The following is a 144,179-nucleotide window of genomic DNA, read 5'->3' on the forward strand; positions in this document are numbered from 1 at the left end:
ATGAGATGGTTGGATGGCATCACCGACTCTGTGGACATGAGTTTGAGTGAACTCTGGGAGTTGGTGATGGACAGGGAGGCCTGGCGTCTGTGATTCATGGGGTCGCAGAGTCAGACAAGACTGAGTGACTGAACTGAACTAGAACTTGAAAGCTGATCTAGAGGGACAGAAAACAGTAAGTGGTTTCATGGGGTGTGTGATAGGAGTGAACAGAAGGGTGAGAGTGAGGGAAGTTTACCAAAGGACACCAGGGAGCCGCTGGGACGCTGGATGTGCCATGTTCTGAGTAATGGGCGTTTTTGCATTTGTATCCTATTTGTATTTGATATATGTGTCAAAACCTTATCAAACTGTGCACTTTAAGTAGTTCCCAGGTGGTTCCAGTGGCAAAGAACACCCCTGCCAACGCAGGAGACATTAGAGATGCGAGTCGGATTCCTGGGTTGGGATGATCCCTTGGAGAAAGCATCTTCTCTTGCCTTTGCCTGGAGAATCCCATGGACACTGCAGCCTGGCAGGCTACAGTCCATAGGGTCGCAAAGAGTCAGACACAACTGGGGCATGCAGACACACGTACAGTTTATTGTATATCAATTATACCTCAATAAACCTGTTAAAATTTTGGTAGTTCACTCTAATAAATTGTATAGGTTCTCATAATATGCATTTATGAGTGTCAAATATACTTTTCATTTTGTGTTTTTTTAATACAAATTTTGGATGAATTTTATTCTTTATTCTCTTTTTTATCCCGTGTCACTGTATTATAGGCTTCCCAGGTGGCTTAATGGCATAGAAAAATAGTAAAAGTCGCTCAGTCATGTCTGACTCTGCGACCCCATGGATTGTTAACTTGCCAGGCTCCTCTGTCCATGGAATTCTCCAGGCAAGAGTACTGGAGTGGGCTGCCATTCCCTTCTCCAGGGGACCTTCCTGACCCAGGGATCAACCCAGGTTTTCCGGCATTGTATGCACATTGCAGGAGGATTCTGGCCTGAGCCACCAGGGAAGCCCTCAGTGGCAAAGAATCTGCCTGTAATGCAGGAGACATGGGTTTGATCTCTGGGTCAGGAAGATTGTTTGGAGAAGAGAAAGGCAATCCACCCCAGTATTTTTACCTGGGAAACCCCATGGACAGAGGAGCCTGGCGGGGGACAGTCCTTAGGGTTTGCAAGAGTCAGACGCTACTTAGCAACGAAACAATGCTTTAGTATATAGGAGGGTCTCAGCAAATTCTTTTTGCAGCAAGATGGGGTATAAAAACACACACTGGCAAATACAATAGTCCATATTTTAGCAGGACTAGGAGATGCTGAAGGGTAACAAAGCCTCTGCACAAATATCTATTTAAAATGTGTCACCAACTGTTTGTATTCTTTTTTCATGAACTTCTTGTTCATGATCTTAGTCTGCTTTTATTTTGGTAAATAGGATTCAGTTTAAAGTGCAAATATATATGATACCAAGACCATCATAATGATGACAGAATCTTCTCTGTGGTTGCAGGGCATCTTGGGGAGTTAAAGTCTCATGTTAATATCTGTTAAATGTCAAGAAGTGAAATAGCTTCATTGTTTCTATTACTAAAGTGAAAGACTGTGTGTTAATTGTATAGAATTAGATACTTTGCTTAAGTAAAAATATTTGGAATGTTTTATAATTTTTCATTTTGTTGTTGTTCAGTCACCAATTTGTGTCCGACTCTCTGCAACCCCACGGACTGCAGCATGCCAGCCTTCCCTGACATCACCAGCTCCCGGAGCTTGCTTAAACTCACGTCCACTGAGTCAGTGATGCCATCCAACCATCTCATTCTCTGTCGTCCCCTTCTACTCCTGCCCTCAATCTTTCCCAGCATCAGGTCAGGGTCAGCTCTTTGCATCAGGTGGCCAAAGTATTGGAGCTTCAGTTTCAGCATCAGGACCCAGGGTGGTCATTTCATTAAGCATGTCCAGATATTCCAAGCACAATAAATAACACGCTTTAAAAAGTTCAAGTAGCATTTATAGTAGAGGAAGCGTTGCTATCCCCAGCTCAAGTATAATAGTGACATGAAAAACTGTCGTCTGTCTTGTCATTACAAGAATAAAATGATTCACATTTAAAAAAATAAAATGCACCACCAAGAAAGAGACTCAGGACACAGAGAACAGACTGGTGGTTGCCCCGGCGGACGGACTGGGGAGGCATGGAGAGGGAGGCTGGGGTTAGCAGGTAAAAGCTTTTATGTGCAACATCCATCAACAGCAAGGTCCTAGTGTGTAGCACAGAGAACTATACTCAATATTCTACAACCAACTGCAATGGAAAAGAATATATATACACAAAAAGAATGCTTTCATACATACATGTATAACTGAATCACTTTGCTGTACAGCAGAAATAGAATATTGTAAAGCAACTGTACTTCAGTAAGAAGATATAAATAACCAAAAACAATGCCCCACAAATGGGACTGTCCATGGGATATGGATCTCATTCCATACCACACCCCAACACTTCTCCAAATGGCCTGGTGTCACTAATTCTTTTATTAGCTTACAAGTACGTATGTCTTGCTGCTGCTGCTGCTAAGTCACTTCAGTCGTGTCCGACTCTGTGCGACCCCATAGACGGCAGCCCATTAGGCTCTGCCGTCCCTGGGATTCTCCAGGCAAGAACACTGGAGTGGGTCTTAGAGTAATACAAATATGATATTGAATTTACTTGCTCATAGATGGTTGAATCACGGTAGCCAAAGCATTGCATGTAAAACCGCCAACACTAGGCACAAAGTTCTACTGATACTAGATGCAGAGTTTCACCTCTATATTAACTTTTTCTTAGCTGTTCAGTAGAATAATTTATTTTCAGAATCATGCTGACACATTCTGGCATTTGAGTGGTTTGATTTTATTTGATGTATTACCCTTTTTTAAAAATAGGATACATGCCAAACGTCTCTATGAACTTCAGTGTTTCTAGCATAGAATTATTAATTAGATGTAGTTCTTCATTTGAAAAATAAGTTTACTGGATTGTACCGATTGGAATGTGAATTAATATAGTCTGAAATAGAGGAATCACCAAATGCAGTTAAACTTGTATGTCCTTTTTTCTGTTTCTTAAAGCTCATGCCTCTATTTAGAGACTTTTTTTCTCCCCAGGCTAAGAAGATTCCTGCCTTTTCAATTTTGCCTTTGTAAGCACGTTGGAAATATTCTACCCCACTCTGTTCTTCAGGTCCATTGTAGCAGAGCCAATTCTTTGTTTCTCTGCTTCTCACCTGTTTCTGTCTATTTATTTGTGTATAAGATGTCAAAGGAAAATGAAAAGTAACACCTCCAAATACCACCTTGAAAGAGAAAATGCCAACAAATTCTTTTCTGCATCTGAAGCTTTTAATTCTTTAATCCACCATGGAATGTTGCTTAATTACATATTTTATTATGCATAACTGGAAATTATGTACTTTAGTCTCAACAATGATATGAAAGCACTTATTGTTTATAAATAAAGAGCGGCTGGTTTGTCTCCATTTTTTTATGTTGCAAATATTTGTGGAATTCTCAAAGGTTCTCTTTCTAAAATTGGCTTTTTGAAAATTCTCAGAGAGACCCAAGAAAAACTTCAAGTTTTAATACTTTCTTCGGAAACCAGAAAATTCATTACTGCAGTGCAAAAGCAAGATGATGTCACGTCATTATGGGCAAAAGCCATTGAATAGTTTGAATATTTTCATAAGTTTCATCACAATTTTAACAAGCTTCACAAAGTATTTATTGATGGAAAAATGTTACAGTGGTTGAACTAGGTGATGAACGCTTGGAGGTTCATTATACTATTCTTATGTGTATATTTGGAAATTCCTATAATCAAATGTGTGTTTAAAAAAAACTTCGATATATGGATTTTAACCAGAGTTTTGGAGTTAATATTTCATACACTGGAATTCAATGACTTAGTGATGGACTTTTTCATAGTAGTAAAATAATTATGCTATGTTTCTGAAAATGTCAAACTGCATTTAATTCTTTTTTCTATATTTTCTGCATTTGATAAAGCTCTTATTGAGAAGAAAACAGACAGAAACTTGTAGCTGTAAGACTCGGGTCTGAAACCAGTGTGGCGTCTCCCCTCCCTTGCGTCTGCCTTAAGTGTGCATCGTGGGACAGAGATGCTTGGGGCAGTGCCGTGTGAAATGAAGCCTTCCACTAATGCTGTTGCTATTATCACTTTAAGCATATTTGAGGGCAAAGCTAGGAAGGAGCCTTACAAGGTAGGAAGTCTTTGTATGAGGCCTGGTAGAACAAATATTTGAAAATTAAAACTGGAAAGAAAGTTGGAGCAGGTGAAACCTGTCCCCTCACTGAGATGCTGTGGGGCAGGTCTGTGCAGTAGCTCTGTGCACTGGAAAAATGTGCATATTGCGGCCCAAGGCCACCGACTCGGTGAATTATTGCACACACTTCAAATACGTGACCTTTCTCAACATTCTCACTTAACAGGTACTGCTGGTTCTTCTGAGTGGAAAAACTCATACAGCAGCCATGGGACGTCCTTTCTTTGGCGGGGGAGCGGTGTAAGAGCATGAATCAGAGGTTGTCACGGTCATGAAAACTTGTTTGAACACCATAGAAATATTCAGTAACAGTAAAAGAAAATACAACAAAGAATAAATAATGTGTAGCATTTAATGCAGAGTAAAGTATGCTAGAGTTTCTCTGTGGTTACTCTGCAAGGCAACAAAAATAACGGACTACTCTGTTTTTCCTCACCAACAACCTCATCAGCTAGTATCAGAGAGAATAGGCCCCCAGTCATGTGCTTTTGATCACAATTAGGGATATTAGTGAAACAGCTGACACAGGAAGGTGACTTAATGCACAACCTAGATATAGGGCAAGGAATCAAAATTAAATTCTTGTAGAATTATTTTGATAAATTAATTTGTAAATACATATGATCCACCTAAGGAGGGTAAAGCAAGGAAGATTTAAAAATGTTCATCTTTTAAACATGAATTCCAAACTATTTTTATTTGACATGTGGAATTGTTAAACAGGTAATAGTATTCTGGTCATATACATTTCTTAAATAAGTGTTCTCTGTATTTGATCAAAATGCGCATGGTAACAGACTGTAGTTTAGCCTTTGTTCAAAGACATGCAAGTATTTAGTCTTTACACGAAATGGATTGCCTCAGAAGAATAGTGAATACATTTCCTTAAAAAGGAAAAAAAAAAAAATCTTTAAGTGAACTATAGTATCTTTATCTCCTAATGTTTTAGATAGGATTAATAATCTTGAACCTCCATTGGTTTCCACACTCTCATGCAAATTTCTGGCTTGCTTTAACACAGCAGTCCAATTTCTGTTGGCTGTATGACAGGGCATACACATATTAATTGCTCTTTTTGAAAATATCACCAAGCAGTTCAGAATACCTCCTTTATTGATAATATTGTGAAAATCAAGGACCTTAATATCAGCCAAAGATAACAATATGGAATAGGGCAGAACTGAATGATGAAATGTATGATTGTCATTTTCACTCCATCTTGAACCATTTGGAAATGTTTTCTACTTAAGCTACATATTTTAGATAAGCACAGTTGGATATAGATTTCACTAATGAAGAAATAAACACTTTTCTTTTTTTAGCTCAGAATTCCTTAGGACTACATGTGAATTGATATGCATTTTATATATAATATGTACAGGCTTTGAAACCAAGGGGCATACAATTGGGGCACACGTTAGTTACCTTGGTTTCCAAAGGTTACGTGTCAACTCTGCACATTATGTGCCAAGGAGACACTCTCAACGTTATTTTTTGCATAATGTGCAAGCATTATATGGCCACAGAGTGTAATACAGATTAGTGGCAAAGTGCTGAGGGAAGACAGATTCAGATGCACAAGGCTGAATATTACCCGTAAACTACCTGACTCTGCTAGGGCCTTCCCAGCACGGAGCGCCAGGTCATGCCCAGCGTTTCTGAAATGCCTGGACACAAGGAAGCTTGCTCAAGGGATTCTACCGTGGCCTCTCGCAACACCGGGACTGGCAGGAGGGTAAAGGGCGCCCGGGAAGCCACACGGGAGGCTCTTCAAGCTGCTTACAAAATGGACCATTTCCCCGAGGAACAGTTCTGCTCATTCCATCGTGGCCAACATTGCTCACTGATATGTGCTTTTTTTGGTTTAAAATATGTTAGCAAGATGCTGCTGCGTGAGTTAAAAAGAGTCTGAGAATTTTATTGTCATGTTGATTTCTTATACACACTCTTCAATTTACTGAAAATGTATTTTCAAAGAAGTTAGGAGATGAGTGGGAAAGAAAAAAATCTTACTTGCAACCCAAACTCCCCTTAAAAAGATATTACATCTTTGACGCCTTATATTAGGTGTTGTGCTTATGTTAAGAAAAAGACAAAAAATCCAAAAAAACACTACCCTCCGCTCTAGCTTTTCCCTTTAAAGTCAGAGAAGATAGGTTTTCATTAAATTTCATAGCATATTTAATTACCCTATTTATTATTTTTAATATGATAAATCTGGTTTCTATTTGAACTCAAAATTGTTTTGCTAAAATGATTTTCTGAACCCTAGAAATAAACTAGAATGTTTAAAGGTGTTTTCTCATTTAATACAGAGACACGATAAATTTTTCAACATAATTTTAACTTTATAGCAAACCAGTTGCCTCTGAAGTAGTTCAGCTGTGCTTCGAAAGTAGACAGTAACTTTGAAAATCGAATTGGGAGTTTTCTATGACCCCATTTTAGCTTCTTAAGTTCAGAATCGGAGGAATCCAGTTGACCTCCGATGAGCTTGTCAGGGTCCAGGGAAAAGAGGCAGAAAGGAAGTGGGTGATTTCAGAAACAAAGGAACCCAAACACCCCCTAACAAGTAGGAAATCTTAAAAACGCAGCAAAATATCAGGTGGAAGTGAACAAAAATGCCCAAACCCTGCAGCACTGGCCCTCCCCTTCACACGAACATGACCGCACCTCACTTCATATCCTGGAGTTTACCGAGTTTTACATTGCGAGAATTCTGAAGTGCATATCTAAATTCCAGGTAGGTTAATTCTTATCTTCTTCATGGAGTTCTTATAGTTATGACATACACAACCAAATGAGCTCAGAGTTATTAACTTGTATTCCATTTACAACTTAAAAAAAAAATACAGTGCTTACTAAGGAGTTCTTGTACAGAAGGTCCATTTCCCCCCCTACTTATGTTACTTTTAACGGCCTTTAAAAATGTATATACACCGGCTTTAAAAAAGTGTTGCCATGATGGGCCTTTCGTGAAGTAAATGCAGATGAATCTGTTCTAAGTGCATATCTGCCAGAGACTGAATTGATGTCTTTGTTGGTGAGTCTTTTGACCATACTCCTGATCAAGGAAAACATCAACCAAAAACAGGTTACTGTCTTCACTGTTTAACTTAAAAGACTGAGCATGTGTTCGGGATTTAAATTTACAGTGTTTCAAGTGACTTTTAAATTGCTCTTCTTCAGATCTGTAAAATGTCAAGAAAGTTTTCACATGCATCTTACTGAGAGGGCCCTCTCGGACACTGTGTTACTTCACATAAGCAGACAAACCCTACCATGTCATACCATACAAACAATTTTAATTGTGTAGTTACAGTCAATAACCACTCCTAATCAGAACATTTCTGCATAAAGAAAATTGTGATACACTTATAAAAACAGCCAGCTGTAACAAAATAGCTGGTGTTTTCATAGCCATAAACTCATAAAAAAGAAATAACACCTTTATACAGAAATTTTATACAGATGTAGCTTTAAAATTGATTGTAAACCAAAGGAAGACACGTTGCAAACATCAATTATTTTCACATTAATTGCATAATTTTCTAAGGTGATCTATTAGTTTTATTAACCTAAGCTTATTTGCATGATAGTAAAAATTGCATACAACAATAAGAGTGAAGCTTATAGTATGAATTGCTTGGGTAACATAGAGCACTTTTTATAGGCAACTGTGTAAAGCACATTTTATCTATTTAAAACTTTTAAGACACTTTGTTTTACTGCCCATCAAAATACATTTATAAATAGAAAAGAACCAGTATGGTAACAAGAGAAGCAATATTACATTTAACGGAAACTTCCAAAAATTAATTACAACATGATGCTGCAGGATCTACAAATAAATAATGAGGACTAAATTGTGTTTCACATTTTCTTTTCTTTTTTTAAAAAATCTTGTAACAATGAGAATGAAAAAAATTACAGTGAACTTTTATTTCCAAAATAAAAACAAATCTGAATTACGGCAGTGCCATATGATACAAGGCATTTGTTGGCATATGTCATCTTTAAACTGCATTCCACAGTATACAGTTCTTTTGCAACATACAATAGAGTAACAAACTCTTTTTCTTTTTTAAAACAAGGGGCGAGTTTCCAAAGATAAATGTGAAGTGTTACAGAAATAAAGGAAGGAAATGATAATCACAGAAGTTATATAATGCTTGTTTTGAGGCTCCAAAATAATAATAATTATAAAATTAAAAAAAAAATCACTGGTTATCATGCTTACGGGTACACACACCCGGGTGTGTTCCGTGAACACAAATTTTCCATTTTTAATACCAAACGATCCGATGCTTCACCTGGGGCTGCCAAGCAGTTCGTAAAAGAGGAAAACGTTTAGTGCAGTCAGTATCAGCCTTTCTCGACGGTCCGCTTGTGCAAGTTTCTGACGATCGCCCGGCCGGGCGGCGGGGCGCCGGGGGCCCGCAGCTCAGTCCCTGGCGTCGGCGCCCGCGTCCGTGCTGCCATCGGCCGCCGGCTCGTCCTCGAGCTTCACCGCGAAGAGTGGGCTGGCGGCCGCGCCCGGCGCGCCCTCGTCCGCGTCCTGCAGCAGCTCGTCGTCCCTGTAGTCGGCCACGTCCACCTCCAGGCCCGCGTGGTCCTTCAGCCGGCCGTGGTGCTTGAGGTGGTAGCGCTGGTTCTGGAAGAACTTGATGACCGTGTGCTGCGGCAGGTCCAGCTGCGCCGACAGCGTCTGGATGGCCTCCTCGTCCGGATGCAGCCCCACGTCCTGCATGAAGCTCTGCAGGATGCCCAGCGCCTCCACCGAGATCTTGGTCCGCGGCCGCGCCTTCGGCCGGCTCTCATCCTCCGCCTCGGCCGGCGCTGCCGCGGGCGGCTGCCGCGCGGGGAGCCGGGGCCCGGCCGGGGGCGGCGGCGCCTGTGCCGGCGCGGGGGGCGGCGCGGGCTGCGGCTGCGGGGGTGCCTGCGGCGGCTGCGGGGAGACAGCGGCACAAGGTCAGCGGTGCCGCACGCGCCCGGCCCTGCGCGCCCTGGCCACTGCACGCGCCTGGCCCCTGCGCATCCCGGCCCCCGCGCGTGTGGTCACTGTGCATGCCTGGCCACTCCGCATGCCCGGCCCGCGCGCGCCTGGGCCCTCGCGTGTGCGGTCACTGCGCATTCCTGGTCACTGCACGAGCCTGGCCCCTGCGCATCCCGGCCCGCATGCGCCTGGGCCCTCGTATGCCTGGCCACTGCGCATGCCTGGTCACTGCACGTGCCTGGCCACTCCACATGCCCGGCCCGGGCGGGCCTGGGCCCTCGCGTGTGCGGTCACTGCGCAACACCTGGGCACTACACATGCGGCCTCGTGCGAGGCACACAAAGGCCCGGAAGAGCAAGCACATGACCTGGCGGGCTCAGAACACGGGGAACGGATGCCGGACAGAAACGCAGGCCAGCTGAAGGGCCCACGGTGTCGGGAAGAAGGTCAGAAGGATCGCTAGGAAGGCAGGACTGGGGAAGGCCTGGGAAGCTCCAGGGCTCCCTCGCCAGAGGTCAGGCTGGCTCACAGGACTGAAAGCCAGCACTCTGAGAGTGTGAGCCCTGTTCACCAGGAGGATATGCCTCCGAGGCTAAGCCAGCACATTGTGATGTGGGTAACTAATAAAGATTTAAAAGGAAAACGGAGCAGTTAAGTGTGCCAAAGGCAGATTAGGAAGATGAGCTGTGGACACACTGGGAAGGACATGTGTTTCGTCCCATTGCAGCAGATGGCTAAAACGTGGCCCTGGCTTACAAGGTCTTATGTTCCAAATAAAATGGGGGAGCCTGTGCTCTTCTGCAGCATTCAAAGTGAAAGCTGCTCAGTCATGTCCGACTCTCTGCGACTCCATGGACTATACAGTCCAAGGAATTCTCCTGGCCAGAATACTGGAGTGGGCAGCCTTTCCCTTTTCCAGGAGATCGTCCCTACGAAGGGACTGAACCGAGGTCTCCTGAGTTTTAGGCGGATTCTTTACCAGCTGAGCTATGAGGGAAGCCATTAATTAGCTCTTGTGAATCCAAAGAGTTTCTGAGATTCTCACGTTTGTGAATTTTCTACCAGACAGTTTCAATCTAACAGGCACACATTTGTTACCGAATTGCACTGGGCTGACACTGCAAGATTTTTTTCTTACCGAAAAATAAAGGTTTCATTCACCCCACAACGGCTAGCAAATTGTTCTGTCTATACTAAGCTCAGATGTAATCAGGATTTAAATTTAGTGTATATAGACACTTTTTCATAATTAGTATCTGTGCTGTAATTTTCCATACACAATTATACATAACAAATATGTGACATACACACACACACACACACACTCTCCAGCTCCAGGATTCTTATCAACAAAGGAAATCAACCTAAGGAAGCCTAAAATATTGGAACGTTTATACTATGCCCTAAGCATTTCCTTAATCCCCCTAGGAAGCAATTTTATTAAAAACAATTTACATTTTCAAACAAGTACTATTTTTTTTTTTACTTATCTTTTTTTGTTTTTGCTAAACAGTACATTTTTCAGGCTTTCATGATTATTTTAGTGCTTGATATCCTAAGGGATTCTCTTTCTCAATTTATCTTTAATATATACTCAAGTATTCTTTTTCTTAGTGGATGGATAACCCTCTTTTTGAGTGTGTGTTGAGCATCACCACCCCGCCCCCACCCGGTGCCCCCACAGACACACACAGCAGTTCCAAAAAATAACATGCAGGTGATTCAACAAAGAGAGTGTAGAATTTTAAGACTCGGGAAAGCAACGGCATTTTCCCTTAAAGGGGCAAAGGAAAAGCATCCCTTTGGATGTAGCAGAAATAATCAGTACAGCTCACGTTCATCGTCAACAGGCTTCCTAAGCAATCGAGGTCAACAGCTAGTTGGGCCCAGACCTTCCCCATCTGAATAAGCGGGGAATGAATTTAGTGGAGACACTTGGGTGAATAGACAGGTCCCAAGTCTGGGAAGGGAGTAACTTAGGTGAATCTGAGGCTGATCCTGTGGGCGCAGTGTATTTGGCCAACACCACTGTTAGCGTGGCCTTTCCAAGGCTGACCATCCTGACCAGGGAGCAGGTCTTGGCACCAGCCTTCTGTGTTCTCCTTCTGGCTGGCTAACTTGTGCCTGCTCACCTGTGGAGCAGTACCAGCCATGGGGCCGAACACCTCTAGACTCTCCTTGCCCAAGGGCAGTGGGAGAGGGGCTCTAAGGGAAAGACAGACAGACGTGACTCACCCCTAACCACTGCTCCCTGAGCCGGCGGGGACAGAGCTAAAGTGAAGGCAGGGCCGGGGACTTGGAAGCCAGATGCCAATTTGGTTTCCCTCCACTCCTCTCTGTGGGACAGAATCCAAAGTATACAATTGCAATCCTACAAACTTCCTCTGCAGAAACAGCAGTCATGCCTTTCCTCGGGGACAGGATTGGTGTTCATTAAAACATAGGTGGCGTGTCTAAAAATTCAAATTTTGCTGCAATGTGGGAGACCTGGGTTCGATTCCTGGGTTGGGAATTTCCCCTGGAAAAGGGATAGGCTACCCACTCCAGTATTCTTGGGCTCCCCTTGTGGCTCAGCTGGTAAAGAATCCACCTGCAATGCAGGAGAGCTGGGTTTGATCCCTGGGTTGGGAAGATTCCCCTGGAGAAGGGAAAGGCTACCCACTGCAGTATTCTGGCCTGGAGAATTCCATGGACCGTATAGTCTATGGGGTCGAATAGAGTTGGACACAACTGAGCGACTTTCACTTTCAATATGACAAAATAGATTCTTAAGCTCTCACATAGCTCTAACGAAGAGTGGCTTGCCATAGAAGTGTGGAAGGGGGTTCCTGCCGCCTTGGGCGGTCGGGGGTGGAGAGGAACACAGCACACGTGTTGGAAAACCCAGGTCCTCTTTTCCCTCCGACCCAGACGGCAGGGTACCGCCATCTCTCGCTCAGAAGCCTATGTTCAGACTGCGGAAGGAACAGCAACGCCCCTTTCCCTGCTAAGCGTAAAGCGTCTGCTTCCCCGGGCTCTAGCGCAGCGGCCGAGCACACGAACCTGAATCTGCTCGGCGGGCACGTGGATGATGTGCGGCGGCCGGTCGCCGTGGTGATGCACGGCGTTGCTCTCCTGTTCGTAGATGGCGTCGCGCTCCGGCTGGGGGAGGCTGAGGAACCTTCGGATCATGGAGAGGTTCTCCCACAGGGTCCTGTTTTCTGGAGAAGGGTCTTCTTTCCAGCGTAGCAGCTCGCACAGCCACCCCTTAAGAGACAAGGGCGTTAGCAGGTCAGTTCAGGTCCAAGAGGCACGGGGTGGGCAGCTGGCCTTTCCCGTTAGGAAGTAAAAAGGGCCCTGAGCAGTTCACTTTTTCCCAGCTCAAAACAATCTGCTTTAAAAACATTTTAACCTGCTAAACGAGAATAGGTGTTGTTGTCAAAAAGGGGGCAGAATCTGTTTTTTAATACACAATTCATATTTGCATCTTCAAGGAGGGCCCTATTTTTCAGACTCCAAAGGCAAGACCCGTCTACCCTGGACTCTGCAGAATGTGCCCAAGGAGAAAGCAAGGCCGAGTGTGCTTCTCCTCTGATGAGTGGCCATCTGAGGTTCTGAAGATAGTATTTAAAAGGGCTGGGACAGCTTTTTAGAATAATTTTCCTAAAAGGATTCCCTAAGTTTATGATGTTTGCATTAAAAATGCGACTCTGTGAATATCTGTGTGTGTGTGTGTGTGTGTGTAGAAAAGAGAGAGAAAGGATGTGTGCATTTGTGTGAGCATGAATGTCGTCCAAGGTAAGGCTTTATGTTAGAATGAGCATTAGAAGAATCCTCCAGTACAGAATTTTGCAGAAAGAGACCCCAGAGCCCTGCCTGCTGCTGTGTACGCACATGGTCCATCAGGGAAGCACTGTGATAGGATCGCTGGGCTGAGGGAGACGATGTCCACTGAGCACCGAGGCCTGGACCTCTGCTGCGCTCCAAGGCTCACTTTCTGACCCTGAGATCCACAATCCTGAACTGAGTGGGCGGACGTGGGTCCGACATGCACACACAAGTAATACTATGTACAAAACAGACTGACTAATGTAAACCTACTGTGCAGCACCACTTGATGCTCTGTGGTGACCAAAATGCGAGTGAGTTCAGTCGCTCAGTCGTGTCCGACTCTCTGCGACCTCAGGAACTGCAGCACGCCAGGCCTCCCTGTCCATCACCAACTCCCGGAGTCCACCCAAACCCATGTCCATCGAGTCGGTAATGCCATCCAACCATCTCATCCACTGCCGTCCCCTTCTCCTCCTGCCTTCAATATTTCCCACCAACAGGGTCTTTTCAAATGAGTCAGCTCTTCACATCAGGTGGCCAAAGTATTGGAGTTTCAGCTTTAGCATCAGTCCTTCCAATGAACACCCAGGATTGATCTCCTTTAGGATGCACTGGTTGGATCTCCGTGTAGTCCAAGGAACTCTCAAGAGTCTTCTCCAACACCACAGTTCAAAAGCATCAATTCTTTGGCACTCAGTTTTCTTCACAGTCCAACTCTCACATCCATACATGACCACTGGAAAAACCATAGCCTTGACTAGACGGACCTTTGTTGGCAAAGTAATGTCTCTGCTTTTTAATATGCTGTCTAGGTATCCGGTCCCATCACTTCATGGCAAATAGATGGGGAAACGTGGCTGACTTTATTTTTTTGGGCTCCAAAATCACTGCAGATGGTGACTGCAGCCATGAAATTAAAAGACACTTACTCCTTGGAAGGAAAGTTATGACCAACCCAGACAGCATAATAAAAAGACCTAAATGGGAAGGAAATACAAAAAAGCAGGAGGTATATGTATGCATAAAGCTGATTCACTTTGCTGTATCGCGAAGCAACTATGCTCCAATAAAAAAAGGAAAAAACGAGTTTTCCAACAAGAGTGGACAGTCTCCCGTTCTCTAACCATCGTCTCAACCCTTCTTCACTGAGCAGGCAGGGCGGGGAGGTGGAAGGCGGGGGTCCCACCCACAGTGCTCCAGGCTGACAACCACGCTCCAGAGAAACGTCTGCACGCCAGCTCAGCGGGGGACGCCCAGCTGCTCCTCTGCTTCCTCCTGGTCCCTCTCCCCAGGCGGCCGGTGGCCGGCTGGCCTACCCTCCTGCCCACCGGACCACGCCTTCTACCCTGGGCTCTCCAGACGTGCCCCTCCTAGCCTGCCCGCTGGACCGCGTCGCCTACCCTGGGCTCTCCAGACGTGCCCCTCCCAGCCTGCCCGCCACAGGCCCAGTCAATACAGGCTTTTCCTGCGGCCACGTTCTCCCTGGACTTGCCTCCGCTTTCTTATCCTGCCGGGTCCCTCACCAGATCAGGGGCCTCGGATTCCTTACCTTAGCCTCTGCCTTAGGGAAACTCACCTAAAAAAATGGGGCTCCTTGGAAACTAGTTGGATGGGAATGCAAAGAGGACAGGTTAGTATCTGATTTTTAGAAGTGGCCAAGGGGAGTTGCCTTTTTATATGACTTTAGGATAAAATCAGAACATAGCATGACTTTCTTTTCCCACGTGAACCACTGGAGAAATTCTCTTCTAACTGCAATACACAGTGGGAAGAAGAAGGCCTACTTTCCCCAAAATGGCCTGAGAGATTTTGAAAGAACAGATGGAGACTGACAGACGAGCTTCCCAAGACCCACTGACCACCTAGCCACGGGTGACAGCTGCTAAACCCCATGAGGTCTACTAACCCTAACAGAAACTAGGGGGGCTCTGAGTCTCCATGCCACACATCACTTAAACACGCAGGTGCCCAGGGACACTCACGCAGCTGTGCACTCGGTTGATGCCGCTGACCAGGTTAACAGGACAGGCGGGGAACTGACGGTTTGCCAGGGAGAATACTGGCTCAGTAGGAAATGACCGTGATGACGGTGTCACTGAACATGGTCCTCCTCTAACCATGGTGGTTCCCCGCTGCTTTCCAGAATCAGACCACAGGTCACATTTCGCTCTTATCTATGAACGCAGCATTACAATTTGAGTATTTGAAATATTTGAGACTTGCAAAGGGTGCCCCAGAGACGTTTGTTTGACTCCTGCTGACAAATATCCGCTCTCTGGATTGAGCCTTGAGAATGCGTTATGCTTTCCTACATCAAAGCTATCGCTGTATCCCTCACTTCTGAATTGTGACGCAAGGCAGGGTTTAGATCCATCTTCCTGAAGGCGTGACTATTAACTCTGGTTAAGATTACACCCGTCCCCTCCTTGTCCTTCCTTAGCTGTGGCAACTGACAGGCACCAGTGCCTAAACACAGAAAACCTCTACAATTTTATTCACCTTTAGGGATGCTAGAAGGTTCGTCAAGAACATGCTCTTTTTTTCTTTACTTAGCTAGGATTATACTCTCATAATAAGTGCTTAACATTGAGCATCTAAGTCTTTTTTTTTTTTTTTAGAAATAAATGCTTCTAACCAAAAATTGCTACAAGTTAAATTAAGAACAATTCATGTAAGAAAATCTTCTTAAAGAGAGCTGAAGCACTCCAATAATTTTTTGAATCATTTTAGAAACTTTTTAAAGTAATGCAGAGATCAGTTAGCACTTCGATATATGTGGGGGGGGGAAAAAACATGTGGATCACAGATGTTCTTTGGAAAAGAAAATCATTAGTTCTTTTAAAATGGCTAATAATGATAGCTAATTCCCAAACAATCACACTCATGCTGGTTTCACAAATATTTCAAAAAAGAGCCTTGACTCATTCAACAAATGTTTTGCTCACATTGTCACTCCTGTGTCTCTATGCTTATGAGACAGACGCTTATTTTTATTAATTGCCCAAGACTAACACAACATTTCCAGTAGTTTGCTATTAACCTTTGCCCTTATATAATACTTCTAATTCCTTATCTAAAAATAATGTGATGAATTATAAATTTGAAGCATGTCTCCGCTAGCCTTTCAAGAGACATGATGATTTTAAGAGCCTGAAATCAGATGCTTCTAGGAAAATATTTGCCGGTGCAGCTGGGAACTGTTAGTTCTACAAGGGTATTCCAAAGAAACGAGAATGGGGTGGGTGGCGCACTCTTCTCTTGATACTTGCCGCTCTAACAAATAATGGAAAACAGATATTCTGACAGGCTAGTTCTCTGTCAACAGAGAAATCAGCTGGCTCATTCCCAATTTACACCGCCAAAAAGAAGATTAATTTACTATGATTCCATTTAAATACCACGGAATATTCTGACACCCTCAATCCTATCGATCAAGATGATGACAGTAATCTGAGGTCACTTTTCCATAAACGATACTGTTTGAGCAAATAAACTTGGGAAGACAATAAGTGTCAGAATATAGGTTCAGTTCAGTTCAGTCGCTCAGTCGTGTCCGACTCTTTGCGACCCCATGAATCACAGCATGCCAGGCCTAAATATGTGGCAAGTAAAAATGATTTCCCTAAGCACTGTATCGGTTCTTTTAAAATGATACATGTATAGATTTACTGGGTGGAGAAGAGATGGTGAATAAAATGCAAGCACTTTGCTGCAAAATGTGAACATAATTACGTTTTAAGCCAGGTCCCCGGGACTTGAAATACTGTAAGAGGGGTAGGGTATGGAACTGCTGTGACAATTAAATTAGATCACAACTGTTCTGAACAGTAGAAAAGACAGGAGACTAACAGCCTTAAAATAACGAGACTGATCTATTCTCAGAAAACTAAAATGGCACAAGGAACAACCTAAACTTTAAATGCAGTAAATTTGCCAAGCCACATTACACTGCATAGAAAGAGGGCAAAATATAAACAGTAGCCACATGTAAATAAATTAGTCAAACTTTCAGGATGTTCCTACTTTTCAAACTGACAAAGTTTAATTTGACACCTTCTGTTCTAAACCCTTTGTTTCTATTCAAAATCACGCCTTGAGCTGTTGCTATCAATCACAGCACCCCCTATTACTTAAAAAAACTGGCATGGACCCTGAACAAGCTGAAAATGCCATGCAGATGAATTCTGAGATAATATGTTCAAACCTGTTATATACAACACAAATCCTGTAAAGTTATGTATTGTAAACCTACATTTATTGAGAACTAAAAGTCTTAAATCCATCTGCCACAAAGGAAATACTGTTATGTACTTTATAGGAACCAAGAACCATCTGTAAATGTCTTGCCATTGTAAGCAAGAAAATGGTACAGAAGATGCTAAACCTCAGACAGCATGAAATCAGTAACAGTCTTTGGGCTGTTTTGGTTCAGGGAATCTATGAAAGATGTGGAAGATTTGGGGAGGGTAAGGGGGCAAAAAAAAAAAAAGGAAAAGAGAAAATGCGGAACGACTGCCAACCCACTCCTGAAAAAAAGCAAAACAAATTCAATGACAACACAATGGCAATTTATCACGGTCCATGAAATGCGTGACTGTATGCTCATTTTAAAGGAAAAATCAGCAGGTCTGAACTCAGTACTCTAATGGTGTGCTTTACCAACAGAATCTTGTTGCACCACGCTGAAATAAAAGTCCTGGCACCTTCATCTCTCAGTTGCTAAGTTCCACCCAAACTCAATTTCCGATTTCCATTCCGCTCTTTTTAGAACAGTTAATTCAAGTCGATTCCCTTCTACCATTTCAATGGGTAAGGAGTAAGCAATGATTATTCACCGAGTCAGGAAAGCAACCACCTTTCACGAATGAATTTATTGTAGCTAGGGAGCCTCACATACATGACGAGAGGCCCCTGGCAAGGCCGGGTCTGTGACAGTCAGGAGCATGGAACGCAACTAGTTTTCCAGGGGGACAGAGATTGTCATGTTCTCTAAGTAAAAAAAGTCACTTACTACAAGGATGTGTATATATTGTCATCATGTACATATACATTCTAAACTTAAGAGCTTAAAAAGAGAAAGAAAATGACAAATAATTCTCACTGCAACTAAGAAGGAAAAATACATTAAAAAAAAAAAAGAGTGGTAATTTGTGTTCTAAAAAGGAAAACATTTTATAGTCTGTATTTATTCCCTACCCCTCACCCTCATCTTTTATGTGTTATTTGCAGAAGTATTTTGTTCCAATCTCTGGGGTGTATAGTATAATAATATATGATATTAAAAGAAATCAATCTAAATAGGGAGGTATTTGATACAAACATTTTAGTGGAAAGCATGAATTACATTTTAGCAAGTAGTAGGAACAGGATTAAGTACATAATCCATTAAATAGTACTTCTCACACAAAAAAATTTCAGTATTGTAGGCTAAACTACACCAGGCATTTTGAATGAGTACATTTTCAACAACAACTAACTACAGAGCTAGCAATTTATCATTCAGCAAATAATTTTCTACTTTTAAAAGAATCTGTAAGTGTTACTTATGCTAATGAAGACAGTTTTTAATCTGCCCACAAACATGCTAATAGAGGGCAATTTTTTTTTTTTTTAATTTACAAAGCTGTCTGCACTGGAGGGTAATTTCATATCAATGTTCTGTAAGGGGGGGGTGAGTTCTAACTGTCAGAGCTACTGAATCTTTTAACCTATAAATGTTTAAAGGTATCACAAAAGATGCAAGGTGACTAATGACGTTTTAAGCCACTCCCTGAATGTTCGAGAAGGGACATTTTCACACTTTTTATGTTTTATATGCACTGCCTCAAATATAGTATTGAAATATACTACTTCTTCCGCAGCCCTAACACAGAGACACACAGGTCTGATGGGGGTACACTCCCACTTCTAGGTGTGAAGCCTGCATCCTTCCTTCACACACCAACGTCTAACTTTTTTGTTTTTGAGAACAATCATAACACTTTGAACAGTGAGAAGCAAAAGAGCAGCAAAGCAATACTGAAAGCATTTTCAATTATTTACTAGGTTAAAAGGGTGAAATGATACTTTAAATACATCAAATTTCATCATCTGGGCCATTTTTTGGTGGCAAAGTGGTATTGATCTTTCCAAATGCTGAAAATTAACTATTTTCCAGAAGGTCATTATTTGATTAAAGGCATTAAAGTTGAGGGCAAAGAAGCGATGCACTTCTTCCTGCCCATTCAAATCATCACATAATTTAATAAAAACCATCCCATCATGTCCTGTAATAAAAACGCTTATCTTAAGATATTGTTCTTTACCTAACATATTAACCTTTAAATGTTATGAAGTTCTTAAGGAGAAAAACCTTTGCTAAAGCAGATTATTCTATAACATAATGAGAGGCCTCCACCATTAACATTAATAAAGATACATGTTCTCTATGGAATTAGCAGGAAATACATGAATCTTCTTCCCCAGCTTACTAACATCTACTTTGTGTAAAGTAAGGAGAATTTCAGTAGGCACTACAAGTAACTTTTTCCTGCTAACATGGGCCTGAATCAAGAAAACATGGGAAATAAATCTGAGCAGAGATGGAGCAGTAAATGCATTTCCCGTTCTGAAAGTAGCCTTCTACATCCGCTTTATCCAAAGAGGGGTTTTATAAAGAAACCTACTTAAATGGAATACATGTATACGTGTGAGCTCAGTCGTGTCTGACTCTTTGCGACCCCATGGACTGTAGCCTGTCAGGCTCCTCTGCCCATGGAATTTTCCAGGTAAGAGTACTGGAGTGGGCTGCCATTTCCTTCTCCAGAGGATCATCCCACCCAGGGACTGGACTGGTGTCCCCTGTGTCTCCTGTACTGGCAGGCAGATTCTTTACCACTGTGCCACTTGGAAAGCATAGGTGTGTATCCCCAAATATATTTACCTTCAGGGTGTGGTTTCTGATGCTTTTTGCTGAAAAAAATCACACTGGTTTTTAAAATTATTATTCTAAACTTCTAAACTGCTACTGTTTTAAACTCTCTCCAGATTCCACAGTTTATTTAAGGAACTCAGTATCTTAGCCAAAAGCTGTGGGTTTCCATACTGAATTAATAATAGGTCATAAACAACTATCCATGAATTTCTCACTTAAGGAGATTTTTGCCACTCTGTCTTTAAGAGGTTAGACAAAGCTAGCAGAGGAGGTTTGGCAGCAACAAAAAGAAATGTTCCTACAATTTAGGGGAAGCTCACAATAAAATTTAGTCAATTTGGAAGAAATATTCAGAATCACTGGTAAATGATTTTTATCAGTTTTGCTTAAAATTTAATTAAGCAAAAAAAAAAAAAAGAAAATTACTGTTTCTCTGTGGTTTGACTGTTTACTTCCTTTTTACATTCTTAGAGGCATTGACTTGAGGGAGCATATAAATATGTGTTCTTTTCTCTTCCTATGGATTGTTTGGTTCATAACAAGAGTATCAGATCGTCTGGCCATAGTAGATAAAAACATAAAAATGGTTCTCACTTAAAAAGACTGTCAGGAAAGTTTTAAAGAATATTTTCAGGAAGAATTTGAGGAGAAAAATTAATGAAGATAAAAGTATGAAATTCTAGACAATGTATTAAGCTAGCTGACAAGAAGATAATCTCTTAATTTTTACTGAAACAGAATTTCTGAATAAAGCCTTCATCTTATTTTTTTTTTTTAAAGTAGATCTGGAAGATAACTAATTTAAAGATTAATTTTTTCAAAGACTTCAAACTCGCTTTCAGGATGTTGTCTTCAAAGTTTAAACAAAAATCTGGCTTACATGTCTGATACTTGATACAGACTCTAAAAAAGAGTTTATGTTTTTCCCTCCCAATCTCGATGCATCTTTAAATATTATGTAAGTTTCGGTCATAAGGTTTGGCTTTTGCTTTACATTTATACCTGCTGCCTTAAAAATCTTCCTCAAGGGAGGGGAGGGATAGATGGGAAGTCTGGGATTAACAGATGCACACTGCTATATATAAAATGGGTATAAGCAACTAGTACCCACTGTACAGCACGAGGAATTCCACTCAGTATTCTTGTAACAACCCATAATAGAAAAGAATCTGAAAAAATACATATATAACTGAATCACTTTGTTTTACACTTGAAACTAATCAAAGTTGTGAATTAACTAAAATTTCAATAAAAATCCAAGAAAATAAAAAATAAAATACCACATCTGTTAAAAATCTTTACTCTCTCCTCCTTCTTCCTATCAAGTGTCATTAAAAGACAGGAATGTGCTATCTCCAAGGTTCCCGCTATAACAGTGTTTTCAACCTTCGTCTCTGTTTCAACTGTAAAGACTATCTGATCCTTTCCACTCTGCCCACCACTGACCCGTCGGCGCTGGGGCAACTTTTCCCTGAATGATGCTCAGGCACCAAATAATCGTTTTAAGGACGTCCCAAGGACAGTTATCTTAAATTCAGAACAAAACAGCCTTTAAGTAACCACTCCTTTTCCTCTCTTAGGGGAAAGTGTGTGCCAGTGGCGAGCAGAGCTTTCGGAAAGGAGAGATGGAGCGTTGCCATGGAGAGTTGTAACTCCTACAGAAAGCAAATACGACGTCTGGCTCGGCCTGAGGAACCTCCTGATAGGTAAATACACAGGGGTAATGAAGCTTTCTTGAATGCCCTTAGTCCACTCTGAGATGCCCTTGGAAAAGGCAGGCCAGGACGAAAATCACTGCTCTGGTCTTCGCTTTCAAACCAGCCAGCGTTACCCTATTGCTCACAATGAGCCTGGCAGCTCGCCGGGAGAGAGAAGGGTGCCCTCCCCGGAGCTTCGCGGAAGGGCCCTGCAGGCTCAGCCACGGCCGCGCCGACGCCCTGGCCCGTGGACTGCAGCCCGCCAGGCTCCTCTGTTTCTCGGGAGGCGCCCTGGGCCGGGCTGCCATCGCCTGCTCCAGGGGGTCTTCCTGACCCGGGCTCCGGCATCAGGCGACAGACTCTCGGCCACTGAGCCGCCTGCAAACCCGGCCACACGCGGGCCCTAGGTACCCGGCCGTCGCTCGCTGCCATTCCTCCACATCCTGCGCCCATTCCCCATACTGTTTTCTTTCCTTTGTTTCTTTCTCCCCTTTAAATACTAACTCCCCTTCCAGTCACGCTCCATCACCTCAGCATAAGGTGTAACTCAGTTAAGAGCTGCATCCAGGGCAGGCACTTCTGTGTGCGAACTTGAGCAAATGCCCCGAGTCCCTGGTGCTCGTCGACAAAATGCAGGCAAGAACGGCACTCAAGACTGTGGCTGCCACAGAGGGAGCAGGGTCCCGGGCCGCCCCGCGCCTGGCCTGCGGTAACTGCAGACGCTCTGACGACGGGACCACAAGCATCTGCCTTGAACGGCTCGCAGTACAGTAGGGAAGAAGCAGAACTCACACCCAGCTACTAGAGCAAAGCAGTCTGCAGGGAAGGTCAGTGACGGGCGACATCCCGTGGGAGCCCAGAGGAGAAGGGCCTGGGATGGTCGAGGGCGTCTTCGCTGATGAAGAGTCATGGCGGCCTGGCTTTGAAGAATGGGCAATATTTAGTGGGAAGAATCAAGAAAAACAAAGAATTAGCAATAAGCTAGGGAAAACAGGTGGACAGTTGCTGTGGAAGCCACCAAGCTTACATTCCTTCACCGTCGCTCTCTGCACACGTGCCTGAGGGTACTGCTCACCCTCTGTGGCTCATGTCCTCTACGGACCCCTCCTCTAAGGTGGACTTGTTCAGCAATCCCACGTCTCCATTCTAACACTTACTCTAACAGTGACTGGCCCAGTAAACTCTGGTCAAGTGCCTCGAGTTTGCCAGCCCTGAATTTACTCCTCTGTAAAATGGCGGTAACGTTACCACCGCTCATAGGGTTGTAAGAACTGCGGAGATAATTCACACTAGGGGCTTGGCACACAGGACAGTATGATGAAGGTCAGCTATTATTTATCATCGTTGCCATTATCACAAGTACAATCCAAGGGAATATGGGTAGCTGGGGAGTTAATGAAAATGATCCAGTTACCACATCCCAACCTGAACCCAGTGTCTCCCCCACAAACACAGCACCTTCTATGCAGTTTAACTGTTGATGGCACACCACTCACCCAGTCACCCAGGTGAGAGGTTGCTATTTGAAGCGTAAATTGATATAATCTTTCCAGAGCACAATGGGAAATGATGGGTGTAGAATGACTAGCAATTACCTTTAAAACACAAATGCCTTTTTTGCTCCTATAATTTCTACTTCTGAGAATTAATTCTAAGGAAATAATAAAGATGTATACAAATATTTAACTATAATAATGTTCACATTAGCATTGTTTTTAATAGCAAAAGTTGAATGCAACTTCAATACACCTCAACAGGGAATGAATTAAAAGGTGGGCTTAGAATATGAATGAATAAAGGCATATATGTGCACGCGTGTGTATGTATGTACAAAGAACACAAATCAGGCTATTTCTAGTTAACTGGGATTTGGGTACTTTTCATGGTCTTTCCTCCTTTATGATTTCTTTAAAATGTGTTTTTCTATACTGGCTAGTAGTATTTTTCAATTTTAAAAAACCATGGCAAACAGCTTCAATTAAAAAATCTGACTTTTCTTGTTTTCTCCATAAACAATCATAAATTCCCATCAATTCCACTGGACGGATGTGTTTTGAATTTGCGTCTTCTTTTCCATGCCTGCTCTTCTGGTCCCAGCCCTCACCATTTCTCCCACAAACTGAGGCTGGCAGATTTCTTTATCCCAACCCACCGCCATCTCTGCTGACTTACATCTGTCATAAACACACATCAACACAGAGAGCCCCGTGAAGGGCATGCTCTTCACCTGCCTTCACCCAAGAGGTCTGAAGACGCCCTGAGGCTCTCACTTCAGTGAGTGAGTGTAAAAATACAGCAAGACTCCCTGCAACACTGAAGTGGCTAAGTTCGGGGAATCAGAAGTGAACAGAAAAACAACACAGTCTGAGCCATTTCAGTACAGTTCAGTTCAGTTCAGTCACTCAGTCATGTCCGACTCTTTGCGACCCCATGAATCACAGCACGCCAGGCCTCCCTGTCCATCACCAACTCCCAAAGTTCACTCAAACTCATGTCCACAGAGTCGGTGATGCCATCCAGCCATCTCATCCTCTGTCGTCCCCTTCTCCTCCCGCCCCCAACCTTTCCCAGCATCAGAGTCTTTTCCAGTGAGTCAACTCGTCACATGAGGTGGCCAAAGTATTGGAGTTTCAGCTTTAGCATCAGTCCTTCCAATGAACACCTAGGACTGATCTCCTTTAGAATGGACTGGTTGGATCTCCTTGCAGTCCAAGGGACTCTCAAGAGTCTTCTCCAACACCACAGTTCAAAAGCATCAATTCTTCAGCGATCAGCTTTCTTTCATGGCAAAAAACTGTATCAGTTCAGTTCAGTTTAAATTGTATGCTGCTGCTGCGTCACTTCAGTTGTGTCCAACTCTGTGTGACCCCATAGACAGAAGCCCACCAGGGTCCCCCGTCTCTGGGATTCTCCAGGCAAGAACACTGGAGTGGGTTGCCATTTCCTTCTCCAATGTGTGAAAGTGAAGTCGCTCAGTCGGGTCCGACCCTTAGCGACCCCACGGACTGCAGCCCACCAGCCTCCTCCATCCATGGGATTTTCTAGGCAAGAACACTGGAGTGGCTCGCCATTGCCTTCTCCGATATAGTCACTAGCTACACCACTACAATTCCTGAGGGCACCGTACATGATAGCCAAGTCCAACAACTTATACTCATAATAACACTGCATTTCAAAGAAGTAAAATCGAAAGGGAGCTCAGCAGTAGGGTTAGGAGGCAGAGAGGACCTGTGACAGGCTTCTGGGATTCCTCTGGTGGTCCAGCGGTTAAGACTCCATGTGTCCCATGCAGGGGACATGGGTTTAATCCCTGATTGGGGAACTAAGATCCAACATGCTGCACAGCATGGCCAAAAAATAAATAAATAAAGATAAAATGATGCGTTAAAAAAAGAAGGCTTCTGTCAAAGGCATATACATTTGACTATTTACAGCAGAAGTTTCCTGGGAAACTTATCTTTTTCCAAATCCCTCAACCCCAATAAATGTGTGCTCTTATACCATAATATTATGAAGCAAATCTCTTATGTTGCATTAAGGCACTATTAAAAACTTAACAATATTTTTTTCTTCAAAATTACAATGATCATAAAGAAAAAATGTTGTGAAATATCTGTATATGCCATGTGCAAAAAAAAAAACCTATAAAAATATGAACCTATAAAGAGTAATTTTTAGGTGATGACTGACTCAATACACTAGTGGTCAGCTTACAAAAATAGTCTGTTGTCAAATGTTTCTGCCATTCCGTTTTTCACTGATTTATATAAAACTTTTCAACACTGCAGATACCTCCTCAAACGAGCTATACCTCTCATTACTCATACTGAGGGGCTGCGAATTAAAAATTTAAATCTTCCCTCTATGATATTCTACGAGAGATAACAAAAGAATGTTTAAAACCAGGGGAAGGCAATTCGGGATTGTAAAAGTTATGGGCCTCATATCTTAGAGGAACCATCAAGCGGGCAGGGTCATTACAAGCTCCCAAGCTGCTTATGATTTTGCTGATAAAGTAACACCCATTCTGTGGCCAAAAACCACACTGCTTTATCCATTATGCAAAGCGACTCATCAGAAGTCAGCTTAAATGAGGAACTTGAATTTGTGGATTTAAAAAAAAAAAAAAGGCTTAAAAGAAAGAAAGGGTGACTATCTCTAGAAGCACCACGGGAGTCGCAGTGATAAGGGCCAGGTTTGAATGTAGCAGTGAAAGCAGACATGGAGGCCGGGGCCACACTGGTGGGCACGTCCAGAGGGGCGGGCAGAGCCGGGCTCCACCCCGGCCTCCTGGGCACAGGGCCTCCCCGCCCTCCTCCCACCGGACAGCAAGCTTTTGAGCGGGCAAACCTGCGACTGGATGAATTTACTCCTGAATCATTCCGCTCTTCCACAGATAACCGCAAATTGCCAGCTACGTGCCATCTGCCGAGGCCAAGATGTGGGACAGACAGAAGAGGGCCTATCGCTCCCAGCACTTACTGGCCAGTGAGGAAGATCAGCTTAAACTTCAGACTTAAGCTGAGCGCCAAGGTATAGTTTCCCTGGCAAAAAGTTTCCAGCCTGAGGGCAAAGGCCCTCTCCCAAATGTCGGCACTATACGTGGGCATCAGAACACTGGAGAAAAGGTTGTGTACAGGGTTGTGCTGTTGTTTGAAATGTCACTGCAATCACCGTCACCCATGCTCACCCATACTTAAAATATAAGCATCTGAAAAAGTAATAAATAAATCTTTCCCAGGTAAATTCAAGAACTCTTCAGCTACTGTTTTAAAAAATTAGACATTTTTTTTTTTCTTTTAACACACAATTGATCTAAACTTTGGTCTCCCCTCTTTTGTGTGATGGACCTTCTGGTAGTCTGGTAAAGTCCCCTGTTCTCAGGACAATGTTTTTATGTGCCAGAAATACAATGTGTAAAATTACCAAAAAAACACAATTGGACTGAAATACAGTCATCAAAATTGTATGTTATAGTAATATAACAATGTATGCTTCCTTATCAACAAACTAAATAACAAGATCTGGGAAAAGAGCTAAGACCTACCATAATTTTAGACTGATGAGCAAAAATAGTATTTTGAGACAATCTGCAATAAATATGTGACATGAAAATATTTATGATTTTTATTGGTGACAAATCCTTAGGTACTCCTAATAATACTTTCACTCGTTGCCTATATTAAGTGCCAAATCTTAATCAGACATCAGTGAAATAAAGATTTTTTATTCTACCTAAGTTCCTGCGTGGACCCTTGGGGGAAGATGCGACACAGGTTAAGAATTCCTGAAGAGGGTGCTCCCTACCAACATCTGTGTGTGTGTATACATACGTAGAGACACGCCCATATATATACAGTGCAAACATTATTCCAGAGCTATCTCATATAAGCTCCCAGAGGATTAGGAAATGGTGGCATTTAGGAATTCTTGGAACAGATCTCCTTATCATGTTGCTTTTTTGTTTTTGTTTTTTTATTTGCCACTCAGGCACCACACCTCTCAGAGATGGGTTGAAGGGAACAGTTAATCACTAGTCAATGGTTCCCATATTGCGTCCCGAGGAGCCCTGGGATTCCACTAGGGGTGTTTCAGCAGTGCCCTGGGTGTGTGACTGTGTGGTGTGTGTGTGCATGCGTGCATGTATGTGTAAGACCCCAGCCCCACTCGAGGGAAGACTTTTATCAGATTTATCTATTTCAGGCCTGGAGGAGAATGCATTCATAAAGTGATAGTTTAATAGCCTGAACTTCCTTGACTGACAGTCACACCAACACATATGTATATCTCACTGTGTTTTCACCTGGTCCTGTTATGAGCACAGTAAATGGGTTTACACATCTGAATAGGGAAGCGTCCAGATTCTGACTTAGTTCAGGTCATACCATCCCCAAACTATAAAGGTAAGCAGTTAGCAGAGATTCCTTTGAGAAACGTCTATATGCCTGGAGAGGAACACTAGCAGTACTTTTCCAAAGCCACCTGGGTTCCCTAAACAGAAGAGGAAACAGTAGTGGGGCAGACACAAGAAGGAAAAGGCATGGAATCAAAGCAGGTGCGGGCCTTTGCGGGGTGAAGGGAGGGAGGCTTGCAAAGCAATGATTGGTCTTTCTTCTCCTCACCTCTTCAAAGAGCAAACGGCTATAAAGGAGAGCCTTGCGGATTTGAGAGCGGGCAGATACAGAAAGAAAAGAAAGCGAACAGGAGAGACGGTCAAGGGAGGGCAGAAAGGAGCGATGACTGCCTCATCGCTGTACATGCTACATGCACCTCAGGGCTAAGCCCATCCGAAAATACAAACACAACTCTCTGCCTGGAAATTAAGCTTGATGGATAAGGCGTTAGTCCTTATGGTTACCCAGGGTCCAAGTTATTTAGTCTCTTTAATCAAAATACTAAAATAAAATCATTACCCATTAGGCTATTACCCTTCCCCCAATCTCCAAACACACAAGCAAAAATTAATTGCAAGTCAGGAAAAAAGAAGGCAATTTAGACAGTAACAGCTTGGCATGGACCAAGCTGGATTTTCCTAATAGCATCTGTCTGTTTGTGAATGTATATTTTATTTACAGCCTTCACTTCCGTGACCCCATTGAAAGTAATTTATTTTTCACCTAATCTGCATTTCATTTTAACCACCAAATACTCTATCAATGAACCAGTCAAGTAACGCCCTGACAAGCAGCCTCGTGTTGGTGTAAGTAACAAACGGGGAACCATTTGAAGAAGACATCTGGGCCGTGGTGCTCCTCAGCGGCCACTAGATGCTCCAGGTACCAGGTGACAGGCCTGCAACTAAGCATGTTGAGACAGCTCCTGCACACCAGCTCTCATGCCTGCCTCCTTCACCCAGTTACCTCTCCGTTTCACCGACCTTCCAAGTCTGTGAGTTCTCGTGGGCTGAGTCTAGTTTTTCCCCTTCGATGTGCTATCCTGCCCTGAAGAACTTTTTGTTTTTGGATTCAACCCCCTAAAATGAGAAGTTAAAGGTGCAATTTCAGGCATCAGTTAAAAACCCCAAAAAGACATGTTAAAGAGGAAGCTCTTTCGCAATCTCTAATCACAGGGTGTTGGCAACCACTACCCCGCCACCAAGCAACCCAAGGCCAAGCCCCAGCTGAACGGGGCTCGCCTCCTCTGTATGTCGGCCCGACTGTGCGGTCCCTGACAAAGGAGGGGCTGTTCCAGTTTTCCAGCAACAGCTCTCAGATGAGAGCACACCCATCTGGAGCTCAGTGCACACGACCTAACACGGAGTTCACAGCCTGGATTTCCAACAGCCCGTTGTCCTCAGTGCATGCCCCTCATAAATAATTCTTCTAGGCTAAAACACCCCCAAAACAGCACTGTGTCCCCATCAGCTAAGCCCTCCCATGATTCAAAACCCTGCCTGCTCTGGGACTCATCCCCAGACCAACATGCCTGCCGGCGGCGCCTTCAATCCAAACAGCACCCTTCTCACACTTGTGCATCCACTTCAGCGACAAACTCACGGAACGTGGACCTGCCCAGGACATGACAGTCTGACCCAACGTGGTTCACTTTCCTGAAGGGGAAAGTTAAGAGGCCTGACAGGTCAAGCAACTTGCCTGGGTCTCCCCAACACGACAGACGGGAAACTGGGACCCCTCCTCTTTGCAACCCCCAAGGCCTTCTCTGAAGGATGAAGTTTATGTACAAGTTGTTACATAAGCCACAAGTGACTTTGCAGATCAGTACGTTTCTGACGTAGATAATCAGTAACCACACTCTCCTGTTTCCTTCAGCTTGGAGTAAAAACATGGGCTACAGGACAGATGATTTTGATGACTTCAATGATGCTGGTGAAAAATGCTGACATTGAAAATAAATATTCAAAGAACAAATTCCGCCTCCTGTACATCTTCCTGAAGATCTACATGACTGCAGCGTGGGTGAAGGTGGACTGGGGTGAAAGGCAGGATCAAGTTTATAGACTCCTTTTCTACTAATCTTGAGCCAGGACTTGTTAACAGATACATGAAAACTGTCTTTGCATTAGACAGGGACCCAGCAGGGTCCATAGAGAAAATTACAGCATTTTCCTTGAATAATGGGGATTCTTGCAGTCTCATTAAATTTAATGGAAAGATGTGTTCTCGTCTCCTACTCAAAACTCAAACTTCACACATACTCCAGCATCCCTGAACAGCTGTTTTTTTTTTTTTTTTTTTGGTTCTTCTCCCTCTTCTCTTTTGTATCCGCAGGTACACTTATGACAAAAAGAAATCCTAAAACATACGTGGAAAGCTGGGGATGACTTCTTAGGTTACAAATGGAAACTTTCACTTGCCATGAAACAAGGCAAGTTTCCTTTAAGTGCCAAGCTCTATGACTGCAAAATGTGACTTCATGTGTATGCTGGCTCACCTATTTTGAAGTAGCTGTGCAAAATTCTTCAGGGTCATTAAAGCAGAGGCAGGACAGGAATCACAAGCCGTAATTTCTTACCCCCACGTTTCTTATTTCTTCGACTCATCCCCACACAACTACGTTACAGATACAGCAAATCTCTTTCTTGGTATCCTAGAATACAAGTGACACCAGCCATAGTGGATGGACCTCACTGATGCAACCCGTGCTTTCACTTCTGTGTTGAGGAGGATCCTGAGGTCGCATCTGCACTCAACAGAAGTCAGTGTGAGACTTTAAGCTTCCATGATAACATGTCTTGCAAAATGACTACACAGGCTGATTAAGACTGAAGACATCAACCGTGTGAACCCCTCAGCAGCTCAGATAGAAAAGAGATTCTAAGACAAACACTTTCTTTTCCTCTAAAGTGATATTCAGGCCAAAGGAAAAAGAACGAATAGGCAGAAAAATGCCAGTTGCAAAGCTGGAAGACATTATGAAGCAAACAGAGCAAATAGTGAAAAATTGAGAAAGAAGACTTTTTCGTTTTTTAATATAAGGGAGTAAGGAAGAAAGGTAAGTGGCTAAAGGAGAGAAAGGAGAAAAATCCACTATTCCATGGGAACTGGCACCTCTCATCAGCGAGGAAGTTTCAAAATGAGGCTCATAACTTCAGTAGTAAAACAAAAATAAAGATAAAAAGGAAGAGTGTATTTTATTTGGCATTAAAAGATATTTAACTAGCTCGATCTGCGTTTTAAATGGTCTCTAAAGTGGATTGTTGCAAGCCCTCTCTGGAGGCACAGTTCTACATCACCACAGACCCTACTCCTTCCTCCCCTCTTAATTTTAGTTTTCCAACAGCTTTTGCCTTCTATGGCTCTATGCTTCCATGGCTTCTAATTTCCTTACGGCTGGATTCTTCTGAGACTGGTGATAACTTTGGCCTTAATGGTTACTCTGCACCTGCAGTTTCTGCCAGGCTGTCTCCACTATTTCTAAAGAAACAAAATTCACTGGTTTTTAGTTCTACCCTTCACACTGATTCTGCAAATCAACACAACTCTCTGGGAAATAAATTTTTGATGGGTCCATTTTTGCTTTGGGATTGTGAGGAATATGATCGCCATGCCTAAACTAACAACTTTTCATTGACAAAAATAAGGGAAACTCTTCTTTAAAAAACTGCATATACCCACTGTAGAAATTCTCAGAATTTACGTTCAAAAAAAAAAAAAGGTTTGACACTGACAAAATAAAAAGGCAGAGACCAAAGGGATATTATTGCTCCCATCCAAAAAGAAAGAAAGAAAAAAAAATTGTGTAAAAAGAAAAAAGGGAATGAATAGTACCATCTTTTTCCATCTGAGTTTTGGCAAAAGTAAAAAAAAAAAAAGGAAGTTGATGATAGTTTGGATAAAACTACCTGCAAAAAAAAAGCTAGGCAACTTCTCTATTTTTCTAGACAACTTCTGTCCATCGCGTTTTATTTTTATTTAAGATCTCCCCCACACACACACAGAGACCCCTAACTCTTAAAAAAAGGGGGGCCTGAAATTTTAGTTACACCACATGTGGTTTTCATTTGTGAAAAATGAACAAGCTGTTTGTGGTTAAACTGTCTAATCGCCTGTTATCAATCTAGCGCTGCATTCAAGATTTACAGGACCCATCAGCTTCCGTGCTGCACGAGCTGGGACGGGGGAGGCGAGGAGGAGGAGGAGAGAGTTTATCCTGAGGAATAATATTTCCAGCGCAGCCACGCTCGCACTACATCTGGTTGTGCTGGTAGCGGCAGTTAAATTGAAATATTTCACAGCGTGTGTCAGAAGCGCGCGGAATGGTGATTATGACAGATCTGATTAAGCCCGAGTGCCACGCGCTCCCTGGCCAGTGCCGCTTGCGCAGGTGTGACCTTGTGCGTGCCTGCGTGTGTAAATAAAATTAATTACAAGCGAGAGGGTGAAGGCTCCGGTGACATCACAAAGCGGAGGAACTCCCAAGGGGGAGACCTAATGGAATATTTTCCCTCAGTCTAATAATACAGTTCATATTGACTTGAGGTAATTAGTGGGATCATTAAAGCAGTTTTCCCGGCGTATTTGGCTGCCTGATCAGATTAGTGAAAATGTTCTTCAGAACAAGCCCTGTGTGGTCTGCCAGAGAGGAGGAAATAAAAAGCAACAAAGCATATTTTGGAATGATAAGCAGCGCTGGATTTGTACTCCAGAAATAAAACACACACACACACACAACTCTCCACGCCTCTCTGGAGCTTTCAGATCTCACGGTCCTGTCCGTTTTCATTTTGCTATCCGACTTGTGTATTCCTAGACACATTCTCAACTATTTCTTTCATTTCCCCTCTCTGCTACATCTGACTCCTCCATCGTGATGAGCCAGCCCAACTCCTCAACAAATTTCTTTTAAACAAGGCAGGATGAGAACTGGGGAAGAGGCTCTTCAATGACTGCCTTGCCATTAACTGACTGGATGGGGCCATTGAGGGGGAAAAAAATGGAAAAAAAAAAAAAAAAAAAGAGCGGGGTCGGGGGGAAGCCCAAAGGAAGGAATGCCACTGAAAATTCACCTGCTAAGTAAGAAAGTCCTCTCTTCTGCAACCTACAACAGAGGCTTACGCTATTTCTCTGCCTTCGGATCACAAAATGGGTTTTGGCATGGGCCAAAGTTGGGGCCAGCGTTCCTGAGTTGAACAGAACGCAGGGCCTCGTCAAGTAAAGGGCCATTTGTCTGAAACTAGTCTACTGAGCATGCTCTCGGCAGCCGCCGGGACGTGCCAAGCGCTGTCACAGATGGCAGGCTCTGACAGTTCCCATCCGCAGCGTCGGGACTCGACAGTTCAGCAGAAGATCAGTGACATTCTGTCTCATTAGAACCACGCTAATTATCACAGCTAGTTTCAGGGGAAACCATGTGTTGCAATGGTCAATTTGAAGGAGTCTGTGCATCAACAAACTGGTAATAAGGATCAGACACCTTATTATACGACAGCATGCTGCCTATGATCTGATTTACAGGAGCAGAGGCACCGAGACGGCCGAGGAGGAGGGCGGGTTATGAGACTGTGCGTTTCAACCCAATTCCTGAAGCCTATGGGCTGAAAACAGGATCGTTTAAAAAAAAGAAAAGAAAAGAAAACCACAAAAGGCCACTGGAATGGCTGAATCAAGAACTCAAAAGAGAATATATTCTCTATGACCAGACAACCGAAATAGATGAAGTCTCAGAAAAAGGACAACTTCATCTCTTTAGCAATCATATGGTGACGCCGCCAGCAGATCGGAGCTTTCCTTTTTACAAGATATTTAATGATAAATTATAGAATGGCTATATTCCTATTAATCTTTAAAATCTACTTTAAATATATATATTTTTTACATGCAGATACAGATATTGACTTAGATATTTAAATGGGTGGTCTATGATTTAGTTGTGTCATTTTATCACCCAAAAGAACAGCATGTACAAAAGCATAACGACTATAATTATAGGAATGAATAATCTCAAAGGTTACTTTTTAAGGTACTAAAGGTCATCTTTTAGCAGGGCCGAAAAATCCTACATCAGATTCAAATTCCCAAGATAAGTTCTTCCATCTCTCTTTTAGGACTTTTCATTGATGTGAAATTTTAACAGTGCAGTTTCTTCCAGAGCTATTTTTCTATTGTCATTTTGCATAAATGCATTTTCATAGCTCATTCATTTCACAGGGCCTTTATTTTCATTTCTCATATGAGGGAAAAAGAAGATAAAGCTAAAATAAAACCTACCTTTACTACCCAAGCCATAAAAGACAACTGGTGAGACTTTTGAGAAAACACTTTGTCTCTTCACTTGGCAGTCTTAAAGAACTGTATCAGTGTTACGATTCCACACAAAGTTAGCTGAATAGCACTCGGTTCTGAAATTCATTCCTGCTGAGAGTTGAAACCCCACTGGTCTGGTCTATTCCCTACCTCCATATTGGAGATATTGGAGCCTGTGCTCTAACTCTTCAACTGTCAAGCTAATTATATGGGGTTGGCCAGAAAGTTCCGTTTGGGTGGAAAAAACCTGAATGAACTTTCTGGCCAACCCAACAGAAGGCTTCCAAAAAGAGGAACTTTCATAAGATATCCTGAGTCTACACTTTTCAACTTATATTACATTTCGGAACAAAAGGTGGCCCTAGATTACAGCAGAGTCTCCAAATACATGCTTGGTATACTCATGCCCTGGAACGCATCACACGCTGGCCTGCCTTGAAGGACCCGCCCTGGGGTCACCTTCCCCAAACTTCCCCGCGTGCGGACCCTCTTTAGAGAGCTGGCTCGACAGTCACAAACCGCTTCTCTCCAAACCCCGACTAAAAATTTTTTATGACATTTTTTGAAAACTGGGCTTAATGAGTTATGATTATACTTATTACAGTGAGCTTACTAAACGGGAGAATGAGGAACGTATATTTACATGACCAGTTACTTAATCTTAAATTTCAGAAGAAAAGAAATTTTTAAAGGATTTGCAGGAGGCAATACAATAACCAAAATGCTTTGGTTTGACTTTCTGAAATAAACAATATCAAGTCTAGGAGGAAAACACCCCTTTAACGTGATATTTTAGCCAAAAATATTATCAACAGGTAAGTTTCTATTGAATAATTTTGAACCTACCTCGGTGATCAAACCCCAGATTAATTAAAATACATGTTTGTTTTTATAACATAGAAATATGAAAAGAGCTCATATTCAGATTCACAAATATAGTTCTTGAAACACTGTATGACATACAATCATGTACCTTTAAATTGCTATACTATGTCAATGTTCATGTATTTAAAGCCTTAATTTCAGAAGTCCTGTTTCGCAATCAACTGGACTACAGCAGTCCCCTACCTTTTTGGGACCATGGACTGGTTTCGTGGAAGATGCTTTTTCCAGAGACTGGGGGCGGGGGCTGGCTTCAGGATGATTAAGGTGCGTTACATTTCACTTATTGTGCACTGTGTTCCTATTATTATCGCATCAACGTCACCTCCTATGATCAGGCCTTGGGCCCCAGAGGTTGGGGACCCCTAGAAACATAAAGATAGGCCTGCACTTTAGAAAACCACGCCCACTGCCCCAGTGGCCCAGTGGTCAAGACCGTGCTTCCAATGCAGCGGGTACGGGTTCCATCCCTGACTGGGGAGGGGCGCTGTCACAAATATACTATGGACACCACGTGTAAAATCGGTAACTAACGAGAACACGCTGAACAGCACAGGGAACCCTGCTTAACACCGTGGTCGTCTAAACGGGATCATTTATTCTTCTATACCATCATTACCTGATTCATTACCATCATTCTTCTATACAGTAGAAAGGAACACAACGTTAAAAAGCAACTATCCTCCAATAAAAAACTAATTTAAAAAATAAAAGCATAATTCAAGTTAAAAAAAGAAAAGAAAAGTCAATCTAATAGCCACCCCGGTATTTAGACAGAAGGGACTCTTGGAGGTCGCACAGTGCAGAACACCGTGACGGGAGACGGGCAGGCCTTCACGGCCTGGTCAGGCAGGCAGCAGGAGCCTCCCCAACGCGGGTTAACCTGCGGACCAGCGCGTCCTGAGAGGCTGCGCTAGGCTGCCTTACCGCTCTCCTCCCCTCCGGCCTTCCTCCCGCCTCCTCCTCCTCCCTGGAAGCTGGTCCAGGGAAACCGAACTGCATCTCCTGAGGGTCTCCTCCCCACCAGTAAAGATAAGCGAAGATAAACGAAGGCGCTAGGTGGAGAAGGGCGGCTGCCTCCCTCGATCCTGGTTGCAGGCAGCTCATCAGCCTGAGGGAAGGGGCTCTGAGGACACAGTGGAAAGGCCTTCCCACAGCTGCCGGGGAAGCACGCGGCTCCGGAAATCACTGGAACCGGGGCCTGGAAACGTGCAGGGGCCTCCTGCGGGTCTAAGGCAGGAGGCTGCAGGGGTGAAATCGTGCTGCAGCAAAGTCTGTTACGAGAATGTTCCAAAAGAATGAGTCAGCACGGAGCTTCCAAGTGAGGTTTCCACGAGAGCAACTTGATTCTGACAAAATAAAGGATGCCTCTGCTGACATGCTAGAACACAGAACGCATCTGGTGTACAGAATGCACACAGTTATGCGACTTTTCTCCTGGATTTTAGCACTGTGGATTCCTATAACCAGCGACAAGATGGCATTCTTAGCCCTATGCACAGAGGAGTCTGGCGGGCTACCATCCACAGAGTTGCAAAGAGTCGGTCACGACTTAGCAACTAAACAACAAACAGCAGCCCTATTTCCACCGCCGATGATGTGTGATACATCTTACTCGTATTTAAGGTATTCCAATCACCATCTAACAATCTCCAAATCCAAAGATACTTTCTTCCTTTTTAACCTACAAGCCCAACAAGCACATAACTGTTCTTTCTCCTTCACTCTCCCTTCTCTTTCCCATCCTATAGGTCTAACAATGACAAAAGTGTCTCAAAAGTAGATGAAAGAGTGCAAGAGACTCTGAATTATTTGGTTGCTTCAACTGGCATGCTATTTTCACAGAGGCAGAAATTCTTTTCTTAGTGCACCACATCCATTCACCAAAGTTGTTGCAGGCAAAGTGTCCAGTAACTCGCCAGGACCGGTGGGTAGAGACTGCAAACAATTCTACTGACAGCATGTTCAGTCAAATAGAATTTCCATCATCTGACTGCTTTACCTAAAAGAAACACCCTGTTCAATAAAGCACCAGAGAGAAATCACTTTCTAAATGCAAGCGGGGATGCAGCTGCACAGTGAAAGCCCTTCACTCCGACAGTATTACTGCATCTGCAAGCCCCACCTCCGCAAACACGAAAATCAATGTAAGAACTTGATGTACAAGGCGAGGCCTACAGCACTGCTAATGTCCCCTTGCTGGACATACACCTTAAGTCTCAGAGCTCTCCGGGGGTTTGCTGTGGAATAAAATTAGATTCCAACATCTGCCACCATTAAGGAAAAGAATTCCATTTCCATCTCCCATATGAAAACACTATAACCACTGAACAGTAACTGAACCTTGATACCGTAATGGTTATTACCCAAATCAACTATTCTTTTTAACAGTAAAATTAGCGAATTCTGCTGCTGTAATTATTTGAATGTTATCAGACTAAATGTTTGATAAAATTCCAGTATGATTCACTTGGAAAAAAAACGGCTGCTTATTTGAATACCCAGAATATAAAGTGTATTCATTTGTAGCTATTCGCATTATGTTTAAAGCATATCATCTTTTTAAAGTTGGCATTAGCCTGCTTTCCTACCCAAGCACAAAAGGTAGCCTACCTTCAGTCTGCACTTGCATATTTTACCCAGACATTTCTATTAGAGTTAAAAACAATCTCATTTCTATTACTCATCGAAGAGAAAATGTAATACTTGTGCAATGTTGGGATCTGCAGAGTTGGCTTCTTTTCCTGAAAACACTCCGGTGCATTAGTCATCACAGACCACAGTTACTACGTATCTGGTTCCACGACATTCTAGGGCTGTGCTGTCTTTTAAAAGAATTCTGCTGCCTGCCATTGAGGCAACCTACTTAAAGCTTTACCTTGTAAAACGAAAGGCATCTAAGATACATAAATAGGAAGTAACTAAGTCACTCTGTGTGAAGGTCTGAGTCTCTGGCTGAACACACTACAAGCCATTGTCTGTTTGTGTCACAGGGTTGTAAATTTCAGCACACCTCACGGACAGGACAGCGTGAGACCCCTCCATCTCCCAGTGATCTAATGCCAGTGACAGTCGGGACCACAGCCCCCCCGAGTCCTCACCAGGCACCCCTCCCTACACCCCAGCCCCAACCAGGCATGAAGAAGCTCGGGTTCTGAGAACCCTCCAACAGAGAGAACCCATAATCCATGAACATGTCAGCGAAGACAGGACCGCCCCCACCGTTTCAACCATCGGTTAGCTCAGCATCCCGAATTCCTCTTTCCTGGAAGAGGGGAGCTAACTGGTCCCGATGCTACCTGGAACCCTGAGAAGACACTAGAAGACTGATGCGGAGAACTTGGGGTTGGCTCTCCTACTGGTAGTCAAGTGGCCCTCGTGTGTAAAAAGAGGAAATCAATGTTACAGCTCACAGGGTTGCTGAGAACTAAATGCAGGCAATATATAGTACATGATGGGGTCGAGCACAAAAAAGGTGATGAATGTTAGGCCGACAGATTCAGGGCCAGAAATAGAAGCCGAAGGGCCTGGACGGGCTGACACAGGAGTGCCTCCAGCTCTTCCCTCGGAATCTGGCGGGACCTGCGTGCTGACGGGCCTCGGCAAGTGCATCCAAGGCATCAGCAACTCACAATTTGGGAATTCTGACCATGCAACAGGCCAGTCTCATCTGAAGATGTCTGTTTGTTTCGGTTTGCATTCCAGTTTTTATATTTCCTCCACACAAACCATGGCAAGAGAACACAGCCTGTCAACGACGACCTGCCCTCGGTGAGCCAGGCTTCCTCTCTCAGCGATGCATGCCATTTCTGGACGGTCTTATTTTTCAGCAAACATCAACCTTTAGATTTTCGTGAAGAGGGTAGCTAGCATCTCAACTGAAGAACGAAGAGAAAGCGACAAAAAGGCTTTTTACGGAAGTTCCAGTACATTAGTAGTTGGGGACTGTGATGCGAGGGGATGAAAGTGAACAGTCTGTGGGACCCCAGCAGTCCTCAGCTGGCCCCGTGGATTCTCTTCCAACCAGGACGGAGAAGATGAGCCAGCAGCTTTGGGGGTTCCAGGGAACACTTCATCACGGTAAATACACAGAAGCTGCAACTGACGGGGATGAAAGTGACTCATGGGGAGCTTTGTAAGACAGGGACACAGAGCAAGGATGCTGAACCCTGCCCAGGACATCGCTCACGTGACATTATCAAGCCATTGCTACCACTGTCCCTTGGACTACAAGGAGATCCAACCAGTCCATCCTAAAGGAGATCAGTCCTGAATATTCATTGGAAGGACTGATGCTGAAGCTGAATCTCTAATACTTTGGCCACCTGATGCGAAGAGCTGACTCATTAGAAAAGACCCTGTTGCTGGGAAAGATTGAGGGCAGGAGGAGAAGGGACGACAGAGGATGAGATGGCTGGATGGCATCACCGACTCAATGGACAAGGGTTTCGGTGGACTCTGGGAGCTGGTGAGGGACAGGGCAGCCTGGCATGCTGCGGTTCATGGGGTCACAAAGAGTCAGACATGATTGAGCGACTGAACTGAACTGAACCACTGTCTGAATAGTCCAAAATCAGAAACTCAGCTTAGGTGGGCAGAATCGGGGTACTGTTTAAAAGAAAGAAAGAATGAAGGTAGCCAAAACACCGCTAGTCAGAAGGAGATATGCTCTCATAAGACAGGAAATGGGTTGGGGGGGGGTGGGGGGGATAGGGATTAAATGACAGATGCCAACTTTCCAGAAAGTTTTAATATCTATTTCTGTTTGTGGGTTTTAAGGCTGCCCCTTACTGCAATAATGCAGGTTTAGTTTCTCTGTTTATCTATTTGGAGATTTGGGGAAAGTGTTTGGCCTTGTAGGAAGACAGTCTGTTAGTCTTGATAATTTAATTGGAAAGGTCAGAAGAGCTGTTCAATCACAGAGGAAGGTGGGACAGAATCTGCTGCACTAGGAGATCCTCATCCTAATGACACTAAGCAGCAAGAAGGCGCAGGGCGGGAGGGTGAGGGGCATCGTGCGCGCAGGACATTCCTCCTTAACGCCGAGTCTTGGCATGTAAATGAAGACATCTGAAGAATAACACAGGTTTGAAGCGGCTCTAACATTCTATCATAATTAGAAACATTTCAAGAGCCCTGTAATTTCCAATCAAAATTACAGTAATTTCCGATATACAAGCCATGATTCATGACAGAATTTTACATTCCATGAGAGATTACAGTGGCCTGATGTATGACATGCCGGGTACGGCACTAACATAAACAATTCAGTTTAATGTTTAAACAGCACTTGATGTTTAGAATCTCACAATAAAAGAAACATATTATTGTAGAAATTATCACTTTGACAGTGATTGAAGGGTAGGCAGGCATGTGGCCTATAAAACTATAATTTTTACAGTCCACAGCTTGAGTTTAACCGTTTTTATATAACATTTCCAAGATACCCCTTAAGTATTTCAGCCAGCCTATAACTTAAACAAGAACAACCTCTTCTCAAGCAAAACTCCCATCAAGGACCGCTATTAATGCTGCTAGAGTAAAATTCCAGGAAAAGCTAATAATAAAAGTATTATATTATAAATACATCACATTGTAAATAAGTGATGTATTTAAGATGGTATGATCTTGTCAGAAGTTGACAGCAGTCAGGCTGTTTTAAAAAGGAGAGTTCACTAATGATAATGAAGTGTATTTGTCTAAAATGTCTTTGCCTGCCTCTCAATCTCACTTGGACATTGTTATCAAGTGAAGTGAAAGTGGCTCAGTCGTGTCCGACTCTTGGCGACCCCATGGTCTATACAGTCCATGGAATTCTCCAGGCCCGAATACTGGAGCGGGTAGCCTTTCCCTTCTCCAGGGGATCTTCCCAACCCAGGGATCGAAATCTTTCTGCCAAGAGGAAGAGACTTCAGTATTCTTCCGGTCCTTTACAAAGTATTCCTGCCTTTGAACAAGAGCTTGTAGACAATTGTGAATTTGTTCCTATAGATGACCCTATATTTGATCAACTTAAATTACCAATTTATAACAATCATACTGATAAAAGACTGCACTATCTATCCTTTTTTACGTCATCTTGTAAAGATTTGTAACTTTTCCAAATTCAATTCTATTCATTTATAATTAAAAAGATTTAGACAATTTTTCTAACTGTAATTAAAATTGTGTACCAAATATCATACACAGTGTCTAAAAGATTTAGACAGTTTTTCTAATTGTAATTAAATTTGTGTCATATATATATGCATATATAATTATTAATATGCAAAAATATATACGTGTGTGTGAGTCTGCTTTAGTAAGTGTGCCTAACGGTGGTAGACACCGAAGCTGGAACAGAAATGAACCACAATGTTCACAGCATTTCAGGATGGAAATCAAGGTCACCCAAGTTCTAATGAAATAATAATAACTCAAGTTATTTGTCCCACTACAACAGACCAGATGGAGAAACCTCCTACACACTACAATGCTCTTCTGGAAACAACTATTGACTGACTGAGGGTTTACTGAGAAATCTGCGATCTGGACGATGGCTGCTGGAGGACACACAGTCGAGTGTCTGTTACCTGACTCTGAACCCTGTCTCACCCCAGAGCTGTCAACACGCCTGGGAACCGCGACCTCTCAGGGACACAAGTTCGAACTGCGGACAGACACTCCTTTGAACGCACTTTCACAGCCACTGCAGATCAACAGTCTGCACGCTGGACAGAAGAGCTTACCTGGCTTTTGGTAGCTGCCACCTTTGCAAACAGAGCTTGGGAAACTTTAGCACGCTTCATTTCCTGCTGAATCTCGTCGTAAATGGAAGCATTAATGTTCATGGTATTGTTCTCTGGTTTCCCATTCCTCTCAGTGGCAATAGTAGCTGTTTTCACCTACAAAACATTTTGAACATGCCTGTCATTTACCATTGGCCAAATTGTTTTGAAGCTTCTCAGGCTCAGCATCCAAACTGGACATTGTTGCTCCTTTTATGATCAAGGTGATCAACAGGGCGGTCATTCAACATTAGTTATTAGCTGGAGATCAGACTGCTTAAGGTAAGGAGTCACATTGTCACAGGTGATTGCATCTGTAATATGACAGCAACTGCCAGCTGACAACCAGGAATTATAATGCCATAAAGTAAGTTTTCTGGAAAGCGGAATAGTTTCAAAGACTTGAAAACCCTAAACTAATTGTTACCCAATTACCTTCCACTGCAATTCTAACAAAGGAAATTCACAATTAAAGCTGTAATGCACAGTGCTGTATCTTTGTGGGGTACCTGATGCCTGATAGACAATCGCACCACTAATAGCTATTATATACTATGGCCTTTTTAATTTTAGACTCTTTTTTTATGCCTTTTCCACTTATGTTTCATTTAAAAATCTTCCATAACAAAGCTATTTGCAGAGCTGCATATTTAAATCTTCTATCCATCCATGAAACAGGTAGAGTGCCTTGCTTAATTATCATAAAGGTGGTTGCATTTTACAAGTGCATGTCCAAGCTGTTCCATGTAATTATTTCATCGCTTCCTGGCACCCCTGTATGACTATTTCCTTTTAATTTGTGGAACCAGATAATAAGAAAATATTTTATAGTATTTAATAGAACATGACTGCAAGACACACAAAATATATTCACACTATATAATCTTGACCGAGGAATCAATATCAATCCCTTCGGTAAAAATGATAAGCAGCTATCACCAGAGAAATGACAAAACATTGAGGCGGGAAATCAACCTCAAACTTTACTGATATCATAATCTTTTTTAAAACTTAAAAAGCAATCCTTAAAACTTTAAATCATTAAAATAAAAATTTGACTTTTATTAACGCAGTTACAGGAACCAGCCTGGGACATTCATGGATGAACCACATAGCTGCTTTTTACAGGGAAACTGATGAAAACGTAAATGAAAAGTTACTGGAGATGCAGGACCATGTTTCTCCTGACAACATGATTCATCGAAAACCACTTTTCTTAGCGACCTTTACAGAATCCAGATTTCCATTCTCTACAAACTTACCATCTTGGACCATTCCTCTCATCTACTATGAACAGCAGAAACTGAAGCTCACTTTAGGATAAACATAATTTGGGAGCCCTAGATGACACATTCTCCCAAACAGCAAGACTTCTAATCTTTATTTCACCTTGCCCCCAAATACTTGGTATCAAAAGAGAGGCAGAATTAATTACTCAGTCTAATTCCCTGCACTTAGAAAGATCAGCTTGCTTTAAAACTGATACCATCCGACTCTCTTTCTAACTTGCAGCCAGTTAGCAAGATAACCCACCTCTGGAGGATGTGGCTAGACTCTCCTGCCTGGACACTAGCCTTGGGAGCTCAGAAACAAGGATGCTGGGAAGCAGCTGGTCCGCAGCCCCGGGGAGGACATGGGGCCCACTGGCATCAGAGACGGCAGGAGGCTGGACTCACAGGTTCCCTGCCAGCTCTGGGACTCCAGTGAGCAGCGGCACTCAGGGAGGCGGTTAGGGGCCGAGGCCACCAGGCACAGACACCAGGCTTTGAAGCAATAATCTGCTAAACACTTTAGGAGCCAGAAGAGTTACCGCATCACCATAAACGGCCTACAAGGGTGCTTTGGCGAGATTCACAATTTGCTCTGGGGTGGTCTTGCTTTGAGGCAGAAGGATAGACTTGATCACCCCATGGGGTCCCTTTTAATACCTATTTTTTCTCACTGCTTAAATGAAAGAGAAAAGAAAAGCCATTTCAATTGCTTTGAACACTGAATGTTATGGAAATAGAGGCTTGGAGTCCAGTGCATTGGAAGAAATAGTTCCTTAGTAGTGATCTGCTTAGCAGTCCTTAAGAGGGCAGGATTTGGAAATCTGGGAGTTTCAGTGCATTTTGAAAGTAATTTTCATTCTTCTGTAAAAATGATGCTTGAGAATTTATCTTGGAGGTGGGCCTTGTGATTTTGCTTCTAAAATTTTCTTTGGTTTAACTTTTTTAATAAAGCAATTACCACTTGAATCAACAAGCAAACATTTTAAATTACTTACCAAAAAAATCAAATAACCATTTCCTAGCAGCTAGCATAGTCAAAAGTGGAAAAGCAGCACATGAAACATTTTTCAGTGAGAGCAGTAACTTTTAAAAATACTAACGAACTGTATTACTCATTTAAAAATATTTAGAAAAGCTCTTCTTTATCATCCTGTTGGCTCGGATAGGCATCTTATCAGAGATAAGCTATTAGAATTCTGGAATCACATTTTTTTCCCTAAACACTAGCTATTGCTTAAGGGGAACTGACTTGGACAGCTTTTCAAAACTATGAAAGCTGAAATTTTTTCCCCAGGTAAAAATGGAAACAAAAATCTTTTATACCTCACTCTACTAAGTACTATTTTAGCTTAGCACAAAAAAAAATCTTCTTTAATCCTGGTTTAGCTTTTAATATTATATCACACATTAAAATTCATAAAGTAGTTCATTCCAGGCAAAACAAACTACTCTCCAGCTCTTCTCCGCAAATAGCACAGGAGGTAAAATACAGGCAGTTGCTTTTGAATAGCTTTTATCAAGGTAGCGCACACCACTCCATCATTACAGAGGCGCCGGGGAAGCAAAGAACCAGAGCCTTCTGCTGTTCACCCTCCCACATGGGGGCAGGGTGCGGCACGAGGGCCTGCTCTGCATTTCACTGAAACTGTGCAGCAGAACACAAACCTTCTGTGAAGGTTTTTTTTTTTTTTTTTTGCTCCTTTACACACTGCTGAATTCATCAAGCCACCCTACTTAGGGAAGACACACGTGCTCCATAGAGGGGACTCTACCGGGGCCATCCTTGATGCGGGGGGAGCGCCTGTGAGCACACACTGCACACACGCATGAGGGTGTGCACACACAAGTCAATGTCCGATGCAGCTTTAGTAATAATCATGGTAATAAGAGAAGCTGACATTAGCTGTCTATGACAAGCTGGGCACTGGGTTAACGTACATTCACCTGCGTGAGAGCCCTGAGTAGGTTAACACGAATGTTCTATTATCGCTGTTTTTAAATTGAGAAAACTAACACAGAGGTTAGGTTCAGTCGTCCGTCCAGGGGCAAGGCTGAGGGCTGAACATGGGTCTGTCTAACACCAATGCTCATCTTAGAAAACACCGCAGTACACTGGAGGGGGCATTACACAGGACTTCTTTATTTGGAAAAATTCTTACTTTATAAGATATAATGCACCTGCTTTTTGGTGGCCCTTTGCTAAATCTAGCTCATGAATGTCTAATTTTTACTAGCGAATGCTTTTATCATTAATTTAAAAAATCCAATCTAAATTTATTTTTCAAGTTAGGCAAACTATAAATGTTTTCTTAGTAATGTTATGTAAGAGATGTGCTATTTTGAGGAACTCCTATTGGTGACAGAAAATAGCCTCCATTTTCAAATTTGTATATATTAACACTGTTTGGAGTATCATGGCTCTATCCTTTTACATTTCCTTTTGTAGAAACAATATTGGTTATTTTCCAAATATGGACTTTTCAAAAGTCCTCTAGCTTTTAATAGATGACTATTAAGGAGAAGTATTTTCCAAGCACATATGTGATCGTAACATAAAGCTGGTCAAGAGATTCATAATAAAACTTTTATCAAGTGTGAAGTTCCTGGGCAGGAACTTATTCATAACTAATGTTTTATTATATTACAGAAGAATTTGTTGTAAAGAGACAGAAGGATGAAGCTACCAGATTAAGTTAATTATACTGTATATTGCATCTATAAACTTTGTACATCTTCTAAAACATTGCTATAAAATATCACATCTTACTTCAGAAGAAACCAAAGAATTCCACAGAGAGATGTTAAAAAAAAATGGAAAAATAGTTATATAATTCACGTAGAAGTTAAAACTTGATAATTATAGGCTTTTGAACAGTCCTCAGGAAGACAGCAAATGCTAATTTAACTTCAAACGTCACATATCTTAAAACACACAAATAAATCCATAGTAAGTGGACATCTAAACAGAAACCACCAACTTAAAATGGCTATGTTTGGTGGAAGAGGCAACTCCCAGAAAGTAATAGTTAATTACTACTAATAAAATTCATTTTGTAAACTCATCTAAAACATTTGCCAAGTGATAGAAAAGAAGCCTCTCAGATCAGGGACTGGTGGGACTGGTGTCTCCCAGATATCCCTTCTATCACAGTGGTTCTTTCCTCTACAATCTCAGAAATGCCCACTGCCCAGCGTCTTCCAAAGCAGATCCTCCATCAAACGGTCAACGCACTTCATCAGGACAACGTTCTCAAATGTGTTCCCGTTTCTTAGCTGGCAACACGGATTCTCATCCGCTCTGACAAACAGAGTCTCCCAGTTTCATTTTCTCCTTTCTGAACTGTCTGTGTTGTCAGGACGTAGCCTGAGGGAGGGAAAGAGCAGCAGACTGCCTAGTGGACTTGAGCACTAAGCCTTTGACTTTTCTCAGGCCTCTCCCACCAGAAGGCTGGTATGAGAATTCCAGGGATTCATGTCCATGAAGGTGCTCAGAAAATCGTGAATCAGATATTCTTTTTTTTTTGCGGGGGCGGGGGGGGGGATGTGGACCACTTTTAAAGTCTTCACTGAACATGTTACAGTATCGCTTCTGTTTCATGCTTCGCTTTTTTTGACCACAAGGCAAGCAAGATCGTCTTAGCTCCCAGACCAGGGATCAAATCTGAACCCTATGCATCAGAAGGACAAGTCTTAACCACTGGACTGCCACGGAAGTCCCAGAGTATCTGCATTTCTTGAATTAGAACACATACACTGTGAAAATATACTTTTAACAAAGCTCCTGGCGTGGCTACCTCTCCATAGTCTGACGGACTGGGGTGCACAGGGCCATCTTACCAAGGCAAGGAGAGCCAAGAGCCTCTGCAGGATGGTCACGCCTTCCGCGGGGGAGGCTCTCCTGAGGGTAAAGCCTGGGGCCGGGGGAAGCCCCTTCCTGCAGACGATCAGAATCCGAGCACCTCCATGGGTTAGGTCCTCGGTCTGGTACAACCCAGGAACTTCCAATCATCCCCTGTATGATCTACATTCCCCAGGGAAAGAGCTGGAAGAGGCTCCATTCTCCAAGCATCAGGTGCCCTGGGTCTCTGGTGAGCCACAAGGGACTTCTGCCTGCAATAGGCAGTTCTTTAGAAACAAGGCCTGTCTGGGTCCAATGCAAGCCAAAGACTTGTCTCAAAACAGCTTTCGAGTACCTTCACTTGGGGTATAAGAAATGCACTGTGATTTCATACAGATTCCTCTCTGGCAAAATACAAAATGTAAAGAGACAAAATTCTGCCGTCCTTTTCTGGTTTGTGGTTTCATCCTTTCCCCCCATTTTAGTCATTTGTAAATGAGCATTTGAAAACCTTACACGTGGTACTGGTTCCAGGGTAAGCACGGCATTTCAGCTGCTCTAAGACAGCACTAATTCACCTGCTCTATTCCCTGTTTCTCTAAATCCAAAGTACTCATTTTACACTGATAATACATTAAAATTTCCCCCAAGTTTAATTCACTGCATCACTGCCAAAGGGTAAAAGGTGAACAAACTGGCTGTGAAGTCTGGTATGATAAAATTAGGGAATGAAAAGGGATGCTCGATGAGGTCCATCCAATGAAGCACACAAGACACCTTGAAGATTTATATGAAGCAGTGAAATAAAATCATTTACACATATCAGTATCATTTCAGACTTCTGTTAAATGGACAATACTATTGTGCAAAGAAAAACTTTTTTCTTTGAAAGATCTTCATTAAGAATCTCCTGTATCCAAGTACATTCACCATTGGCTAAATATCCAGGCTAAAAGGCCTAGTCGCAACTCCTCTTGAGAACTAACACATCAGCTGAGGGTGGCTCAACCAGTTCATCAGTAATTCAGGCCAAAATAAATTATATTTTCTAACCCGACTTGTCATCAGAGATAGTCTTTAGATATACATATAGGAAAGTAGCCTGAGTATCTTACTAGTATACCAAAATAAGTATCACAATTAAGAATTAATGTTACTTTGGCTAAACAAAACAGTTGATGAATAAGGAGAGCAGACTCACATTTGAAAAGCAAATAAAAGCATTAAAACCCTAGAAAACAAAAGCTATATTAGGGAACTATTAAGCCAAATATTTGAACAAATTTAAAGAAGAAGAAAGAAACTCAACAATTAAATTCACACTGGTCTTCAATAAGTCCTTCTTTGGCTAGTATTGCAGATTAAGTGATAAGTACAATCACTCTGCCCAGAGGCCTTCCAATGACGGCTGTGGCAGCGAAATTAACGACGGTACGCAAATTAACTCTGAACACAACGAACTGAGTGTTCAGTCAAGTCCAAAGGACGGTAGTTTTTGTTTTATCAACCTTACAGATGTCATATATGTATATAAAGAGTTCCTCGTTCTTATCTGTAAGGAGTATTTTACAGAAGCCTTGACAGATCAGATTCAACACGTGTATATGCAGGAGACGGTTATGTATGAATGCACACGGGAGCCATTCTTTTCTGCTGGAGATATGTGTCTTTCCTACTCACAATTACAGCAACGCCTTCCTTACTCTGCTCCTACAGACATCAGGACCAAACTGATTTTCATTGAATAAAATACAGAAAATGGACTTTCGTGACGTTTCTAAAAAGCAGTCATTTCAGAACATCACAATGTGCCGCTTAAGACCCTCCACAAGTGGCTGTATATTATGTCTATTTCTCATTTATGGAGTTTCTGTGGCAGTTTCATCTCTAGTGTTGAATGAACTTTCTTTCTATACTTGGAAATGAATGGCTATTTTTTACTATGGATGAAATGAACATTAAGAGATAATTTCATTATGACATTATGTTACATAAGTACTTTAAATTAGTATTCCATATTCACTTTTTGTCATTTTAGCTGACCTTATTTTTAAGAACTGCACAAAACACAAATTAAATGTGTAAGAAATACACTTCCTTGAAGATTTTAAGTCTAATCCATTCTCATGCTTATATCTAACAGTTTGTGCTGAAATTAACTTCTTGAATTTTTAAAATAGTTATAAGGCCACCTTTTAAACTTGATTTAAAAAATAATCAAGGAAGGTGACTTTTCTAAAAAGTGCAAAAATGTGGAAAATAGAGAATGTGCCCATTTCTATGAATATGGATGGAATTCCTTATCAGTCCATTTAAAGCTGCTTTTAAGGATTGTATTAAACTTAATTATGAAAGATTACAAACGAGATGATGTGTAATTGGTACCAGCTGCAGTTCATATTGGAAAGCATAAATACAAATGGAATTATTTATTTTTATTTATTTACTATTCACATGGTGGTTCTAAAACTGCTAGGGATAAAATGGACTTCGTTACATTTTCCTATTGAGTTTAAAACACTTTTTTACCTAATAGTAGTAGGGCCAAATATCCCATTTAAAGGTCACTTTTCACCCCCAAAATGAAGCAACGCAAAGTGATTTTTCCCATCTAATTAGGAGCTTATTGTTTTTAAACCAGAGTTACTGAGTTCAGGCTAAATTCTCCTCAAGCAACTATGAATTACTGCTCCTTAAAAAAATCTCCCTAAGCATCTATCTTTCTCTTTTCTTGAGAGTCTTCCTTAGCCTTTTTTTTTTTAAAGCAAAAACCAAAAGCAGCAAAGAATGAGGAGGAAAATGAGCCTCACCTGGGGAGGGCGGCTGGGCGGTGTGCTTATCAGTGGGGCAGGACCCATCGCCGAGGCCGCATTCAGGCTCCTCTCCCTTTCATCCTGGTAAATTCGGTCTCTCTCAGCTTCCGGTAACTGCAAGAAATTCTGCATAGCCCGAAGGTTTACCAGCAAAGACTGGGACGCAGTCTTGGGATCCTCTTCCTTTCGGAGGATTTCTGAAAGCAAGCCCTGTGGGGAATGAAGGCCGCAGGGTGAGCAGGTCCCGGGGCTCTGCCCGTCCGTGGGGGCGCCTGCCCTTCCGCCTCCACTCTGCTCGGAAAATGAACAGTCAGAAGCATCAATTCTACATAGGAATATATTATTTACAACTGAAGTGGTGGAGAAGAGAGCCTCGATTGTGTTCTTAATTTTATTAAGCGTCTGCTTTACACATAACATAAACTGCAACTGCCTAATTGGTCTCCTTCTTTTGAGTAGCTTAACTTGCCATGAAATCTTTCACAGAGGGAGGGTTGAGGCGAGTCAGGAATACATGAAATGCTCCTAATACAACAGCACTGAACTGCACAGTTCTCAAGCTGCCTACACAAAGGCAGTGGAGTGCCAACAGCCCGATATGTAAAGATACAAAGCCATTTCGAGAAAGCAGCGTTTACAAAGAAAAGACTCGAAAATGAATCGTAACATACCAGGAAAGAGTATCACTAAGCCCTCATCTAAGATGGACGTAAGGTTTTCACAGGTGATAATTTCACGTTATTTCTTGGCTTTCAGACTACTGGAGTCAATGACAAGTGATTCTATTTACCTCTTAAGGAGACTATCCTGACAACCCCCAAGCCTGCTGTACACCACCCAGGAACAGGCTGAAATTCTGAACTTCACAAACCACCCTTTACATGAGATACATAACCCCTTTTCCACACTGCAAAATACCATCGTAGTACGCCATGAAAAAAAAATTATCAAATTCTGTAATAATCCCATTTCTTGAGGAATATTTGTATTAGTGCTAAAAGAAATGCACAAACCATTATTAGTGAATTCCTTTCGGGTGTTACTCCCAAATAACAGAGCACTGTCACCTACTTTAATTTCTGGAATTTTTTTTTTTTTAAATGGGTGGTTTTCCACAATTCCCTTTAAGGGATTATATGAAATGCGAGAACTGGAAACATTTCCTGCCCATTTGGTGAGGGCTGAGTAGCCGTCACCTCTTCAATCTTCTACATGAAATAATGCATGGAATGCCAAGTCATGTTTGCTTTCTACAGTTCAGTCCATCACAATATGGCTCAGGATAAAGTGGTGTCAAGACCTCTTTATAATTTGCAAATTTCACTTTCTGATAACCCTGAAAAAATGACGATGGGGTACACTTGGGACAGGGAGGTAAAGTGTCAAAACAACCAAGCCCCGGGGTTAAACACTGGGGTTTTCTCATGGTTTTCCTAGAAGCACAAACCTGGTTTTGCTCCCAATTCCTCAGGGATACTGTGGCCTACTGCCTCAAGACAACAGTTGGGAACGTGCAATACAAAAGCGGTGCCCACTTTAAAAACCGATCTGTAGACTAATGCTAAAAAGAGCCCCCAGCAGGCTCAGAGGGCTCCGGAGTTCAGTCTGGTCTGTCGCTGGGTCCACACAAGGGAAGCCAGCTTCACCCTAAGAAAGGCGCGCGAAGGAGGAAGGGCATGTGTCCTTTCATTCACGATGCTGACAGGTAATGTTGCAACCATGTTTACACAAAAGCAAAACATCCAGTCAATTTAACTAAAATCTAGTCAAACAGGCAGTCAATCACCCAGCTATTTAATCTGCACAAGGCCAACTAATTAGATTGACTGGGATTTTGATACGTCATGTTGAAACCAAAAAATGCAGGTCTCAGAAACAATCTTTAAAATAGGTGTTAAAAAAAAATTAAAAAAAAAAAAAAAAAAGCCCCTGTTCTCCAATCCTGCCCACCAAATGGGGATAAAAATTTTTAAAGATATTAAAAGACATACTTGGCAAAGCAGTCTATCTTAACCATAGGGAAAAAGATATTAACGTATAGTACACATAAATACAATGTTATAAATTCCTCAAGTAGAATAATCTAATACCCTTTAATATTATCCCAGAACAATGCCTGCCACATGTTTGAAAAATATTTACTAAATGGATTATGTGTATTTGGAGCATAAAAGGAAAAAATTACAAACAGGTGACAGAAACTGAAGAACAAGTTATGCTCCCCACGGGAAAATTCTAATGGGAATTATTAATTTACTCAAAGTAAGCCTTCAGTGAACAGGTTTGTGGCACTTTGTAAGATGTTTATATGCAGTAACTGTTCAGTAATTTAAAAAATTTTGTGGCAGCATGGATGGACCTAGAAATTATCATAGTAAGTGAAGTCAGACAAAGCTAACACTGCATAATACTGCTTACACGTGGGGTCTAAAGTGTGACACAGACAAACTCACTCACAGAACAGAAACAGACTCACGGACTTAGAAAACAAACTTATGGTTAGCAAAGAGGAAGGAGATGGATTAATACACACACACACTGCCATATGTAAATAACACCTATATAAACAATATAAACACACATGTAAGCAAGGACCCAGTGCACAGCACAGGGAACGATACTCAGTATTAATAATAAGGGAAAAGAGTCTGAAACCGAATATACACATAAATGTATGTGCGTGCACACACACATATGTAAAAACTGCATCACTGCTGCACATCTGAACTAACGTGACATCATAAATCAACGATAGTTCAATAAATAATTTCATATCAAGAGAGATCCCATAAACATTTAGGCTGTTACTGTATTTGGGAAATTTGAAATTAGATATTCAGAGATCTCAGCAAAACATTATTTCTTTCCACTAGAGAACCATGGTGAGAAAACCAACACATGAAAAAATACCTAAGGACAGCAAGTCTTGCTACCACGAAACTGAGGCATTCCTGCACAACCCCTCAGTAACAGTGGGTCATCTGGGAGAGGAATCAGAAATGCCTCTAACCACACTTTGAGGTTGGCATGATGTCCCCCTGGAGCAGACAAAGTGTTTCCGGGGCAAAGCGTTTTATTTTCACTTAATTATTCTAACAGGAACAAGTACGGGTCTTCTGCTGGGATGTGCTGGAAGGTCTAGACTGAGATCTCAAATCCTGGGAGACCCCAAGAGCTTGAAAGCAGCCCGTGGAGACAGTCTCAGGTGTTCTACAAAACCTTCAGGGGTTTTTTTCTCTTCTGTTTTTTGGCCCAGGCTTTCCATGAGGGGAGTGCCCCCTGGTGGAAACGCTTGAAAATATTATTAGAAAATGTTTTGATTAGAATGTGTTAATTACTTTCAAAAAATGACGTCACTTGAGAAAATTCTGGACGCAAAATGAGTGCCATGAGAATTACGATTTGGGAACATACGTTCTGGTCCTGTTCAGGCTGCTGTGACTTGAGCAGCTGCGTTTATGATTTCAAGATGTGTACGGCCTTGTTTCCTGTTTCTCAGGGTTGAAAATCTAGCTCAGATTGTCACATTGGGTCAAGTTCGTTTGTAGTAATCCCCCATGGTGGACAGTAAGAAAGATCTCTTATCAAAACTCTTCTTCATGCTAAAAATACAACATGCTGACCATCGCTGACTAAAATAAGTCAATATTGTGCCCTACAGGTGCTGAAAAAATCTGCTGAACAAAATTAAAATCATCAGTCATTCGTGTTTCCAAAAAGAACCTGGATTGTGTATGTTACACAGTGCATTACCAGTTATACAATGGATATCACTTTCAGGGGAAATGAGAAGCTGCTTTTCGCTGTACTTTGTGTCGTCAGATCATCCAGCGTGTGCTCCGTACGTGAAAACGTGAAATTATTCTGCGTCGTCATTCCACGACAGTTGTGAGAATTCTAATGTTTTCAATTAAAGAGTGAACTTGCTGATGAATTCCTAAACCTTTTTTATATTCCAGAGTTTACAAGTAAAATTCATTAGTAATTGGAAAAGAAAGAAAAACCTTCAATAAATACTATCAGTACTTCCAAAAGCTAATTATGAATTCTTGAAAACAGCAGATAAGCGAAAGAGACTGCCAATCTGAACAAAGGCCTGTCTGGCCTCCTGTTTGTCTCCTCTTTGAACATAATCACTGATTCAAATAGATTTTTATCAGCTTCGTGGAACTTCAAAGCCCTCAGAAGAAAAATATGATTTGATGAAATCGCCTCCCAAAAATAAAACATGTAGCATATTCTTCAGGGCTACCTGCCTTTGCTGTTTGGTGAATTTTTAATCATGTGCCCAGGTGAAAGACTACTTTCAAGGTCCACCTACTCCCCTGGACTCAGGCCAAGCGAGTTATAAGCAGACACATTTATCTCTGCCATTCAGGAGGCCAAACCAGAGCTGTCACGATAGGGAAGCAGCACCTTTTTACCTTTTATTCAACAGTGATATGGAGACTGGACTTTTCTTAAATTACACTGTGAAGAATTATAGGAACACAGTAGCAATTTCTGTTATACTTAAGCAGGCAAATTTCTCTCTACCACATAATTTACAGGACTCAAATTCAATAAAACATTACATGATGGTCCATTACTGTTATCAGTTTTGAATAATCCATCTTCATTCTTTATTTTACTGGAAAACAAAGTGTGCCAAAGACAAGCAGAGGGGGGTTAGAAAAAAAGCCACTCGATGGGATCAGAGTTAACTCTGGGTTAAATTTTTTAAAAAGGGGGAGGCACTAAAGAATATATTTTCTTCTATAATGACCTTTAAATAGCAATAATACAGAGAAGTGAATTGAAATGTATAAGTCTAGAAGCTTCAGCAATTAATTTTAGCCGTGGGTTTCCATTAAAAAGACATCAAGGAGGCATATGCTAAGAGTTGGTATCTTCAGCAGCAATTAAAGAGCACATGCCCCTCAATTCAGAAGGCAGAGAAGTCCTCAAAACAAGAAATCATATCAGTTTAATCACAAACTTTCAGAAAAGGTAGACTTTTTAAATAATTTTTGTTTTTAGACATTTTAAAAAAAGTGATACATGAACATCTTAAGAGAGGGACAGATTTTAAATTAGGAGACCCAATTAATATGATGAGAAAATTCTCCAAAGAAGAGGTAAAACAAGAGATCCAGGATTTGAGAGTTGTACAGAGCTGTCTGTCAATGGCTGAAACAGTCTCAGCTCACAATACCATTATCTATTATATGAATGTTTTCATGTACTGTTTATAGGGGTCCAGCGTCTTTATCCGATCACATCACAGAAGTCTGCATTTGTATGTACATATTTTACATTAATTTCTTTAAAACCTGGAGCTGGAGCTGCACATTGTAATGAGCGCACGCAAGCGTGTGCGTGGTTCACTCCGCAGAGCTCCTGCTCTACGCATCAGCATGTGTATTTCTGCCCTCCACCGGCACACCATACACTCTCACGCTGCACCTGCTTCTACCGAAATGCATCCACTTTGAAGTAAACACACTACATGCGCACATACGGATGTACAATCATTAAAACAAATGCAGCTGAGCGTGTGCGCCTGCGTGAGCGTGGCATTTCAGGATGACCACCAAAAAGACATGCGTGCTTGCATGCTCTAAAGCGAATTCCCCAAAAGTGGATCCTTCAATACTACAAAAAATTACTCTCATTGAAATCAGACAGCTACAAACATGGCCAACATCCACTTCCACAGAGGAGTCCCAATCACCAATATAAAGGTTTAAAACCAAACCCCTCTGTCACTGGGGGCTCCAGACAAGTTTTCAGTAATGACTGTTTCCCAACTGGCTATTATTAATAAAGAGATGGACATCAAACTGTACCCAGACTTCATTCCCCTCTCTCCCTCAAAAACATCGTCATTGTTTTTGATGCTAACCACAGAAATAACTATCTTTTGGGAGAGACTGATAAGGTATAAAAAAGGGAGAACTCTGCCTTTTTCCCAAGTAACAAATCCTACTGATATCTATGGAATCTGTCCACGTGAAAACCCAAGAACAACAAATGGTCACTCTCCAGGGTGATGCCTGGGACACGAGAGCCCCAAAGACAAAAAACATGCCCCGATGGGAGTGACCTAACCCTTCTGTCCTTTAGCTGGACACCCTTCACCATATAAAACACACTCTCCTCGGTCCTTTAAGAAATAACAATTGGCTCAACTTCCAAAATGCTCACCAGTGAATCTGTGAGTCCCCTGTGTTCACGTCAATGCTGTCTTTGTGGGCCTCCAGTTCAGTCCAACAAGCATCTTACTGAACTTTTATGCAGACACCTGCCTGGTTTCTGCCCAGGACCGAGAACTGCTGGTAGGTAACTGCTGTTTACAAAAGTAACACCGCCACCAGGAACGGGAGGATCGAGAAGGCTGACTTGATTCTTTCGTCTGATCACTTTATTTTTCTAAAATAATGACCCTCCAACTGAAAAGGGGTGTCAGATTAAATGTACCAGCTAATAATGAATACACTTTCAAGTTAAAGATATAAAACTAGGCAAACGCTTACAATTTTGCAACCTGAGAAAAAACTTTCGAACCATCCCTTTAAACACAGACAGATGACGTACAAAAAAAGTTAAAGAACCCCAAAACAAACACTGAGTTAAAGGTTTTGTAAGGCCTCCTAACTTTCAATCCAGTGAAGGCAAGCCAAAAATAAGTCACAGCTGGGATTCTCCTAGGTATGGAAACTCTGCCAGCAAGGAATTAATACTAGATATTTTTGTACCAGGATTTTATTCTTATAATCATGTAATAAACAAAATAACTTAAATATGAAAGGAAAGTATGAGTCAGGCTTAAAAAAAAAAAACTGACAAAAGAAATAACAGTGGCAAAACAAGAAAGTTAAAAGACATCATGTCCTCACTGATAATCAGAGTGACACGTTCTGGGTTATTTTTTGGTGTGTGTGTGTCTGTGGGTGCCTGGGCCAGAAATAAACACCATATATATTGCACTAATTGCCAAAAAAAGAAAAAAAAAATCCTCTCATTCACTCTTTGTTTAGGGGTTTTAAAAAGTGTTTATCTTAGGCCTTCCCCTGGATCACCCTCTTCAGGTCCTGCTGAATATCCTCCCCGGTGTGATAGTATCTTCACAGGAATTTGCCCAGGAGGACAAGGGAGTGAACACAGGGGTGTATGCAGAACTCAGTGGGAAGCCTCAAACCAGGCTTCCAAGGGCAAGTCTCCCTACTCCAGTGCCTGTTCATGAACAGTTTCACTGAAACACCACACCCACATCCACGCATTCACTTCTATGGCCACTATGCCCTCAAAACCTAAAATCTTTACTGTATGGCATATTACAGAAAAGGTCTGGCTGATCCCTGGTCTAGGAAAGGAAGCTAGTCGGCTAGAAGCCTGGAGTCCTGCCAGTGGCCTTGACCGAGTCCTGAAACCTTTCTCTCTCGCCTACGAACACTCTATGTTTCGTTAGGTAAAAGCATAGGTAATATCAACTTGAAACATTTTTGACATTTGCTTTCTCAAGGCCTTTGATTCAGGATCCACCTGTACACTGCCTTCTCCTGGTAGGAGAGGTTGATGCTAAGGAGAGAAGCGCTTAAATGGAGGCACCCCCAGGAACAGACGATAGGATCACGTGGAGAGCAGGAGAAAATGTTCATACTGTACAGAGCAGAAGAATAAAGGTTAACACAGCCAGGAAGAAAGAAGGACGAGCAAGGCAGAGAAGAACCATGTTCAAACGAACAAGACTGACCTGAGTTCTGTTAAAAGCCACACGTGCAAATACTGCCTGGGAGATTCCTGCCCGTTTCAGTTCATCACGCACCCACTGGTAGATTTCGGAAGACACCTCTGTGTTGGTGGACACCTGCTGCTCCAAAGGTTTATTCATAGACCTACTGACGGGGGGAGGGTGGTTCAAGTACTGCTGGTTTAAGGACTGCTGGGCGAGAAGTCTGTTCACGGCGTACTGCTGGTTCAGCAGCTGGGCCATCACCAGCTGCTGGTTGACCAGCTGAGGGCTGATGGGCGTCGACACCAGCCCGGGGTGCAGGTTGGGCAGCGGCGTCCGCACGGAGGGCTGGCTGCCGTGGGACAGCTGGGCCGGCGAGGGCGGCTGCTCCGCCGTGCTCCCTGGGGCGGGCTGCTGGCCAAAGCTGACGTGGTTGGCGCCCTGCTGGGACAGCTCCGACAGACTATCCATTTCCACTGCAGCGGGCGAGAGGGAAGACCACGTTAGCCAACGAGGCTCCGCACTGCGGAGGAGCTCTGAGCGTTCCCTAAGCATGGAGAGGCATGGGGCGCGCTGAAGGTCCAACGAAACCAAGCACATCTCAGGACAGAACCCATGCGGCAGTGAGCTTACCTTTCTTTTCTGCACCCAGCCACCAACAGAAAAACACTTTCTAATGTTGTGATGTGGTTTAGCTTTAAGGCCCGAAGTCAATTATTGTCACATTCTACGTGACTGGTTTCGGCGTCAAATTATTATTCACTATTACTTCTGATCCCACAAAGCCTTATAAAAGCAATGTTTATTTTGAAACAGCTTCTAGGGGTCTAGTAGTTAGGAACTGGTGCTTTCACTGCCGAGGGCCTGGGTTCAATCCCTGGTCAGGGAACTAAGATTCCATAAGCCAGGTGGTATAGATGCCCATCAAAAACAAACTTCTAGAAAAACCCTAGTTGCTTAGTGGCGACTAGAAAGAGTGAAGCTAACAAAACAGCATATGCAATTGCAGAAAAAAAGAAATATCCAAATATATTATGTGACCCCATGGCCTGTAGCCCGCCTGGCTCCTCTCTCTGTCTACGGCATTTTCCAAGCAAGAATACTGGAGTGATTTGCCATTTCCTTCCCCAGGGGATCTTTCTGACCCAGGGATTAAAACTCAGTCTCTTGTGTCTCCTGCATTGGGAGGTAGATTCTTTACCACTGTGCTACCTGGGAAGCCCTATATATTTACAATGAAAAACTACTTGGAAATACATATATAAGACTGCCTGGTGGCTCAGCTGGTAAAGAATCCACCTGTAATGTGGGAGACCTGGGTTCTACCCCTGGGTTGGGAAGATCCCCTGAAGGAGGGAAAGGTTACCCACTCCAGTGTTCTGGCCTGGAGAATTCCATGGACTATATGCAGAGAGTCAGACACAACTGAGAGACTTTCTCGTTACTTCACACATATATAAACTGTTACCACTTCAAGAAAAAGGTTTGAAGGAAAAACGATCTAAATGTTATTTATGTTCAATTTCAAACCAGTTGTGAGTTTAAGAAAGTAATCAATAAAAGGGGTCACAACGATAAGTAAAGATAACCAGGTTCAGACTGAACCCTGGGCCGAGTATCTTACATGTGCCGTGTCACTGAATTATGACTCTCAAGTTAGGCGGCACTGGGGGCTGCAATCACTGCTTAGAATGAAGCAACCGGTTTATCGCACTGCAAGCCAGTACACCCGGTGTTGCAAAGATCCAAATGTTTCTGGAAGAAGCTATGGCCATCACCAGACGCTAATGACAGTCTTTCAAGGGAGAGGTGGGGAGTCATCCCAGTACAAGGTGATGTTGTCACCATGGTGCAATGTCTTATCACCCACCCGGGATGAATGCTTCTCCCTTGGCTAGATACCTCATGCGGACTGGCTGAGAGTGAGCAGGAAGGGAGTCAAATGCTTTGCGGCCACAAGGAGGAGACAGCTCTGATGCTCTCGAACTGAGAGCTGAGGATGGTAGGTAAGCAAGTCCTAAACAGCGCCATGGGGACCCCCTGGGGGCCCAGTGGTTAGGGCTCCACACTGTCACGGCTGTGGGTCTAGGTTCGACCCCCAAGCCGTGTGGTGCAGCCAATAAATAAAAAAATAGTACACCATACCTCCCGTGTGTGGACACTCGGTTGATTTTAATCGTCATTTCTCTTTTTACTAAATATTTCGGCTTTATATTTAGAGGAACTTATCATATCACTATAATCACTGATATATGCAAAATATAACTAAGAACTGGAGAAGAAACTTCCATTTCTACCAGTGTTATCAGCCCAAGTGGGCTGTTCACAGGGAACAGTAATTCAAGCAATTATTCCAAAAAATGATGTACTGTCTTCATTACAGCTCAAAGCTATAAAAGGCAAAGAATCTGTTTTGGTAGATGGATGATTTTGCTTCAAATATTAAAAGCTAAAACAGGCTCAAAATTCAGGTTCTCCTGACTCTTAAAATCTTAAGGAGAAGTTATTATTGCTGTTTTATTAAATCAAGTAATAGAAGTAAACAGATAGACTGAAAACATGACATAATGCTGTGCAGATTAAACATCTCACTCCTATATTATTTTAAAACATTTATTTGGAAGGGACAAGTATGTGAACAAAAACGTTAATAGAAATTAAAACATTAACCTTAATCACAGCATTTGCTTCTACTAACACTAACAGACTCAACAGGCGAAAACCGTCACAATCTAAATGCGCAGGCACGACACACAACTTTTATCTGTCACTTCACACTGCAGGTAATTTTAATGTGTTCCCTGAGCAACAAGTATTGACCTAGAGTTACATGTTAAGATCCAAGGCCTGGTGTGTAGAGTTGAAGAATGATGCAATGGTTCTTGGGTGATGGGTGGTCCAGAAAGCAGCAGACCCACCCAAAGCCCCCATCAAGGGGACTGCAGACAACAGCTCCAATCACCACCTGGTCTCCACTTCGGAGGCCAGAAACACAATTTAACGTCTTTAAACATTCGGTGTAAAATCTGGCATTGTCTGTTCTTCTCCAATAAAACCAAGAAAAAAAAAAAAAAACCCATGAAAGCATGACTTCTCTCTGAGAACCCACAGCCACTGTTAGCTATTCCAGGCCTGGTTAGGCCTTCACTGAGATGTTAAAAAAAATGACAGCTCACCCCCCTCGCCTCCATCTCCTGCATGTCTGACAACCAAGTCAGTTGGGTTGATTTAAACACAAACATTTATTGAATTTAATTATCTCATTATACTCAGACCCACTCCCCACCCTCCAAGAAACAGTCTAAATCGATCTCTAACTGGGCAATCACAAGGCCTGGCTGCACACGTGACTTGGAGAAAGCCCCGAACGGCGCGCGGCGGAACGGAGACACCGCTGCGACGGCGTTCTGCTTACCCATCATGTCTTTTGTCTTCTTGAAATGTTTGTACCACCTTCCAAATTCTTGACATTTTGCTGCTGAGACATTTGCATAGTAAGTGCTGTTCACAATGGAGGAGATCATGCTCTGCACGGAGAGGGGGGAGAACAGTTGTCATACACAGTGGCACAAGACAGAACACGGTCATGATTTCAATCGTGCAAACTCGTTTTTCTTTTTAAATCCCCGGAGGACCGATGCGTTTTTGCTTCACACTTTAGCCTAAAGCCGCGACTTCTTCAAAGTCATTAAGTATATTATCAAACGCTTATTTCAGTGGAAAGCTGATGCCCACCGAGACTGCTACAAAGCGATCACACCCACAGACCTTGCTCCAGCATGTATGGGAAGTGTCATCTATTCCTGGGCTGACAACTGTCCACCCATCCCAATAAATCCACATATCTGGAGATGACTTTCTGATCGCAGTTCATAAACAAATGCCACTTTGTGGTCTGGTGCCTAAATCTCCATCCTTGCAAGTCCCAGGATGGCCCAGGGACCCACGTCATCTGGAAACTCATTAGAAATGCAGAAGGTTGGGCCCTAAGCTAGGCCAGGGCAATCAGTATCTACATTTTAATCAGATCCCCAGGAGGGTTGTGTGCACATTAAAGCTTGGGAAACACCCCTTACACTGTTTACTCATAGTATTTGGGTTTCAGCTGCAGGTTAACACTGTTCCAAGGCTGACTGACCACATTTAAGAAGAAACAAACTATTCACAAAGAACTTCTATCAGAAGAAATAAAAGCATGCTGCCATCTTATTGCTAGCTTCATACAGAATTTGGGTTCTGAATTTCAAACTAAATGTGACATTTTTAATATATGCATTTCATGGTGGATTGTTTCTCAATGATACCACAAAAAAAGAAAACAACCTATTTTGTCACTTATCTTAATCCTGCGTCTAACGAAAAGCTTGGAAAATAGAATCAACTGTTTAACATTTCTAGAAAAATGAAGAAAGACGATGATTTTGATGTATTACTGGGTATATTTTTTCTATTTCTTTTTTAAACTCATTTTCAACATGGAAAAGTATTTTATTCCCTGCCCATTTTGGTCCTGGTCATTTCAGTGACTTGATCCACAACGCTCATGTTCTCTAGTAGTGGCTAAATTAATTTCTCCATTGAGTCGTAGGAATAATTAGACTCTGCAGCAGCAATCTCTTCTCCTATATGGAGAAACATGAGAACTTACCTTTCAGACTTCAGTTGGTCTATGACAAACAATGTACAGAAGGCGATTGCTTGGGAGGTGGGACACAGCCAGAAAATCCAGTTTGGGAACAAAAGTATCTTTTACACCATCACCTTCTTTAAGCTACTTCTAATGCAGAGCCCTTTCGGTTATCACTGATTCTCCTGACCCCTCTCATCAGTACTAATTTCGTAACATGTACTCATTCTTGTAACACGTAAATTTAGGCGATCTTTGAAGAACTTGCAGTGAAGGATAAGCTGGAGTTACATTATCGATGTAAAACACGGCTATCCTAAGAGCCACAATGACATTTTTTTGACACTTTCCACCTGATAGTCATTTTCACATTTTATTTCTCTAAAAAGACATTCTTAATGTGCTCATGATACTCTGCCATTAATTCAGACTAAGAGTGCCCCTCAGTCCAGGGTACAAAAAGATACTTAGCAAGGTTGCCAGAAATCTGCCTGATCCAGTTAACAATCCATCAGCTTCAATCACACTTACTCTATTGTTAATGATGGATCAATAAAGTCAACGATAATAAAACTATGGAGGTGGCTGATGGATCACAGTGATTCTGCAAATGGGCGAGAGCCCATGTTCTGCTACTTTGGTCCAATTTTTAAAAAATTATTACTCTTCAACTTAGACATGCTGGGAGATTCTTAAACGTTAAGGTAATATAGTACATGCAAATTTTGCATGTAGCTTATTCTTAATTTTTAGAAAGGCATGAAATACTGAAATTTTGCTGAGGTTTTTAACAAACAAGTCCAGGCTACTTGACTTTGCCGATAGTTCTGTGTATGAGATTTGCTCTGGGCTGCACACCTACTGTGTGACTGGCTGGTACTAAAGAAAAGAAGGTGGTTAAGACACAGCCTTTGGCCACAAGAAGTTTACCTTCAATTAATAAGAGACATGTAAACAGATCATTTCAATTTAATGTGATTCAGTAGACCCACAGAGGAAAATATATTGGGGGGGGGGAAATATATAATGTGTGGGGAAAAAGAAAAAAAATCTGGAATATTCTAATAAAAGTAGAGCCCATCTGAAACAGTGCTATGCAGTTCATTATTATCCATGTGTGGAAAATAACATCCATATGTGCGTAATCATCAAAGCTTCCCCCTGCCCTCGTTTAACCCTAAATTGATATGCGCTGTCCTTAAGTGACTTTCTGGATGCCTTCTACTCCGTCAAGTGATGCGTGCTTAGGGAAACTCTGATTAATGTAAATATTAGCCCAAGCGAGACATAAATCAAAAGGCTAATCCACAGGTTATGAAGCGGACCAGAGCAACTTTCTAGATTCTCTTTCTGTGCTTTTAGGGGGCTGGGAAATAGCCCATAATTCAGGTAACTTGGGGTCACCTCTATTTTTCTTGGAACAATATGCAGTGATCTGTACAGCGAGATTGCTCAGTCAGCCACTACATGAGACTTTTTTTTTTCCTCGTGGTAAAGTCTCTGTTGAAAGCTTAGCCATGGCATCTGACTAGGTCTATGAGTTCCAAGGTAGGGAAGAGAGACCTCAGAAAATTGTGAGGCATGTGGTATTTGAAAGATCACATTTTGCTGTGTATTTCAAATTTGGACATAAATACCTACTGCTTTGATAATACAAAGAGCAGAGTCAAGATGATGATATTTTCCTACAGGGTGAGGCAGAAAAGGGGGCACGTAGAGAAAGACCCATGTTTCTAAGGAGAAAGGCTTGGGATGCTTCTTCATTCACAAGGAGATCCTGATTCAAAAAGATTACTAACTAAAAAAATGACTCACTGACTTGGAGGTCCATACAGGTCTGGGGCTCTGTATTTCTCTCCAGCCCAAATGTCTGGCACAAATTATATACACAGTACATGTTCAGCTGGTAAAGAATCTGCCTGCAATGCAGGAGACCTGGGTTTGATCCCTGGGTTGGGACGATCCCCTGGAGAAGGGAAAGGCCACCCACTCCAGTATTCTGGCCTGGAGAATCCCGTGGACTGTATAGCCTGTGGGGTCGCAAACAGTCGGACACGACTGAGCGACTCTCACTCGTCACATGTTCATTTGATGAAGCAGAATCAACCAAACCCACATGCAAGGCCAAGGTGGGCTGCACGCTGGCATGGCGACCTTGGCTGATTAATCAATGACTAGTTCCATCCCTATACTCATGGGAATGATGGCAGAAACCACCTCATGGGGCTGTTCTGAGGACCCATTAATTCATTCTTCAAATAACTACGGAACTCCTTCTATGTGGCTACCGCTGGACTAGGTCATTGGAAAAAGATCCTGAAGAGGTACTTGGACAGACAATAAGTAAAATAACGAATACGGCACAATTACCACAGACCTGGAACACACTGAGAGCGGAGCTAAGAGAAGTTAATTACTATGACAACCCTCCGCCTCCCTTCGCATTGGCTTTTATTATATGATCACATTTCAGATCAGTCCAAAGACTATGCTTTAAATAACTCAAGTCTTAGATACAATTTTCAAACGAAGCATTTTTAAGTCAGAGAATTTTCTTATGAAGAACACACAAGACACAAATTAATGATCCAATGACCAGTCGGATCAAGGGGAACCAGTGAAAACCTCAGCGGAAAAGGGCATTTCCACTGGAATCGTCTCAGTGTCCGATCTGGTGGCTCCATCTGAAGCTGGCCAGCAGGCACCACGTGGCAGACGACACCAGGAAGGCACACAGCGCTCCTCTGACACGCCAGCTCCATGCCCTCTCCCAGTTCCAGCTCCAGCTGCTCTCCTAGGAGCTAACTTCAGTGGGAACTGCTGCAAGGTCCTTCCTGACAGCCCAAGCACGCCTTTCTCGGGCACCATGATGGTCTCGTCAAGCTGTTTCTTTCCTGCTAGACAGTGAGCCTCAGGGCTTATCTCCGTATAGCCTGGACCCATCACAGGGCTGGGCACATCGATGGGGATCAATAAAAGGTCACCGACATGAGTCATCTCTATAGGCTACCAGAAAGCCATCCTGTTTTCTTAAAGGTCAAAGGTTATGGCAGCTTCATTATCAGAGGAATTTTTTCAATCCATCACTTCTGGTTATCCAGCTCCCACCCAGAGCTCTTGGAACTGTTGGCTCTTGAATTTGCAAGAGATCCTGCCCCAGGCTTTCAAAGCTACATCCACACAGATGTCTCGGAACTCACAGAGCTTTGGGGCTTGCCTTCTCCCAGATCGCCTATACCAATCGATAGGAGAGATCCCCCTCTCCCCGTCTCTTTCACAAAGATCTGTATGTGACTTGCCTGGCAAGTCCCATTTGGTGGCCAGCCTGCATAAAGCATCCATGTTCAGAGACGAAAATAACCAGGCTGATCAAACTCCTTTGGTTTAAATCCCAAGTTCAAACACTACACAGACCCAGGAAGAGGCTCTGGCTTCCAGTGTCAGGAAATACAGTTTGGGAGTCGGCAGAAATTGGCTGTGGGTCTCCTAACCCCAGTGTGACACAATATTCTCATCCTAGGAGCCAAGTTGTAAGCTTTTCTAAGATCCACAAAGCACATGTCTGCGCTCCATGAGGAGCTCCGGCTCTTTCTGCGAGTCTGCTCGAGTTCCGATCTGAAAGAATGCCATCTTCACAGAAACCCGGGTTCTCTAGAATGATACCATCTGCCACAGGCTGAGCTTCCTTTTCAGCCAAATACATTATTTATAACCTTTCTAATTGTGAAAAGGTAAGGGTGGAATTTTTCTACCGCCTGGCTTCGATATGGTTAGAACATTATAAACCTTTGCTCTCAAAGACTGCTGGTCTCTGAATTTGAAAAACAAAAAGCAACCCCCAAACCCACAAGGAATTGGTGGAGGTCACACATGTTTCCAAAATATTCTATCTTCTCAACGCCCTGCTAGAATAGGACATACACTGGGGTATGTATTTATAACACATTTAGAAACCAAAGGAAGAGAAGCTTTCTTTTTCTCCTTGGTCACCTGATAGTCAAGGGAAGAGGTTTGGGAAGAGGTGAGACCTTCTGGAAAAAAAGAAAAAGGTTCACCAACTGGGGAAAGACAGGGATCTGATTACCCTTAAAGTTGCTTTGTTGTGCCTTTAACAACAACGAAAAAACCCAGCCCCAAACAATGCTAATCAGGTTATTCAATCATTTAAACCAGAACTGTTCATGCTTTTCTGCCAAATCAACCAACCACAGCAAAATCTGTTATCTGTGATTGCTCAGCTTCCAGTCAAAGAAACACTTAACCCCCACTATACCAAAAGTTTTCCAAAATACCATACTCACTGGAAAGAGAATGTCATGACAGAGCTAACGGGTAACTGGCGGGCTGGACCCTAAACCTGCATATTAGAATACAACCAACTCCGGTCTGTACCGGAAGCCAGTGGCTCCCTAGCATTCATGTGAGCTCCAGCCAGGGTTCCCCTGCACAATTTTTTTTTTTTTTTTAAACAGGACTGTGATATCATGATCAAAACTTACTAAAGACTTGAGGATGGTGTAACCGAGGTGGGAGGAGGCAGCCAGAGCCTCTACAAAACGGTGGGTCCCCCACATTTAAAGCTTCCAGGCTCCATCAGCAGAGAGGGCAAAAGCTACAACATCTTATTTACACAATTATCTAAATACGATTAAACAGCTGATGGACAAATATTAAACTGGAAAATGTATAGTCATTTCAGCTTAATGTAATCCTCTTTCTGTAAACACCCAAGATGATTTTTTTTCAACCAGAACAGTCCTGACATCTCATAAGCCTAAGGGTGAATAGCAAGAGATTGTTTTTGATAGTTATAAATATTCAAAAGACATGCAGACCATCTGCTTTCATAATACAGGTAAAGCAAGACTGAAATGGGGACTGCTGTATAAAAATGATTCTTTTAACAAAGTCTTCCTCTCCTCGAAAACTATAAAGACAGATGTCAAAAACTGTTTACACAGAGCAATCAGGAGCGTGCAAAATGTAATATTCCTTTTACACTCAGTGCTTGCTAAAGAGATTTTTTTCCCTCTTTCTTCCCATCTGTGTGTTGCGACACATTTCTACAAGTTAAAAACATTTTTTTTCAAACAGAGATCTCATGAATACCCAAAAACATGCTATCTGGTTTCTGAATGCTAATTAATTTCAACTAAGGAATCTGAATATCTTCTTCTGTAGAAAGGAATGTATGTTTTGAATCGCAATACTCTAGAGACAGCAAGGGAACTCATCTTGCACAGGTTTAATTCTGTAAGGCTATTGTTCATGGTTCTTACCTTGTCGGTAATATATATCTGGTCCATCCACGTCTTAAATGAAAGTACATCACTGCTAATGTCTTGTGCATAAAGTCTAAAATAATTGTTTTCTGAAATAAATGTCTGTGCGTGTAAAATGTATATACAGAAACCTTTAACTTCTCAGGTAACGCAGAGCAAGGCTTTAGGAAGCTCCGCAGTTAATTTTCAGGCCTAGAACACTAATCTTGACGGTGACCTTTTTATGTATTGTATTAATGGCACACAGACATTAAGCACCTTTGTATAATTTTCAATAAAATGAGCATTTACTGAACAGTCTGTCAAACTGCTGGCCCTCTTTCCCCTCACCTTTTCATTTCTGAGAAGCGTGCAACGTCACAGGCCCGGACGGCCCTCTGCATGCTCCAGGTCTGCCTGCAGCCTGCATTTTCACAGCAGGCTTTCCGAGGTGTGTGGAAGACTTAAAAGGTCAAACTTGAACTTCAGAGCTAATGACATCAACTCCGTACTCAAACACTGTTTTCACGGGGATTCTCAGTCAGCGGGATTTTCTGTTCATCCCAAAGGACATCAAACACTACGAACAAGCTCTAAAAGGCATTGCAGGAGACAGGGCCGTGGGGTGAATCTGCTGAAAAACACTCAGGTAGGCCCCGTCTGCTGTTGGGGGAGGAGAAGTCGAGGTCTGGACTGGGCTGCAGTTCTTGGGAAGCAAACGGCAGGGTTTCTAAGAGTCCTATTTGGTTTGTGATATTAGCTTGCTGCTGCTGCTGCTAAGTCACTTCAGTCGTGTCCGACTCTGTGCGACCCCATAGACGGCAGCCCACCAGGCTCCCCCGTCCCTGGGATTCTCCAGGCAAGAACAGTGGAGTGGGTTGCCATTTCCTTCTCCGATGTTCCCCCAAATCCTTCCCTCTGGATCCTCTTCTGCTTTCTAAGCTATGCTCTTGGGAGATACAACTGGGGCATGGCCGGCATCTTGATTTGCGAAGAGACTGCTGCTGCTGCTAAGTCACTTCAATCATGGCCGACCCTGTGCGACCCCATAGATGGCAGCCCACCAGGCTCCCCCATCCCTGGGATTCTCCAGGCAAGAACACTGGAGTGGGCTGACCATGTCCTTCTCCAGAGAAGAGATTAATCACTTCTAAATTTGACTTAAGCTCCAAGTGTCACAGTTACGGCTCTTGTCATCTTGATCAATCCTGGTGCCTGAAAGTGGCCCCTTCACACAAAGTCACCCTTGTATGCTGCTAAAACCAGAAACGGGGCCCAAAGCTCCAGAGGAATACAAAAGGAAGCATCGCGAGAACCCGCGCAACTGTTTCAGTCCTTTACTGCAGCTCCTGAAGACGAAAATGTTATTGTTTCAAAGCACGGAAATTTACTTAATGATTTAAACGGGCAATTCATAATTTTTAAAGGAAATGCTGGTTCACAGTTCACATGACTTTTCCGCATAATTAAAGTAATTTTACATAAGGCCCAGATATATCTTTTGACCAAATTCTCCATGCTTTTTGTATAAGTATCCATCTAGATCTTTCTTACCGTGCTCAAACCTTCTTACTCAAATGAATTGAATATGTTGGCAAAGAGCTTAGATTAGAAAATATGTGTTAAAAACTGTATTATTACAAAAGGGCTTGTAGTATGTCAAATTAATTGCACCTAGAGGCTTAGGTTTGTTCATCTGCAGGATGAAGGGAAATGGACTAGACAATCTGCAAGGTCCCTTCTCACAGCCTGGAGACCCTAGGAGACCTCTATGTATTCCCAGACAGGTCTTACAGGGTCTTCTCCAGCAACTGAAGATGATGCAACACATATCATCTCGTCACTGTGCAGGAATGCAGAACGACAGTTATTTTTGAGGAATGCTGAAGTCCCTTGGTATCTTACTTAATAACATGATTATTAAAAATATACTATTATTGAACACTATGCTACTCCAAATAGAATTTTCACGTTTTTCATTAGATAAATCAAAATCTAATGAGTCTTATTTGATTTTACAGTGAAAATTATTTCCCAAGATTCTAAATCTTGAGCACCTGGGATGCCTGCTTCTTCTCTGATGACCCTTATGTGGTTAAATCTCCCATTCTCTGTGATGATTAAAATTTCTTGAATCTGTACTTAGAAATAGATACCCAATTTGTATTAAATTCCAGAGGTCCGAAATACAGCATTTTGAAAAACTTCAAGCCCCACAGTGAAAGCAAGAGCTAAACTAGCTTGAGCAATCCATTTTTCCAAAAGTAAATACTAGAATTAAGTTCTGTAACACTTCACAGATTTTTATATTTCTTGCTTTGTTGTATGAATGCTATTAGCTTTTTAAGCCACAATGCCTAAAAAGTGGGGAGAAAAGTTAAGCCTGGTTTTCAGCTTTCAGGAAAGGCCAAGAACTTTCCTTGGGAGTCTCATGAAACCAATGGAAGCTCTTCCCACATACAGACTCCCCCAAAGAGGCTTGGAACTTCGGGGTCTGTACAAACCCTCGGGAGCAGGGCCCACGGGTCTGACTTAGATCTGATCCAATATTTCACAGGAAAGTGAGGGCTAAATCATAGCCTCAGTTTCTGTGTTCCATTAGTTGTTAGCCAAGATCTCCCATGTCTACTAAAGAAAAATAAACCAATGTCACCTCTGGATGAGGTCATAGAGGAAAATCAAATTAATCTAGATCATCTCTATCAACATTATGAAAAAGCTTCACCATTTAGGAAAATGCCAGATCCTGCAATCACCTCTTTGGGAGTTATGATGAAGCAGTAAAAATGTGCTGGACAGACTGTTGGTCATGAAATAAGGGGCCCTGTAGGTCCATAGTAGGGGCATGAGTTCTACAACAAGCCGGTACTCCTGCCTGAGGGTGGACCAAACACCCCCCGAGGCCTGCTCTGGAACAGCTGAGCACTTATCCACCTGCAGCTCTCCCTGAATTCCGTGATCCCAGTCCCGCTCACAGCTGACTTTTTACACATTACATGCTTATAGCCCTAAATGGAGTCTCTAATGCCAAAGGTGGACTCTGGAGCCTCCGATGATGGAAGGATGTTGTGAGCTAACACAGGGTGGTACCAAGTGTTAGCATTTCCACTTTGGCAGCACCGGCATCTTGGGATATAAGTCACTTGATTCTGCTACTGACACTCCCTCCTTTATACTTTCATCAATATGAGAAATAGACAAACAAATTGACTAGTAGTAAAAAAACGCAGATCTCAAATATGAGATGACTGAGACAAAATGAAAACTATCAGTCAGGCTGAAATACGAAATTATAAAAGAAACATTTTAAATGTGCATAGAAGTAAGTTGTTAACAACTGCTCTTATCAGTGACGTATAATTAGGTCTTTCGTAGCATTTTTTCAGATCTCTGGGTCCTGTGTACCTCCCAGGATTACTCTTCTGCTTACAAACATACAACTTTTGTACGTACATTCAAGAACACCGCAATACAAGCAAAACTATGGGGCAGCTTGGAATATCAGTAGGTTTTCTGAGAGGAAAATTCAGAAGTACATTAAGGAAACTAAAAAATCAGAATAAAGTGTAATAGGAAAAAATATTTTGCAAAGTAAGGTATTATAGATAAGATTACAAATAAAATACTACTAATAAAACTATGGACATAGTTTATTGGTTCACAAAATAAACGTGATGAAAACTCTATGAGGTTGTTTCAGTTTCACAAATATTCCTGAGACCCTACTGTGTGCCAGATTCCTGAGTGTGACGATGGATAAAACCAAGTCCCTTTGTGACCACTGATGGTAGTGCTTTCAGAAAATCCAGTCTACCTATAATCACAGAAAACGCGGGAAGTACCATGGAGGGGGATGAAGCGGGGTTTGGGCCTTGGATTAGGGTTAGGGGTGAGGGTGGTTAATGCCCAGAGGACAGTCCCCGTGGGACAGCTTCCCCCACTCACACGTGAAGACACATCGGAACTTTATAATGATCTCAGGACGGTGCTAAAAGCATTCCTTAAAGGCGAGCGTGAGTTATAAAACAGCCCGTTAATTTTTTTCACAAATGAAAAGTTCTTGGTTGCTTCCATTAGAAACAATGCTTGCCTCAAAATCTTCGATGTAGCAACAAAGTCTGTAGGACCTACCAGAGTGATTTCCAAGTCTCAAGACCCCACGTCATAGGAAAACAAGCAACATTATAGTGTACTTTAGAACTGAGCGCTATTCTAAATGCTTTTCAAGTATTAACTCATGCAATTCTCCTAAGAGTCCTGAAAAATTGGTACTATTATCTTGCTACTTTATAGATGAAAATATTGAGGCATGGAGAGTCACTTGCCTGAATTTACAGATCAGTAATGACAGAGCTCACATTCTCAACTCCTATGGAACGAATGCTATTAGCGCGCTAATTATATGATGGCAAAGAGCAGTTGCTGATGAAATATATCACTTCCAAAGATAGTTCCATTAAGAAATAAAAAGAAAATGAGATTACACTCTGTTCTACGTTAATATAACTGAAGAGATTCAATATATTTTGGGAAATACTTCTTGTGACGTTTCATAAAGTTAATACCTGTTCTGGTTAGCTCCCCGTATTTTCATTGCACAGGAATACACGCTGGATTAACAGGAAAAGGGGACAAGCCTAGAACAGTCTGGGTGGTACCCAATGAGGAAATACTGTCTTGTCGTCTAAAGAAGGTGATCGCAAATGGTGCTAATAATTAAAGCTTTAATCATTCTTAACTTTCAACACATCATCTGGTTTGCCTCTTTAACCTCTCTGAGTAAAACCAGTTAGATTAGCATTTTATGGGAAAATATTGCCATACAAGAGGATAGCTTTTTTGAAAAAGAGAAAGAAAAAAAATGATGATTAAGGAGGATGAAGTTTTAGAGTAAGAATAAGAGGTGGGAAAAGACTCTTAAAGCAAGTCAGCCACCTTCTCTAGGATGTACAGCTCTGCAGCCTCCTCCACTGTCCATAATGAACCAGCACCCATAACAACACTGCATATTAGGACTCAACAATCTTCTATTTCTGGGGCGCCCTTTGTTGCAAGGATCCCAGGGTGCTTCACAATCACTGTGAATTAAAATTAAAACTGAAGCACGTACAGTTCCTAATAGGCCCATTTTAAAAATGCTAAACAGAACAACTAACTTTTAAGCCTAGATTTAAAAGTCCCAACAGCCAGAGCGCTCCTTACTTCAACTGGCATCGAGCCGCGTGGCTGGCTCAAGCCCTCTCCTGTACGCTCAAGGCTCTCTAATGTTTTTTTTTTTTACACCAGAGCACCTTACGATCAAGCAGTTTCCAAAGAAAAGAAAAAAACTGGTGCACATAGTATCTGTTGGTTTTGATTATTCTGAATTGAGGGTTTCCTGTTTGTGAGTTAGTTTGGGGCCCAAATCTGACATGAAATAAAGCAGGTTTATAAAGCAAATCCAGATAAAGCCCAACTTGAAATTTAAGTAGTCATTCCAACAAAGGAGCACTTTAAAACTTGCTCTGTTTGAGTAAGTAAATCTGATTGATTAGCATGATTTTGATTAACTCTAAAAAATAAAAAAGCAATTAGAAAATAACACGTAATAGGCTCTCTCTCAGGCCATGTCTACTCCTAAGCCTTGGCAGTATTTATTATTCTGCAAACCAGAAAAAAATAAGGGAGATTCACTCAAGATATGGTAATTTTCCTTGCATTAGTGATTTTGAGGTCAAAGGAAACCTGTTCCGATCTAAAACAAGATCTAAAACAAAGCATAGGTAAACATCTATTAAGTGAAGATGAAGTGCTTACACATTGTTAAAGCACTCTAAATTGGCATGGCTTAACTTGTTCAGGTTTTACTATTGTGAGAAGTCAGTGGCCATACAATATTTGAGATCAATCCATTTGAAGTTAGATGCTTTATTAAGTTTGGCTTTTTTGAAAGGTTACAGGGAACAAATATCAAGCTATAATACAACCTTCACATATCTAAAACAGCTGAAAATGAACCTGACAGATGAGATGCAAAAAGGAAAATTCATAATTTGGAGGACACATCTCTCATAGATACTATGGATTACATTACTAACAGAAGAGCCATCTCACTGTCTGATTCGAAAGAAGTACTAGCGTAAAGTAATAGCTGGTTCAGAAAAGGAGACAGAAAAAAATGACTTGGTGGAAGTTCGCCCATAAAAGACTGGTTTACCATTTCCTTTATGGATCTCACCATTAATACAACAGCTGAAAGTGGTAATAAAATCCAGTTAGGACCAAGTACTTCAGTGCCTGGCAAAGCAGATACAACCTCAGATTTCCATGGGCAGTAGGGTAAAGACTAGGGAAGTTTTGTAATTTAAAAGGGGAACGGACTTCCTCAAAATGCATGCTGCTTAACAGCAAGCTCTGCAACTGATTTACAATATTCTGCTAGGAAGGGGGGAGAAGGCAAAGGCAAGCCACTCCAGTACTATTGCCTGGAAAATCCCATGGATGGAGGAGGCTGGTAGGCTGCAGCCCGTGCGGTCGCTAAGGGTCGGACACGACTGAGCGACTTCACTTTCACTTTTCACTTTCACACATTGGAGAAGGACATGGCAACCCACTCCAGTGTTCTTGCCTGGAGAATCCCAGGGACGGGGGAACCTGGTGGGCTTCCGTCTATGGGGTCACACAGAGTCGGACACGACTGAGGTGACTTAGCAGCAGCAGGAAGGGACAGGCACAACATCCTCTAAGCGCTGTCTCAAACAGTGAACTTTAGAGCTGCCAGTGACAGCGCTGCTCACCGCATCAAGCCAGTGAATGACTAAGGTCTATATTTTCAAAGAAACATGGGAAACTGCCCACTGCTTCCCACGCAAATACCTAACATTGTCGCGGGGGTCAACACAAAGGCTCTCAGCTCAGCTATATACTGACTGATTCACACAGGGTGTGAAGCCAGGGAGAAGTGACTGACACAGAGCTGTTACAGCCGACCCTTTCGGAACCTTCCAAAGGCCAGATTATCCCAGAAGCCAGTCCCCGAGCTCTAAATCACCCTCCCACGCTCTAAATTCAGGACATGACGGTATTTTTCAAGACAGTCCATGTAAGAATGACACAACCAAAGACACAAAAACAAAATACATGCTAAAGAAAACTTCCAGCAGTGAGAGTAAATGCAACTGGAAAACTTCAGTTATCAGCGCTTCAGAGAAGTGTGAGTTCTTTTATAAAACATCAAATTTACTGGAGAAAGACTTTTTAAGGCCTTTATCTCTCCTTCCTTCCTTCCCTTCTCTCCATCCGTCCACCCATCCACCCAAGGATAGCTAATTAAGCTCACAGGTCTGGGGATGAGTTCACCCCCACGCTTCACCCGTTCCATAACCACGGGGCTCGCTGAAACATTCCATGCTGCAGGTTCCTTAATGGAAAATGAGGACATAAAACCACCCACCATTTACAGTGACAGGCACGCTCTCGACGCAAAAATAGTAAAGGAAAGCTACCATTATTTGAACTACTAAGATGTGTTATCATTACTCCACAGGAGAACAGAATCCCTGTCACATGGCAGACTGTCGATACACACTTTTGAATGAATAAATATGTGAATAAATTTCATAGGTTAGGTGCTCATGTGAAATGCAATATATGAATACTGATGCTGGATGTTCTCTGGAGACAAGGCGATTATTAATACTTATTTTTTTTTCAGAAACATCATTCTGGGTTCAAAAATTATGAAAAAGTACAAAGTGCAGTTAAACATATACACACACACATATATATATATATCCTAATGAGTAGGGTTTTTTAAATTGGTGCTTTGTATAATACAGACTGAAAATTAGCTGAACACAGGGGTTTATCAACGTCTATGGAAATGATTATGCAGTTTCAGAGAGAGGACTTGGATAAACACTAAGCTTCAGGAGGGCAAGGTGGTTGGTTTCTTTGTTTACTTTGCCAGTACCTTATAAAAAGTCTGAGGCATTCAGAATCCCTAGATGCTGTCAGGAAAAGGAAAAACTAAAAAATCATTTTCCCCCATATTACTTCCAAATGGAACGTTCAAATTTAAATTCATTTTATGTATCTTTTGTTGCTTGAAAACAAAAATGACAATTCTCACTTTATGGAGAACTCGGGCTTGGAGCAACATTTCCCAGGTGAGAAGTCAAAAAGAATGAACCAGCCCCTTACCATGATGAGTGTGTGATGCGTGTGCATGTACAAAAGCGCACGTATGCCCGGTGGAAGCGGGTGGTAAAACGCACACAGGCCAGATTTAGGTCAGGAACATCCGACCTAAACATTGTTAGAAGGAAGCCACTAGGCTGGCAGAAGTCATAACGGAACTTCTACCCAGGATACTTCTAACAAAATGAATCTATCCTTGTATCGAATGGTCAAGGTCAATTTCCAAAACTTCAGGGAAAACTAAAATCAAGATGAAACGTTTTGTTGTAAATCAAAATATTTGCTTTTTTCAAATCCCAATTTATTGATATCTTCCAGACGCATGGTCTCTGAGTTCCTATGACTTAAACGTTCTTGTCCCCCCAGGTCAGACTTCAATCTCTCCTCCCGACTTGCAGGTCTGAACACAAAATCCCCCTTATCTAAGCACCTCCATGGAAAAAAGCATGTGTAACAACGAAACGCCCCATCTCAGAGCTCTGAGCGAGTGGCTCCTTACGCCTGAAAACAGGGTACAAAAATGACCACACACTACGGGGATGTCTGTCTCTGGGCAGAGGAGAAAGCAGCCACAGAAATGAAGGTCTGAGCTGTCTATCAAACCACAAGCACACCTGTGGAATTCCTACAGCTACAGAAACCCTTGCAGAGATTATCCGAGACGTCACTGCAGCCGAACTTATGCGTCCACTTTAAAGTCAACGCTTTAAAACTTAACACTGGGAGAGGACTTCTGGGTCAGTCACCAGCCAGCATGCTGACTTTAACGTCTAGGGCTCTGAAGAGGAGTCTGCGAAGGATAACATATCCCAGTTCTGAGATTCCAAGTGCAAACTGGGCTTGCCCTTGTCAAGTGTGGGACGGTCCTCCTGGGGGCCGGGGCAGACTGCGGGCTGCCCTTGCCTCCTCTCCCGCCTCTACTCAGGAATGGGATCCACTGGCCCACAGGGCGGGCGCGCCGCTCAGTGTATCGCTACGGCACCCACCAGCCCTTTCTAAGACTGGGGTACTTCGACCATATCAAGCGAAGCCAAAGCATTAATGCACAGCAAAATGCATGCTGACTGACATGCTCAAAGTTCTCACGTCAATGAATCAAAACTACACAGAGAGGGAGACAGTCTGGGGCGCGAGCATTTCCAGGTGCCCTTCTGTATGAGGCGGAAGCAGCACTGATCTGCGGCCTCCTTCACGCTGCACCGGGGAGGAGAGAAACAGCAGCTTGACCCCACGCAGCACATATTTGGGGCTGAGGTCTCAGATGCCTGTGCTTCCTCTAACTAATAGCTCCTGACACAACAGAAAATAAAGAAGCAAATGGAAAATTGTTCATAATTAAAACATTCCGAATTGAGTATCAGATTCATAAATTCACTCTGGAGAAAGAAATAGAAGATGATGCAGCAGAACAGAAAATAACCCCCTCATTGAGAGCACAAGCTGCCCTTTTTCATAATAATATTAATTTCAAATATTTGCTGCCACTGCTGAACGATGTATGTCTTTCTTTCCAAATTGTTTTGTAAGAGAAAGGAAGACTGCAATTACAGCTGATGTTGGGGCTACAGCCTGGTCTCGCCGCTGAAGGATGGCAGCGGGGTCCCCAGCTACATACATAGGCCCATGCGTTCCACCTGAGGCCTCTTTACGGAAATTCATCCACATCTTACTCCAAAATCCAGTCCTGAATTTTATTTTGTCATTCTGTTTAATGCCATAATTGTTTTATTCAATTAATTACCCATGATAACATTAAGTAAACTCACAATTGTATTTATAAGCCACAGTGAGGTGGAGTTTATTGGCCGAATGTTGCTGTCATTTAACCATTAGTTCCCACCACCTGTATCAATAAATACTCAAGCTAGCATCCTCTTCTCCAGCTCACAGTAAATTCCTTAAACCTTTGCCTGAATTCACTTCCCAAATCAATGGGACATTTAGTAACGTGAAGATACGTGAGATTCCTATACAGGGTCTTCATACATACTTTAATGCTGAGTTAAAACCTTTATTTCTAGGACATTTCAAATTTCAAATCCTAGAGACCAACTGACAGATCATCTGGAGTTGTCTGCAAAACCCAAAGTCCCAGAGGTTAAGAGTCACCTGCTTCATTATATCATCCTATTGATGTAACTATGTTTAATTAATTTAAATTATTTTTACTCGAAGGTTATAAATTCACATCCTCTCTACTCAAAGAGTGACACAGAGAATAGGAGGAGATCCGCTAAAGTGCCAAAAAGACTTTGATTTTCAAGAAATGGACTTAACACCAGAGAATATTTCACCTGCGGCTACAGCTTACTTTAAAATATAAAGTCATCATTTATTATAAGCTTAATTCATTTGCTTCATTCCTAAAATTGCTAACAAATATCAAAGTAAAGCTGATGGACCGTAATGCAGTAAACCTGAAATGCACACAGTTTTCATGAAAGAGGAGCAGGAACGCCCACAAGCTTCCTTCCAAAGGTACCCACGTGTCTTCACGGCCATCAGGTCGGAAACAAACTTGGAGAAATTCTCTACTGCAGAAATATTTACGGCAGTCACAGTTCATGTTCAAATACCTGACAGACTTGGTTCTCAGGCTTACATACTAACCTTGCATTGAAAGAAAAACGTTAGCAAAAATCTAGTAAAAATCTAGTTAGACCAGCACCTCAATTACACTCTCTGGTGGCATGACCTTCAGGGGCGGGGGGCCCCAGAGAGAGTCCTCATGATGGCACAGCGACGTCAGGACCACAGAAGCAGCGCTTGAAGGGCAGGCTCACAGCGCCCTTTTCAATTTAAAATCAACTGCGCAGCATCAAAAGTGATGCTCAGCTTTACATCTAGAAACTGAGGCAGTCTCTAACCAGAGTTCTTATTGCCCCTCCACCAAAATTCACCCTAAAAACTCAAATACAATAATAATAAAAAATCTCTGTCTCATTTCAAAAATCCCTGACAGTATGACAGGCATCTCAGAGGAAAACTTATGACCCCACTAAAAAAAAAAAAAAAGCGGGGTGGGGGGTTGCCATAAAACTGGTGACAGAATCCTGATAAATAATAACTATCTAACCTTTAATTAGAGGGAAGAGATTGCTTTCTGTGTAATTTTTTTTCTAAATTATATTTCTTCTTCTTCTTTTTCCTTTGTTTGGTAATGAAGAAAGTAACTGGAAGCTATTCTGTCCCTTTACTCAGGCAGCATGGTGACATTTTGGAAAGTAACACTTCCAAGGCGCTTCCTGGCATCCAGGGGTTCCAGGAAGGTATACCACCTTTCTTTAAATACGGGCCCTCAGGACCACAAAGCATCCAGTCTCAGAGCACTCAGAGGAGGCACCTACAGACGAGTGAGTGCAAAGTTCTGCTGAGTGGTTTTCCCGCCCCTTCCTTTCCCACACTGTTCAGGATGAATCGCGTATACTTCTCAAAGTCACCAGCGGTCAAGTCACTTTGCATTTTGGGGAGATCCTTGCTTCCGATACCGGTTGCTTTAGACTATGGCTTCCCATGACTCCTCCAATGAGGCTGCCCTCAGTGACTCATCTTTGAGGACCAGTGACGCCCAGTACCTGTGAGAGAGGGCACTCCTTCGCCAAGGAGCTCTGATTCATATCCTTCAGCAGGTCCTTCAGTGCGTTTCTCACCGTGGTGTGCGACCACTGCTCGGGAGGCAGGTCTTCCAGTTTGGGGCAACTATTGGAGACACAGATTAGAAAGGGGATTATGACAAGATTGCACCCCGCTGCAGAACATTCCTTTAAGACAGACAGATTTCATTTTGCGCATCAAACAGATGCATCTGGAGATTGCTCTCGGTCTCCTGATTGTTCCGATTAGTTAATTACTTTATACAACACATCTGCTGTATCGATGCATGAATTATACATCAGCTGCCTGTGGTGGCTATTTTTCCACGTTACTTCTACCTTCCTGCTCTGATGCGCTTGGGAAGACAATTTAAGGTGTGCTGCTTCCTCAAGAGCCATTGTGAAAAACACGGACGTGGGAACCGTTTTCCCTTCAGGACTCCGCTCGTACGAATTAAAATGGTTAAAAAAAAATTATATAAATAAATAAGAGCTCGGCAATAGTGAATAAGGCATTCTTTCACAGAGTATACACAGATGGCACTGTTCATGATATGCAAAAATATTTTTCTCTTAAGTAAACTTTATGTAAAATGCCTTCTTGCAATGCATCATTTAATTGATTACATAGAAAAAGTCTTGTCTTTTGATAAGCTGCACAAGTAGATGCATTTGGGGGGAACACTGCTTTTAAACGACAGACTGAAATTAGGAAAATAAAGGAGAAAGGCTGAGGTGACAAAATCAATTTGGGTTAATCTCTCTGAAATGCAGAGCAAATCACAACTGAAGGCTGACCAGAGATACTTTGTTTCAAACGACCAGGTGAGAAGAACGCTCTGCCCTGGAAGGGCTTTCCTGACTCACCTGTGTAACTGAATTTTCAATGTGACCACATGATACACGTCTTGAAGCATATCTGCCACTGTAGCGTCGGGGGCATCTGTCACGTAAGACAGTGGGACTGGATTCCACTTCCCGACCTGGATCAGCCCTATTCCAGATAAAGAGCACGTGTCACTCACTGCATGTCTGACCCTTCAGATAACCTATCCAGTGCAAGGCTGTTTTTCATTGCCCCCACCACAAGCAATATTGTTACTTCTGTTTGAATGATTTCCTTCCCTCTAAAAGGCAGGTCAATGAAAATATTCACAGCTTAGTTTTCCAAACGGTGAAATTATGTAAATGACGGTGGGGCTGTTTATTATTTTGGAAATAAAACCCCATCAATAAAGCCTAGGCAGAGGCCACATTTTCCTAACTTACAGGAAGTTCTAATAAGACATAGCTGAACCAGTTCTAAATGGCTTTACGATTTAGATAAGATTCTCGATTGCAATGGGAATCAGCATTGAAAAATACTTTACAGCCCATAAAACCATCAGAAACAGAATAAAAGAAACAGAACTAGATATTCAGTCATAAATGCAAATTGACTCTCAACAGTCCATCTGCTCAGATACGTTCCTCACTTCCTTGTGGGTCCTCAGTGGAGCAGATTATTAAGGTCAATAAGCATACTAATGATTCAGCTGAAGTAATTTAAAAAAAAAAACCTACCTCCACATTCCACATGAGCAAAATGTGTGTTAACTAAACCAAACTGAATTAAGCCAATTTTTTAAAGCCACAGTCTAGAAGGAACCCATGTAACACAGGCTACAGTTCCTTGAATGAAAATATTCAGATGCTTTCTCTGCAAGGTAAACACAGGAAGCCAAGCAATCTCCCCACCCCACCCCCTGGATGCATCATTTACCTTTGGCCTGGGCGGCAGAGCTATGCGAGTAACCCAGAGACAGCAAGGCCATTTCTATCAGCTGGTTGAAAAGCATGTCCTTCCTGACCAACACAAATTCTGCATGCTCCTCCTTGCAATCGTATTCAATGGCATTTTCATAATGCTCTACCACGCAGAAAACCGGGAGCATGGTTCCTATCGAGGAGACAGGAAAAAGAGATGCAAACCAACCAGTTTCAGCAACACAGGCTGTCGGGGGAGGGAGGGAAAAAACGAAGCCACGAAAGTAAATCTTCAGCATCACGAGAGAACGGGAGACTGGCACAGAGACCCGGGCACACAGACACAAACATGCGCCTTCTCTTATTTTTATTTTTTTTCAAGTTGTAAGAGAAACGTTGAAATAGAATGTGAACCTGGCCCTGAGGTAACGTGGGGTCTAATTTTAACAGAGCATTTCCCCAAACCAATTAATGCAGAATTACCTTTCTGATCAAATCATAAGGCTGACGGAGAGGAGCAAGTGTCTGGTCTGATCTGCAGTGAGTGGTACCTGGTGTGCAAATGTAATTCGCTCAGCTCGGCTTCGAGAGAACCCATCGTCATGCTTCCCACATGCTTTTGTTAGGATTCAACTTTCCCTGTCTGTGTCCAACAAATTAGCTTTCATTATAAAATTACAAGCATTTGCCTCTTTCTTTAAGATCTTCACGTTGAGGCCACAGAAGAAACACAGAACTTAACCAAACTGAAGTTCGTAACACAGGATTTCAATATGTACACGCTGCAGACGACTCATATTTATTTTGATGGCTGCTCATTTAATCCACCTGCCGAAAAGGACATCACGGTAACCGCAGGCCTTTAACACAAGCCATCTCTGCTCTAGCAAACGGGGTAAAGACGACAGCAGAGGACACTGTCCTCGTCAGGGCGCCTCAGGATACAGGAATCTGCAGAGACGAGATGCGGCTCTGCTTACTGTGACCCCAGGTAACAGCTCAGGAGCCAGATGGTTAATAAACACAGGCCACACCACTGTCAGCAAAGAGGCTTCTAGAAACAGAAATCACAGAACGCTGTTGTCCTCGAGGTGTTTACACTGAGCACTGTCAGACTTCCAGCGACAAACGGAAAAGGGTTAAAAGCAGATGCAGCAGAGTGCACTGTGGCACGTCGCCAGGAGGGCATCATCCTTAGCATAAATGACGACAAAGGTTACTATACCAGGGCACCCAGGACCCCCAATTAGTCCTGGAACGCTAATGCCTCTCTACGCTCTGCCCTCTGGATTCACAGAAGCCAACCAACTTCTGAAGGTGTCCAGGGCCACCAAAGCAGAGCTAAAAACCCAGGGTTTCCTCCTGACACCAGATATGCCCTTTAAAAACACCCTATTTGCTTGTTTCTGCTGAACAAAGTCGGCAGGAAAAGCAGCCACAGTTTTCTATGTGGGCATCCACACCACAGCTTCAGTGAACTGTTCACAAGAGAGTCTAGTTCTGACAAATAAACCCCTTTAGGTTTACTTAGAAAAGCTCACAAACTCACTTGGAGGGACCCAACAGGCCAGGCATGAAAAACAAGCTGCGGAGCTTGCCAATATCCTTGTCATTCATTTGGCTGTTTTTATACCAGAGAGAGAACCCATCAGGGATCAGAAGGAGACTAGGAGAGACCACGGCAGAAACAGCAACATGCAAACTGGTGATTTCTTCCTCGGCTGGAAGGCACTCTGGCAAAACCTCCTAAACAAACAAACATAAATACCTCCAACCCCTTTCCTTAAGGTGTGCTTTCTGAACCCAGCCACGCTCACTATCTGGCACCTGTCAAGCAGAAACGCTGCTCGTGAAAAAGAAGATAATGCTACCACCAACACAAGGCTGGAGGCATTTTGTTGCTTCAAGCAAGCAGGGAACCTTCTACAATTAAAGTGCATTTTAAAAATGTCACTACAAATGCAATACTTGGGGTGGGGGGTGGAAAGCAGCACTTGAGCAGGAAGTGAAATTACTGTACTTTGGTTTCTCCTCCCTCTATCCTGAGGTCTTCAAAGAGTTGGGTTACTAATACAACAAAAAACATAGGCATTGATTTTTCCTCTTATAGAATGATACAGACCTGGGCTGCTCTTCGCTGCTCCTCAGACCTGGGAGATAACTGAAGGTTTTTTAAACTGTTGAAATAAACGAGAGTTGCTTTGGATTTTAGAGGGACCCTGTAAGATCGTTAAGGCGGCTGCTGATAGGTGATAATCGCAGACTTTAATTTTCACTCTGAATGCTTAAATCTTCCAGCAAACTGTCACGCGCTCCTCCTGATATTGAGAGTCAGGCTGAACAGGAGCCTTCTCTGAACCGATTGTTTGGGTGAGTGAGTGGTGAGGCTTCCAACTCCAGCAACTTCATAAGCTTCCAGTATGGAAAGGGGAGTGCGCTGGTCACTGCTGACTGCTAAAAATACCGCATGATTTAAACCTGGAGGCAGTCTTAGAAGCTTTTGCTAAAGGTTTATGAGCCTGTGTAAACAGCACGTCTGCCATAAGGAGCAGTGAAGTCTGTAGAATCCTTGTCTAAAACTGTCCTGGCATTAAAGTTTGCTGTGCAAATATCACATAATACCAGAGACAGCTGAAATCTCCTATTTAGGAATTTATGGAACTTAAATGTTTGCAGGCGTCAGAAAGTCTTTTTTATAGAGCCCCAGTGCTTCGCAGTACAATATTAATGCACTCTGTTTGAAAAGCCATAATAAATTATATTTTTAATGCTCTTACCCTGGCTTTCTTAAGATGCATACATTCTTGGCAAACAATCAATAAATAGGGTAATCATGAGGAGAGGCCAAAGAATTTGCTGAAGTGCTGTTTTTCCATTTTTAATAGATAAAGATCTAACAATACGGACTGCTGTGTCTGTTCATTTCAGGATCAATATATTCTTTGTTTTCGCCAAACCAAGGAAAAAATAAATGATTGTATGATAAATGTTATGCATCAAACACAATGAAATTCCTCTGCCTGCTAACTTTATCTACTTAATATTCTTGGTTGATACAAGATGGCATTTTTATCCTTTGCTTTAGCAAATGTAAGGAAAATCTGAATCCCATACACAGTTATCCAGAGACAAATAAAGACCTTCTAAGGCCCACACGTTACGCTCAGGATGGACACTGATTTACAGAAACAACAGTGCTGAATGCAGTCAAAGTGGTTAAATGCCATCAATGTAATATAAAATTGGCAAAAAGGAATCACACAGTTGCATATCCCCTCCTTATTAACTTGTTTAAATCTGCCCTTTTATCCGAAACACCCAATTATAGCAAACGGGAAACACCAGCATTATCAGGGTTTTAGCTACTAAGTAATGAAGTTTCTCTTAAGAAAACAAACCACAAAAAAAAAAAAAAAAAACTCACAAAACTGTTACATCATATCACAGAAGACTACCATTATCTGTGAAACTGCCTTACAACCAGTAATACTATGAAAAAGCTAAGTCCATCCTCAAACAATTTAAAGGTCTCATTCTCAGGCAGGGTTAGTTTCAGCAACAGCCACTTCTATACCCTCTTCTACACCACCCCCTTATAATGGAAGCCTTGTATAACTGAGACCATTAGACTTAATTCAGTCTTTATCATCAACAACGTCCAAAGACGCCAGTCTATTATAGTAGAGGGAGATGCTCTGCTGAAGCATGAAGCCTACACTTTCAGACATGCCTGACGCTGCACCCAGAAATGTGACTAATTTCAGATCAGAGAAGAGAATCAAGGAGAACACACAAAGCCAGGTTCTGCCTGTCCACCCCCGCGCCAGGTGGTGCTGGGTGGACACAGGACTTCCAGCTTTCCAGGGTCTGGCTTGACAGTATTTACCTTTCCTAAGGTTGCTTTTCATCAGATGGCCCGAGTGTTTCAAAGGCACTCCCTGCATTTTTGCACCTGTGCTCCCAAGCCTTCCTCTTCCTAGCGGGCTCCCGTTCTGTTCCAGGCGGGCAATCTTGGCTGGTGGACCCTTCGGATCACTCACATTGTTAGACATTTCTGAATGTTCTTTCCCCTGAGTTGCCTCGTTCAAATGATCCATACTCAGTTACTCTCTAAAGATCACCTGCGAGAATTTAAGAAGAAGACATGTCACAATTGGGTGGGCGTCTCCGCACGCCTCCTTCTCTGTGTATATATATAACGCCAGGTACATGTTTTATCCCTGGACATTTCGTTCCACAAATATAATGTATTTTTAAGACTGCTTAACCAGACATATAATAGGTTACTCTATTTCTAGATCACAGCATTATATTTCCATTCAAGTTAACGGAATAATTTGTGGAAATTGTATCAACACACATGAACAAAAAGATAATACGTCACCTACCAGCAAAACTATGTGTGTGGGGGGTGGGGATTATTTTTAGAACAAGAATTACTACAAGTGTAGCTAAAAGGAAAATAACAAATTGTTTATGTAGTCCCAATTTTTAAAAATGAGAAACTGAATACAGAACATAATAATGACACTTTAATCAAAGATGGAAAGATTATTTTATCAGTCCAAGAGATCAGTTAGATCTGTTGTCTTTATATTTTTATATACATTTTAATTCTCATGAAGGAAAAATAGATTCATATGTATATATACCACCTCAAAAGAAGGTAGAAGACAACTGCTTTTTAAACTCTCTATAGGCTTTATGGTTAATGTGTACAAAAAGTTTTCTACTGTCAAAGTATCAAGAATTACATGACCTGTTTTAAAGATTCAGTCAAGTCTTGGCTCACACATGCAATTGGATCATTCCATCCCTAACCAAGTGGATACAACTGGAGGATTTCTTCAAAGAGCCCCTACACTGAAGTATTACAACTCATGTATCTTAGCGTTAATATCTAGGTATTCTTTTGTAATAGAATGTTGTTAACAATCTAAATACCAAAAATTTTGAAAACATTTTGTAATATACACATTACATTGAAGCGCTAAACTTGCTTTGAAAGAAAGCTTGTTAATTTTGGTAAAACAAAATAACCAGTGTTCAAAAATAACCTCAGCAGGCAATGAAGTCAACATTTCAATTAACCCCAAAAAAAATGAACAGATAATTATTTTTCAGTTGTATTATAGTTTGGACATCAATTTTCATACTCTTTATAGTAAAGCAGTTAGTACATTATCAAAATCACTTCTATAATAGTTCTAACCAACACTGGTAAGAACCGGTGAGTAGAATTATTTTATGAACTTTCATGGTGCTTTAACTAGAGTTCACCAATACTAAGGGAAACAGAATCATACTCAGAAAAAACAGACAGAACATGAAAATTACCGCTCTCCTCCAGCTGTCTGGTGATCTGACATATCTTGCACATTTATATATATATATATATGCACATATATAAAATATGAAGCAGCTACAGAGATACAGATTTGAAAGCAAGCTTATATTATCAGCAGGGCCTTTCTGTAAGCATTGCTTTCCCTCTGTTTAACCGTTACTGTGTCCACTATAATTAAGGAAAGAGGTGATGGGGAGGGGGAAGCAATGATAATCTGTAAGTTTCAAAGCAACCTTAAGAATGCCAGCTGAAGAACTGTAAAGTGAGAGAAGTAATGGCTATTTATCCTTGTGCTCCAAGGTGGCACACTGAGCCCAAAGGTTTACCGTTGATCGAGGTCCCATCTGTTTTTGGTTATGAGGTTCATTAACAATAAATGTGCCTCTTTTAACCACTTTTTATCAAGATTACTCTTTCCATTACATTAAACTGTAGTCTAAAGCCAAAATTAGTGGTGATTATTAACTTACTCAAAACACTCTTTATAATGCTTCATGTGGGTTATAATACAGAACTACTTTTCCTGAAATTGGCTGCCTTACCCTAAAGCAGAAGATGAATTTTAAAACATACGATTTGAAAAGAAAATACTTAACCCCTGTGACAATTTAAGAGCCAAAAAAAAAAAGGCGGGGGGATGAGTAGACAACAGCATCAAAGTTAATGCTACAAAACGTATTAAGTAGTCATGAGGCTTAACAGCATTATAAACTGTGAAGTGATAGATGATAATTTAGCTAATGTATTGACAATCAAAACATCATATAGGTCATGCAAAATTGTCCTTCGAATGAATACCCACCTATAAGCAGCTTTTAAACACTCAGTCATCTTGTAAAAAGCTTTACATTATAAAACAAAATGACATGCACATAAAACACCCGATTTACTCATTTAAACTCTATGCCCAAGGCTAAAGTTCACCAAACCTGAGTTTGGATTTGCAAAGAGCAACCTCCGCGGGGCCTGCTGGACTGACTGCACGAGAACAAACTAAGGTCTCAACAGACGCCAGGCTGGAGAGTTTCCTGTGAGTTACACATTTGAAAAACCGATTTCACTGTGATGTCAATGCTGGCACATTGAAAGCAGGCTACTTTCTCCAAACCCCACTTCCCTGTCCATAAACGAAGTCCATATATGATCATTAACGAATTAAACAGCGAACTCAGACACAGCAATTATTTCCTTTAAAAAGAAAGAGCAAAGCACGAAATTCCAGTTTCAAGAACCTATTTTTTTTTGCAGTGTGGGAGCCTTTTCAACGAGTTCCCTGCTGAATCGCCTCCTTCGCCCCCACACAACCCCATAATCACATTTTAAGAGACTGTGCCCTTATCCGTTCCATATGGCCGGCACGATCCAGGCCAAGCTTTCACTGTGACCTTTTAAAGAGACAAAGAAGCAAAGTACTGTCTAGAAACAGAAACACTGCAGTTTTACTGAGTGAAATTAGCAAAACCGACCTGAAACTCACCACTTCAAAACTTGACAGCATATAAACAACAAAAACAAAGGAGATTTCCTTCGCAGCCCGGGTTCTCGAAGAGAAGTTCAAGAACGATGTTTTCTATGTCCTTTTTTTTCTTTTTTTAAATTAAAAAAAAAAAAAGCAGCAGCAGACCTGAAGGCGACTTCCCCTGAAATTGTATTATTTTCTCTTCCTTTACCCTCGCCCCCCTAAGCGGGGTAAGGGCAGATAAGCGTCTGGAAGAGTAGCCATGGGAGAAAGGGGTTAAGTGGGGGCGGGGGGGGGGGGGAATCACAATTGCACAAACAGCATATATGGTTTGTAAAATGTCTAACCTCGGAGAACGGGCTTTTCGATGGGGGAGGGAGGAGAGCGGGAAGGAGGGAGGAGGGGAAGACAGAATTGATCTGACAAGTGATTCGTTGGGGGGAAACCGTAAAAACAAAGCCAAACCCGTTCGGAGCAGTACGCGGCGGCGGTGCTGGGGAGGCGAGGTGGGCACCGGGGATTCTCTTAAAAAGGGGAGAAAAAAAAAAAACCCAAACCAACCTCGGCGGCCGAGGTCTGCAGAAGCGCCCCCCGCCCGCCGGGGCTCTCCGGGGCGCGGGCCGAAAGTGCGCCCGGCCGTGGCCCGCGGTGCCCTCGTCCTGTCGCCCCTGGCGCGCGGCCGGGGGGCCGACTCGCCTCCCCCCGCCCGCTCCCCGAGAACCGCGCCGCAGAGTAACCGACCTGCAACTTTCTTCCCGCAGCCTCGGGCCCCGCGCGGGGCATCTAGCGGGGGGCCGGGCGCGCCGGGGGCCGCAGGGCGCGCAGGAAGCCCCGGCAAGGCACTGGGGCGCCACTTTGGAGCCGGCCCTCGCGGACGAGCGCCCCGAGGACCCCCCCGCGGCCCATGGACGCGGGGCCGCGAGCGCCTGCGGAGCCCGGAGAGCGAGGCGTGGGGGGGCCGCGGGAGGGGGCCGGAGGGCGCCCCCGCCGCCTGCCCGCCGCCCCCCGAAAGTCGCGGAGCCCTCGCTCAGCCGGAGTCCGAGGTAAACACCCGGCCCCACAATAGCCCCGGGGCGCGGGGGGCCCGGACGCCCCGCAAAACTGAGCAGGAGTTTCGGCGCGCGCGGGCTGGGGGCGCGGGGCGCCCCCCGAGCCGCCTGGGCCCCGCGCCGCCTAGAGCGCGGCGGAGGCGACGAGGCCGGCGGGCGCCGGGCGGCGCGGCGCCGAGTGCGCGCGCGGGCCGCTCCCTGCGCCCGGCCGCTCCGCTGCCCCCCGCGCCGCCGGCGCGGCCCCCATCAAACGCGGGGCGCGCTCCTCCCGGCCGCCGCCGCCGCGCCCCGCTCGGCCCCGCGCGCCCGGCCGCGCCGCCGCCGCTGCTGCCGCCGCCGCCGCTGTGGCTGCCGCTGCCCCGTCCTCGTCATCTTAACGCACGGCCCCCGCGCGCAGCCCCCGGCCGCCCGCCGCCCGGCCCTTCCCCAGCGGGCCGGCTGCGCCGCGTCCGGGCGGCGGGAGCGAGCGAGCGGGCGGGCGGGCGGGGCGGGGGCGCGGGGAGGGGCGCGGGCGCGGGGGAGGGACGCGGCTTAAAACCCGGGCTGGAGGGCCGCGAGCGCGGAGGGGCGGCGGCGGCGCCGGGCGCTGGGGCCGGCCGGCCGCGCGGCACACAATGCCCGGGGCGGCGGGGCGCGCGGGGCAGGTGCGCGCGGCGGCGGCGCGGGGAGCGGCCGCGGGGAGCGCGGGGAGGCGGCGGGGGCGAGGCCGGGAGGCGAGCCGCCCCCGCCCCGCGGGAACACCGGGCGGGGCGCGCCGGCGCCCGGGGACGGCCGAGGGCGCACCGGCCCGCGCGGGGCTCCGAGGCCGGGGCCCTTCGGGACGGGGCCGGGGGACGGCGGGGCACCGGCTCGCGGGGAGCGCGGCGGCAGACACCCTCTACGCAATATGATCGCTCCTCACGAGAGGGGGAAGAGCCAGCGGCCCAAAAAGAGGAGCACTTTCCGAGCTCATCGGTACCCGTCCACTCTGTACTGGGCGCAGGTAGATGCCCACGTCCCTCACTTCTGAGCCGGAGAACTCGGAGGAGGGAATATGTGGCCCACGGTGGCCGAGTTAAACAAAATTCGGGTCACTTTCTTGAAAGAGACCTGACTAGTTAAAAGTTATTACAAAGGAAAACATGCCACCTTTACCCCTGGTGAAAGAAAAGTTGGGGCGGGGTTAATACTGTGTTGTAGCAATAAATACTTCTGTAATCTAAGGTAAATTACCCCGGTAGATAAATGGTCATTAGCACCCAAATATGATCGTCTTATTTAGATAATCTATTAAATATAGTTCCTATAAAAATGAAGAACATCACAGCCTTGCCCGAAATGGGGATGTGGCGTTCATCGTTTAGGTTTGAGTGCTAACACCTTAAGACCCTGAAGGCAGTTAATCATTAAACAGAAACAAAAATGTTCGAATTATTTTTTCAGAATACACTAGGAGGGAAAAGAGAGAAACCAGCGAGATAAACATTTTGTTACACATAAAAAAGCAACAGGTGAGCCAAGGACTGAGCTAAGAGGGGAATATGCAAATGAAGCTCTTTAAAGCTACCAATACTCTCTCAGACACCGTCTACACTAGGAATCTTAGACAGACAGAAGGTAAAACAGAAGATAAAGGATAGGAAATAATGGCCTCCTGGGGAGGACAAGTTCAGGAGGAACACAGTGAAAATATATCACTCTAAGGGCACCCACGTTTCACCCACAAAACCAGAAAGGTTAGTGAAGGCAGCAGTGAATCTTGGTACATATAAACCCAAACCTAGGGCTAAAGAATGTGATGATAAAACACAGTATCAAAAACAAGAAAAGAAATATAAGGAAATCTTTATGAAAAAGCTCAAATGATACCGTATTTTCAAAAGCTGATATGCAGGAAAGTATGGAGGAGGGTATTTTGATTAAAGTATAAGAAATACAATCAATAAGGAAATATATAAACATGGCAACATGTAACACTGGTGTCAGTTGTTATTGTAGATGTAAGTACTTAAAACATTTTTTTTAAATGTTTGATATTCAGAAGAAAAACACGGATAACAGTTATCTTTATAATGAGAATGATTTTTGCAATGTGATGGGTTAAATTGGGAATTTCCAAGATGTATCTTTTAATAGTTGCTTCACACTGGTGATGCCTGACATGTTTCCCTGAAACCTGCCTGGTTTTTCAGTAAGGACTGTGCATTCTAGTATCACAGTGTATAAATTTACGAGCAATAGCAAAATCTCAAAATAGAGTAAAAGTATCGTGTACTACAATCATTCAGGCAAATGGAACTCAAATGGAGTGTTTAAAAAGGAAGAAAGAAAGTTGTTGGACAAAACAAAATTTGAACAGAGAGAAAGGAAGTTTAAAAAGGCTACTGAACATGTCAATATTAAAACACACTGGGATAAAACGCTGCAAATGACTATTATCCCATTATCTCCACAAATAAGGCAGAAACCTTTCTGACTGCCTGAGCCTCCTCTTGATGTGGGGGTTAAAATATTAATCTTTAAATTTGAGTAGCGGCTTTTATCTAGGAATTCCAAGCTAATTCTCACACATAAAACATAAAAAAGTGTAATAAGGATGGACATGGCCTTGGAAAATGATAAAACAATAAATGAGGATAAAGGCATCTAATAATAACTTTACTACATAATTATAAGTCTATTAATCATATATGCATATTAAGTTCCCTCAAGCACATTCTTTATTTCAGAACTGTATAAGATATAAGCAAAAGGGCACAGAGGTTTATGCACTCCGAGTAATAGTACACTGAGGAACTTCCTGTATCTTATTTACTCTTTTAGAAAACTCACTAAACCACTGAGCACTAAACCCAGATTAAAATAAAGAACAAAAGAAAAGTAATAAGGAAAATTCCACCTTTCTAGACATAGGTGAAAATAAACTCGTGATGCTGGGCATCAGTTTTATTCTACAAAGTATCTTAAATTTGGCAATAAAGATGCAAGGCAAGTATTGAAAAAAGTTAAGATAAACTTTATAAATCCAGCTATGAGAACGGAAAACCTCAGGAACATGAAATATTACAAGTCAAATACATGAACTATTAAACATGTGGGTGTACAGTTAAAACAGTGCATCAATTTTTTATCACAGGAGCAGGAATTCAGTCCGGCTACACAAAGGTAGCGGAGATAAAATACTGTAACAGAGATACAAGATTTTTAAAAAACAATAACAAAAGGACTACTGCATGCTTCAGGGGGCCCCATATCAAGATAAATATGCTGGCAGATATCCGAAAGCATTAAAACACATTCAGAGATCTGAATAGCACATACATTTGTAATAAACAGAGAAAGCATTTAGAATTTGAACGCTTTTAAGATACGGCAACTCCGCCAGTGACTGTGTTAGCAAAGCAATGTTTACCACCATAGCACTTTCTAAGGACATGTTAGGTTTTTTTTTTCATCTTTTTAAATTCAAATACTGTTGGCCATCCCTCCACACTCTTAAAGCAGCACATTTCACGTGGCATATTGCTCTTTTTGTCGTGTTGACTCTTTGTTTCTTGGCTCTAGCTGCAGGTGGTGTTTTCCATATATGAATTTCTGGGAATACGGTCTCTGTTGGCCATATAAGGATGTCTCTTTGAGCCATATGTTCTGCTGTCATGTGTCTCATTTTGTCTGTCTGGGATGTCAGGACTGATTTCCACATCGTTTCTTGAATGGACCAGATACAAATTTGTAAAAGCAGAGAAGGGGGGATTAAAAAAAAACAACAACAACTGGGGCTGGAGCCCAAACAACTTTGTCAAAACATACATTGGAGAGGAAATGCGACATCCTGTAAACATTCACGCCCTCCTCCTCACCTCTTATCTGTGGCTGACATCATCACAGCCGCACAGCTTGAGAGGGGATCTGTGCGCTCAAGTTCAGGGGTCTGCAGCATGTGCGTGTGCAGCGGAGTCAGATGGACCTGCGCCTCTGGAGGTCACGGCAGGCGCAGGGGGCTGCCCTGCTCCAGTGTCCTGGGCCCTGCAGCCCGCCTGACCCAGCTCGAACCTGGGGAAGGGAAGCCGCCTCAGGCCCTTCTCCTTTAGAGAATCAACAGGACTCGGATTAAACTTTCAGGTGAATCAGGCAGGAAGGCCTGGTCCCCATCTTACACTCTCACAGCCTCTGGTTCTTCTCCTTTGTCACAGTATCATCAGTGACCAATCTGGATAATTATCGGCTTCATAAATATCTTCCATCAGTCCAGTTCAGTCGTGTCCGACTCTTTGCGACCCTGTGGACTGCAGCACGCCAGGCCTCCCTGTCCCATGCTAGACTGTCATCCCTATGAGAGCAGAGACTGTGTCTTGCTCACTGCCCTATGACCAGGGATTCAAACCGCATCCCTGCAATGTTTACATTCTGAATAAATAAATGAGAGCCAAAAGCTCAGTGTCACTTGCAACCAAGTTCTATGGCTAATTGGAATAACCATTCCTCTTAGAGACTGTGGAAGTGAGGTGGGGTTACAGTAGGGAAAGTGGCTGAACCGTTGAAACGCGAATTCACTGAAATCAAATAACATTTACAGTTCAGTTCCTCGGTCACACATCAAGTGTTCAATGGCCCCATGTGATACATGGCTATCCTATGAGACAGTGTGGGTTAGAGGACCCTTCCACCGTTGCAGAAAGTTCCATCAGGCAGCACGGACCTAGAGAAGTTCTACAACAGACGACTCGGTCAATCCAGGACCTCGCCTGGAGGAGTCTTAGAGGTGCTGGGCGGCTTCCAGACATCCTAATGAAGTCCAAATTGAAGTCCTTTTCCACTTTAGAATGGGCCCGTGGATCTGTAAAGCTGCATGGAATGGACGTGGGCAGTGCTGCACACAAATTTAAGACAGCTTTCTAGACACGTCTGTATGTGAAAGGGTCTCAGAGTACGTTTGGAACAGCATGCATTTACCCCAAAGGCTGCTTTCCATGAACATTTCAACAGCTCGCAGGTGAAGCTGAAAACCACAGAATCACTCCGCACCCTCTCCCACCCCCACATTAAAAAAGCAGAGTTGCCACTAGAAATGGCTTTTTTGGAAGCTTTAATGTAGATATCTACTCAAACCGGGAGGGCATCCAAATACCAAACAAATAATGGTGTGCTGCAGAGAATCAAAGCAAACGGCTTGAATATGTTTCAGGAGAGATAAAGGAGAAATAATAAACTCTAAACATGGGGCCTAAGGTTTTTGGTTTTTGTTTTTTCCCTAATATGTGGGGTTTCAGTTATAGCCGGATGATAGAGATCAAAAGTTGTTTCCTAATTTCTTAAAGGAGAATGTAAATACCCACCAGTAATTTGGGTTATGGTTTTAATAGGCAAAGGTCACTATTAAAGCAAAGAAAGGCTGATGTTTAAGCTAGTTTGGGGAGAGTGGGCTGAGGTAAATGAACGGCCATTAGAGTTGGCTTCTAGAACCTGGTGAGATATCTGGGACTTTGAAATATTTGCAGTGTTTACAATCTGAATAAATAAATGAGAGCCAAAAGTTCAGTGTCACTTGCAACCAAATTCTATCGCTAATTGCAATGACTGTTCCTTTTCGAGACAGTGGAAGTGAGGTGGAGTTAACAGAAATATTACCTCTAATTATTACCTCTTTTTAAAGCAAGAATTTATTGGACAAAATTTTATATCTTCCTTCCATAGATATCAGTATGGACCACAACATTGACAGGCACAATGGAAATAATCCCATCAAAATTGGTTATCTCTGCCTAGACCTAACTCCAGAACTGAGTAGGGGCCAGGTTCTAATAGCAATGCTGTTGAGACCCCCGCATACCTCCATATTAGCCTGTGTACTAACAGCTATCAGCACCCAACCCCTTAAGAGTTTCAGGCTGTCTTCCCCCATTGCTTCTGAAGAGCAGGGCCTCCTTCTCTCTCTCTCGGGGACCCCCTCTGCCGCATTCTTTGATAAGCAGCCTGATTGCACCCCTTCTTTCCAAAGCCTCCTCCAGCTATTAGCCACTTGCTCCTCGATGCCCCATCCCAAGCCCCGTCCTCCAAGCGTGGCATTTCATATTTGCATGCCTGCCCTTCCCAACTGCATGTCTGTCAACATCTTGAGGCTGGACTCCTGTCTGTATTCCAGGAGTCTCTCACAGTGCCGGCAATTAACAGGGAAAGGAAGCCAAGAACTGTTTTGATGAGTGAGTGCTGGTAAAAATCTTAGAAAGATTCTTGCACTCTTAGGCAGTAAAGCCAAGGATAAGATCAGAAGTTAGTTCAGTGGCTTCTCAAATCTGCTGCATGTTAATATTGCTTGGTATGTCAACAGTCCAGATACCCAGGCTGCACCCCATTGCCAAGGGTTGGAGCCAGCGGTTGAGAGTTTCCAAGCTGATTCCAGCATACAGCCAGATGTGGCATCCATTGAAGTAGGTAATGTGTTAGAGACAAGAAATCAAATATACCTGTTAGGACATCTTCCAAGGGTATGGAGATCCTGGAGTCACTTGGAAAAATTAAGGCTCTTTTAAGAATCAGCACTTACCCCAAATTTAAGAAATTTATGTGCAGGCAAGCTACTTGTTTCAAATTGAAAAAAAAAAAAAACAAAAAAGGTAGGGAGCAAGCTGTTAGATCACTGATTTGGTGAAACAAAGTCTGCTGTTGAGGAACCATGATAAATTAGCATTTGGGCACTGGCTTGAGATTTACAGGGGTGCCAGAAATCCTGTGCAAGTGTATGATTTATCATCACAGACATAAGAGAGTAACCACAAAATTACACATGGAAGTAAAGTTCCAAAACCAGTCTATTATTTACTGGAGCCAGAACCATCCTGGTTTTCTCTAATTCCTTCCCCCTGCCCCAACATAGTTGAGCAGGCTTTTTCTCCCAGAAAATTTCAACCTTGAGTGGGATTCCCTCTGAAACAGCTGAAACCGTTCAACTCTTTTCTGGCCCTAGTCATGGCACTTGAGCAGGACTAGAGTGTTCACACTGTGTGTGCCCAGGAGCCGGCGCAGGGCTCCTCACTGCTGTGTGGCGCCCCCAGGACTTCAATTCCAACGAAGTTGAACAGAAACCATTCTCAGCCAACCTTCAGTCAAGACACACCAACCAAGTCTCCTTAGTGATGTCAATGCCATTCTAGCCTTCCCCGGCTAACCTGAAGGGAAAGACAGTCTGAGGTCGCAACAGGCCTGGATGCTGGTCCAGATTGTTTTTGGGAAAAGGATCGACCAAGGGCAGTATCAGACACTGCACCCCGGTGCCCACCACCACAAAGCAGGGGACAAGGACCATTCATTGGGGGAAAGAATGGACAGTGTTTAAATACCTCTAAAATGGCGGAAACTCGCTGAAGCAAAGGAGGAGTTTAATTCAAAACTAAAGCACATGCTCTTTGGGATGACAGCAAAGACCTGGAAGAGACCGTGGCGCTGGGCGCACCACGGCCACTGGACTGTCCACTCACACGCTGTCCAAACGGCATGAGGTACGGCACCTTTTACCCCAACTTAAACATTTGAAAACAACAAAACTAAAGGAAAACAATCCTCTGTTCCTAAGACTGGCAGATGTATATTATCATGAAAACATCATGCTATACAGAAAACAATAAGCTGCAACACACTGAAAACTGCCTTCAACCTTCCACTGCTTTGCCCTTACCCGCCAACAGCTGTGGTCCAGTCTCCACTGGATAATTAATTCAGGTGATGATTACCTGACCCAAGGATAATTAACATGGATTCGTAATGAGAGACCCAATATCCCACCCAAAGTAGGTAATTTGATGGTCCTCTGAGGCAAGAAAATAGTTCTCTGTTCAGATTTTCTTCTATATTCTTAGCAAGAGAAGAGAAAGGAGGGACAAGAACCAGACCTTCCAAATATCCAAACATTCTGCTTGGATATTTTTCAAAAGAGTAAAAATTCACTGCACTCCTGAGCCAGCACAGTCCCCAGGGAGCATCTGCAGGCCACTGACACGCGCTGTGTCCAGCCAGAGGTGTGGCAGTTCCATGTCTGTGCTCAGTGTAAGAGTCTGTGAACTCTCCATGTAAATATTCTAGATTGCACTTATTAAGAAGAGAATGCATTTTTAGTAATAAACTCAAAAGGCTTTCAAACAGTCACTTTTTGTGATAGTAATTACAATTATTTATTTCTGCATGCAATAATCTGTAATGATATATTTTTTATAATGTATTGCCTGATACTGTTTCCTATCATCTGTTCTCACTGATTTTATATTAGGGGCTTTTATATTAATGATGGAGTTTGTTTGTTTTTTTTTAATGTATTGGAAACTCATATCTAAATTGGATCTCCCTGAAGTTCATTCCTACATATATGTATTTTTCTGATGCATGACTAAGGAATATGGTTACACAGGAAAGCCAAATTAAGATTACATATTTATTGGTCTAAAATAAAATACTAAATAAAATAATTTAAAGTCTAAATAAAATACTTAAAATAGTTTTACAGCATAACTGTAGCTAAAGGATATCCAGTTACCTATTTTGCAGGTGCGGCTTTCCTTATTAGTGTGTTTATTGTGGAATTTAATTCATTAGATAACTACCAGGGACTATAAATACACATGCAAATTTCCAGCTGATATGAAGCAAAAAGTTGATAAATAATGCTGCAGTATATCTTTAAAAACAGAAGTAGTGGGCCTTCAGGCTATTTTTTTAATCATTTATTTTCATTTATTCTGTAAAGACTATTTTCATTTGCATTTTTAAAATCTATATATAAATACTCTTGGGAGAGAAACAAACAGCACATTTATGAAAGTTTTTGGCGGGGACCAGCTTGTAGCTGTTCTGAGACTGTAATTGCTGTAAAGATGGACAATACCCACGGCTCTATTACTTCTGTGACTGAAAAACTACTACACATTCATATCATATTTAACAAAAATCAAACTTATCTCTCTGTGGAGGTAACAAGACTCTCCAAAATAACTTTTTAGTTCACTCTGCACAAAGGGGCTTTGTCTCTAAGAATTTATAACACCACAAGCTGGTGTAAAGGCGTCTCTGTAACTGGCATATGCTGTAGGATTGGATATAAACCAAATCTCGGGGTGTTTTCAATAGATTTGGAAAATCCAATTGTTTGACCAACAACCTAGGAGGCATAAATGTATATATAATGCACATCTAGCGTAGCATGAGATACACACGCACAGATACAGTCCGCACGTCATACAAGAGAATGTCACACAGATTAAAACTAGTCAACCACAGTTTCCATCAGAAATGCTTGAAAGCCCAGAGTCAGTGTGATAATGCTCCCAGTAAGCAACTCCTTCAAAAAAGAAGCAACGACACAGTGGGAAAAGAAGTGGAGCACAGCAGAAGCCTTGGATTCAGGCGGCGCTTCTCCCTCTGCCAACTAGAACAGTCACCCTTCCTGAGCCAAACAGGACCCGCTTCTGTATCCACGAAGTGATGGAAGAGAATCTGATCATCTTCAAGACCACAGAAAGTCTCTGCCCTTACATTTAAGTTTAAAAAAAATCAAATTCATTCTAAAGAGAATACAGAGATATGAGGGAGCTTCTCACATGCTACATTAGATGTTTATCTCTATATGAGACAGGTGTCAAACAAACAAATTAAAAAAAAAAAAAACCACTAAGGCAAAGGGAAACTTTAACTCACAGATTCCATCTGTTACATCTGAATTCATGCATAATTGATTATCCATGACTGGTAAGTTCTTTTCTCACTAGCCGACCACAGTTTTCTAAACATTATGTATTAAATCACTAGCAAAGTAGACTACATTTCAGAAACAGCAAGGGCAGAATAAGAATATTTTAAATGAAAAATTACATGCTGGTTAATAATGATACAGCTGACCTATGTTTAAGGGAGAGAAATTTTAATCATGTACATATTAAATATTAACAACCTATTCTGTTATTGTTATAATAAGGTTAAGTAGGCTTCTCCACGCTTAAGGAAAGAGGGAGGCCTGGCAATGCACAGAGGTACAGAGCCGGGAGACAGACAGAAGGAAAACGTGTCAACAACGAGCGAGAGGAAATGAAAAAGAAGGAAAAGATGAAGGTGGAAACTAATCTCGACGTGTCGTTATGACTGCCAGAGCACTGGCAAAGAAGCAGCATCCTTTTATTTCAATTTTAATCATTTCTGAATTTTAATACCCGGCTCCTTTTGTAATTCTCCTGGCATTCCCCATATGCCTCCATCCCAGCCAAAACACCAGTGTAAATTAAATGGCAGGCAACCACACCACTGATGTAGCCTCCCCAAAGAACCTACCAGGTGACCAAAAGCAGAAAAAGGTATGTCTACCTTACATCCCTGAGGACCTCCAGCCAATTAACGGGCTGAATGTTCTCTATTTTCTCTAATTTTGCAAAGAAGGACAGTAGTTGGGTAATCTACAGATAGAGAATCATTAAAAAAAATAAAGCAAGCCAGTGGTGATACAATAATCAGTGACCATCAGGGCCTGGAAAAATGAGTTTGCTCTCACTGGCACTAAGGAGCATCACATGATTATTTAATCACAGCTCTAATTTTTGCCTCGTGGATGGCAACATATCAACAATTAATAGGGCAAATAGAGGAGAGTGTTTTTAAAGAGATAGAATGTGCATGATAATGGCCTAGGTCACACAGCAGTCTGCTGCTTCAGAGAGACTTTTCTTTGTGTAACTAAACAGCACTGTCTAGCAAAGAGCCTCACACGTGGAAATAAATTTAAAGAGGAAGTGTCTTTTTTTTTTAAAGATAACTTTCTTAGAAGCCTGGGAACTTTTCAGAGCATTTTAGATGCACCTAACCCAACCCCACTGCAACGTGAGCATTAATTTTAAGGAATAGAAGGAAATCGTCTTTAACATAAATACCCTAAATCTCAAAACAATGTTACACAATGGGTATAAAAATCCATTTTATATATAAGTGGATAGAAAACTATCTGTCATGCAATTAATCATGGCTGATATTCATCCAGGGAGGTCCTGAAAAAACATCACCGTCGTAAGAAAGAACAGACAGAGGTCAGTCAGACATCGGTTGCTTAGCACACAGTATTTTCGGCCCCAGAAGAGCAGAAGGACCTTTACCTGGTAGCCTGACTGCAGGGACACCGGAGCAGGCTGTGAGCACCACCCCACACCAAAGGACCAAGAGCCTCACAGAGACGCTGCCCCATCCTCCAGGTCGAGGAGGAGGAAACAGACCCTGGCTCTACCATCCAAGAAGGACACGGCATGCAGAGAAGAAAGCCCCTCAGTTATCCAGAACACTGGCGCGCGTGCAGACGACCCCAGTGGAAAGAGGAGATCGGAGAGAAAAGCCTTTTCCCACTAAACCATATCGGCACAAGCGAATTCACTATTCTGGTATTAACTCAGCAGATCTTCAATGAGTGCTCTCCATGCAAGACAGAACGTGGAGTTACTATTTTCTGTAACACAGACTTGTACCTTACACTGATTTTTTTGTTGTTGTTTGTAGTTGAATAACTTGTTGGAATAAATAAAGGCAGCAGCACCTAGAAATTCATAAAGTGGGAATCCCAGTACCTTTTTAAGCGCTGTATTACAAGGTTAGGAGGTCAACATATCCAGATTAGCTGGCAGAGTTCAAAGAGTCCACCAGTTTGAGCGTTGTCTAAGGCAGGCTCAATCCAGCTCTCAGCCCCACTAGTTTCAGTCACCCATTGTTTGCCACGCCAGAAGCCAAGGCAAAAACCCAGGCTTTAGATTTGGAAAATAAAATAGTCTTAGAATTACTGCTGTGATCAACTGCTCAAATGTATCTTATGTATCATGCTTTACAGAATTCTAAGACAGCACAGCCTGGTTCAAGAAATAGTAACTAAAAAGATGCCACAAAGAGAATCAACCCAATGAGCTTTCAATGGCTTATGTTGGCCAAAGTCCCCACAAAACAAAAATGCAGGCATCTCAAACTACAGTGTGGGAAGGCTAACGCTGCTGAGGGACACTGACTTCTGAAGCTACTGGCAGAAGGACTCAAGTCAGTGCCAACAAAGAGAAAGGGGAAAAAGAAGAAAATTAAAGATCTTACATCCCAGTGCAAAGTTTAAAATTAAGTTACTTTATTAGAAAACATTCTGATAATTCTGGACCCCAAATCTGACTCCATACACTCTGAAAGACTATTTTGAAAGGAGTCTAGCAAGCAGCAGCTTGTATGCAACAGTATACATCATTCTTTTTTAATGTGACTGTTAATATACAGTTAACATGTTTCAGAAAAGGCTGTAATTAACTGTCTACTGCTCCAATAACACTAATAAGTGTACAGTATTATTAAAATACAATGACTCCTTGCAAAGTAAGGCTGTCATTTTTAAACTTTTAAGATAATGTTCTAAATTGGTTTTGAGTCTTCTTAAACCACCCCCAAAGCGAGCCCACCTCTAAGAAAAAAAATTTAAAGCATAGTTATTAAAATAATATTCCTTCCTCTCACGGTCTGGAGAAATCTATCAGAAAGAACGTCTAGGTATCATTTCAGTTGGCGAAAATACAATGAGAAACACTTGGATTATTTCATCAATTCTGGATGTCCTTTTAAAATTTAAAACTGTAAGCATTTGAATTGAGTGCTTTATTTACTGATAAAATATTTTTGTCAGTGAACAAGGAAAGAAAGGTTTGCTATATCAAGAATCATTACATAGCCCTGCTGTTAATCCCCAATGATTTCCATTGTCTGGTTCACTGGATCAGGAAAACTCAATTGCATTCAACATCAAACAGCTAATTATGGAGACCCATATTCAGGACTATCTCTATTTCAAAAGATATCTGCATGGACTAGGTTGCATTTTATTTATAATAATTATTACAATAAAATATAACAGACAACCTCTTTTACCTTAAAGTCCTTAACATTATAAACGTTAAAAGGCCACATTGTCGTTTGCATGCTCTTAACGGCATATCAGAAGCCATTGAGTAAGACTAGAAAAGAACCTCTAGCAATCCACTCTACTCTGTGCCCAGCTTCCTGGAAAACTGCATCTACAGAGTTCCCCCTCTCACAGATTACTGAGTACCTTTTCTTTAAATATCTCAAGGAAGGAAGAACTAGTGATTTCTCCTGGGAGCTCTCCACCACATCTCACCACCCAGAAGAGCATGCACGCTGCGGAATCTCTGCTGCTTTCTGGTCCCAAATCATCTCTCACCAAGAAATGGCAGCATCCAGACATGGAGACCTCCCCTGGACACTAAGCGCCGGCCTCTCCTGGCGGCTGTAGCCCCTGAGTCCTCACATGGAACTAACAGGAACTTTTCTGGCACTTACCCTCCAAATACCAGAGGCTGCTCTCAGAATCTAGCCCTCCAGGAGAGCTCTCAAGGAGGAGTCTTTGATGAGGTGACAATGACGAAGTTGTCTCTGGCACTGCTAGCAAGGCAGAAGCATCCCCAAATGAGGTGGATACCAGTTGCCTGCAAAGCAGCTGGACCATTACTGCAGTTCTGAGGGTACGTCACAAATCAGGTCATAGCTCTGGGTAGAGTCCACCCACTTCACCGGGTACAACACCCTCCATTTCCTGCACACCTGGGGGAGGGGGTGCGGCTAGGGTGCGCAGCGCAGGTCCACAGACGCCCTAGCAGAGACAGGACCAGGTGCAGCCTGCCATCTGCGTCTTCTGCGAGCATTTCAGCTTCACTTGGGGACCTGCACCCCTGAGGTGCAGCAAAAATTCGTGTCACGATAAGCGGGCTCTCAAGTGAGTGATGAGTGTAATAAAATATTGCACAGTTAAAGGTTTCATCCAGCAAGACCGTTTCTCCACTGGAAAGCTGAACCAACTCTTAATGTTTGATTACAAGACACTTCACTACCAAATATCAAATAACTGGACTGAATAAATGTCAGCCAAATCTAGGCACATAAATGCTGGGATACTGGTTAACTGATTTTCATCTCTCATAACTAAGCTGAGATCGCCACATAAACCAAATTACATCCTTGAAAGTCCATTGAAAGAGGTGATGAGAATTTCTATTTACGAACCTTCAGACAGCAACAACTGTGGAAGAGATACAGAATAACTTCAAAGCATAAAAATAGGCCAATATGCTGGAGAAACGCTAAGCTACTAAATCTCACCCTGAATATATATACACACAATCTGTATCTATTTACTCTGAAATGAAATATCTGATCTTAAAAAAGACTTTAAAAAATAAACAGCAAAAGGTACCATTGGCATAAGTTCAAAAGTACTAAATAATGTGTGTTAATGTGTTGATCACACTCTATGAAGACATCAAGTTGAAATAGACTTACCATTGAGAACAGCACTTAGGAACGATATATAAATTACCACAGAAGACACTTTTTCTTTGGGAGGGAAGGAGAAGAACCTTGTGTAACAGATTTGATTTATATGCTGCATTAAGGCCACATTCTGCTCTGCTGTCAATGGAGTATGTGATTAGAGACTGACAACTGGGTGGACAGGCTGAGTGCTAAGAGCTACTTACAGAATGTCCTTAATAACAAGCATTTTCTCAAATTAATTACAAGTTTTGGAGCTCAACTTTAACTGTATTTTGACGTTTCCAGGGGTCTCCAAAGAGAATGGGCTTCCAATTTAAAAGGAAAAACACCTGAATTTAGTATTGTAAAAAAGTTGAAATCCAAGGCTGGCAGCTTAAACAAAAAGATGGAGGAGGCAAGAATATTTTCAGAGGAAAGTTAACTGTACTAATCCATCCAGCCGTCAGTGTGTTTCACTTTATATTCATATTTGCAGATCTCCATTAAAAACTCAAGCATTCCATCTAAGGCTTGGAAGAGAAGACATTTTATCAAAGCTATTATCTAAGTAATCAAATAGCTGAAGTTATCTCTTTGGAACTTTGTAGAGAGTTTAATTTAGCAAACGTACACTTGAATGTGTTTGAACATATTTGTCCTGAGGTTGCTCAAGATGACTAGTTTAAGTGGCATGTGGATTCTTTTAGGATTTGGATGTAACAGTTGAAGTATGTAAAGTAAACATGTATAATATCTCTTTCAACTGATTCTTGCAGGACAGAAATGAGATGATGAAATGACTTTTTTTAAAGTTGAGCCACTGGGAAATGATAAGAAAACTCTTCTCGACCCCTACCCCCAACCAGGAAGAGTCTAAAGCCCTGGATTAGAGTACAGGTAGATATTAAAGTGGAGACAGGGCCATTATTTAGTGGTGACAGGAATATAAATACGTGCACTAACCTATAAACTGGTATTTACTTCAGGAAGGTAAGTAATATTTTTCCTCTGATTGCTGAGCTGTCAGTTTAATGCAGCGTAAATAAACAGTAGGTGCCTGCTAGCTCAAAGTAGGAAGTGTTCATTCCACACGAGGAACAGATTACTGAAGCCTGATGCTCATCGTGCTGAAACATAACTTTCATTTTACCAGAAAATACACCCTACCATGGAGGACTTTCCGTGCCTGATCTATTAATTAACTTAACTCTGTTCTGTCAAAACGTAAACCAATTTGTTAAAAGCATCCCAGTGTTTTGGAGTTTGCAAACCAAATCAATTGGAAAAGCAAGAGGGATGACGGTTCTGTAATCTGATCACAAATGCTAAAAATGACTACTTAATAAGCAGAAACTACACCAAACCAAAAAAAGACAAAGAGCATATTTAAATAGAGAATTTAATCATCACGGTTACCGAATTTACTCAAAATCCTCCTCCTTTGCTAATTAAAAGCAACTGGCACCTTTTATATTTTGTAACCTTGTGCTGAGGTCTGTTCACTATGGATGCTTATTCTGCTCTCTGAAATAGCTAATGGCAAACCATTCATAAAAATCCAATCACATGCCTTAATTCTAATCAAAATACTACTGAACTCCCCTGAGAGAAGTGGCAAGTTTGGAGAGCAAATGATGATACCCACCCAAACAGCACTCATGTCAAATGCGGTTTTCTTCTCTTTCTCTATACACCACAAAGCTCTTGTCGGCATGGAGCTACTCCTGTTCTTCTGTACGAGCACCAAGCAAAATATCTCCTGGCATCGTTTAAAGTGGGAACCCACCTTATCTAAAAAGCATAAAAAGCAATTTGGGGAGGTTTCTATTTAAAACCCGAACAAACTCTGATCATTAATCAGTGGATGGTAAAGGAATAAGAGGGGTTTGAAAAAATAATACTTTGCCTAGATCTGCACTTGACTACAACAGGTTCAGACAGAGTCAGCCACATGCATTTACATACTCCATCAGTCTCAAGCATGAAGGTGATCCAAGAGTCATCCGCGACAACATGTCTTAGAAGAAGAGGTGTTTGTGTGAAGGGCATATCTGTGTAAGGCCCTTCTGGAAGTTTACAGAGCGGGTGAAAACCCACCAGAGAGCTTCACAGAGTTCCTGCTGCGCATCCATGCTGTGTTCAGCTTAAGTGTTTGCAGCCAAAAGGTTTTAACAATAATGAGGAACAGGTGCTTGTCACCTGACCTTTTGGGCCTAATTTACGATCCTCAACCTATCACATGAACAAAAATCGCTGAAGATCTCCCCCAGATATTTCCATTTGTGCTAATTTAATGCAGACTTGCTGCGCCATCCCTCAGCACACCCTCTTATTCAATTGTAGGTTCCTATAGCTGGCAACAGACTTCTGTGCAGAAATAAACCAACATTCATTTTGTTGCCGTTCTCGTTTAAGATGCTGTGAGACAAAAGAACTACTTTTGTAGATCATCAACCAAAGAATATATTAATTTATTACAACAACTGAACAAAAGGCATTCCTTCGGAATACTTTTACATACAAAGAACTATTATTTATTACATATTTCAGCTTGTGGGAAAATGAAGAATGCATTGATTCTGGAAATAACTACTCAGACTTTTGGAAGTTCTTTAAGTCTTCTTTCTCTGCTGATCTTTCCCCTGCTTCTCCCCCTTGTCCCCCACCCCCACCCCCGACACATTTTAAGGCACTAGTACTTTAGGAGGGAAATCCCTATCTGTTCTTTTCTCATCCATCATGTGTATTCATCATTCAGAAAGGAATACAAAATTGAGCAGGGATTTTTATTTCTCTTGTATAATCTTGTTACAATGTAGCCATGCTCAAATTTAACAATGCTTTCTATTTTATAGCTACTGTTTACATGTTATGTATTACATATGACTGAACAACTCTACATTTAAAATATTGTTTCCATTAGGAAAAATATAAAGTAATAAGTGTCAAATGGAGATGAAGAATAAACATGCCTGGTATATTTATAAAATGCACAGTCATTTAAAATGTACACAAATAGGGTACATATTTTGCTACTGTTACATTTTATATAGTATTCACTTCGTCTAAAGTGTATTTAATAATGTGCCTAACCAAGTTAATTAAAGTATTTATGTCTGCTGATTGTGTTAAACACTTGGAGAGGTAGTGAAAGATACAGCCAGTTACTTCTGCTAACTAAAGTTGAAATTATGCACTTATTATAACCTTTTCTAACAATGTGAGAAAAACAGAGTAAATATATTAAATTTGTTTCACAACAGATGCTTAGGTTGTTAATATTTAAGATGCCTATTCATGCTATTCCTGTCTGCACATTTGTCAAAAATGTAAGCCTGAATGCTAATGTTTGCCAGCAGACTGGAGCAGCCAGTATATGAATGTCCTCCTGTTCTACTAAAATAACACGCAGAAGAAATAAAGGACTGCTGCTAAGTCATAGCAGAGCACCGCACAGGATTAAAGGTTTTCAGAGCAAACACCTCAACCTTGGCTGTCTCGTCTTTTTCTTTTTTTCCCAAGCTACGTTTGACTGCAGAATAAATCTTAATTCCTGACATCTCAGAAAAATTCACTTTAGATTGGGTGTAAATTTCAATAAAATTTCAGCGGCATGAATGACTGTCAGCAGCACAAACACTGGATTTCGGGACCTGCTTGGGACAAATCCTGACACCCAGCAGTCGCGAGCTCCTCATTCCTAACCCCTCGTCTGTCCTCTTGGGAAAGTAAGGTCCCCTGGCCTCCCAGGAGGTAACCCCAGCCAGTAGGGGCAGAAAGGTTCTCTCCTGAGACTCGGACTTGTTTCGTCGTCCGGTTTTCTCGGTCTGCTTAAAACCATGTGGAGTCCAAGACTCCCAGCGTTTGCCTGAAAATCCGGAATGCTGCGGAGAAAGTTCGCCAAGGTCCAAGTTGCCAACCAGGGCGCTCTGAGAGGCGATCCTGAGGTTGACACTTGGAAGTGAAAGGTGCTACGCTCTAGTGGCGATCCGTGCCGAAACGTCTAGCAAGAGCCCCAAGCCCAACTCCGTGGCTTCTGGGGGCGCCCGGGCGTCCAGCCCAGTGGGTCTCCCGGGTCCCGGCACGCGCCTGTCACTGACCGGAGCAGCCGCCGGCCGGCCCTGCCCTCTCCCCGGGGTTGTGCAAACCCGCGCCCCGCCGGCCCCGGAGCCTGGGCGGCGGAGCGCCCCGCGAAGGCCGCGGCGCCCGGGCCGGGGCCGCGGGGGGAGACTCGGCGCGGACCGCAGGCCGCCCCGGTGCGGTCCCGGCCCCCGGGGAGGGCGGCGCGCCTGCGGCCCCCAGCCCGACCCCCCGCCCCGCCCGCGTTCGCCTCGGGAGCCGGTCAGGACCCACCTGCCTACCTCCGGCGAGGGCTCGACACGCCGGGCGCCGCCGCTTTCCAACTCCCGGCTCCAAGTTGAGCGCCCCGGCGCCGAGCGGCTCCGGGCTGGAGAAGTTGCCGAAAACTTGCCGAGCCCCGCTCGCCGCCCCCGGCGGGCGCGCGGCCCGGGACGGATGCTGAACCTGCCGCACGCGGCCGGCCGACAGGACCTTCCCGCTCCCCGCCGGGCGCCGCGCGGCCAAGCCGGCTCCGGGGCGCACACAGCGGTCCCCGCGAGCTCCCGGCGCGCTCCCCGAGTGCCCTTTTCTCTTGCCAAAGGGGGTCCCGCGGCGGACCCGGAGGCGTTCGTTCAGCCGGAGTCTGTCGGGGCAGGTGTGTGCGAGCGTTCACACCCCGAGGGAGGGCGAGTGAGCGCCCCGCGGCCCCGGCCGGGCGCCCCCTCCCCTGCTCGGCCCCCGGCCGCCCCTCCGGGTCCCGCCGCGCGCGGGAGGAGGGCCTCGGGGACCCCTGTTGCTGGGCGCCCCCCACGAGGCGCCCCGCGCGCGGGTCCCGCGGTGAAGTTTGGATCGCTTCCGAGCAAAGCAGAGACCGAAGGAAAAGAGCACAAATCGGGGCAAAAAATAAAGAGAGAGAGAAAGGCGCGAGGGCGGGGAGGTGAGCGGCACTCACTCAGGCTGGGGCGCCGGGGGCGGCGGGGGGCGCGCCGGCGTCGGGCTCCAGAGGCGGCGGGCTCGGCCTCCGGTGCCGCCGCCGCCCGGGCTGCGGCCGCCGCGGAAGTTAATTGCAACTTGACTGCAAGTTGTCTTCTTTTCCCATCCGGAGTGGGCGTTTAAAGGGGAGAGCGCGGCGCGGAGCGAGCGCGCGAGCGCGCGGGGCCGGGGGAGGAAGGGGGAGGGGTGCGGCCGGGGGAGGGGCGGGGGCGGCGGCGCCCGCGGTCTGGAGGCACCGGGGCGCCCCCCGCGGGAGCCCGCAGCCGCCCGGGCGCGCATCCAGCCGCAGCCCCGGGCCGGCCACGCTGCGCCCGGGGCTCGGCGGACCCGCGCGCCGCCGCCCCGGCTCCCGCCCGGTTCTCCCCCTGGCGGCGGAGCCTCGGCGGCCGCCCGCCCGCGGGGCGCGCCGGAGCCCTCGCCGCCGCCGCGCGCCGCTCCCGGCTCCCTCCCCGCGCGCGCCGGCCGGGCGCGGGGCGCAGCGGGCGGCCAGGGGCGCGCGCCGAGACGGGCGCCGGAGCCGCGCCCCCCGGGCGCGAGGGTAAGTGTAGGCGCCCGGGGGGCGCGCGGGGGCCGCGGTGCGGCCCCGGACGCCGCCAGCCCGGCCCCTCGCCTCTCCCGGGCCCCCCGCGCGCGCTCCCCGCCTCCGGCAGCAGGCGGCTTCCTCCCGCGGTTCGCTGTTTGGCTGGGCTTTTGGGGGGTGCCGGGGGGTCCGGGGGTGACTGTGGCTGATTGCCAGCAGAGGAGGAAGTCAAGGCAGAGGCCCCGCGCGCCGCGCCCCCACCCAGGCCGGCCGGTGGGCGGAGGCTCGCCCCCCACCCGGGGCGCAGGCCCGGCTCTCCCCTCCGCGGCGCTCGGTGGAGACGATCCCGCCTAGAGGGCCTCCTTGCCCGCCAGGCGGCTCCGCTCCCCTCCCCGCGCCCCACCCCCGGCCCGCAGCGCCCCATCCCGGAGCGCGGCGCCCCCTCCGCGGAGCACGTGGCGGGCGAGTCGGGGCCCTCCTGCAGACCCCCCGCCCCGCGGCACTCCTCGATCATTTCATATCCTCCCGGGGCAGCCCTCCTGCTGTTCATCCCATTGGCCAAAGACGCCTAAACTGAGGTCCACTCGCTCCAAAGGGCGGGAAGCACAAAGGGCAATGTGGAGGCTGAAATGACTGGGGACTCGGGGAGCGGGGGCGAGGGGGCCTTTCAGAAGCGGGCTGAGACGCCGCACGCCTCGGGGGGCTGGGTGACCGAGGACCCCGGCCTAAGGAGAAGCGGGAGCTCGGTTTGTCCTCTTTTCCTAAGGGAGCTCACAGGTCTTTTGTGTCGTGCTGTCTTTGGGAAATTGGCATGCAGTATGACCACAGAAAATGACTCCTGTTTACTCAAAGTTAAGGAAATTGCGGAAACGAGGTGTTTTTCTGTGTGTGTGTGTCTGTGTGTGTTTAAGTTCGTGGCTTGAACTGTCAAACGTCAGTTTGTAACAATAAGGACCGCAGAGGCGCCCCGGTGTATTTTTCAGAAGCCGCACTTTCTTGAGTTCCGTTCACTTAAGGCAGGCTCTCTCAGGAAACCCCCGTAAATAACTGTGCTTCGAGGGAAGCTCCGGGAGCAGGAGGCAGAGGGCTCAGATCTCCATTGCGCCAGTGCAAAGCAGTGTTTGCAGGGAAGTTCCTGGAAAGTGGCTGTGGGCTGAGAGCTCAGCTTTTCCTCAAAGCTCTGTGAGGTCCTCTTCTGTCAGATGTCTGTGAATAAGGCGCGCTGGGAGAATCCTGATATCCTTGCCGTCTTGCTTTATCGTTTACGAGGTGGTTGAATCTACTTTCATGTCCTGGTAACAGCACATCACTGTGCCGTGTTTTTGTGTGGTTTTTCTAACTAAAAGGAGGGCAGCGCTTGTCTTCACCCTGGCTTCTGATATGCCCATTCTTTTCTATTAATGGGTATTGAATTCACTGGAATTGATACGTCTTTTTCAGTTGATTGTCATTTTATGCAGAGTCGGCAATCCCGAAGACAGAAGACTGTAGAAAGTTTATGAATTAGTGTTCTTTTAGAAAACTGGCACCTTGCTTTTTAAGGCACAGGTGCCCAACTCAGCTCCTGATTCTAAAACAAAGCAAAAAGGTGTAAATGATCCCAGTGGGCAAAACAAAATCATACACAAGTGTTTCTTCCTGGACCACTTTTCTGCCTCTACAGGATCCAAAAGACACCAAATCCTTCTGCCTTCATTTACCAAAATGCTGAATTGCCTAACTAGTACCAATATCTCCATCTGGGGATGACATCAGGTTTGGAATGGAAAGAATAAATTCTCAGTCTTTAATTACTGCTTATTAGCAATTTCTTATAGCAGGCAGCTGATTCTCCAATTCTGAAAGCCTGAAATGAAGCTTAGCAGAAATGGAAATACTGAAAAAAAGGTTGTTTCTTCTCCCTTACATACTTTTACATTACTCATTTACTACCCCAAGTCATTCACCAAACCCTCAGAATTTAAGGTGTTACACAAAGGGAATGGTCTGCCCCAAACTTTTGAATTTGTTTTTCCCCTTGCAAATAATCTTATACAGAGAACTCATAGATAGAATTATAAGACAGGGTTAGGTAACAATGAGTACAGTGCCTGAAATAACATATCTTGTAAACTGTTATGTAAACTTTGCCCCCGGCACACAGCAGGGATACAGTAAATACTTACCCAGTTAAGAAGTAAATGAAATATTGTAACGGACCACAAATTCAATACTACAAGGTAAGGGTTTTTTCAAGAAGGAAGAATCATTTTGCCTGAAAATTATTGAGTTCAGTTCAGTCGCTCAGTCGTGTCCGACTGTTTGTGACCCCATGAATCACAGCACACCAGGCCTCCCTGTCCATCACCAACTCCCAGAGCTCACTCAAACTCATGTCCATCGAGTCGGTGATGCCATCCAGCTACCTCATTCTCTGTCGTCCCCATCTCCTCCCACCCCCAATACCTCCTAGCATCAAACTCTTTTCCAGTGAGTCAACTCGTCGCATGAGGTGGCCAAAGTATTGGAGTTTCAGCTTTAGCATCAGTCCTTCCAATGAACACCCAGGATGGATCTCCTTTAGAATGGACTGGTTGGATCTCCTTGCAGTCCAAGGGACTCTCAAGAGTCTTCTCCAGCACTACAGTTCAAAAGCATCAATTCTTCAGCGATCAGCTTTCTTCACAGTCCAACTCTCACATCCATACATGACCACGGGAAAAACCATAGCCTTGACTAGGCGGACCTTGGTTGGCAAAGTAATGTCTCTGCTTTTTAATATGCTATCTAGGTTGGTCATAACTTTCCTTCCAAAAGTAAGTGTCTTTTAATTTCCTGGCTGCAATCAGCATCTGCAGTGATTTTGGAGCCCCCCAAAATAAAGTCTGCCACTGTTTCCACTGTTTCCCCATCTATTTCCCATGAAGAATGCTGGGCTGGAAGACGCACAAGCTGGTCAAGATTGCCAGGAGAAATATCAATAACCTCAGATATGCAGATGACACCACCCTTATGGCAGAAAGTGAAGAGGAACTCAAAAGCCTCTTGATGAAAGTGAAAGAGGAGAGTGAAAAGGTTGGCTTGAAACTCAACATTCAGAAAACAAAGATCATGGCATCTGGTCCCATCACTTCATGGGAAATAGATGGGAAAACAGTGGAAACCGTGTCAGACTTTATTTTTTTGGGCTCCAAAATCACTGCGGATGCTGATTGCAGCCATGAAATTAAAAGACGCTTACTCCTTGGAAGGAAAGTTATGACCAGCCTAGATAGCATATTAAAAAGCAGAGACATTACTTTGCCAACCAAGGTCCATCTAGTCAAGGCTATGGTTTTTCCCGTGGTCATGTATGGATGTGAGAGTTGGACTGTGAAGAAAGCTGATCACCGAAGAATTGATGCTTTTGAACTGTGGTGCTGGAGAAGACTCTTGAGAGTCCCTTGGACTGCAAGGAGATCCAACCAGTCCATTCTGGAGGAGATCAATCCTGGGTGTTCATTGGAAGGACTGATGCTAAAGCTGAAGCTCCAATACTTTGGCCACCTCATGTGACGAGTTGACTCACTGGAAAAGACTCTGATGCTGGGAGTGATTGGGGGTAGGAGGAGACAGGGACGACAGAGAATGAGATGGCTGGATGGCATCACCGACTTGATGGACATGAGTTTGAGTGAACTCTGGGAGTTGGTGATGGACACGGAGGCCTGGCGTGCTGTGGTTCATGGGGTCGCTAAGAGTCAGACACGACTGAGCGACTGAACTGAACTGAACTGATGGGGCCAGATGCCATGGTCTTCGTTTTCTGAATGTTGAGCTTCAAGCCAACCTTTTCACTCTCCTCTTTCACTTTCATCAAGAGGCTTTTGAATTCCTCTTCACTTTCTGCCATAAGGGTGGTGTCATCTGCATATCTGAAGTTATTGATATTTCTCCCAGCAATCTTGATTCCAGCTTGTGCTTCTTCCAGCCCAGCGTTCCTCATGATGTACTCTGCATATAAGTTAAATAAGCAGGGTGACAATATACAACCTTGACGTACTCCTTTTCCTATTTGGAACCAGTCTGTTGTTCCATGTCCAGTTCTAACTGTTGCTTCCTGACCTGCACACAGGTTTCTCAAGAGGCAGGTCAGGTGGTCTGGTATTCCCATCTCTCAGAATTTTCCACAGTTTATTGTCATCCACATAGTCAAAGGCTTTGGCATAGTCAATGAAGCAGAAATAGATGTTTTTTTGGAAGTCTCTTGCTTTCTCCATGAGCCAGCGGATGTTGGCAATTTGATCTCTGGTGCCTCTGCCTTTTCTAAAATCTGCTTGAACATCTGGAAGTTCATGGTTCACATATTGCTGAAGCCTGGCTTGGAGAATTTTGAGCATGACTTTACTAGCGTGTGAGATGAGTGCAATTGTGCGGTAGTTTGAGCATTCTTTGGCATTGCCTTTCTTTGGGATTGGAATGAAGACTGACCTTTTCCAGTCCTGTGGCCACTGCTGAGTTTTCCAAATTTGCTGGCATATTGAGTGCAGCACTTTCACAGCATCATCTTTCAGGATTTGAAATAGCTCAACTGGAATTCCATCACCTCCACTAGCTTTGTTCATAGTGATGCTCTCTAAGGCCCACTTGACTTCACATTCCAAGATGTCTGGCTCCAGGTGAGTGATCACATTATTGTGATTATTTTTGTCATGAAGATCTTTTTTGTACAGTTCTTCTGTGTATTCTTGACACCTCTATTAGGGTAATACATTTGTGCTCCTTGAGTCTTTTTTTAAACAAGTCCAAACCTCATTTAAATGGTTGAAAGACAAGTAAATCGGAAACATATCAATCAGTTAATAATAATATCTGGTGTCAAATGCTGTTTACCTGGGAGGACAGACAATAAGCTATTGCGTCCTAAATAGTATGAGAAGGACGTGAAGGAAGAATAAGAGTGTTGGGTGCACGGGGCTTATTTGCTGGGAAATCACGTGACAATATGAAAAGACAACTCAGTGGGTCAGTAAATGGTTTGAGGCAAAGGAATATTTTAAATAAATAGATTTTTTTCCTGTTTAGACCAGAGGAAATAGACAACTTGAAGTTCCAGGTTGGCAGGTATTTTTATAGTTAATTTGTTGAGTCAAAACTTCCGGGGCCTTCCAAACAAACATCTTGAGTGAAGAGAAAGTTGCCGCTTACCTCCACAGAGACGGGGATTTTGTCTATAGAACACTTACCCAGCGGAGAGTTTAGTGTGCACTGCATGAGCGAATAGTGGCCTGAGGAGTTCATTCCACCTTTGTCTGCTTGGTACGTCTTTTCCTTAAACTGCACAGAATCAGTCTTCCCAAAATTTCCAGCTGTCAGCCTTGGTTCTGCCACTTGCAGCAAACCAGAGCCGGCTGCTGTCTCAGTCAGGATCGGCTGTGTTATGCTGAAGGAACAAACAGTCCCGAGAATTAGTGGCTGTGATGGCAAAAGCTGTCTTGGTCATGCGATGTGTCCACTGCAGGTTGACTGGTCTGGTCCATAGGCTGACGGAACAGTCGTCACCTTGAGTGTTTCATGTTGCTTGGGAGAAATGAAGATCGCCCTGAAGAGTCTCGTGCTGGTGTTTAAATGCTGTGGCCACAAGGCACACAGCTTTTGGGCTCACGACTCATTGTCCAGGACTCGCAACATGGCTCCGTGGAATCGTCTCAGGACCAAATAGGGCAGTCTGCCTTGTGCTCCAGAGTGGAGAGCTCGGCGTACAGCTCTAAGAACCGCTTTACTCAGGTGGCTCGTGTCCGCATGAGCACTGCAGGAAAATGATTTCTTCCTGCCACTCGGGGGCCCAGATGCTCCGCTTCTCAGGACAGATGCTGCCAGAGAGACCACTGGCTAATAGGAGACACGCTCTGGTTCCTTCCACTGCCAGCTCTCTGAATGCAGCATGATTCACCCCTCCACACCAGCACGTGGTGCCCTATCAATTTTAAGTCTCTTTTCCTTAAAATAGGCTTAGTTTTGTTGTATATATTTCATTTTCTCAAGGCTTGTTTTCCCTGAAAGGGTGTGATGAACAAGAACTTTTAAGAGCTGCTGTCTGAAGATGTAATGATCATCATCAAACTTTGAAATTTGGTTTCAAGTCATTACTTCCCTTATGTTAAATGTCGCAGTCTTGTGACGCAGATGAAGCGTCTCCTGGAAGTGTTCACTCCTGCATCCATTCACCCTTCTTTTCCTGCATTCAGCCAGCATTGTGCACCTACCGGGTGCCGGGCAGCATATTAAGAGTTGGGGATATGGAGGTGGATGGTTGTTGTTTAGTCGCGAAGTCATGTCTCACTGTTTTGCAACCTCATGGGCTGTAGCCAGCCAGGCTTCTCTGTTCATGGGATTTTCCAGGCAAGAATACTGGAATGGGTTGCCATTTCCTTCTCCAGGGGATCTTCGTGACCCAGGGGTCGAACCTGCACCTCCTGGATTGGTAGGTGGATTCTTTACCACTGAGTTACCTGGGAAGCCCTATGGAGCGGATAGAGTCCTCCTTTTCAAGAAATGTATTTTCCAACGGGACAAATAGAATTTTGAGTTTTTATTTCTACTGGAATTACAATGCTAAGAGAGCCACATAGTGCTGTGGGGACACTTGGGCAGAAGCAAATCACTCTCTGGTGGGGTTGAGGAGCGTTCCACAGAGGCATTAGACTAAGTCTTGAGGATAAATGAGATTCCTATAGGCAGGAAAGGAAGCTGGAGGGAGGGTCTTTCAAGCAGAGATTATGAGTCAGGGCCCCGAGGATGACAAAGCTTCTCATTGAGTGAACTACAGAGAATTCACTGTGGCTGGAACAGGGAGTCTTTACAAAGGATGAAACTGAAGAGCTTCAAGTTGTGAAGATCCTCGAAGACATACTCTGCATAGACATTATCCCATCCCTCAAGGGATTTCAAACTCTTACATCCCCCTTGGTCCAAGCATGAATGTAAATGAACAAAGCAGGTGGAGCTGAAGCCATCAGGGACTGTGGCAAGCAGGAGAAGAGGTTCTCTGTCTAAAAGGAGTGGTCAGTTTGGCCATTGGTGCCGGATGTCAGACCTTCCAACTTTTGAAGAGAAGCTGCTGATTCAGATTTGTATGAAAAATTAAAACATTGCATGTTGCGGACTTATCCACATTTTAAAGAACACACCTAGAGGGAAAACATGTCTATTGGTCAAAACCAGCTTAAGGATCCCCAGTTCCATGTCTCTTGCTGCATGAGACAGGGAGTCATTCAAGCGTATAAAGATAGGGTAATGCCATCAGGTCTCTCTAGAAGGATCGCTCTGGAGACAGAGTGGACAGGAAAATCCTGGAGCCAGGAGAGTCTAGCTGATACTTCATAACCATTTGAATGATGATACAAAGCCCTTTATAAGGACACAACTTTCCAAGTATAAAAGGTACATGGGTGCTCAGTCGCTAAGTCACGTCAGACTTTTTGTGAGTCTGTGGACTGCATCCCGCCAGGCTCCCCTGTCCTTGAGATTCTCTGGGTGAGAATACCAGAGTGGGTTGCCATTTCCTCCTCCAGGGGATCTTCCTGACCCAGGGATTGAACTGGTATCTCCTGCATTGGCACGCAGATTTTTTACCACTGCACCACCAGGGAAGCCCATGTATGGGGGATACCAAATAAATATTTACAAAACTAATGAAAGAGAAGAAATTTTTAGAGGAGGGACACACATTTTGAGTACTCCTTATGTTATACCCTTCCTTTGCTAGACTGTTTATTTTTCAAGACCACAATGATCCTCTATTTTAATGACTTAAATAAATGTCTTGACATATTGTTGTTTACAGTGCTGTGTCAGTTTTAGGGGTACAGCATAGTAATTCAGTTATACATATACACATATCCATTTTTTTTCAGATTCGTTTCCATACTGGTTATTACAGAATATTGAGTAGAGTTCCCTGTGCTATACCATAGGCCCCTGTTGGTTGTCTGTTTTATATATAGTAGTGTGTGTGTGTGTGTGTGTGTGTGTTAATCCCAAGCTCCTAATTTATTCCTCCTTGCTGCATCCATTTCCCTTTTCATAACCGTAAGTTTATTTTCAAAATTTGTGTCTCTGTGTCTGTTTGGAAACATGTTCATTTGTATCATTTTTTAAAAATTTCACGTATGAGTGATATCATATCATATCTGTCTTTCTCTGTCTGACTTAATTTTCTCTGACAGGTGAATGGATAAAGAAGAAGTGGTATGTGTAAACAGTGGAATATTACTCAGCCATGAAAAAGAATGGAGTAATACCACTTGCAGCAACATGGATGCACCATGATCTTTTCTGGATCAGATGTAATTTTTCTGTATCACTCTCTGATAAGTATTACTGTGTTTTTTTTTAATGCACAAATCATTCAGTGCAGGACACAAAGATCAGCAGCTGTCAGAATATCTGTTCTCTAGGATTGAACTTTCTGATCCGTCCACCTTATTAAGGAATGCCAGCTAAACAGATGGATCTTATTCCGGGCCCTACAACTGGACTGTTGGGCTCCATGAAACTGTAGAGACCCATTCGTATGGCTTGTGTAAGTTTCTAGTGAAAACTGAGCTCTTTATTACTGTGCATGAGAGTACATTATAACTCAGTCTGTCCTACCCATGTGCCTAAGACTGTCTCAATGTTGTAAATTTTTCAGTTAGCAAAGCATGGGTCCACTAAGCACTTCTTTCTCACAGCTTCTTTCCTGCTTTGAAACCGTACTTGTCTGCCATTCCACAGTCAGCAGTCTGAAAGAACGCCCCACACTCTCCCATAAACTCCTATAAAATCTTAGAATCACTGGGTATTCTTTCATAAGGTGTGTGATCGGTTTCTTGTAGGTTCTGTTCCCCTGGGCACATCCAGATTCTTCAAGCCACTCAGTTCACTAGACAATGAAATCTTTAAATTCTCGACAACTCACTCTACAAATTGTCATTTTTTAGCTCAACTTTCCTGAGGTTTAATCTCTATAGGGTAAAATGCACCTATTTTATATATTCCATGAGTTTTGAAGACAGTGGAGAAGCATGAGCACATTATAATATTTTCAGCAAACTTCAGAATAAATAAATAGGCAGAATAGAAAGTGAAGAGGAACTAAACAGCCTCTTGATGAAAGTGAAAGAGGAGAGTGAAAAAGCTGGCTTAAAACTCAACATTCAAAAATTAAGATTATGGCATCTGGTCCCATCATTCCATGGCAAATAGATGGGGAAACAATGGAAACAGTGACAGACTTTATTTTCTTGGGCTTCAAAATCACTGCAGATGGTGACTGCAGCCATGAAATTAAAAGACGTTTGCTCCTTGGAAGAAAAGCTATGACCAACCTAGACAGCATATTAAAAAGCAGAGACATTACTTGGCTGACAAAGGTCTGTCTAGTCAAGGCTATGGTTTTTCCAGGAGTCATGTATGGATGTGAGAGCTGGGCTATACAGAAAGCTGAGCACCAAAGAACTGATGCTTTTGAACTGTGGTGTTGGAGAAGACTTTTGATAGTCCTTTGGACAGCAAGGAGATCTGGCCAGTCCGTTCTAAAGGAAATCAGTCCTGAATATTCTTTGGAACAACTGATGTTGAACCTGGAACTCCAATACTTTGGCCACCTGATGTGAAGAACTGACTTACTGGAAAAAACTCTGATGCTGGAAAAGATTGAGGGCAGGAGGAAAAGGGGATGACAGAGGATGAGATGGTTGGATGGCATCACCGACTGGATGGACATGAGTTTGAGTAAACTCCAGGAGTTGGTGATGGACAGGGAAACCTGGCGTGCTGCAGTCCACGGAGTCACAAAGAGTCAGACACGACTGAGCGACTGAATTGAACTGAGACTTGGGTGTCTGACTACCTAGATTCTAATCCTGGTTCACCTACCTGTATGACCTTGAGCAAGTCTCCTAATTTTCTGCCTCAACTTTCTTATCCTTGTGATGGAAATAATCATTTTACCCACCTCCTCTGGTAAGGATATGCCCAGTGTTTCAACACAGCTGCTACCAAATAAAGGCTCACAATTGCTTCTTTTGTTAATGTTTCCATTATGAAGGATTCTAGTAGAAAAGAAATCCTGGGGTTTAAAGAAGAATAAAAATGAATTGACTGGAATGTAAGTGGAGTAGGAGCAAGTCCCTCCTGGGTGACTTGCTGGTGTGCCAGGGGTAAACAAAGCCCTGGAATGATGATGGCCGCTGCTTCTGGAATATTTATTTTTTTACTTAAATATTTTGGAAGAAATTATTTTTCTGTTACATACCCTGGAACTGAATACAACGTTTTGCATGCATTTTTAAGGAAAACAAGTGTCTCTGAGACTTGGACAGGGAGGGGTGGGACCTGCGTGGGGACTGTGTTTGTTTCTTTCTGCTGCTCTGTATCCTCCATTGCTTTGATGGAAATGTTTGCAAATTTCAGACCATCTACCTAGTAGCATTTGCCTCAAAGTGGTTAGAACACCTAGTTTTATATGCTGAGCATGCTGCCCAAATGCAGCATCTTTGCCATTAGTCAGCGTTCACAGTTTAGACGAAAAATCAGGAAGGAATGTATTAAAGCAGAAGCTTGGGAAGGTCACGTCACTAGGAGCAGGATTCGAGTTCTGGTTCTAAAACTCATCAGCACGTTTGTTGATATCTTCCCAACTCTCATTTCCACGTACCTCGAATAAACACGTGCTGTTGAAAGATCTTGGGATGGACACCTAATCTTCATTGTCTCAGTTTCCTAAACCAGAAAATTGGAACAGCAGATCTCAAACTTGAGGGTCTTCAGGAATTAGCTGGAATGCTCGTTGCAATGCGGGTTCCTCAGCTCTAAGTCCGTTCATTGAGGTTCAGTAGAAACAAACCGGGATCCAGCAATCCCCACGGATTTGAGAAATGAGGGCTCTAAGGGGGAAAATCCAACTCAAAACTGAGGCACTTATTTCCTTGGCTTTCTCCCTGGTACATGCATATTCTCACACACGCACCCATACACCCTCACTGTGAGGACCGCTTTAGGCATGGTTAGGTCCAGCTGCTCAAGTAGTGGCATCAACTCTCTCTTGGTCTGCTTTCTTCTGTTTTAACCTGATTCTCGGTCTGATTGTCCCTTCACTGGAGTAAGCTACCCTTCCAGGCGTTCATTCTTCTGATGTAGGAACCCCAGCCCAAAGAGCTTCCTCTTTCTCAAAGTTTCCAGCTAAAGAATTATACCTGGTTGTGACTGGATCAACTTACACCCTATACCCAAACCTGGACTCATCACCCTAGTCAGGGGCTGTGGTACTTTGACTCACTAGTCTTGGGTCAAATGCCCACCTTGGATTCACGAGTGTAGCCATCCTACCCAAATCAAGTAGTCTGCAATTAGGGAGATATGATTCTCCAAGATAAACAGGATTATGTTTCCAGAAACAGGAAAAATGGACGCAAATTGACCAGCACTGTAGATTTCCAGCCACTACCTTACATTTTTTGGAAGCACTCAGATGAGAGTGATGGAGAAGGAAATGGCAGCCCACTCCAGAATTCTTGCCTAGAGAATCCCATGGACGGAGGAGCCTGGTGGGCTGCTCTCTATGGGGTCGCACAGAGTCGGACACGGCTGAAGCGACTTAGCACGCATGCATGCACTGGAGAAGGAAATGACAACCCACGCCTGTGTTCTTGCCTGGATAATCCCAGGGACAGTGGAGCCTGGTGGGCTGCCGTCTGTGGGGTCGCGCAGAGTCGGACATGACGGAGGCGACTCAGCAGCAGCAGCACGTGAGAATAAGCCAACTGCTGTGTTACAGACAGACCACCAAGGAGCCGACACATGAGGCCTCAGCTCCGTGGAGACCCAACGGGGCCTGCGAGAGGCTTCGGTCCTCACGGCCCCTGACCCAGCTGCCTCATCTGCTTACCCCAGTGCTGCTCAGTTCAGTTCACTTGGTCAGTCGTGCCTGACTCTTTGCGACCCCGTGGACTGCAGTGCTCCAGGCTTGCCTGTCCTTCACTGTCTCTCGAAGTTTGCTCAAACCCGTGTCCATCGAGTCGGTGATGCCATCCAACCAGCTCATCCTCTGTCGTCCCCTTTTCCTCCTGCCCTCAGTCTTTCCCAGCATCAGAGTCTTTTCCAGTGAGTCAGTTCTTCCCATCAGGTGGCCAAAGTGTTGGAGTTTCAGCTTCAGCATCTGTTCTTCCAATGAATATTCAGGACCGATTTCCTTTAGGATTGACTGGTTTGATCCCCAGTGTTTTTGGCCGATATTAAACATTTTCTGTGTGTTCCACAAGGATGATTTATATGCAGCTCATTTCGAGAATCATTCATAGTTTGGGGTCGTTTCTAACACAGTAAAGTTATTATTTTAAGATCTAAGTAATTGTTCTAAGATAACTTGGGAGTTGATTTATCCAACTGAGAGGACAATAAAAGCTCCAATGATGTTGCAGAAAAGTAGAACAGGACAAACGAACAAGCAGGACCAGCAGTTAACTCCTACTTTGACTTGGTGTTCAGTTTGGTTTTATTCAATATTCTTGGGCAAATACAGTCTATCCCACCTAACAGATACGGTCCTCTTCTAGATCTCAGTGAGTGGAGCATCAGGGGATGCGCGCTATACACACAGTGCAGACGGATGAGCTGGCAACAACACAGGACAGAAACCTGAGTTAACTGCTGGCCATCGGATATGTTTTAGGTGGATTATGTGCAAGTTCACGGCAAAAGTGAATTCTAATGAACGGACTGTCAGCCCATTCTTTTCTTAAGTGAAGAGACTACCATGTTTTCTTAAACTCGGTAAGATGAGTGAAATAAACGGAGTCTGCCTCTTCGTTTCAGCACTGTCACTGGATCAGGGTCAGATGGCCTCTCCACGCCCTCCCTTCCCAGTTTCATCTTCTCCAAAGCAGCCCACTGAGCCAGAGGAAGTGTTTTCAACCTGTGGTACTAGAATGACTAGACATCCACGGGAAAAACAAACTAGAAGCCCTCAATCCCTGCCTCACACCACACACAGCAGCTCATCAGCAATGAATTACAGCTGTGAATGTAGAAGCTGAAACCCTAAACTGTTAGAGCTTTGTGTTTTAAAGCATACATTGAAGATAGACAAAATTTGCTTAGAGAAGCCTGAAAAGTGATAATCATGAAGAAAAAGCTAGATAAATTACATATTAAAAAATTTCTCCTCATTAAAGAAAAGGGAAAGATTAAAGCCTGAGAAACCTGTATGCAGGTCAGGAAGCAACAGTTGTAACTGGACATGGAACAACAGACTGGTGCCAAATAGGAAAAGGAGTACGTCAAGGTTGTATATTGTCACCCTGCTTGTTTAACTTCTATGCAGAGTACATCATGAGGAACGCTGGGCTGGAAGAAGCACAAGCTGGAATCAAGTTTGCCGGGAGAAATATCAATAACCTCCGTTATGCAGATGACACCACCCTTCTGGCAGAAAATGAAAAAGAACTAAAGAGCCTCTTGATGAAAGTGAAAGAGGAGAGTGAAAAAGTTGGCTTAAAGCTCAACGTTCAGAAAACAAAGATGATGGCATCCAGTCCCATCACTTCATGACAAATAGATGGAGAAACAGTGGAAACAGTGGCAGAGTATATTGGGGGGCTCCAAAATCACTGCGGATGCTGATTGCAGCCATGAAATTAAAAGATGCTTACTCCTAGGAAGGAAAGTTATGACCAACCTAGGCAGCATGTTAAAAACCAGAGACATTACTTTGCCAACAAAGGTCCGTTTAGTCGCGGCTATGGTTTTTCCAGTAGTCATGTATGGATGTGAGAGTTGGACTGTGAAGAAAGCTGAGCACTAAAGAATTGATGTTTTTGAACTGTGGTGCTGGAGAAGACTCTTGAGAGTCCCTTGGACTGCAAGGAGATCCAACCAGTCCATCCTAAAGGAAATCAGTCCTGAATATTCATTGGAAAGACTGATGCTGAAGATGAAACTGCAATACTTTGGCCACCTGATGCGAAGAGCTGACTCATTTGAAAAGACCCTGATGCTGGGAAAGATGGAAGGTGGGAGGAGAAGGGGACGACAGAGGATGAGATGGTTGGATGGCATCACCGACTGGATGGACATGAGTTTGAGTAAACTCCTGGAGTTGGTGATGGACAGGGAGGTCTGGCATGCTGCGGTCCTTGGGGTTGCAAAGAGTCAGACGTGACTGAGTGACTGAACTGACCTGAAAGCCTGGGAATCCATGATTAAGCAAGCATCGCTGTCAAGAGTATTTCCTCTCTTGTGCCTTAGTTCAAATTGGTTTGACTTGTAAATGCTAGAACGGACTTTGAGCTTGAGCAGAAAAGGGAAAAGCCCGCTGGGACTTTTCCTGAGCTTCCTATGGCTGTCCCGCTGCTCCTCTCTTTGATTTTGTAACTGAGCGTGGTTCCAGGTTCTTACTGAGCCTTGGATGTCCCAGCAGAGCCACCCAGAGTCTCCCACAGTTCTCAGGGAAGAGTCTGCTCGGTCCTCTTGGGGCCATGACCACCCTTGGTCCAACAAGCTGACCAAAGAACTGTATTTAAGGAAACACAGCTGCTCTTTCCATCTCTGAGGTGGCAGGGATTTCAGCTGACGTTCGCTTGACATTCCCTCTTTATAGCACAAGAGTCAGAGGAGATGTAAGTTTGTGCTTGGTCAGTTTTTAACGACTGCAAGTTTTAATGTGTTGATATACTGTCTCTTTGGTTATCCACTCTCAGCATCTCTGCGTTTCTACCAGTTGACTGATACATATTAAAGACCATAAACAAAATTAGTTTATTTTTTAAATGGGCAAATTTATTTTTGAATTATTAGCCAAGATCTATCCAAATGCAGACATGCTTTGTTCTAGTCTGGATATGCAATAAAATTAATTTAAATAACTTTAATCAGCCTCAAAAACAGCAAATTTCAAGACAATTAGGTTAACTTTAAGAACTCATATTTATTGAGTTAACAGATGGTAAATTAAAAAACAATGAAGTTAATTTTTAAAATCATTCATTGGATTAGAAAAACAGACATTTAACAAAACTGTTTTTAAGCTGGATTTTTTTTTCATCCCAATATGCATATTTTAAGATTCCAATTTGGGGGACTTCTGTGAAGACACCGAATGAGTTGCAAATATGAATATACTCCTCCAGCAAATTACGTTTTTGAAGGCTTTAAAACCATCTGCAAAAGAATTTTGTGCATCAACAATAAAAATATGAGAGAGAAGTATATTCCAGATACTGGAAGGAGTGAAGAGTCTACTTTGTCACATCCGTACTGTAACATGTTTCTGGGCCTTCTGTGTTGCCTGCCCTGGCATACTTTGGGAGTTTCCTATGCTAGCAGGGTAAAAGTTACTCCTGGGCAGAATGGCATTTTAATGGTCAAACACAGGACTTCCCTTTGATGATTTCTTGGGCCTTGTGCATGAATGACTTGAAATATATGAGCATCCCAAAACGTTCTCCTTTGTTCTTTTTTGTTTTCCCCTTTGTTTTCTTTGTAAGTGCTAAAAGTTGACTCTGTAGGCTTACAGGAAAGGGGGAATTGCATGGACGTACACTGAAAGCATGGGAGCTTTTCCTCTGTAGGTGGAATTGTAAATAACACCACTAATATTGAGATAATCTTTGCATTTTACTGGCCATTGTTAGTTTTAACCGATGGCATATTTAGAGCCTGAGTTATACATATGGAAGCAAAATTATTCCATACAAATAGTTGGATTCAGTTCAATTCTGTTCAGTTGCTCAGTCATGTCCAACTCTTTGTGACCCCATGAATCACAGCATGCCAGGCCTCCCTGTCCATCACCAACTCCCGGCGTTCACTCAAACTCATGTCCACAGAGTCGGTGATGCCATCCAGCCATCTCATTCTCTGTCGTCCCCTTCTCCTCCCACCCCCAATCCCTCCCAGCATCAGACTCTTTTCCAGTGAGTCAACTCGTCGCATGAGGTGGCCAAAGTATTGGAGTTTCAGATTTAGCATCAGTCCTTCCAATGAACACCCAGGATTGATCTCCTTTAGAATGGACTGGTTGGATCTCCTTGCAGTCCAAGGGACTCTCAAGAGTCTTCTCCAACACCACAGTTCAAAAGCATCAATTTTTCGGTGCTCAGTTTTCTTCACAGTCCAACTCTCACATCCATACATGACCACGGGAAAAACCATAGCCTTGACTAGACGGACCTTCGTTGGCAAAATAATGTCTCTGCTTTTTAATATGCTATCTAGGTTGGTCATAACTTTCCTTCCAAGGAGTAAGCGTCTTTTAATTTCCTGGCTGCAGTCAGCATCCGCAGTGATTTTGGAGCCCAGATTTGTTTGAATGGCTCATTGTTCAATTGCTGTTACAGTTCTTTCCTCACCTTGGATAGTTGCAAACTGTAACAATGTATTTCATGGTCCTAGAAACTTGTTGTCTAAAATGTGGTCTTACTTTACATTGTAAATCTAACATTACTTGGTCAGTAATGTTGAGAACCATGAACTCCCAGAAATTCAAGCAGGTTTTAGAAAAGACAGAGGCACCAGAGATCAAATTGTCAACATCCCCTGGATCATGGAGAAAGCAAGAGAGTGCCAGAAAAACATCTATTTCTGCTTCATTGACTATGCCAAAGCCCTTGACTGTGTGGATCACAATAGACTGTGGAAAATTCTGAAAGAGATGGCAATACCAGACCACCTGAGCTGCCTCTTGAGAAACCTATATGCAGGTCAGGAAGCAACAGTTAGAACTGGACATGGAACAACAGACTGGTTCCAAAGGAAAAGGAGTACGTCAAGGCTGTATATAGTCACCCTGCTTATTTAGCTTGTATGCAGAGTACATCATGAGGAACGCTGGGCTGGAAGAAGCACAAGCTGGAATCAAGATTGCCGGGAGAAATATCAATCACCTCAGATATGCAGATGACACCACCCTTATGGCAGAAAGTGAAGAGGAACTCAAAGGCCTCTTGATGAAAGTGAAAGAGGAGAGTGAAAAAGTTGGCTTAAAGCTCAACATTCAGAAAACGAAGATCATGGCATCTGGTCCCATCACTTCATGGGAAATAGATGGGGAAACAGTGGAAACAGTGTCAGACTTTATTTTGGGGGGCTCCAAAGTCACTGCAGATGCTGATTGCAGCATGAAATTAAAAGACGCTTGCTCCTTGGAAGGAAAGTTATGACCAACCTACATAATATATTAAAAAGCAGAGACGTTACTTTGCCAACCAAGGTCCGTCTAGTCAAGGCTATGGTTTTTCCCGTGGTCATGTATGGATGTGACAGTTGGACTGTGAAGAAGGCTGATTGCCAAAGAATTGATGCTTTTAAACTGTGGTGTTGGAGAAGACTTTTGAGAGTCCCTTGTACTGCAAGGAGATCCAACCAGTCCATTCTAAAGGAGATCAATCCTGGGTGTTCATTGGAAGGACTGATGCTAAAGCTGAAACTGCAATACTTTGGCCTCTTCATGCGACGAGTTGACTCATTGGAAAAGAGTCTGATGCTGGGAGGGATTGGGGGCGGGAGGAGAAGGGGACGACAGAGAATGAGATGGCTGGATGGCATCACTGACTTGATGGACATGAGTTTGAGTGAACTCTGGGAGTTGGTGATGGACAGGGAGGCCTGGCGTGCTGTGATTCATGGGTTGCAAAGGGTCGGACATGACTGAGTGACTGAACTGAACTGAATGTTGAGAACTGTATTTATTGATTTTGAAAGAAAAGTTTATTAATCATAATTTGAGTTAAAAACAGATATAAAAGCACACTTATTGACATTACTATGGTAAAAATGATCTTATTTTTGTGCATTTGACACTGTTCAGCCCCTAATCCCTTTTCTCCTTTAAATAATTTTTTGTATAATAGCCTTTTGATAATACAAGTCTTCTTAGGAATGCAATTATAATAGTATAGCAAGACTGACTGTATTGTTTTTAATTAGACAGGTAAAAATAAGAATCGATTGGGAATAAATAAAGAATTCATTAGATGAAATTTCTGTTTTGCAAAAGTGGAAATAAGGGATACAGAAGAAAAACCTCATAACTAGTCTAAACATCCAAAGAAAATGAAGAGAAGTTCAAAGGATAAGAGGAAAATGGGTGAATTATGGAGCTCTCACTTAGAATGTAAGCTTCTTGAGAGCAATAAACATCTTATTGTAACCCTACCCCTAACAGAGCAGTTAATACATATTATATACCATTAGTGTTACATAAATATTTCTTAAATTTGTGAATAAAATAATGGCTGTTTCCTTGAAAATAGAGCAAGTGGATCAGAAGTGAAAAAGTTATAACTGAAGAAAATTTTCTCTCTATAAAAACTGTGGTGATACTGTAAGGTTTCTTTTGGGCAAAATTAAGGAATGGAGATAAATGGTCATAGGCTGGTTAATTTTTAAATTTTAGGACAAACAAAATTCCTGCAAGTATCAGAGAATACATAATATATTTTTATATATACACTTGTAGATTACCTTCATATTTCATATTTAGAACAAAAACTTTTTTAAGACTATTAGTCAGTTTCTACACAATTTTAGGGAAACAAGTTTGATTCTGCAAGTTTTATGCCTACCCAGTTATTGCCTTATGTGTAAAAAAACAGAAGAACATTTTTAAACCGGCAAACTATCAGAAAATTGAACAACTAAGAGTATTTTTCTATAAAATTGCAAAGAGATAGCTTCTAGATGACGAAGAATTGAGACAATATAAAAATTCAAGACTAGGAAATTTCAGGGAAAATGATTAGTGCTAACTAAGCCTTGAAGGTAAAGATAAAGTAATAAATGAATAAAGTATAGTGAACATTGAACTGATTAAGAATTGATGCTGGTGACTAGATTTTTTTATTAAGGAAGCAGTGTTTTCAGTAAAATAATTCTGAAAAGGAGGTTTTAAACTTTTTAAATAAAGAGGCTGTAGCTAATGATCCCAATGTGGAAAGGGAAACTGGACAAAACAAAAAAAAAATCATTAAAAGTTTTGCTTTCTTTTTAAATAATCAGGTAAGAATGTATTTAAAGATCATTGTGAACAATTTATTATAGGTACGAATTGAATGGGAAACATAATATATGTTTTATAAAAAATCATGGAAGATAAACATAAACTTGATGAAAGTGAAAGAGGAGAGTGAAAAGGTTGGCTTGAAACTCAACATTCAGAAAACAAAGATCATGGCATCTGGTCCCATCACTTCATGGGAAATAGATGGAAAAACAGTGGAAACAGTGTCAGACTTTATTTTTGGGGGCTCCAAAATCATTGTGGATGCTGATTGCAGCCATGAAATTAAAAGACGCTTACTCCTTGGAAGGAAAGTTATGACCAACCTAGATAGCATATTAAAAAGCAGAGACATTACTTTGCCAACCAAGGTCCGTCTAGTCAAGGCTATGGTTTTTCCCGTGGTCATGTATGGATGTGAGAGTTGGACTGTGAAGAAAGCTGATCGCCGAAGAATTGATGCTTTTGAACTGTAGTGCTGGAGAAGACTCTTGAGAGTCCCTTGGACTGCAAGGAGATCCAACCAGTCCATTCTAAAGGAGATCAGTCCTGGGTGTTCATTGGAAGGACTGGTGCTGAAGCTGAAACTCCAATACTTTGGCCACCTCATGCGACGAGTTGACTCACTGGAAAAGAGTCTGATGCTGGGAGGGATTGGGGGTGGGAGGAGAAGGGGATGACAGAGAATGAGATGGCTGGATGGCATCACCGACTCGATGGACATGAGTCTGAGTGAACTCCGGGAGTTGGTGATGGACAGGGAGGCCTGGCCTGCTGTGATTCATGCGGTCGCGGAGAGTCGGACATGACTGAGCGACTGAACTGAACTGAACTGAAGCATAGATAAGACATAGTCCGTGCAACAGGCAAGGTGGAAAGAAAGCAGTAAGAAATTGTTGAAGACTGTTCTATACATCTGTGTCTCTTTTGCTGTCTTGTATACAGGGTTATCGTTACCATCTTTCTAAATTCTATATATATGCGTGAGTATAGAACAGTCTTTTGAACTCTGTGGGAGAGGGCGAGGGTGGGATGATTTGGGAGAATGGCATTGAAGCATGTATATTATCATATGTGAAACGAGTCGCCAGCCCAGGTTCGATGCATGAGACAGGATGCTCGGGGCGGGTGCACGGGGATGACCCAGAGGAATGGGTTGGGGAGGGAGGTGGGAGGCGGGTTCAGGAAGGGGAACACGTGCACCCGGGGCGGATTCATGTCAATGTATGGCAAAACCAATACAATATTGTAAAGTAATTAGCCTCCAATTAAAATAAATAAATTAAAAAAAAAAACTAAAAAAATAGTTATTATATTAAAAAATAAAAAAAGAAATTGTTGAAGAAAATATAACATCCAATCAATTATGGGCAGTTTGTAGCACAGTTCTATTTCTTTTCTTCCATTTCTCACATTCTCAAACTTTGGATACATTTTCTTATATTAAAAAAATACACTGTTGTTTAAATATAAGAACTTGCAGCCTTTATTGGGTAAGCACCTGGGCTGTGGAGCTAGGCGACCTGGGTCAGTGCTCATCAGGTGTGTGAGCACGGGCACGTTGCTGAACTTCTGTTTCTAAGTTTATCCTGTAAAATGAGGATAATTGTAGTACCTACCTCCCTGGGTGATTGAGAGGATTAAATGTGCTTTAAATGTGTTTTGAACACTGTGTGGAACTTAAATGTGTGTCATCTAGTATTGTTATTGTTAATTTACAAATAAACCTCACTGCTTCACAGCCCTTAGTGACCAGACAAGATGACATTTCCCTTTAGCTGGTCCTTACACAGGATATCCATTAGTAACAAGTTTCGTTTTTATGTATAGATTGTAGTTTGTCTTTACTATGAATTACCCAATGCAGAGAGTTCTAGAAACCTGCCTACAATTGGTTGAAGGGGCACTTGTGAATTCTCTCCAAGGAGCATTGTCAAAAATCAGATTTCTGTGTTTTTTGTTTTTTTTTTTTCTACTTTCAAGAAACTCAATCTCTCTGCTTGTTTTCTGTCTCTAAGGACATGGACATGAGCAATTGAAACTGCCCAATGAAGCCAGATTTCACCAGCCTTGAGTTAGAGAAAATATGTGTCTACTTCCCCAGTTTTCACCTTCCTCTAGCTGTGTGACTCTTTCCAGCTCCTTGACCTGACAGTAGACAGCTCTTTAGGAAATGGGACACTTGTTGTGACTTCAGTCTCCTGAATCGCACACCCTATAAAGCCCACTGAAGGTTTGCCTTGAAACGTTATCCCACTTGGCGGATCCAAAAAATTTAGAAGATATTGGTAGAATTTATTCACGACTTGAAACAGTTTCAGTGAAGTAAAAAATCAAAACAAAAAAACCAAACCAGAAAGCCAAACAACTGTTAAAATGGCAGGGTTTATTAACTATCTTAATGGGATAATGAAGCTAGGAGGCCTTATAATAACCTCTGCCAATTATATCGACAGGTGTTGACAAGGTAAAGTATCGCAGTACAAGAGGAAAGGTGAAAATTGGCGTTTTGCACATTGGCAGAGCAGTCCCTCTGACGTGTCTGCTTGGGTCTCAGGGCGGTCGCCCTCTGCTCTTCTGAGCCTTCGGCTTGTAAGCACCCAGCGGTGAACCCTCGGAGGTGAGCGGCCCTCTCCTTTCCTGTCTCTCCCAGGCCCTAGGGCATGCATGAATAACGTCCCATGGTTAAACTCCCGCGTAATGATCAGCTCGATAAAACGGTAAATGCCCAACAAACCGCCTCAACATCTGAGCTTCTCATTTTTGCTAGAGTGTTTACCCCTTGATTCATGAAGGCAGGCTTGGGTTTATCCACCACCACCTCTTCCAGGATTGACCCCAAGCCTTTCACGCTCTCTTCTGATCGTTAGGTTCTATTAGCACACAATACCACTTTTGAAGATGTTTGCTGAGTCAGCAGGGAGCATTTCACAGTTAGTGATGGTCCTCCTCATGAAGAACAAGAAACTAGTAACAGTGGCAGTGACCGTGAAATCCCTGTCCTCTTCTGGGAAAACGGGTCACAGGATCCACCCAGTTCAGTTCACTTCAGTCCGGTCGCTCAGTCGTATCCGACTCGGCGACCCCATGAATCACAGCACGCCAGGCCTCCCTGTCTATCAGCAACTCCCGGAGTTCACTCAGACTCACGTCCATCGAGTCGGTGATGCCATCCAGCCACCTCATTCTCTGTTGTCCCCTTCTCCTCCTGCCCCCAACCCCTCCCAGCATCAGAGTCTTTTCCAGTGAGTCAACTCGTCGCATGAGGTGGCCAGAGTATTGGAGTTTCAGCTTCAGCATCAGTCCTTCCAGTGAACACCCAGGACTGATCTCCTTTAGAATGGACTGGTTGGAACTCCTGGATTCACCCAGCAAATGCTAAGCCAAGTGAATAACAGGGTGATAGACGATGTTACTAAAAGGTGATCTCAAGATTGTTACTATTTTGAACTAGTTTCTCATGTAGCCAAGTGCTAGACAATTTCTTATTCTTATAGTGCAATTGGAGGTGACTTTGGAGAAGGGAATGGCAAGCCACTCCAGTACTCTTGCCTAGAAAATCCCATGGACGGAGGAGCCTGGCAGGCTGCAGTCCATGGGGTCCCTACGAGTCGGACACGACTGAGCGACTTCACTTTCACTTTCTTGTGCTTATGCTACCACAGGAGATGAAATGGAACTGAGTTTGGTCCTCTCTTTAACAAACCATCAGTGTCTGAATTTGGGGAAAACTTCTAAACAATTCTAGGCCTCAGTATCTCCACTTGAGAATAGGAACAAAGGTATTTATCTATTAGGTTATGACAGCAACATGTCATAACATAAAATACCTGGTACCCAACAGTCACTTGATAAATGCTAGTCCTTGCCAGCCTGTTTATGTAGATAACACACAACTCAGATTCCATCTTCAAATATATTCTAAATCAATTATGAATAGAGCTATTGATCCTGAAAACAGGTGAAGTTTTCATCTCTCCCACCTTCATGCCTTGATTCACTTTGCGGTACTTTAATGAGCATCTACTATAACAACTCACTACTCTGGAAGACAACAAAGGAGAGTGAACTATTAATCCTGTTACCAAGGAAATCAGGGTCTAGAAAGGGAGGCTACATGATTTTTAAATGCCAGTAGAGAAGCACAATAAAGTACTACCTTTATAAGGAGGAGAGCCAAAGATGGAGAAGTTCTATACAGTTAGCAAAAACAAGACCAGGAGCTGACTGTGGCTCAGATCATGAACTCCTTATTGCCAAATTCAGACTTAAATTGAAGAAAGTAGGGAAAACCACTAGACCATTCAGACATGACCTAAATCAAATCCCTTATGATTATACAGTGGAAGTGAGAAATAGATTTAAGGAACTAGATCTGATAGATAGATAGATTGCCTGATGAACTCTGGACAGAGGTTCGTGACATTGTACAGGAGACTGGGACCAAGACCATCCCCATGGAAAAGAAATGCAAAAAAGCAAAATGGCTGTCTGGGGAGCCCTTACAAATAGCTGTGAAAAGAAGAGAAGCAAAAAGCAAAGGAGAAAAGGAAAGATATTAGCATCTGAATGCAGAGTTCCAAAGAATAGCAAGGAGAGATAAGAAAGCCTTCCTCAGTGATCAATACAAAGAAATAGAGGAAAACAACAGAATAGGGAAGACTAGAGATCTCTTTAAGAAAATTGGAGCTACAAAGGGAACATTTCATGCAAAGATGGGCTCGATAAAGGACAGAAATGGCATGGACCTAACAGAAGCAGAAGATATTAAGAAGAGGTGGCAAGAATACACAGAAGAACTGTACAAAAAAGATCTTCACGACCCAGATCATCACGATGGGGTGATCACTCACCTAGAGCCAGACATCTTGGAATGTGAAGTCAAGTGGGCCTTAGAAAGCATCACTACGAACAAAGCTAGTGGAGGTGATGGAATTCTAGTTGAGCTATTTCAAATCCTGAAAGATGATGCTGTGAAAGTGCTGCACTCAATATGCCAGCAAATTTGGAAATCTCAGCAGTGGCCACAGGACTGGAAAAGGTCAGTCTTCATTCCAATCCCAAAGAAAGGCAATGCCAAAGAATGTTCAAACTACCGCACAATTGCACTCATCTCACACGCTAGTAAAGTCACGCTCAAAATTCTCCAAGCCAGGCTTTAGCAATATGTGAACTGTGAACTTCCAGATGTTCAAGCTGGTTTTAGAAAAGGCAGAGGCACCAGAGATCAAATTGCCAACATCCACTGGATCATGGAGAAAGCAAGAGAGTTCCAGAAAAACATCTATTTCTGCTTTATTGACTATGCCAAAGCCTTTGACTGTGTGGGTCACAATAAACTATGGAAAATTCTGAAAGAGATGGGAATACCAGACCACCTGAGCTGCCTCTTGAGAAACCTGTATGCAGGTCAGGAAGCAACAGTTAGAACTGGACATGGAACAACAGACTGGTTCCAAATAGGAAAAGGAGTACGTCAAGGTTGTGTATTGTCACCCTGGTTATTTAACTTCTATGCAGAGTACATCATGAGGAATGCTGGGCTGGAAGAAGCACAAGCTGGAATCAAGATTTCTGGGAGAAATATCAGTAACCTCAGATATGCAGATGACACCACCCTTATGGCAGAAAGTGAAGAGGAACTCAAAAGCCTCTTGATGAAAGTGAAAGAGGAGAGTGAAAAGGTTGGCTTGAAGCTCAACATTCAGAAAACGAAGATCATGGCATCTGGTCCCATCACTTCATGGGAAATAGATAGGGAAACAGTGGAAACAGTGTCAGACTTTATCTTTTTGGGCTCCAAAGTCACTGCAGATGCTGATTGCAGCCATGAAGTTAAAAGACGCTTACTCCCTGGAAGGAAAGTTATGACCAATCTAGATAGCATATTAAAAAGCAGAGACATTACTTTGCCAACAAAGGTCCGCCTAGTCAAGGATATGGTTTTTCCAGTGGCCATGTATGAATGTGAGAGTTGGACTGTGTTTCAAGAAAGCTGATCACCAAAGAATTGATGCTTTTGAACTGTGGTGCTGGAGAAGACTCTTGAGAGTCCCTTGGACTGCAAGGAGATCCAACCAGTCCACTCTAAAGGAGATCAGTCCTGGGTGTTCATTGGAAGGACTGATGCTGAAGCTGAAGCTCCAGTACTTTGGCCACCTCATGCAACGAGTTGACTCACTGGAAAAGACCGTGATGCTGGGAGGAATTGGGGGCAGGAGGAGAAGGAGATGACAGAGAATGAGATGGCTGGATGGCATCACCAACTCGATGGAGGTGGGTTTGTGTGAACTCCAGGGGTTGATGATGGACAGGGAGGCCTGGTGTGCTGTGATTCATGGGGTCGCAAAGAGTAGGACACAAGTGAGCGACTGAACTGAACTCATGCGTTAATCTCACACTTTTCCACTTTCTCCGTTGGTAACCAGAAGTTCTCCATGTCTGTGAGTCTATTTCTCTTTTGTAAATAAGTTCATCCGTATCTTTTTTTTTTATATTCCACATATAAGCAACTTCACATGATATTTGTCTTTTTCTGACTGCCTTTACTTGCTTCCCTGGTGGCTCAGATGATAAAGAATCCGCCTGCAATGTGGTAGACCTGGGTTCGATCCCTGGGTTGAGAAGATCCCCTGGAGGAGGGCATGGCAACCTACCCCAGTCTTCTTGCCTGGAGACTCCCATGGACGGAGGAGCCTGGCGGGCTGCAGTCCACAGGGCCACAGAGAGTCAGCCCATGACTGAGCGCCTGAGCCCAGACCTACTTCACTTAATGTGATGATCTCTAGGCCCATCCCTGTGTTGCTGCAAATACCATTATTTCTTTCTTTCTTAATGACGGAGTAATATCCCATCGTATATATGTATCAAATCTTTATCTTTTCATCTGTCAATGGACATTTAGTTTGCTTCCATGTCTTGGCCACTGTAAATAGTCCACTGTGAACACTGGTGGCATGTATCTTTTCAAATTAGAGTTTCTCTAGAAGGAGAAACTTTATTAGCTAGGGTTCTCAGGGAAGGCTTCACGGAGGAGGTAGTGTTGTGTTGGGCTTTAAAGAAGAGGTACAGTTCAGACAACAGTGAGGGTGGGGATGCAATGAGCAAAGACGAACGCTGTGGACTCGAGTACAGGAAACACGGACCTGGGACTGGCAAGTCCTAGCTTAGGGTTAGCTTGGCCGGACTGCTTCCCCTTTGGTTCCTTCATCGGTGACATGTGTCAAATGATCTGTGCCCATTGGTCTTTCAGGACTCTGGGGAGGATCCAATGGGAGCCTGAGTCCGGAAACTCTTTGGGAACAATGAAACACTCAGTGAAGGAAGAGGGTACATTTTTTTCTTCTCTTAGCCCATAAACTTCACGAGAGCACTGGACAGGACTGATTGTGTCAGCCTTTAAAAAATGGTTCATGAAGTTTATCAAAAAATCACATTGTAAACTTTCAGTTTAGTTGCTCAGTCGTGTCTGACTCTTTGTGACCCCATGGACTGCAGCACACCAGGCCTCCCTGTCCATCACCAACTTCCGGAGCTTGCTCAAACTCATGTCCATCGAGTTGGTGATGCCATCCAACCATCTTATCCTGTCATCCCCTTCTCCTCCCACCTTCAATCTTTCCCAGCATCAGGGTCTTTTCCAATGAGTCAGTCCTTTTTATCAGGAGGCAAAAGTGTTTGAGTTCCAGCTTCACCATCAGTCCTGCCAATGAATATTCAGGACTGATTTCCTTTAGGATTGACTGGATTGACCTCCTTGCAGTCCCAGGGATTCTCAAGAGTCTTCTCCAACACCACAGTTCAAAAGCATCAATTCTTCGGTGCTCAGCCTTCTTTATGATCCAAATCTCACATCCATACGTGACTACCGGAAAAACCATGGGTTTGACTATATGAACCTCTGTTGGCAAGTGATATCTCTGCTTTTTAATATGCTGTCTAGGTTGGTCATAACTTTTCTTCCAAGGAGTAAGTGTCTTTTAATTTCATTGCTGCAGTCACCATCTGCAGTGATTTTGGAGTCCAAGAAAATTAAGTCTATCACTGTTTCCATTGTTTCCCCATCAATTTGCCGTGAAGTGATGGGACCAGATGCCATGATCTTAGTTTTCTGAATGTTGAGCTTTAAGCCAACATTTTCACTCTCCTCTTTCACTTTCATCAAGAGGCTCTTTAGTTCTTCTTCACTTTCTGCCATAAGGGTGGTGTCATCTGCATATCTGAGGTTATTGATATTTCTCCCAGCAGTCTTGATTCCAGTTTGGGATTCATCCAGCCCAGCATTTCTCATGATGTAGTCTGCATATAAATTAAATAAGCAGGGTGACAATATACAACCTTGATGTACTCCTTTCCAAATTTTGAACCAGTCTGTTGTTCTATGTCCAGTTGCTTCTTGCTTCTTCTAACTATTGCTTCTTGACCTGCACACAGGTAAGGTCATCTTGTATTCCCAACTCTTGAAGAATTTCCCACAGTTTGTTGTGATCCACACAGTCAGAGGCTTTGGCATAGTCAATAAAACAGAAACAGATGTTTTTCTGGAACTCTCTTGCTTTTTCTATGATCCAGCAGATGTTGGCAATTTGATCTCTGGTTCCTCTGCCTTTTCTAAATCCAGCTTGAACATTTGGAAGTTCTCAGTTCACATACTGTTGAACCCTGGCTTGGAGAATTTTGAGCATGACTTTACTAGTGTGTGAGATGAGTTCAATTGTGCGGTAGTTTGAACGTTCTTTGGCATTGTCTTTCTTTGGGATTTGAATGAAAACTGACCTTTTCCAGTCCTGTGGCCACTGCTGAGTTTTCCAAATTTGCTGGCATATTGAGTGCAGCACTTTCACAACATCATCTTTCAGGATTTGAAATAGCTCAACTAGAATTCCATCACCTCCACTAGCTTTGTTCGTAGTGATGCTTCCTAAGGCCCACTTGACTTCAGACTCCAGGATGTCTGGCTCTAAGTAAGTGATCACGCCATCGTGATTATCTGGGTCGTGAAGATCTTTTTTATACAGTTCTTCTGTGTATTCTTGCCACCTCTTCTTAATATCTTCTGCTTCTGTTAGGTCCACACCATTTCTGTCCTTTATCGAGCCCATCTTTGCATGACATGTTCCCTTGATATCTCTATAATTTTCTTGAAGAGATCTCTAGTCTTTCCCATTGTATTGTTTTCCCCCATTTCTTTGCATTGATCTCTGAGGAAGGCTTTCTTATCTCCTTGCTATTCTTTGGAACTCTGCCTTCAGATGAATATATCTTTCCTTTTCTCCTGATCCTTTAGCCTTTAAATATTTAGTTTAAATGTTGTAAGTCTTAAATATTTATAATTTTTTTCAATTATGCCTCAATAAAACTGAAGGTAAAAAAGTTTGATGAAATTAAGAACCATTGATTGAATGAATGGCTCCACTGGGCTGAATGTCTGCATCCCCCACAAAGTCGTATGTTGAAATCCCCAATGTGGTGGTATTATAAGGTGCAGCCTTGGGGAGGTAATTAGGTTTAGATGAGGTCAGAAAGGTGGAACCTCTTAGAAAAAGTGGAAAAGACACTGGATACTGTGGAAAAGGAGTGGTCTACCAGTCGGAAGTATGTCTTCATCAAGAACCAAACCTGCTGGCACCTTGATCATGGACTACCAGCCTCCAGTGCCATGAGAAATAAATGTCTGTTTCTTAAGCCACCCCGTCTGCGGTGTCCGGTGGTAGCGTCCTGAGCAGATCTAGACAATGAATGAGCGAATCCATGAATGAAGCAAAATGACAGCAGGGCAGGGAAGCGTGAACCGGGAGTTGAGGGCTGTCCTCGAAAACCTGTCCTGTAGCTGGGTGTTAGGAGAGCAATCTGTGCTGGGATAGAGTGGGTCCTCTAGGCTGGTGGTTCTTGGACTGTGGTCTGTGAACCAGCAGCATCTGAATCACCTGGGAACTAGTTAGAAATGCAAGTTTCTGGGCCCCCACCCAGGCCAACTGAATCTGAAACTCAAGGGTGGGGCCACTAGTCTGTGTTTTAGCCCCTCTAGTTCATTATAATGCGTAGTAGAGTTTTGAGAACCATTGCTTTGTACCACTGTGGGGATTTTAGAAGTGACTCTCCTGGAAATTCAGTGTTAATGAAGGTGGTTGGCTATTGATGGACATAATCAGAGCTGTATTTCTGATATGATAAGGCATGAAGTTGTGCCTAGAAGAATTCATGGTTTCGATGTACAAAGGACTAGTAGCAATATTGGAAAACACATATCTGCCAGTCCTCAGAATATTTTAGTTTTTTTCTATTGCAGATAACATCCACATTGTCCCCTAAGCATCAAAACAGAATAGGCATTGCTCCCAGGCACTGGGCATGCCTGCTGGGTCTGCAGAGACAGAAGGGATGAGGATGCTTATATGAAAGCACAGGAAGTAACTGTCCAAATGGGGCCCGGCCAATCTCAGAGAGGCCTCCTAGTTCTGATGAACTCTGGGGAAATGTTACGTGGGACCTTCCAAACCAAGTTAAGTGGGCAGCTCTTCCTGTGGCTGAGCTAACTAAATCCACAGGGTACATATTCAGTTTTGTCTTCAGGGCTGGTGGAGACAGGTTTGCCAAAGGACAGGACATCTCATGGAAGAGAAATGAAGAGCCTCAAAAGATAACATTTATCTTAAGAGTCAAGAAGCAAAAATTCCAAGGGTCAGATGGAGAGGGAGTGGGGGAGAAGCAGATGAGGGCTACTCGGAGCGGCTCTGGGGATTTGGGGATGGCCAGTCACTGGATTTGCCCAGGACTGTGGGGTATCCCAGGACCAGCCCTGTCAAACTAGGACAGCTGTCACCCCGTGGTTACACTCCCTAACCTATAGTCAAGGCCTGGGGAGATGTGGTGAAAGCAGAATCAGTACTGCTCTAAAGCTGTTTCTCAAAGTAACTGTCTTCAGATGCAAAGGCGGCGTCACCTGGGAGCTTATTAGAGGTGCAACTTCAGGGCTTCCCTGGTGGCTCAACTTGTAAAAATTCCACCTGCACTGTGGGAGACTTGGGTTCAGTCCCTGGGTTGGGAAGGCCCCCTGGAGAAGGGAACGGCCACCCACTCCAGTGTTCTTTTCTTGAATATTCCATGGACAGTCCATGGAGTCCCAAAGAGTCGGACATGACTGAGCAACTTTCACTCACTTCTAGACCTGCAGGACTCGACCTGTATTAGAACAGGAGCCCTGAGTGATTTGCAAAGCATCAGTTTTAGAAAGACAGCCTTAGTAGATCCTGTGAGCTCCAGGTTGCTTCCCCCAATAAGAAAATGTAGCGCTGATGGAAAGTAAAGGGAATTTCTTGGCTGTGATATGGTTTATGTCCGGGTCAGCCAGATTCAAAGCCAAAACCGTATCAATCATCCAGAGAAGGAACAGAAGTATCAGGGAAGATGAGATGCTGGAGTGTCCAGAACAGACAGCAGAGAGGGACGAGATGGATGACCTAAAGCAGCCAAGAGGGGCCTCCTGAGCGATTAATAGTGGTAATTGTAGGGAATGCGAGGAAAGCCAGAAATCCAGCAATTGTGTGGTGAGAACAACGATGACGCAAACACTTCTCTTCCTACTACTGTGACTCTTTATACTTAAAAACAAGCCTCAGGGGACTGGGAAATGAGTGATACTTGGAAATGTGGAACTACAGCCCTATTGCTAAGTGTGCAGAGAAAAATGAAAAATCATCATCTGCTAAAAGTATTTAGCTTTGCTATTTGCATATCACTCTGATATGCAAAGAAAGTTGTTTTCCCCGTTTTCTCCTCTACCTGATCTATTCTTTTTCATGGGCTCCAGCTCTCCATTCTAGCAGACATAATTTGCACTTAATTAATCATGTTTCATTTTCTTCCAGCTTGAACATAATTCTTTCACTTAAAACATTCTAACCAGTGGCTCTTAAATGCAGGTTTGCAACCGAATCACCTAGGGGGCTCGTTAAAACACAGATTGCTGGGCCCAACTCCAGGGTTTCTGATTCAGTGCACTGGGTGGAGACTTAAACTTTGTGTTTCCAAGGAGTTCGAGGACAATGCTGATATCGTTGGTCCCAGGCACACACGCTGACAACCTCTCATTTAAACGACTCAGCATCGTCTTCCCAATCAAAGGTGATGATTTCAAAACCATCCCCTCTGAGAAGAATGCTTCTCAAATTGATTGATCTTTCCAGTGGATCATGGATCCAATGCATGGTCTTCCAGCGTAGGATGAGGATGCAGCTTGTGCTGAGAGCACCCGGCCACACCAGTTCAGCATACCTGAGCTGGTCTACACCCTGTTCAACAAGTCCCATCCACTGATCACATGCTAGGATGTCGAGGCAATGTCAGTTCATGATACAAATTCCTGAACGTGGCTCGCCTGCATGTACCTCGCCTCAGGCAGCTGACACCCTGGCCCTGCTGATATACTGCCTTTTGAGTAGCTCTATGTAATCTGAGATGACTCTCAGATTCTCTTTCTCCCTCGTCTGTCTCATTCCCGAGATGGCGCCTGGGTACACGAGGCGGGTGTTTTTGTATACTTGTGGCATCCTTGGATTATGCATTGTTTTCTGGAGGCTCCAAATTTTTTCTATAGAAAGTGAAGCCGCTCAGTCGTGTCCAGCTCTTTGCGACTCCACGGACTGTAGCCTGCCAGGCTCCTCTGTCTTGGGATTTTCCAGGCAAGAGTACTGGAGTGGGTTGCCACTACATTCTCCAGCGGATCTTCCCAACCCATGATCAAACCCAGGTCTCCCACATTGCAGGCAGATGCTTTACCATCTGAGCCACCAGGGAAGCCCTTCTATAGAATCTTTTCTATCAGTTCAGTTGCTCAGTCGTGTCTGACTCTCCGCGACCCCATGAATCACAGCACGCTAGGCCTCCCTGTCCATCACCAACTCCCGGAGTACACTCAAACTCATGTTCACAGAGTCGGTGATGCCATCCAGCCATCCCATTCTCCGTCATCCCCTTCTCCTCCCGCCCCCAACCTTTCCCAGCATCAGAGTCTTTTCCGGTGAGTCAACTCATCGCATGAGGTGGCCAAAGTATTGCAGTTTCAGCTTCAGCATCAGTCAATCCAATGAACACCCAGGATCGATCTCCTTTAGAATGGACTGGTTGGATCTCCTGGCAGTATAAGGGACTCTCAAGAGTCTTCTCCAACACCACAGTTCAAAAGCATCGATTCTTCGGCGATCAGCTTTCTTCACAGTCCAACTCTCACATCCATACATGACCACGGGAAAAACCATTGCCTTGACTAGACGGACCTTTGTTGGCAAAGTAATGTCTCTGCTTTTTAATATACTATCAAGGGTGGTCATAACTTTCCTTCCAAGGAGAAAGCATTTTTTAATTTCATGGCTGCAATCAGCATCTGCGGTGATTTTGGAGCCCCAAAAAATAAAGTCTGACACTGTTTCCACTGTTTTTCCATCTATTTCCCATGAAGTGATGGGACCAGATACCATGATCTTCGTTTTCTGAATGTTGAGCTTCAAGCCAACCTTTTCACTCTCCTCTTTCACTTTCATCAAGAGGCTTTTGAGTTCCTCTTCACTTTCTGCCATAAGGGTGGTGTCATCTGCATATCTGAGGTTATTGATATTTCTCCCAGCAATCTTGATTCCAGCTTGTGCTTCTTCCAGCCCAGCGTTCCTCATGATGTACTCTGCATATAAGTTAAATAAGCAAGGTGACAATATACAACCTTGATGTACACCTTTTCCTATTTGGAACCAGTCTGTTGTTCCATGTCCAGTTCTAACTGTTGCTTCCTGACCTGCATAGAGGTTTCTCAAGAGGCAGGTCAGGTGGTCTGGGATTCCCATCTCTTTCAGAATGTTCCACAGTTTATTGTGATCCACACAGTCAAAGGCTTTGGCATAGTCAATAAAGCAGAAATAGATGTTTTTCTGAAACTCTCTTGCTTTCTCCATGATCCAGCGGATGTTGGCAATTTGATCTCTGGTGCCTCTGCCTTTTCTAAAACCTGCTTGAACATCTGGGAGTTCACGGTTTACATATTGCTGAAGCCTGGCTTGGAGAATTTTGAGCATGACTTTACTAGCGTGTGAGATGAGTGCAATTGTGCGGTAGTTTGAGCATTCTTTGGCATTGCCTTTCTTTGGGATTGGAATGAAGACTGACCTCTTCCAGTCCTGTGGCCACTGCTGAGTTTGCCAAATCTGCTGGCATATTGAGTGCAGCACTTTCACAGATCATCTTTCAGGATTTGAAATAGCTCAACTGGAATTCCATCACCTCCACTAGCTTTGTTCGTAGTGATGCTTTCTAAGGCCCACTTGACTTCACATTCCAAGATGTCTGGCTCTAGGTCAGTGATCACGTTATCGTGACTATCTTGGTCGTGAAGATCTTTTTTTACAGTTCTTCTGTGTATTCCTGCCACCTCTTCTTAATATCTTCTGCTTCTGTTAGGACCATACCATTTCTGTCCTTTATTGAGCCCATCTTTGCATGAAATGTTCCCTTGGAATCTCTAATTTTCTTGAAGAGGTCTCTTGTTTTTCCTATTCTGTTGTTTTCCTCTATTTCTTTGCATTGATCACTGAGGAAGTCTTTCTTATCTCTCCTTGCTATTCTTTGGAACTCTGCATTCAGATGCTTATATCTTTCCTTTTCTCCTTTGCTTTTCGCCTCTCTTCTTTTCACAGCTATTTGTAAGGCCTCCTCAGACAGCCATTTCGCTCTTTTGCATTTCTTTTCCATGGGGATGGTCTTGATCCCTGTCTCCTGTACAATGTCACGAACCTCTGTCCAGAGTTCATCAGGCACTCTATCTATCAGATCTAGTCCCTTAAATCTATTCCTCACTTCCACTGTATAATCATAAAGGATTTGACTTAGGTCATACCTGAATGGTCTAGTGGTTTTCCCTACTTTCGTCAATTTAAGTCCGAATTTGGCAATAAGGAGTTCATGATCTGAGCCACAGTCAGCTCCTGGTCTTGTTTTCACTAACTGTATACAGCTTCTCCATCTTTGGCTGCAAAGAATATAATCAATCTAATTTCGGTGTTGACCATCTGGTGATGTCCATGTGTAGAGACTTCTCTTGTGTTGTTGGAAGAGGATGTTTGCTATGACCAGTGCATTCTCTTGACAAAACTCTATTAGGCTTTGCCCTGCTTCATTCCGTGCTCCAAGGCCAAATTTGCCCGTTACTCCAGGTGTTTCTTGACTTCCTACTTTTGCATTCCAGTCCCCTATAATGAAAAGGACATCTGTTTTGGGTGTTAGTTCTAAAAAGTCTTGTAGATCTTCATAGAACCGATTAACTTTGGCTTCTTCAGCATTACTGGTTGGGGCATAGGCCTGGATTACTGTAATATTGAATGGTTTGCCTTGGAAACGAACAGAAATCATTCTGTCATTTTTAAGATTGCATCCAAGTACTGCATTTCGGACTCTTTTGTTGACCATGATGGCTCCTCCATCACAGTAGTAGATATAATGGTCATCCGAGTTAAATTCACCCATTCCAGTCCATTTTAGTTCACTGATTCCTAGAATGTCGACGTTCACTCTTGCCATCTCCTGTTTGACCACTTCCAATTTGCCTTGATTCATGGACCTAACATTCCAGGTTCCTATGCAATATTGCTCTTTACAGCACCGGACCTTGCTTCTATCACTGGTCACATCCACAACTGGGTATTGGTTTTGCTTTGGCTCCATCCCTTCCTTCCTTCTAGAGTTACTTCTCCACTGACCTCCAGTAGCATACTGGGCACCTACCGACCTGGGGAATTCCTCATTCAGTATCCTATCATTTTGCCCTTTGTTACTGTTCATGGGGTTCTCAAGGCAAGTATACTGAAGTGGTTTGCCATTCCCTTCTCCAGTGGACCACATTCGGCTGTAGAAGGGCTGAATTCATCTTCTGCCTGAAATTGAGATCATTGAAATGTGGCTAGATTCCACTGATCTTTCGAGATGATGTGAGCTGGCCACTTTTGTGACTTTGGACTTTTCCCCGACGGTCAAAGTTCCACACCTGCCCCCAGCCAAATCCATGGTCCCTTTCTTGGACCTTAGACCTCTGCTGGTCCACCAATGGTCTTAATGGGGAAGTGAGAAACTCTGGAAACCCCTGCTTCCCACACAAAGGCCTCAAGGAGACAAGATCACTATCTAAGTTCTGTATACCTTCTACAGCTGTCTCTGCATCCTTGCTTCTGGCCCATATGGGATGTGGTACTGGGCCAAATGTTCAGAATCCCCTAGAAGTGGGGACATGCTGGAGGGAGCTTGCAACTCAATTTTTTTTGGAATTTTGCACTCCAACTGTTTCTGTTTGTGTTTTAGTCATATCTGACTCTTTGCGACCCCATGGACTGCAGCACACCAGGCTTCCCTGTCCTTCACTATCTCTTGGAGCTTGCTCAAACTCATGTCCATCGAGTCGGTGATGCCATCCAACCATCTCATCTGCTATCGTCCCCTTCTCCTCCTGCCTTCAATCTTTCCCAGCATCAGGGTCTTTTCCATCTAGTCAACTCTTCACATCAGGTGGCCAAATTATTGAAGCTTCAGCTTCAGCATCAGTCCTTTCAATGAATGTTCAGGGTTGATATCCTTTAGGATTGGATGATTAGATCTCCTTGCTGTTCAAGGGACTCTCAAGAGTCTTATCCAGCATCACAGTTTGAAAGCATCAATTCTTTGGCACTTAGCCTTCTTTATCGTCCAGCTCACATCCATACATGACTACTGGAAAAACCATAGCGTTCACTATATGGACATTTGTCAGCAAAGTGATGTCTCTGTTTTTTAATATACTAAATTTGTCATAGCTTTTCTTACAAGGAG

General features: G+C 43.3%; 1 protein-coding gene across 8 annotated transcripts; it reads right to left on the reverse strand.

Annotated features, from left to right (window-relative positions):
• Positions 1 to 7,127: 7,127 nt before the first annotated feature.
• On the reverse strand, positions 7,128 to 107,917 carry SATB1 (SATB homeobox 1). Of its 8 annotated transcripts, none has more exons than XM_088835403.1 (11): positions 107,783 to 107,917; positions 84,517 to 84,751; positions 80,647 to 80,823; positions 79,752 to 79,878; positions 78,867 to 78,990; positions 60,641 to 60,752; positions 57,247 to 57,701; positions 49,509 to 49,721; positions 41,551 to 41,706; positions 12,360 to 12,563; positions 7,128 to 9,269 (listed from the first exon to the last, which is right to left on the reverse strand). In XM_088835403.1, the coding sequence occupies exons 2-11, from the start codon at positions 84,725 to 84,727 to the stop codon at positions 8,766 to 8,768; spliced, it is 2,283 nt and encodes a 760-aa protein (XP_088691529.1). In that variant the 5' UTR covers positions 84,728 to 84,751; positions 107,783 to 107,917; the 3' UTR covers positions 7,128 to 8,765. The 8 variants fall into 8 exon arrangements, with proteins under 8 accessions (XP_088691529.1, XP_088691549.1, XP_088691551.1 ...); XM_088835423.1 differs by lacking the exon at positions 107,783 to 107,917 and adding an exon at positions 107,125 to 107,250; XM_088835425.1 differs by lacking the exon at positions 107,783 to 107,917 and adding an exon at positions 101,803 to 101,940.
• Positions 107,918 to 144,179: the final 36,262 nt, after the last annotated feature.

Source organism: Moschus berezovskii, chromosome 1 (assembly GCF_049115385.1).
Source record: "Moschus berezovskii isolate FMDL1 chromosome 1, NW_MosBer_1.0, whole genome shotgun sequence".
In the NCBI taxonomy this organism is placed as follows: Eukaryota; Metazoa; Chordata; class Mammalia; order Artiodactyla; family Moschidae; genus Moschus; species Moschus berezovskii.

Bases quoted from the DNA above. Each gene is read 5' to 3' on its own strand.
- SATB1 (XM_088835429.1), bottom strand. From the start codon at position 84,727: ATGGATCATTTGAACGAGGCAACTCAGGGGAAAGAACATTCAGAAATG. The intron at 79,879-80,646 runs GTAAATGATGCA...TATCTGGAATAG, and splicing joins CTCTGCCGCCCAGGCCAAAG to GGCTGATCCAGGTCGGGAAG. The intron at 12,564-41,550 runs GTAAGCTCTTCT...TTGTCTCTTAAG, and splicing joins TGGCAGCTACCAAAAGCCAG to GGGTGGCTGTGCGAGCTGCT.